We start from the raw sequence: 144179 nt of genomic DNA, 5'->3' as shown, positions 1-144179 counted from the left end.
TGGGTAGAGGAAAATGGAGGGGGTAGGATGGATACAGGGACAATGGCTGCCATCAGTGCAGATACCAGAGCCTGAAATGCTCCGTGTTAGGCTGCCACACCAGAATGAATGCCCTCCAGGTATGCATTTGTTTGTTGCAAATGCCTCTCAACACCCTGAATGGCAGTCAGTATGGTTGACTGCCCAACAGTGAGGGATCTCAGGAGGTCAATAGCCTCCTCACTGAGGGCAGCAGGGCTGACTGGGGCAGGGCTTGAGGTGCTGGGGCGAAGGAGATGCCCACCCTCCTGGGTGAGCGGGCACGGGAAACATGCTGAGGGGCTGCTGGGAGGGCGGTGCTGGTAGGGGGGGTGGTGGCTGTACCTGTTGTTGGTGTGGGCACAGAGGTGTCCGCCAGGGAGCTTCCATCAGAGGTGGAGTCGCTGTAGTGTCCCCTCGCCCTCCGTCCCACTGGTGCCCTCACCCTCGGTGGATTCGGCCTCCAGGCCCCTGTAGGATTTAGCTCCCTCCGTCGCCTCTGCTCTTCCGCCAGAAGATGCCAATGACAAACACAAAAAGGGGGGGGAGACACAGGACACACTTGGTCAATGCCAGCAACAACACTACCGTTGGTGTACACAAAACACACGGAGCAGCCCTATGCACGGGGGTTCATCGCATAACGCCATCAGCTGCACACCTGAAACAAACAGAGCCCTGACCAGTAGGAGATTCCACTAACACCATTGTGGTTGGAGTGCTTCAGAGCCTGCCCAAAAAGGGACCTACCCTGCCATGTTCGCCCTGGCCTAGGGGCACCCACAGTCCACATCCCCACCCAGGTAAAACCTTAGCGTGCACAAAGTCATGATCCTGTATTTGTACTCACCCCCTTGTGGCTGCGGTGATGCCCTCAAGTGCCCATCCACTCCGGATAGGCCACTGCCAGGATGCAGAACATCAGGGGGGTCAGGGTACGACGGGCACCCCTTCCTCGTTGGGAGGCCAGCCCCAGCTGGGCCTCCGCCGTCTTCCTTGCCCAGTGGCGCAGGTCCTCCTACCGTTTGCGGCAGTGGGTGCCCCGCCTGTCAAAGACCCTCAGGGTCCGCACCTCCTTGGCAATGGCACGCCAAATACCCTTTTTCTGATGGGCACTGACCTGCAGGAAAAATACAGCAGAAAGGGGATTAGTCATACCGTCCGGACTGTCATACTCATGGCCCACCATATCCCTCCCATCCCCTTACACACATACATTGACCACCATACATGCAGCACTCTGCGCAGGACACCTCAGCCCCCCCATACATGTGGCTTACACAAACAGCACTCCATACATTCATGGCCCACTCATCATGCTCACAGTGAACTCACCTGTTTGTCTGGAGGACCATAGAGTAAAGTGTACTGGGGTAGGACCCCATCCACCAGTCTCTCCAACTCCTCCGAAGTAAAGGCAGGGGCCCTTTCCCCAGACACATGAGCCATTGTCGCTTCCAGGCACAGGTCACAGCAGCACTTGCAGTGTAGGTCCTCTCTTGTTGAAGGTCAGGTAGCAAGTGAATGATCAGATAGAAAATGGTGGTCACGTCCGCGGCGGTGCTTACCGTCACCGCCGGCATACATCACCATTGGCTCCTGGAACCCATAGGGCCTAATGTTAACCAATGCAAAGTTGCGCGGTGGTCATCGACCGCCGACCACAGCGGCGCACAACGCCAGTGGAATTACCTAATTTCCACTTGTCCCTCCTCACAGGTCAGGCAGCCGCCATTTCAGGGGGGCACAGTCCATGGCTCCTAACTGCATCACAGCAGTCATTGGCACGTCAACTGACTCTCGGATTCACATACTGGTTCTGTAAATGAAGATATGCATTATTATTTCAATAGATTTGTGAATATGACCCTCTGCTCACCATTTTCCTCCCTAAATTTCAACCGCTGAGGATGAATATGAGATGGAGACATCCTCCAGTGTAAAGACCCCTGATGGACCTGGCAACAATGGAGGACAGACACATTATCCTAAACTACAGACTCGATCAGGCCACAATCCAAGAACTGTGTACCCAATTGGAGCCAGACCTGATTTCAGCTATCTGCCACCCCACAGGTATCCCCCTCAAGTGCAGGTCCTGTCAGTGCCCATTTCCTGGCAAGTGGTTCCTTCCAAACAACAGTGGCCATGGCATCAGGGATGTCTCAGCCAATGTTCCCAACGTGTTGACCAGAGTGTTGTCTGCCCTGCTGAAATACATGCGCAGCTACATCATATTCCCCCAGGTGGAGGATTTGGCCACAGTGAAGGCTGACGTTTATGCCCTGGGACATTTCCCTAACATCATTGGTGCCATTGATGGTACCCATGTAGCATTTGTCCCCCCCCGGAGAAATGAACAAGTGTTCAGAAATAGAAAAAGCTATCACTCTCTGAATGTGCAGATGGTGTGTTTGGTGGACCAGTACATCTCTTATGTGAATGGCAAGTATCCTGGCTCTGTGCATAATGCCTTTATCTTGAGGAATAGCAGCATCCCATATGTGCTGGCTCAACTCCAGAGGTACCGTGTGTGGCTGAAAGGTGAGCCCAAGGTCCCCACCCAGTATATATTGGTGTATTGGGTTGTCCCTAAGGGTGGGTGTGTGGCTAACAGGTATCCCTCGAAATTTGCAGGTGACTCTGGTTACCCCAACCTCTCAGGGCTACTGACCCCAGTGAGGAATGCCAGGGCAGAGGAACGTTACAATGAGGCACATGGGCGAACAAGGCGGATAATTGAAAGAACCTTTGGCCTCCTGAAGGCCAGGTTCAGGTGCTTCCATCTGACTGGTGGATCCCTGTACTACTCACCCAAGAAGGTGTTCCAGATCATCGTTGCATGTTGCATAACCTGACCTTGAGACGCCAGGTGCCTTTTCTGCAGGAGGAGGAGCCTGGACATGGTCTAGTGGCAGCGGTGGAGCCTGTGGACAGTGAGGAAGAGGAGGCAGAGGATGAAGATGTGGACAACAGACGTTCTCTCATACAGCTGTACTTCCAGTGACACACAGGTAAGACACTGTAACTTCACTTTACATTGCAGTTTTGTGTTGGACATTGGACATGGCAGCATGATTTCCCTATGTCTATGGCCACTTACTGTACCCTTCGGCATCTCTATTTTCAGATCTCTGTGCCCCACTCTGGCTCCTGGTGTGTTTACTGCTGCCCACTACAGGCCATACCAATGTATATATAACTGTACATATGAATTGCAATGTTTACAGTTTGTTGAATTAATACATTTTTCATATCAATTGACAGACTCCAGACTTGTATTTGTTCCAAGGGTGTTTATTTAAGTGCTAAGAGGTTGAGGGGCATGTGCAATGGACTTGGATGATGGTGGAGTAATGTCCAGTTAGAGTCCAGTCTTCTTTGAATCACAGGTGCATTGTACAATGGGGCATAGGAAGGGGAGCAATGGCAGTTCAAGGTGGACAAGGTAACAGAGTGGGACACAAGGGTGACAATCAGGAGAGTCTTTAGTTCCTGGAAGAGGTCTTGGTAACGTTCTCTGGCTTCTGCCTGGACCACAGGGACCGTTTGTGGGGTTTTTCTCCTTCTGCAGGTGGTGGGGTGCTGGGGACCTCCTGTCTACTAGCGATGGCGGAGGTAGAGGGCTGTTCTTCGGTGTGGCTAGTGTTAGGGGCCCGTTGGTGTGCCACTGCCTCCCTCATGGTGTCGGCCATGTCAGCCAGCACCCCTGCAATGGTGACCAGGATGGTGTGGATGTCCTTCAGGTCCTCCCTGATCCCCAGGTACTGTCCCTCCTGCAGCTGCTGGGTCTCCTGCAACTTGGCCAGTATCTGGCCCAAGGTCTCCTGGGAATGGTGGTATGCTTCCAGGATCCCTGCAAGTGCCTCGGGAGAGTCGGTTCCCTGGGCCTGTCCTCCCCTTGTCACACAGCAGTCCTCCCAGCTTCCCTGTTGTCCTGTGCCTCTGTCCCCTGAACCGTGTGCCCACTGCCACTGACCCCTGATTGTCCTGGGTTTGTAGTGTTGCCTGGGGTCCCTGTAGTGGTGGACACACTGCTGATTGACGTGTCCTGGGGACAGTGGTATAGGCCCACTGGGTGGGTGCTGTGCTGGTGTTTCCTGACGGGGGAGGCTCTGTGGTGGGTTCATACTGTGCCTGGGTACCCAACTGTCCAGAGGTCCCTGATGGGCCAGGTTGGTCATCGTGATCCAGGCGTGCAGAGCTGCTGTCATCACTGTGGGCCTCTTCTGTGGGGGGGACTGGATGTTGGTGGCAACTCCTCTCCAGTGACGTTGAGTGGCGGTCCTGTGCGGATGTAAATGCAGTGTTATTGTATCTGCGTGTGTCATCTTGTGCATGGGTGTGTTTCCCTGTATGGTTGTGATTGCCCTGTCAGCTTTGCCTTGTGTGTGTGGTGATTTTGTGGGCTAGGTGAATCTCTCTAATGGGCATGCTTTAGTGATGAGTGTTCATGCAGGTCTGTGATCGGTGTCCATGCATAGGTGCTGCATGCAGGGCTTGGTATTGGGATGGGTGGGTTGTGATAGTGGGGTATTTGTGAGGTGGTGGAGTGATGGGGGTGAGGGTGGGGGTAGGAGTTTGTGATGGCATGGAGGTAGGGTAGGGGATATAGTAGTAAAGATTTGACTTACCAGAGTCCAGTCCTCCTGCTACTCCTGCGAGGCCCTCAGGATGCATTATTGCCAAGACTGGCTCCTCCCATGTTGTTAGTTGTGGGGGAGGAGGTGGGGGTCCACCGACAGTCCTCTGTACAGTTACCTGGTGTCTTGCAACCAAGGAACGCACCATCCCCCATAGGTCGTTCCACTTCTTCCTGATGTCATCCTTTGTTCTGGGGTGCTGTCCCACGGCGTTGACCCTGTCCACAACTCTCCGCCATAGCTCCATCTTCCTAGCAATGGACGTCTGCTGCACCTGTGATCCGAATAGATGTGGCTCTACCAGGATGATTTCCTCCACCATGACCCTTAGCTCCTCCTCTGAAAACCTGGGGTGTCTTTGGGGTGCCATGGATGTGGTGTGAGTGGTATGTGTGAGGATGTGTGGGGTGATGTGTTGTGGTGTGTGCTATGAGGTGCGTGGATGGTGTATGGGTGATGGTGTTCTGCGGCTCAGATTGAGTGGGTGCTCTTGGCTTGTCTCTCTCTCTCTCTCTCTCTGTTAGCTATCTTTTTTCGTTGAAAGGGTTGTGGGTAATGTGGATGTGTGTTTTATAGTAGTGTGGGTGTGTGGGTGTGGTGGGTGTATGTGTGTCAGGTTTGTGTAGTTTGAATTGTTCAATGTGGTGGAGTTTTGTAAGTGTGTGTGTATTATGAGCGCGGAGGTGTGTCCCGCCAATGGTTCACCACGGTTGAAAGACCGCCTAAGTTGACATGGCACTCCCCTCATGTGGCATAGGTAAGTCACCCCTCTAGCAGGTCTTACAGCCCTAAAGCAGGGTGCACTATACCACAGGTGAGGGCATAGCTACATGAGCACTATGCCCCTACAGTGTCTAAGCCAATTCTTAGACACTGTAAGTGCAGGGTAGCCATAAAGAGTATATGGTCTGGGAGTCTGTCAAACACAAACTCCACTGTTCCGTAATGGCTACCCTGAAAACTGGAAGGGTTTGGTATCAAACTTCTCACCACAATAAATCCACACTGATGCCAGTGTGGGATTTATTGAGAGATGCACACAGAGGGAATCTTAGAGATGCCCCCTGCATGCCAGTCCAACTGATAGTGCTAGGCTGACCGGTCTCTGTCAGACTACCACTTCCAGACTTGTTTCTGGCCACATGGGGTGAGTGCCTTTGTGCACTCTGTGACCAGGAACAAAGCCTGTCCTGGGTGGAGGTGCTTCACACATCTCCCCTGCAGGAACTGTAACACCTGGCAGTGAGCCTCAAAGGCTCAAGCCTGGTGTTACAACACCCCAGGGCACTCCAGCTAGTGGAGATGCCCGCCCCCGGACACAGCCCCCACTTTTGGCTGCAAGTCTGGGGAGATAATGAGAAAAACAAGGAGGAGTCTCTCCCTCAGCTAGGTCCACCCCTAAGGTGACCAGAGCTGATGTGACCCCTTCCTTAGAAAATCCCCTATCTTGCTTTGGAGGATTTAGCCCAATAGGATTAGGGATGTGCTCCCCTCCCCAAAGGGAGGAGGCACAAGGAGGGTGTAGCCACCCTCAGGGACCGTAGCCATTGGCTACTGCCCTCCAGCCCTAAACACACCCCTAAATCTAGTATTTAGAGGCGACCCTGAACCCAGGAAATCAGATTTCTGATGACCTAACACGAAGAAGGACTGCTGACCTGAATACCCCGCAGAGAAATGGAGATGACAACTGCTTTGGCCCCAGCCCTACCGGCCTGTCTCCTGATTCAAAGAACCTGCAACAGCGACGCTTCCTGCGGGCTCAGCGACCTCAGCCAACTCAGAGGGCTGACCAGCAATTCCAAAGGACCAAGAAACTGCTGTGGACAGTGGCTCTGTCTAAAGCAACAACAAGAAACCATCTTTAAAGGCACTCTCACCTCACTCTAGAAGCATGAGTCCCCACCACTCTGCACCCACCGCCCATGGCCGTGTCAAGAAAAACCAACGCTGCAGAGGGGACTCCCAGGCGACTCCGACGATGTGTCCACCCTGACCCAACCTCTCTGCATCCCACGCTGACGCCTGCAGAGGGACTCCAGAGGCACTGGACCGCAGCCCCCAGGCCCATGAAGAACCAACCACCAGTGCAGCAGTGACCAGCAGGCGGCCCTCCCCTTGCCCAGTCGGTGGCTGGCCCGAGAAGCCCCCCTGTGCCCTGCCTGCATCGTCTGAGTGACCCCCGGGTCCCTCCATTTATTTCTATACAAAACCCAATGTCCTGTTTGCCCACTGCACCTGCCCGCCCCTGTGCTGCTGAGGGTGTACTTTGTGTGCCTACTTGGGACCCCCCCCCCCCAGTGCTCTACAAAACCCCCCTGGTCAGCTCCCTGAGGACACAGGTACTTACCTTCTAGCAGACTGGAACCTACGTTATTTGGGCCTCTCTTTGACCTCTGTACCTGACCGGCCCTGTGTTGCTGGTGCTGGGTGTTTAGGGTTGACTTGAACCCCAACAGTGGGCTACCTATGTCCCAGAGACTGAACTTGTAAGTGCTTTATTTATCTCAAAAGGTAACCTGTACTTACCTCCCCCAGGAACTGTTGAATTTTACAGTATCCACTTTTAAAATAGCTTATTGCCATTTTATGCCTAACTGTGTACATTACTGTTTTGATTCAAAGTTCTATTTATACCTATGCAAAGTACCTTACATTTAATGTACTTACCTGCAATTTGACTCTTGTGGTTCTAAAATAAATTAAGAAAATAATATTTTTCTGTATGAAAACCTATTGGCCTGGAGTTGTCATTGAGTGTATGTTCTCAATTATTGCCTGTGTATGTACAACAATGGCTTAACACTACCCTCTGATAAGCCTAACTGCTCGACCATTCTACCACAAATGGAGCATTAGTATTATCTATTATTGCATCTATCAAGCCTCTTGGGGAACCTCTGGACTCTGTGCACACTATCTCTCACTTTGATATAGTATATACAGAGCCAGCTTCCTACACATAGGTTTCCTTGATACCTATTTTTCACTTTTTATATTTTTTCAAATAAATTGGTGTATACCTGGTACACAATGAAAAGACATTCCAAGGTGCAGCTGAGTTATTGGCATTGGGTACCTCAGGTTCTTGATGAACCTACAAGCCCTTTATATCGCCACAACCAGAAAGGTCCAGTAGACGTAACAGAATATTGTTTTTGAAAATCTGTCATAGTTAGAAAAAGTTATAGATGCAAACATAGACACAAATGGCTGTTTTTTCAACTAAATTTCAATATGTTTTTATTTCAACTACTAATTTCTACAGGAAAACCTTGAAAGATCTACATAAAGTACCCCTTGCTTAATTCAGGATTTTGTTTACTTTTCAGAAATGTGTAGCTTTCCGGTATCCACCATTGGTTTCACACCCATTTATACCACTAACTGGAAGGAGGTTGAAAGCACAATAATTAGGAAAAATGTGCTATGTCACAGTGTAATGCCAAAACTGGGTTGAATAATGCGGATTTCCGAGTCTAGTCTGCCTGTTCCTAAAAGCTGGGAAGATAGTGATTGTAGCACTGCAACCCCTTCGTTGATGCTGAGAGAGAGCAAGTTTTATTATTGTATTAATGGCATAGAAGTTAGCATATGGTGATTAATTAACCTACATTTAAAGGCCTAACATAAAAAATAACAGCTGTAAAATGTGCATGTTTGAATCATGGTGAAACATTTGGTATTATGCATAATATTAAATGAAGTACTAAATTGAGTTATCATTAAAGAATGTTTTATTAAAATGTGGATTAAGAATTGAAATTATTACAGTGAATAGGAATTAAACTCATTTATATTGAATTCATGAGTTTTATTAACATTGTGAGAAAGTAGCCTCTTTCTAGCCTTGTTACCCCACTTTTGGCCTGTTTGTGAGTATATGTCAGGGTGTTTTCACTGTCTCACTGGGATCCTACTAGCCAGGGCCCAGTGCTCATAGTGAAAACCCTATGTTGTCAGTATGTTTGTTATGTGTCACTGGGACCCTGCTAGCCAGGACCCCAGTGCTCATAAGTTTGTGGCCTATATATATGTGTTCCCTGTCTCACTGAGGCTCTACTAACCAGAACCTCAGTGGTTATGCTCTCTCTGCTTTACAAATTGTCACTAACAGGCTAGTGACCAATTTTACCAATTCACATTGGCTTACTATAACACCCTTATAATTCCCTAGTATATGGTACTGAGGTACCCAGGGTATTGGGGTTCCAGGAGATCCCTATGGGCTGAAGCATTTCTTTTGCCACCCATAGGGAGCTCTGACAATTCTTACACAGGCCTGCCACTGCAGCCTGAGTGAAATAACATCCACGTTATTTCACAGCCATTTACCACTGCACTTAAGTAACTTATAAGTCACCTATATGTCTAACCTTCACCTGGTGAAGGTTGGGTGCTAAGTTACTTAGTGTGTGGGCACCCTGGCACTAGCCAAGGTGCCCCCACATCGTTCAGGGCAAATTCCCCGGACTTTGTGAGTGCGGGGACACCATTTCACGCGTGCACTATACATAGGTCACTACCTATGTATAGCGTCACAATAGTAACTCCGAACATGGCCATGTAACATGTCTAAGATCATGGAATTGTCACCCCAATGCCATTCTGGCATTGGGGGACAATTCCATGATTCCCCTAGTCTCGGGGGCGTGGCCAAGCTGCCAAACATGGCGGACGCGAGCTTTTAGAGCTCCGCACCGCGTCTGGATAATCCGACTCAAATTAGGGTGGGCGGGGGGGCATCCCACTCCCCCGAGACTCGAAACGAAGCAGGTGAGGCTTGATGAACCGAAAGCGCAGTGAACGGCCCCTCAGCGCCCCACAGAGGTGAATCAGCGCTGCGGCCACGAAGGCCGCGCTGGAAACTGGAGCCCTGGGCCTCGCGCTAGAGGAGCGAGAGGAACTCCTTAAATATGTACAGAAGTGGCCTTGCGACTCCGCGAGTCACACCCGACCCCTGAACAGCAAACTGGAGCGGCTGCAAGAAGGAGGTGATGTGTGCCATGGGACCCCTCCGACTACACGGACTCTGTCCGGAGCCCGGGAGTAAGATCGGGCCCTGGGGATCTGGGGTGCTGGACCTGCTGGCGGTGGATTCCTTGGCGCCCTACAACAACTGGATAGCGCTACGCCCTGGAGGGTCAGAAGAAGAAGAAGAAACCGAAGCGACCCTTTACCTACGTGGGCCGCACCCGGACCCTAAGCCGCGAGTCGAAGCAGCTCGTGATCGCGAGGACAACGCTCGAGGGCCCGAGATCGGAGCGGAACGACAAGGTGATAAAGAACAGAAACCTGAGAGCCTGCAGCAGGGCCACGACATTCCGCCCCCGAGGACCGCACTGGAGGCGAGTGATTCGAATGCTTGAGGAACCGGTGGCCCACTAGGATAAAGAGGCACCCGGGCCGGCTTTGGGACCGCGTGGGCCGGGACCGGTCTAAGAGACACAGTGGTTTCCAGGTGAGAAGCGGCTTGCGCCGAGTGAATGAACATGTCCGCACGGGCTGCGATCTGATGTTTGGAGTCGGAACGGGTCACCTGGGGAAGAGGGGACACTTGGGGCGGCCTGGGCGTCCTGGGCCTGGGCTGAGGACCCCCCCGTACTGCGCATGAGAGGCAGATACAAGCTTGGGCAACCCGTGAGGACGAGCGTCCCATCACAATCAAGTGGATGATAGAAGAAAAGCAATGAAGGAAAGGATAGATAGGGTATAGTTAGCAAGTAGAAAGCAGTACACAACACACCTGATACACCGGGACGCTTAGCTTTAGATTGGCAATATATAGGAAAGCTTTGTACATATAGGCCGCAATGAAAAGCTGACAATAAATTTGTAGAAACAAGTGAAAGCAGTCATGTGTTCCTGTTTAAAAGTGTATGAGATTTTATGCTAAATAGACAAGAACCCGCTGTACCTGGTGTTTATTACATCTGTGGTAAGAATGCTTATTACAAATTGCCGAAAGGCTGGTATGGTACATGCTATTTTGTAATAATCTTTCTGAAAATCTACCAATTGGGCAACATTGACAATCCAGAAGGAATTGAGAGACCTAAAATGAGATTTAAAAGAGGAGCAAGAGGAGCATGTTGTTCAGAGATTGTTTTGCTTTCACTAATGACCGAGCTGACAAAAATCTCTGGAATGCACTGCTTTATTTAAAGAAGACATTTATTATTACTTCACCACGAGGTTCCTGAGAAAGGAGATTAGTAGGTTGGAGGCACACGTTTAAAAATAGTCACAGCAATGAAAGGAAAATATGTCAAAGTAATTCTCAACTGCAACGTACACAGCAAATATATGTGATTATATTATAGCATAATTGCAAAGCAAAGAATAAAGTCGAAATTCATCACCGTAGGGCCTGTCACAGCTCTTCATCTTTCTCATGCCAGCAAGTTGATGACCCCTGTTCAACTGCGAGAAAGAGTTTTCCGCCCTCACGGGATGTCAGGCATTGGACGTCCAATCCTGACTGAAGTTTCAGAAAATTCCCCTCGCTGCTGCCTAGGGACACCTTTTATAGGTTAAGTAATCATGGGAAAAAGCCTTCTGAAAGGTCCTTCCCTCTCAGATGTGAATTGTTCGAAAATGCTGGCTTGTTTAGGTAAACCTTGACAGGAATGTGTTGAAACTTGGCCATCGTTTCGAGACACGCCCCTCAAATTCAGACTGTTTTCTGCACTAAAGAAAAACATAAAATATGCGCTTCCTTATCATGCTATTGTGTTCGGTAAGAGAAAATACGAAAAACACAAGCTTAGTTTACCATGTGGAAAAACACAGCTCATCTGCAATGTCTCAACTGCAATGTCTAACGCCATGATAAAGCCAATAGGCAGCTAAACTGAATGCAAAATGTAATGTCTAATGCCACGATAAAGCCAATCGGCAGCTAAACTGAATACAAAATGTAATCTGCAACTGGTGAACATGTAACAACTAATATGCACAGTGGTTAAACACAAAGTCAGTGGACAAACATACTTATTTTCACTACAGAGATTACAGGAGATACTTTTGGAGCTTTTATTTCATCAGTCAGTGTGATCTTGAATGACGTAAAGATGAGAAAGTTATCAACAATTGTAGATAAGATGTCAACTGATTTTTGAGGTGAAATGCTCCTAATGGACACAGAAATGGTTGCGGCAAGGTCTATGATTCTTCAGAATCGCCTTACGTTTGACATCCTTTTAGCAAAAGAGGACGGAGTCTGTGGAGTTTTAAAATCACAACACTGCTGCACTTACATACCAATACCAGCAAGGAGACAAGAAGATACTGATCTAATATGACAAGTCTGAATAATGACTTAATTGACCTCAAAGAGACAAATGTTTGGGAGACAATAGGTGAAGGATTATTGAAAGTAGGATCTTGGTTTGGAAATTTGGGAAATGGTTTTGTTAAAATGATCCTGAAATCGTTAATGATTGTGACGTGCATAATTTTTGTACTTTGGATTCTACAAAGTTTACAATTTCTGGAGAAGGCAAAGCGTAAAGAATAAACAGACGAGGGAAGAAATGGAGAATAAGAGAATTGACAATTACCACAAACCTAGATCTATGCGTTATCAGACTACAAGGTTTTGATTTTGTCTCATTGTAAATGAGAATAGTTATTTTGTGACGGCATAGATTGCCATCAGAGGAGGGACTGAGAGAGAGCAAGTTTTATTATAATATTGGCATAGAAGTTAGCATGCAGTGATTAATTAACCTACATTTAAAGGCCTAGCAGAGAAAATAGCATGAGTTGTAAAATGTGCAAGTTTGAATTAGGGTGAACCATGTGGCCACCATCCGTACTGTGCACCACGTTTTAACATGAGAGTTTTGTATTTTATTAAATGAAGTACTAAATTAAATTAACATTTAACAATGTTTTATAAAGATGTGGATTAAGAATTGAAAGTATTAAAATGGATATTAATTAAACTGATTTATATTGAATTAATGAGTTTGAAAAATGTGAGTTACACATGTGCAGATAAATAAATGCACGTTTACAATTGCTCTAACATGTCATAAATGATGTTTGCAATAAACAATTTGCTTTGCATGTATGAATTGTAAGGTGTGCAATAAGTTTATTAATGTATTAATGTATTAATATGGATTGAGCTTCTTAGCTTGACTAGACCTGAAGAGATTCATTTTGCAGCAGTAATGGAAAATCACTTGTTTATTCCGTTCTCTCAGACCAGAATTATTTTCCCTAAGCTACTAACGTAATGTTGACTGTCCTATTGTATTAAAGGCAAGAAACATGTTTTAGAATAACAATGTAGCACTATTTGTTCTTGCTGTTGAACAAGATAGGAAACTTGTAGTTCTCATGTGAAATGTATTAATTTATTGTGTGTTGTGAGAAAGGATCTCAAGTAACAAATAATTAGAGAATGTAAGTTTTATTGGAAACGTGTGAAGTCTTTCGATGACAACGCACTTTGGCTGAGAAGATTCAGAAAAGTAGCAAATTTGGTGGCACCAGCGTTAGGCATTGGATGCTGAAACTGACTCCCAAAGTGTGCCCACCTCAAGGACCAATAGAGAGGATTGTGCACATTTTGAATTGTGAGAGACTTTGAAACTGAGAGTTAGTTCTCCCCCGCCTTGGTGCTGTTTAGCACTCTGTTGGAGTTGGCTATTCCTGTATTAAGCCTGCTGTCACCCTCTTATTCTCTAAGTCTTCAGATGAGTTTACTCATCTTAGCTTGATTGCCCTATTCTGTGATGTGATTCAGTACTAATAAATCCAACTAATTCTGAACTGCTGAGTTGTCCTATGTGCAGCCAGTGTTCTGCACTGTCCTGATGCTGCTGTCAACTGACTCTGGAAGAAGGTGACTGTTAGAAATGGGGTTTTTGGTTGGCAGTCAGGTTACCCTCTGTCCAAGCAAAAGCCCTCACTCTAGTCAGGGTAAGTCACACACTATCCAAGATTATCCTGTGCCCACCCTCTGGTAGCTTGGCACGAGCAGTCAGGCTTAACTTAGAAGGCAATGTGTAAAGTATTTGTGCAATAAATCATACAATACCACCATATAGCACCACAAACATACACCACACAGTGTTTAGAAAAATATATAATATTTATCAGGATAATTGTAGGTCAAAAAGAATAAAGTTGCAATGGAAAATTGTAGAAATATCACAGGGAAGTGATATAAAGTGTCTTAAGTCTTGAGAATGTAACAAAAGTCTCTTTCAAGCACAAGTACCTGGTTAGGAGTGGAAAAATCTCCTCAGAGGGCCACAAGAGAAGAGGTGCGTGGAAAAAGGGTGTGTGCGTCGATTTCTCCCCAGCACACACGGACTTGCGTCGTTATTTTCCACGCGGGGAAGTCGGGCGTCGTTTTCCGGCGCGTGGACAGTCTCTTTCTGTGGATCGCGGGGATTACCAGATGTCCCGGGTCTGTGCGTGGATTCTCCTGCTTGTTCTCCGGCTGTGCGTCGATCTGCGGGGCTGCGCGTCGAATTTATGAACTCACGGCAGGCGTCGCGTCGATTTCTCCTCTAGACTTCGATCTGCGGGGCTGCGCGTTGAAATTACGATCTCACGGCAGGCGTCGCGTCGATTTCTCCTCCAGAGGTCGGGCGGCGTTGTCCTTGCGAGGCCGTGCGTCGGATCTTCGATTGTCCCAAGAGCGTCGCGTCGATCAGCGTCGGTGTGCGGCGTTTTTCTCGCCGCGAAACAAGCTGTGCGTCGAAATTTTCGGCGCACAGAGCGTCCAAGTAAAAGAGAGAAGTCTTTTTGGTCCTGAGACTTCAGGGAACAGGAGGCAAGCTCTATCCAAGCCCTTGGAGAGCACTTTCACAGCCAGACAAGAGTTCAGCAAGGCAGCAGGGCAACAGCAAGGCAGCAGTCCTTTGTAGAAAGCAGACAGGTGAGTCCTTTGAGCAGCCAGGCAGTTCTTCTTGGCAGGATGTAGTTTCTGGTTCAGGGTTCTTCTCCAGCAAGTGTCTGATGAGGTAGGGCAGAGGCCCTGTTTTATACCCAAATGTGCCTTTGAAGTGGGGGAGACTTCAAAGAGTGGCTAAGAAGTGCACCAGTTCCCCTTTCAGTTTACTCCTGTCTGCCAGGGTCCCAGTAGGGGGTGTGGCAGTCCTTTGTGTGAGAGCAGGCCCTCCACCCTCCCAGCCCAGGAAGACCCATTAAAAATGCAGATGTATGCAAGTGAGGCTGAGTACCCTGTGTTTGGGGTGTGTCTGAGTGAATGCACAAGGAGCTGTCAACCAAGCCCAGCCAGACGTGGATTGTAAGGCACAGAAGGATTTAAGTGCAAAGAAATGCTCACTTTCTAAAAGTGGCATTTCTAGAATAGTAATATTAAATCCGACTTCACCAGTCAGTAGGACTTTGTATTACCATTCTGGCCATACTAAATATGACCTCCCTGCTCCTTTCAGATCAGCAGCTGCCACTTCAACAGTGTATGAGGGCAGCCCTAATGTTAGCCTATGAAGGGAGCAGGCCTCTCAGTAGTGTGAAAACGAATTTAGGAGTTTTACACTACCAGGACATATAACTACACAGGTACATGTCCTGCCTTTTACCTACACAGCACCCTGCCCTAGGGGTTACCTTGTGCACACCTTAAGGGTGACTTATATGTAGAAAAAGGGGAGTTCTAGGCTTGGCGAGTACTTTTCAATGCCAAGTCGATGTGGCAGTGAAACTGCACACACAAGCCTTGCAATGGCAGGCCTGAGACAAGGAAAAAGGGGCTACTTAAGTGGGTGGCACAACCAGTGCTGCAGGCCCACTAGTAGCATTTAATTTACCAGCCCTATGCACATAAAGTGCACCTTACTAGGGACTTATAAGTAAATTAATAGTCCAATCAGGTATGATTCCAGTTTACCATGTTTTAAGGGAGAGAGCATATGCACTTTAGCACTGGTTAGCAGTGGTAAAGTGCGCAGAGTCTATAAACCAGCAAAAACAGTGTCCAAAAAATGGAGGGAGGCAGGCAAAAAGTTAGGGGTGACTACCCTAAGGCTGTCAGGTCTAACATGTGTCCCCCCCAGCTGAAAGTGGGGAGACCTACCCGACCTCCTGGGAGCTCTCATCGCTAAGGCGGAAGTACCTGGAGAGACCATCCGCATTGGCGTGGTCAACCCCTGGGCGATGTTCCACCGTAAAGTCCATCCCCTGTAGGGAAATGGACCACCTCAAGAGTTTTGGATTCTCACCCCTCATCTGCATGAGCCATCTGAGGGGCCTGTGGTCTGTCTGAACCCGGAAGTGAGTCCCAAACAGGTAGGGTCTTAGCTTCTTCAGTGCCCAGACCACAGCAAAAGCTTCTCGTTCAATAGCACTCCACCTCTGTTCCCGTGGTAATAGCCTTCTGCTAATAAAGACTACCGGTTGATCTCTGCCCTCCTCATTCAGCTGTGCTAGGACTGCCCCTATGCCATGCTCTGAAGCGTCTGTCTGCACGATAAATTCCTGGGAGTAGTCAGGGGCCATGAGTACGGGGGCCGTGCACATGGCTTCCTTCAGGGCGTCAAAGGCTTTCTGACAAGCCTCTGTCCAATTCACCAACCTAGGTTGCTTCTTGGAAGTGAGTTCTGTCAAGGGTGTTACAATGGTACCATAGCCCTTGACAAATCGGCGGTAGTATCCTGTGAGGCCTAGAAAGGCTCTCACCTCCGTCTGTGTTCGGGGTGGTTGCCAGGCCTTGATAGTTTCAATCTTGGCCTGGAGTGGCTGCACCTTGCCACCCCCCACTAGGTGTCCTAAGTACACCACGGAACCCTGCCCAATCTGGCACTTACTGGCCTTGATGGTCAGGCCTGCCTGTTGCAGGGCCTGAAGCACCTCCTTGAGGTGAAGCAGGTGTTCCTCCCAGCTGGAACTGTAGACAGCTATGTCATCCAGGTAGGCTGCACAGAAGGCATCCTTGCCAGCTAGGACCCCGTTAACCAACCGTTGGAAGGTAGCGGGGGCATTTTTCAACCCAAACGGCATCACCCGGAACTGGTAATGGCCATCCGGGGTTGAAAATGCGGATCTTTCCTTGGCCCCCTCAGTTAGGCCGATCTGTCAGTACCCTGAAGTAAGATCAAACGTACTCAGGAACTGGGCAGCGCCTAGCCTGTCCACGAGCTCATCAGCTCGGGGGATGGGGTGAGCATCAGTCCGTGTGACTGAGTTGAGACCCCGGTAGTCCACACAGAACCGGAGTTCTGGCTTCGCACCTGGGGCAGTAGCCTTAGGGACCAATACCACTGGGCTGGCCCAGGGACTACTGGATTTCTCAATGACCCCTAGAGTCAACATCTTGGAGACCTCCTCCTTGATGCTGGCCTTCACCTTATCCGACAACCTGTAAATTTTGTTTTTCACAGGGAGACTGTCACCGGTGTCAATATCATGAACACAGAGGTGGGTCAGCCCAGGAGTAAGGGAGAACAGGGGGGAGAACTGCTCCAACAGCTCATAACAGTCTCCTTTCTGATTTAGAGTCAGGGAGTCAGACAGAATGACCCCGCTTACTGACCCATCACCTTCTTGGGCAGGGAGGAGGTCGGGGAGAGGTTCACTCTCCTCTTCCGTTCCTTCATCTGTGACCAGAAGCATGTTGATCTCCGACCTCTCAAAATGAGCTTTTAGTCGGTTCACATGGAGCACCCTTAGGGGATTCCTAGGGGTTTTGAGGTCCACTAGGTAAGTGGCCTCCCCTTTCCGCTCCTTTATTTCAAATGGGCCAGACCAGCGGTCCTGGAGAGCTCTGGGCTCTACTGGCTCCATTACCCACACTTTGTCTCCAGGTTGAAACTCTACCAGGGTGGCCTTCTGGTCATACCATTGTTTCATCACCTCTTGACTGGCCTCAAGGTTATCTTGGGCTTCTTTCCAGAAGCGGGTCATCTGGTTGCGGAGGGCCAACATATAGCTGACCACATCCTGAGGGGGTGTCTTTGGAGCTTTCTCCAATCCCTCCTGGACAATGCTTAAGGGTCCCCTGACAGGGTACCCATAGAGAAGTTCAAAGGGACTGAACCCTACCCCTCTCTGGGGGACCTCTCTGTAAGCAAAGAGAAGGCATGGTAAGAGGACGTCCCACTTACGCCTCATGGCCTCAGGGAGGCCACCAATCATGCCTTTCAGGGTCTTGTTGAATCTCTCCACAAGACCATTCGACTGGGGGTGATAGGGTGTGGTGAACTTGTAAGTTACACCACACGCATCCCACAGAGACTTCATGTATGCAGACATGAAGTTAGTGCCTCTGTCAGACACTATTTCCTTGGGGAATCCCACACGGGTAAATATCCCCATCAGGGTTCTGGCCACCACCGGTGCAGTTACTGTCCTCAGAGGGATTGCCTCTGGGTAACGGGTGGCATGGTCCACCAAAACCAGTATGAACCTGTTGCCTAAGGCAGTTTTGGGGTCCAAGGGACCAACAATGTCGATGCCCACCCTTTCAAAGGGGGTGCCAACGACAGGAAGTGGAATCAGGGGGGTTTTAACCCTTTTTCCTGCTTTACCACTGGCCTGGCAGGTAGGACAGGATCTGCAGAACTTGTCTGAGTGTGTCCTCATTTTGGGCCAATAAAAGTGGGTGACAAGCCTGTTAAAGGTCTTGCCCTGCCCCAAATGTCCTGCCAGGGGAATGTCGTGAGCCAGACCCAGTAGGAAGGTTCGGTAACATTGGGGGACCACCAGCATACGTGCTGCCCCAAAGCCCGGAACCTTAGGCTCACTGTAGAGGAGATCATTCTCCCAATATAGGTGGTGATCGCCAGAGGCGTCGCCGGCTGCCTGGTTTGAGGCTTGTTTCCTCAAACCTTCTAGAGTGGGACATTCTTTCTGCGCCTTGCAGAATTCCTCCCTGGTGGGTCCACCCTCAACTTGCCAGCCAGCAAGCTCAGGTAAGTCACCTAGGGCGGCAATGTCTTCCCCAGTTGGCTCGGAAGCCTCCTCCTCAGGAGCCCCGTCAGCCACTGTGGGAACAGCTGGGGCCGGTTTCCCGCACCCCTGGTCCCTCCTCCTGGCAGCTCTCTGGGCCATCGTTCCAGGCTCCAGATGCCCTTGACTTCCCTCTCGGTCAGCCATGGACCGTGTGGTCATGCAGACCCACTCAGGTAACCCTAACATCTCCAGGTGAGACCTGAGCTCCACTTCTTTCCAAGCAGTGTGCTCAAGGTCATTGCCTAACAGACAATCTACAGGCATGGCAGGACTCACAGCTACTTTCAGAGTACCAGAGACCCCCCCCCACTCAAAGGGAACCAGAGCCACCGGTAGGTGACTCTCGCGATTGTCAGCGACTCTGACCTGGTGGAATGTATTAGGTACTATCTGCTCTGCTGACACCAGCTGACTCTTGATAGTAGTCATACTGGCTCCTGTGTCACGCAGAGCCTCCACCCTCTGCCCATCAATGGTGACCCACTGCCGGTACTTGGAAGTATTTCTGGGCATGTGGGCCTTGGGCACCATTTCTCCTTCTCCCAGGGACACTAGGGAAATCTCTACCTGCTCCCCAAAGCTAGTTGGGTCCATCTCCCCCCCGAGTGCTACACTAGTCAACCCAGGTGCCTGTCCAGTAGTGGACGGTGCCCTCTTGGGGCACTGTGGATCGCCTTTGTAGTGACCATATTGGTAACACTCCATGCATTTGGGGCTAGATTTTCCTGACTTGTCAAATGTCCCTGGCTTTTTCCCAAATTTGGAAAAGGAAGGGTTGCCACCCCCTCCCTGGGAATTCTTTTGGGGGCCTTTAGAGAGTTCCTTATCTGTAAGTTTATCTCCCCCCTCTTTCTTCTGTTGGGAACCCTGACCACCTTTGTGGGAGTCCCCCCCAGGTACCTTTTTGGACACTCGGGTGCTAACCCAGAGGTCCGCCTCCTCAGCAAGCTTCCTGGGATCAGTCAGCTTACTATCCACTAGGTGCTGGCGCAAATCTGTATAAGTAACATTAAGCATATGCTCTCTCAGGATCAAGTCATATAAACCTTTATAATCTGCTACTTTGTTGCCCCGCACCCATCCATTCAGTGCCTTACTAGAGAAATCAAAGAAATCTACCCATGTTTGTGTGGTTTCTTTGGTGCTGTCCCTGAACCTCTGACGGTATCCCTCAGGGGTCAGCCCAAACTTGGCAAGTAAAGTGGCTTTCTGGAGTGGGTATGTGTTTTGATCCGGTGGATCCAATGTGAGAAGTGTGTCCCTCCCCAATGGCGGCACATAACCCCACATAGCTACCCCCCATTGCCCTTCAGGAACCTCATGAGCCCTTAGTGCAACTTCATAAGCAGCTAACCATTTATCTATGTCATCTCCCACCACAAAACTGGGCACCACATTTTTGGGTATACGAACCTTCTTTTCTCCAGCAGGTCCTGTCTGTATGCTGCCACCATTATTGCTGGATTCAGACTGTCTTGCCTTGATCTCCAGCTCCTTGAGACTCAGTTCATGAGCCAACAATAGTTTCTTTTCAGCCAAAGCTCTTTCAGCTTCCACTTGTTTGGCTGCTCTTTCAGCTTCTGCTTGTTTGGCTGCCCTTTCAGCTTCTGCTTGAATCTGTTTGGCTGTTCTTTCAGCTTCAATCTGTTTGGCTGCTCTTTCAGCCTCAGCTTGTTTGGCTTCTCTTTCTGCCCTCCTCTCCTCCTGTTGCGCCTCAATTTTCAGTTTTGCCATTTGCAATTGGAACTCCCTTTCCTCTCTCCTTTCCTCTGCGGTCAGGCTTTGCATGGAGACACTGCTCCCTGGTCTGGAAGGGTGCACAATTGCAGTGGTAACACCATCCATAGATAGTGAAAATCCTTCTGAGGGGCCATTTTCTGGCTCCCCTTCCTCATCATCCTCTAAATGGGCTTCTGCCCAGGCCCTCAGCGCCACTTGAAAGTCCTCCTTTCTGGAGGCCCCTTGGGTGGGTACCCTTAATGCCCTGCAGAATCCTCTTAGTTGTTTGACCGTGTATGTATCCAACTGGACTAGGTCAAAGTCCCCTGTCTGAGACCCAGTCAGAGACATGTTGAGTGAGGATTTAGTTTTTGAAAATTGTCAGGAAAAAACGGATTTTCAAAAAGAGATAAAAACCAAGTTGACCTTCAACTGTGGGTAGGTAGTGAAATACTTAGCTACTGTATGTCACTGCACAAATACAAGTCCTATCCTCACCGCTGATCACCAATGTTAGAAATGGGGTTTTTGGTTGGCAGTCAGGTTACCCTCTGTCCAAGCAAAAGCCCTCACTCTAGTCAGGGTAAGTCACACACTATCCAAGATTATCCTGTGCCCACCCTCTGGTAGCTTGGCACGAGCAGTCAGGCTTAACTTAGAAGGCAATGTGTAAAGTATTTGTGCAATAAATCATACAATACCACCATATAGCACCACAAAAATACACCACACAGTGTTTAGAAAAATATATAATATTTATCAGGATAATTGTAGGTCAAAAAGAATAAAGTTGCAATGGAAAATTGTAGAAATATCACAGGGAAGTGATATAAAGTGTCTTAAGTCTTTAGAATGTAACAAAAGTCTCTTTCAAGCACAAGTACCTGGTTAGGAGTGGAAAAATCTCCTCAGAGGGCCACAAGAGAAGAGGTGCGTGGAAAAAGGGTGTGTGCGTCGATTTCTCCCCAGCACACACGGACTTGCGTCGTTATTTTCCACGCGGGGAAGTCGGGCGTCGTTTTCCGGCGCGTGGACAGTCTCTTTCTGTGGATCGCGGGGATTACCAGATGTCCCGGGTCTGTGCGTGGATTCTCCTGCTTGTTCTCCGGCTGTGCGTCGATCTGCGGGGCTGCGCGTCGAATTTACGAACTCACGGCAGGCGTTGCGTCGATTTCTCCTCTAGACTTCGATCTGCGGGGCTGCGCGTTGAAATTACGATCTCACGGCAGGCGTCGCGTCGATTTCTCCTCCAGAGGTCGGGCGGCGTTGTCCTTGCGAGGCCGTGCGTCGGATCTTCGATCGTCCCAAGAGCGTCGCGTCGATCAGCGTCAGTGTGCGGCGTTTTTCTCGCCGCGAAACAAGCTGTGCGTCGAAATTTTCGGCGCACGGAGCGTCCAAGTAAAAGAGAGAAGTCTTTTTGGTCCTGAGACTTCAGGGAACAGGAGGCAAGCTCTATCCAAGCCCTTGGAGAGCACTTTCACAGCCAGACAAGAGTTCAGCAAGGCAGCAGGGCAACAGCAAGGCAGCAGTCCTTTGTAGAAAGCAGACAGGTGAGTCCTTTGAGCAGCCAGGCAGTTCTTCTTGGCAGGATGTAGTTTCTGGTTCAGGGTTCTTCTCCAGCAAGTGTCTGATGAGGTAGGGCAGAGGCCCTGTTTTATACCCAAATGTGCCTTTGAAGTGGGGGAGACTTCAAAGAGTGGCTAAGAAGTGCACCAGGTCCCCTTTCAGTTTACTCCTGTCTGCCAGGGTCCCAGTAGGGGGTGTGGCAGTCCTTTGTGTGAGAGCAGGCCCTCCACCCTCCCAGCCCAGGAAGACCCATTCAAAATGCAGATGTATGCAAGTGAGGCTGAGTACCCTGTGTTTGGGGTGTGTCTGAGTGAATGCACAAGGAGCTGTCAACCAAGCCCAGCCAGACGTGGATTGTAAGGCACAGAAGGATTTAAGTGCAAAGAAATGCTCACTTTCTAAAAGTGGCATTTCTAGAATAGTAATATTAAATCCGACTTCACCAGTCAGTAGGACTTTGTATTACCATTCTGGCCATACTAAATATGACCTCCCTGCTCCTTTCAGATCAGCAGCTGCCACTTCAACAGTGTATGAGGGCAGCCCTAATGTTAGCCTATGAAGGGAGCAGGCCTCTCAGTAGTGTGAAAACGAATTTAGGAGTTTTACACTACCAGGACATATAACTACACAGGTACATGTCCTGCCTTTTACCTACACAGCACCCTGCCCTAGGGGTTACCTTGTGCACACCTTAAGGGTGACTTATATGTAGAAAAAGGGGAGTTCTAGGCTTGGCGAGTACTTTTCAATGCCAAGTCGATGTGGCAGTGAAACTGCACACACAGGCCTTGCAATGGCAGGCCTGAGACAAGGAAAAAGGGGCTACTTAAGTGGGTGGCACAACCAGTGCTGCAGGCCCACTAGTAGCATTTAATTTACCAGCCCTATGCACATAAAGTGCACCTTACTAGGGACTTATAAGTAAATTAATAGTCCAATCAGGTATGATTCCAGGTTACCATGTTTTAAGGGAGAGAGCATATGCACTTTAGCACTGGTTAGCAGTGGTAAAGTATGCAGAGTCTATAAACCAGCAAAAACAGTGTCCAAAAAATGGAGGGAGGCAGGCAAAAAGTTAGGGGTGACTACCCTAAGGCTGTCAGGTCTAACAGTGACCATCCTGCTTAACAAACCACTCCTGTCTTTTGCCTTTGCCTTGTCTTGAGGTATAACTAAATGTGGTTTCTTGCTTTCTTTAGTTAGTTTACTTACACAGCATTTTTTTAAGTGAGTTGTCTTAGAAGTTTTCTAAATAATTTTTGTCTCTTTTATTTTTGCTTTTGTCCGCATGTGTTAGCCCGTTCCCACACATGCAAGTCCTAATTTGTGTTAGTGATAGGAATGGCCCAGCTCTGAAACCTAAAATCTTAGATTGAATGTTAAATTGTATTTTGATGATTTACTGATGTCACCATCATCTGCATTGAATTCTAACAACAATGTAATTGTTGTGTTGTTAATTTATATGATCCTTTTGGAGTGTCTAACAGAGTCGATGTTTAGTGAGTTAAATCTTTTCAGACGTTTTGATCAGCCTATGGTTTTCATGTACATCTATAAATTAGTTTTGCGCACCATATATATGACATTGATTTTGGGATTGAAATAAAGCTTTGAAACTTTATTCAGTTTGGAGTTTGATTCAGTGTAAAATTGTTCATGTGTAGTAGTGTAAGTAGAATTAAGAATTCTCTGAATGGAACACTTCCTGATTGCAGACGATGAGGAGCGTTTTGTTCATTAGGATCGTGTGTTAGTGCTCCATTAAATCTTACTCGCTTCAAGATCAAAGTTGTCTTTTGGATTCATTTACTACCACATTTTGGCGATGATTTTGATGTGGAGCACTCACCACAGTCTAGGCATTGATGAATCATCTTCAATAGAAGTATTTTCCTGTGTTTCTTGCCAGCACTTCGTAGCAAGCAGATGAAAACACTCCTGGTGTGTTTCCGCTACTGTCGGATGTATCGGAGGGTGGACGTACTGCGCACAGGAACCAGAAGTGGTAAGGCAGAGCATTTTGACTGAACTGCGTGTGTTAAATTGAATTGCCATTTGTTTGGCAGCCATTTTAGAGAAGACTGTTTTGTGGCTAAAAAGATCAGTACGTGAGAACGACGTCATGTATCAGCGGCCATCTTAAGTGAAGAACGTTTTCATGCTACCAAGTGCATATTAAGGCACATTAACGCAGATGTATATGTATATATAAAATAAAATAAATGTTTTAATGACATTTAAATAATAACTGCACTATACATCATAAATTGTAATTTATGACGAATAACACTTGTGGAAATCCACCTCCGCCATTTTTAAATTCTGCAAATGAGGCTGCTATGAAATGGGAAAAATGGTTCAGACGTTTTAAAAACTACATGTTGGCAATTAATGGAGATTCATTTGAATCACACAGGGAAAAAGCGTTAATACTCAATTTAGTTGGTTTTGAAGCTGAAGAAAGGTTTGAACATTTACCTCCAGCCCACCCTTATCTTGCATGGATGCCAGAGACTATGAGTGTTTTTCAGAAGCTGTTGATAGGTTTAAAAAAAGGTTTTCTGAAGAACCACATATTGTTATGAAAAGGTATAATTTTTTTACAGACATCAACAACTTAATCAGTCTGTTGACTCATATATTTCTGCATTACAAATTTTGGCTGCAGACTGTGAGTTTGGTGCAACAGCATATACTTATATTAGAGATCAGTTCATTATTTTCTATTAGAATAAAAAGATACAGGAACAACTGCTTAGACAACGCAATCCTACCTCGAAAGAAGCAATTGATACGGCTAAAAGTGTTGAGTGTACAATAAAATCTTTCAAAGCCATTAATGTTGATGACGTTAACAAAGAAATTGCAACTGTACCCTTACATGACAAAGAGAAATATGAGGCTAATAACATAGGAACATTTTCTAAAGGAAAACAAGTCAATACCAACAAACAAGGTTTATGATCCAATGTCAATAAAACAATTTGTGATAAGTGTGGTTCCAAAACACATGCATCGCAATTCAAGTTTTGCTCAACCAAAGGTAAAGAATGTTTCAAGTGCAAGAAGATTGGTCATTTTGGCAATGTATGCAGATCAGTTTTCAACAGAAGAATATCTACACTGGAGGACTCAAAGGCTCAAGATAATGAGATGGAAGATCGTTTCGTCCTGAGCACTAAGGAAAAGGATTCTTGCATTAATGAACAAAGCAAAATATTACATAATGATATGAATAAATCTGACATAGAAAGTGTCTGGAAAGGGTTTTAGCTGCACAGAAATTGACAAAGAACCTTATATTCTACCTGACTGTGAAATCGTCATTGATGGTTTGAGTGTTAAAGTTTTGGCAGATTCTGGATCACCATATACTATTTTATCAGATCAGTTTTTTTAAAAATAAAAACTGGGGTGATAAAAAGTAAGAACCCAATTATGTCAAAGGATATGGTTTTGGAGGCAAAGAGATTGATATGCTTGGATTCTTTATCGCGGAGATCAGATTTTTAAACAGGGCGATTATTGGAAAAGTGTATGTTGCTGTTAATGGTTTACATGTTATCGGTTGGCATCATCAAAAGAAATGGGGAATGGTGCTCAATCCAAATGCAAAGAATCCAGTGTATCTGACTGATAATATACAGTCTGTCCAAGGTTTGAACACAGTTATAGATAAATTGGAGATGTTGTTGGACAAATTTAAAAACTTGTTTAGCAAAGAGATAGGTAAGGTGACAGGATTTTCACATCACATTCAACTTTTTTTAAAATGCTGTTCCTATCAAACACAAATGAAGGCATGTTCCGTTATCGGTCAGCAAGGAATTATCTGAGATGTTAGTTAAAATGTGTAAAGAGGATATTATTGAGCCTGTTGATGCTGCAGAATGGGTATCTCCAATTGTTCTGGTGAGAAAAAAAACAGGAGATTCACGTTTATGTGCTGATTTAAGGTCTGTGAATAAGCAAATCTTGGTGGATTGTTTTCCACTTCCACGCATTTAAGAGTTTTTCACAAAGTTAGAGGGTTCAAAGTTTTTTTCAAAGATTGATCTGAAGGCAGCATACCATCAAGTAGAGTTGACTCCTGAGTCTCGTTGCATTACTAATTTCATTACTTCAGATGGTGCTTTTTGGTATAAACGTATGCCTTTTGGTTTGGCATCGGCTGCTTCTGTATTTCAAAAATTAATGCATTGTTTATTTAAAGATGTTACAAATGTCACTACTTTTGAGGATGATGTATTGATCCATACAATTTCTAAAGAAGAACACTATAGGACAGTGGAAAAAGTGATGTCAATTTTAAGTGATAGGGGAATGACAGTTCATTTGGACACATGCACATTTTTAACTAATGAAATAGACTATTTAGGTCATTCTATTTCTGAAAAAGGGATCACACCAAAAGAAAATTCACTACAGGTGATATAAAACATTGAAGAGCCCAGAAACAAAGATCAGGTTAATTCTTTTTTAGGTCTTTGTGAGTGCTATTCTAAGTTTGTCAAATATTTCTGCGATCTAGCTATACCTTTACGTGTATTACTAAAGAAAAATGAAACATTCAGGTGGTCTAATGATCAGGTTGATACTTTCAACAGGCTTAAACAGTCTATAGTGAATTTTCAACCACTTGCACCATATTCTTGTGATGCAGTTAATGTTATCACTGTGGATGCTAGTTCATCAGGATTAGGAGCAGTTCTCACTCAAGTCAATGTTGAACAAACCATTGCTTTTGGTTCTAGGGCATTGTCTGAAACTGAGTTTAGGTATTCAAATATTGAATGCGATGCACTTGCTTGTGCATTGTCTGTTGAACACTTTAAGATGTATATCTGTGGTACTTCAAATAAAGAGAAGGGATCGGAGGATTTTGTGGTCCAGTGTACACCCTCCAGTCAAACTGATAATATAATATAATACACTGTTCCAAAACTGGTGAACGGGAAAGGGGAGAAGTCCTGATAATCAGGAGCACAAGTCCTCACACACCACATTTGGTGTCATGCTTCATCATAGGACAGCTCCTCGTCAGGCCGGCACTGCAATGCCTGACGGGCACCCCCCGAAGGGGGGCTCTTTGCCGGAGATCTTTTAGTTAATGATGAAGCCGCGGAACCACATGTGGGTCCGAAAAAGAGGAAAGAAAAAAGACAAGAAGAGGATAAAATTGGCTCAAAACCCTCACTAAATAATTTATTGTTCGCTGTTGGGAATTGGTCAAGATTAAAAAAGTAGCAAGGGAGTGAAACAAGAGGTAATGCTCAGACACTCGTACAAAAATCAAGACAAAGGGAGACGGTAATTATCCGAAGTCCCTCAGTATAAGGTCAATATACGGTCGACATGTTTCGCGTCTCTCATGGTCCAACAGGATCCCTTGACGCTTCTTCAGGACCTATTTATTCATTGGACTTCTCCAATTGAAAACAAAGGAAAATTCATCAGCTCCTGCAACCTAACGCTCACAGTCAAGACGCAGGCCTGTTGCCCGGTTCACAATGAATTTGTGAGGTTACCGGCGTGCAATGAGACACCTACCCCCGCGGCTGCGTTCCCGAATATTCGGGAACGCAGCCGCGGGGGTAGGTGTCTCATTGCACGCCGGTAACCTCACAAATTCATTGTGAACCGGGCAACAGGCCTGCGTGATCCCATGAAACACTTCCTCTAAATAGAGATGGGTGACTAATAGGAAAGGGAAGCCAGTCCGGTTTACCTCTAGTAAGTGACCAATGACGTCTTGACTGTGAGCGTTAGGTTGCAGGAGCTGATGAATTTTCCTTTGTTTTCAATTGGAGAAGTCCAATGAATAAATAGGTCCTGAAGAAGCGTCAAGGGATCCTGTTGGACCATGAGAGACGCGAAACATGTCGACCGTATATTGACCTTATACTGAGGGACTTCGGATAATTACCGTCTCCCTTTGTCTTGATTTTTGTACGAGTGTCTGAGCATTACCTCTTGTTTCACTCCCTTGCTACTTTTTTAATCTTGACCAATTCCCAACAGCGAACAATAAATTATTTAGTGAGGGTTTTGAGCCAATTTTATCCTCTTCTTGTCTTTTTTCTTTCCTCTTTTTCGGACCCACATGTGGTTCCGCGGCTTCATCATTAACTAAAAGATCTCCGGCAAAGAGCCCCCCTTCGGGGAGTGCCCGTCAGCAATTGCAGTGCCGGCCTGACGAGGAGCTGTCCTATGATGAAGCATGACACCAAATGTGGTGTGTGAGGACTTGTGCTCCTGATTATCAGGACTTCTCCCCTTTCCCGTTCACCAGTTTTGGAACAGTGTATTATATTATATTATCAGTATATCTGTGGTAAACATTTCAAATTGAGAACTGATCATAAACCGCGTATTTCTTTACTATCAAAACACAGTATTGGCAAAGCATCTTCAAGACTCATTCGTATTTTAGCAAACTTGTATGAATACAATTTTACAGTGTCTTATTGGCCAGGTTCAAAGAATACCAGAGCAGATTGTTTATTGAGGTTGTCTTGCAATAAGGAAATGACAACAGATACTGAAGTAGTTGAAGAGTGTGTTGTTGCAAGTGCGAAAGATGCAGTTTTGTCGATTTCTGAAGTCATTTCAGAAAAGGAATGGGTTTCAGCATATGTGACAAAGATGGAGTCCTTGGAAAAGTGAAGGGTTTTATCATAAAAGGTTGGCCATTAGAGACATTTTTGACAAAGGATTTTCAAGTTTTCTGGAAAGTTAGAAATGAGTTGTCTGTAGAAAATTATATGGTTCTTAAAGGTGAATGTTTTGTACCTCCTACGGAAATAAGAAGTAAATTGATTTCCATAGCCCATATTGGACATTTGGGTCAATCTGGAACTATTAAAAAATTGAGAGATCCGTTTTGGTGGGCGTACATGGATTCAGAAGCAGTTGATTGTATTAAAAACTGTAAGTTGTGTCAGGATTCTGATAAGGTTTTGAAAACACAGAACACTGAGATCAATGTGTTGCAGTTTCCAGAACAACCATGGAAGGATTTAGCTATGGATTTACTATGTCCTTCTGAAGGGATTCGTTTGGAAAAAATATATGTGTTGTCATCATTGATTTTTTTTCCAAATGGGTTGAGTATAAGTGGATCGAGCGACCCAATACTGATGAGGTTATTGAGTTTCTAAACGATTGTTTCAGAAGAGAAGGGTATCCTGATAGTATCACTACTGACAATGGTACACAATTTACTTCTTCCAAATTACAAGATTTCTTGTTTAATCTAGGAATTAAACATAGGCAAACGGCTTTATATGCACCAAATATGATTGGTTTAGTTGAAAGATTTAATAGAACTTTAGTAGAGTCAATACAGCTTGCATTAAAAGCTAGGATTAATGTTAAGGAACATGTTGCTCAATCGATTTGGTCCTATCATTGTAAACCTCATTGTTCAACTAAATTTTCTCCATTTTTGATGTTGAAGTGAAGAAAACCGAGATTAGGTCTAAATCCATCTTGGTTGCAAAAACAAGTACTAATTAATAGGATATATAATGAGGCCAGGATGAATGTTGAGATTAAGAATACACATAAGTGCAAGGAAAATGAACAAAGTCTTGATGTTGGTGATTGGGTTAAGATCAAGCTTCCTATACATGTCAGAAAGGGAGAATCGAAGTATTCAAAACCTTGGAAAGTTATCAGAATCAGTAAGACTCCAGCTATGCTGAGTAATGGTTCATGGTGGCATGGTTCCAGGTTAGCACGTGTTAACTTTGAAGGCTGTGGTGAATTAAGTCATTTATCTGATTCCGATTTTGGATGTGAATCAGTCAAAGTATATTCAAACAGTAGAACAAGTGTTACTGGCAATACTTTGTTGAGTCATCGTGAAGAATACAATTCATCAAATGTTTATATGAATGAGTTTGGTGTCAGGGTCAGCAGACATAAAAAATTACCAAACAAAAACAATGATTTAATAATGTATTAGGTGTGTTTAGTTTTTTGTAAAAAAAAAATAAAAGTCATAGATTACTATGTGTTAGCTAAAGTAGAAATTGATATTACAAATTTTTATTGCATGTTACCGTTTTATTTCATATTTGTTTATTTCTCTTGTTTGAAAAGAAGGAGATGTATAATAGTGTAAGTAGAATTAAGAATTCTCTGAATGGAGCGCTTCCGGATCGCAGACGATGAGGAGCGTTTTGTTCATTAGGAGCGTGTGTGAGTGCTCCATTAAATCCTACTTTGGCTTCAGGATCAACGTTGTCTTTTGGATTCATTTACCACCACATCATGGTGTCTAGAACTGTTTTATGATATGTTGTTGATTTGTGATCGAATAGTTCTGACCACTACACTATTTGCCAAGTCCAAAGATTCAGTCGACCTTAATAGGTGAGAATGATGATGGTGTCTCACCCCGCACAGGTGGTTGTTGAACCGGAACCAGAGAGAAAATTCTCCCTGGACCCTTGCGCATTAACAATGCTGTTTGCAAGAAAAAAACAGATGCTTTCTGCTGCAGTACTTCTCCCCTCATTCCCCCCCAAAAAAACATAATTTAGCTATATTTTGGCTATTTTCTCTGCCCCCCTCCAGTGAAATCCACAAACCCTGGAAACCTTTGAATTCCCAGGATGTTGTAAAAACAGGACGCAAATTTGGCGTGGATAGCTTAAGTGGACAAAAAGTTATGGGGCCTAAGCTCTAACTACCCCAAAATGGCCACAAAATGTAGAGCACAGGGGTCAGAAAGGCCTGGCAGCGTAGGAGTTAAAACCCATCCTCTTTACGTATATTATTTCCTTGTATACAAAATGGCATCGGCATTTGAGCGATAAAGACAATGGTATCCCAAACCAACATGGCAACTGATGTAGTTCTTGTTATGGTCCTTCTTCAGTTTCTAGAACGGCACGTCACCCGGAAGTCGAAATGCAGCAGTATTTTGCAGAGAGTATGTGGTGTAGTTACTTCTAAAGACTGTTGTCTTAGAGCTCACACTCCGGGGCATTACATGTCCTTGAAACCCCAAGGATGTTCTGATTGTGCCGCCAATGAGTCCCTCCGGAGCTCGGCAGTCGGAGGGGCTCTTTGTAGGCCTGCCGCCGGGCTTGTGGCCCTAGGGCTCGTGCTGAGGCCTGCGGTGTGAGCCTGGGGATCTTCGATGACAGCAGCGTTAGCCAGAGACCTCAAGTATAAAGGCAGCAGCGCCGACACCGTCTACAGTACAGGAGCAGCCTGACGCAGGTACGGCCACAGGGCGCTGTTTGTCACCAACGCCTCGTTAGCGCTATATAAAAATAAATGCACCACGAACGGTGTGAAACAACCTGGCACACTGCGTAGACTTTTGTATAAAGATGCAGCCTGAAACAGGTATGAACTACTGATGCATAATTAAAGCTTTGCACAGAAATCAGCAGAAAGGCGAGCCTGCGATATGAAGACCTGGCAGAGTAGTACAGGTTAAACATAGCCTGACTTTCATGCCCCTTGTTAACATAGATTTTGCTTTACACACAAGTCTGATCAAATAAGACAGCTATCTCTGGGTATTAATTTGAATTGTGAAAGCGTAGCTGGAGTCTCACACGCTTAGACAGACTAGCAGAGGGCCAGATTCAGTCGCGGGCCAACAGAAGAGTCAGAACAAATGTACCTAATGGACGCACAGAAGAGGCAAAGCACGTTACAAGTATGGCTCCTTAAAACCGAAACCACGCCTGTTGTATCTATAACACGTAAAACAATCTGAGCATAGAAACCGAATTGCACTAAAACGAGAGCCTGAGTCTGTACTAGGAGAACCACGAGAAAACAGAACCCGGTATAGGTATAAAGCATAAACCCCGAAGGTGGCGACAGGGGCCGCCCAGGGTTTGCACCATGGCATCACAAATAAGAGCATGGCATACGTAGGTTGATATGACAGGGGAACCCAGACACCCGGGATTGTCAAGGTATAAACCGCAGGACACATCGTCACAAATCCTGACAGAACAGACAGCTCTCGTTTTATGCATAAAAAAAACGAGAAAAAGGTCATAGCTGGAGCCATGTGTAATAGTGCAACCAGATCTTGAGCACCAAAAACCTGGGATATTTTGCAGAAATAGAAGGACCACATTTTTACATCAACTGAGCGTCGCAGAGTGACATCCCTCATCAAAATCGGAATGAAGAACAGACACTAAGAAAATGAATACAATTACATTTTTTTAAACCCAGCACCATATCCCTGCTCTGGAACACCTAAAAAAGTACCTCTCACTGTTTTCAGTCAACCCCCACCAAAAACCTGGACATTAGCCTTATTTATTGAAATCTTCCGGAACAGCTAGTGAAAAAACGGGACTGTCCCGACAAATCTGGGACGCCTGGTCACCCTACTGTGTGTAAACATAGTAAGATCCCTACCCAGGTGTCAATATAGAGCACAGACCAAGATTGGCACTGGTGTGAACCCAGATAGTGTTTGTCTTCGGTAGTTCTCTGCAACAAATGTTTTTTTCTATATATATCTATATTACCTAGTGTAAGGAGTTACAGTTACCTTAGGGCGGGAGTTATAGTTACTTGAAAGAACTCTAAGTGTAACTGCTGAATTTCTATGGTTTTGTATGAGTACATTCAGAACCTAACTATAACGTCCCTGTAACCTTTTTTTTCTTCTTCAGTGTTTGTGTGTGTGTGTGTGTGTGTAGAGAGATATATATTTTCAAAAAACAAGATTCTCTTTCTGTTTTAGCAAGAGAAAACCGCACTCTGTCGTTGTGCCAAAAATACCTTAACTTTTAATACATTAGTGAGATCATAAACAAACAAACAGGAATCCCCTGACGCGTTTCGGTCTCACCAGACCTTGTTCACAGGTGTTTCCTGTGTGCTAATTTCGGCGCTTAAAATAAAGTACTCCAAAGTAACAGAAAAAATACTCAAGTTACACCACTTATCAAGAGTTACTCCATAACATCACTAAATATATATACTTTAACAAAGAAAAATTAAACGTTTTTCTATATACCTATTTACCAAATTGTAACGGTGTTTTGACTACAATCCAAGGTGTTTTTCACTGAGTTCCACATTGCATTCTGGTATATGTAGTTTATAGCATTTCATTAAATCAAATTATTTTTAAATATATGTCATAAAATCTTGTTTCAGCGACTAATGGAGACTTCAAAACAATTTCTGAGGTGTGTTAACAAAATATAGGGGCCCTCATTAGTTTTTAATTTATATTCACATTGGATTCATATTCATGTATTGCATGTTACCTACAATAGCACAATCCCCAAAGTTTCTTTTAAACCAGGCCCTCGCTAAATCCTGCACCTCTGATGGAAGAAAATTAATGTTTGGGTATTATTCCTTCAGTCAATTTATATTGATAGCACCAAAATTGTATGTCTATCTGACAAATGACAACGGGAAAGAAAGCATCTTATCAATTGATGGAAATGACATAAAATAAATGAATGGAAACATCTTATGAGCTATGACAACTCTTATAGGTGTACAAATAACTCCTCATCCTGGTTTAAACCTAGCGGGGTGAGAGATCGGATATCAAGTATATGTCTGGATTCTAGTTGACGCAATTTCTTTTCTCTGTCACCACCGCGTTCTGATTTTAGTACCTGATCAATTACATAGAATGTCATGAGTTCCCACTTGCTATCATGTTTCTGTTCCATATGTCTCGCTGTTGCATAGCTCCTATCTATATTGATAGACATACAATTTTGGTGCTATCAATATAAATTGACTGAAGGAATAATACCCAAACATTAATTTTCTTCCATCAGAGGTGCAGGATTTAGCGAGGGCCTTGTTTAAAAGAAACTTTGGGGATTGTGCTATTGTAGGTAACATGCAATACATGAATATGAATCCAATGTGAATATAAATTAAAAACTAATGAGGGCCCCTATATTTTGTTAACACACCTCAGAAATTGTTTTGAAGTCTCCATTAGTCGCTGAAATAAGATTTTATGACATATATTTAAAAATAATTTGATTTAATGAAATGCTATAAACTACATATACCAGAATGCAATGTGGAACTCAGTGAAAAACACCTTGGATTGTAGTCAAAACACTGTTACAATTTGGTAAATATGTATATAGAAAAACGTTTAATTTTTCTTTGTTAAAGTATATATATTTAGTGATGTTATGGAGTAACTCTTGATAAGTGGTGTAACTTGAGTATTTTTTCTGTTACTTTGGAGTACTTTATTTTAAGCGCCGAAATTAGCACACAGGAAACACCTGTGAACAAGGTCTGGTGAGACCGAAACGCGTCAGGGGATTCCTGTTTGTTTGTTTATGATCTCACTAATGTATTAAAAGTTAAGGTATTTTTGGCACAACGACAGAGTGCGGTTTTCTCTTGCTAAAACAGAAAGAGAATCTTGTTTTTTGAAAATATGGTTGTCCTGCCTCAAACCAGCACCACCGGAGAATTAAGTGCGCCGTAACACGCAGATCAGGAGATCTTTTCTTTCATATATATATATTGTATTCATTGAAAAAACAAAGATTACAGTTAGACTCACATTTTAAACGTACAAAACCATAGAATTTCAGCTGTTAGTTATTTCAAGTAACTGTAACTCGTGCCCTAAGGTGACTACAACTCGTGACCCATCATGCACAGTTTTTTCCTCAAAAAGTTTACTGCAAATATGACATTGATATTATTATAAATTATGTTATCAAAGATGTCATAAGTGCTGTAATATGTCGTGTACTTAACAGTGCATAAAAACACAAGGGTAGTAAGGGTGAAAGATGCCGCACCTCCGTGGAGTATCAACCAGTATAGTGGAAAAATTTCAATGAAGTTAGAAGCCGGTGCCAGGTGGTCGGGTGCCTTACTACCCTAGTAGGCACAAATATGTGTGCCAAGTTACACAATAACATCAAAAGCAATATGACCACGGCACGCAGAAATGTACAATCCAAATTCGTATTGAGGAAAAGTATCCCCAGTAGTAAGATTCAGGATGTGGAGAACAAAGTATGAAGGTCCCAAGTTGGTATTGCACATTGTCTTTAATCGTAGGCACAGTTTGCCACAGGATTATGTCGTCTTCGAGATACAGCCAACACGTGTTTCGTCACTCAGGTGACCTCATCAAGGCTGGGCCATCCGGCCAAGGGAATGAGTATTGGAGAAAACCGATGATAAGGTAAGTGGGTCGTTATGTAGTAGGTAGAAATCTTGTGCTATGGATTGTGTGTAGGAGGAAATACTTCACGGCAGTCGATATGTAGGAATCCAGTGGTAACAGGGTAAATTAGCGAGGCCCTGATAAGCCTTGGGTCGAGACCCTGCATGTATCCTGGAGCACCTGAAAAGTCTGACAGGAGCGCGTAGGTATTTCCTCCTACACACAATCCATACCACAAGATTTCTACCTACTACATAATGGGACCTTCATACTTTGTTCTCCACATCCTGAATCTTACTACCGGGGATACGTTTCCTCAATACGAATTTGAATTGTACATTTCTGTGTGCCGTGGTCATATTGCTTTTTACTTAACAGTGCATGTCAAGGGCGCAAGTTATAGTTACCTTAGGGCACGATTTATAGTTAATAGAAATTACTCTTAGCTGAATTTCTGTGGTTTTGTACATTTAAAATGCGAGCCTTACCTTAACATCCCTGTAATTTTTTTATATGAACTTCTATGTTGTTTTTTAATTCTATTTCTAAACTATAACATGCCTGTAACCTTAGGTATTTTCATTGAGTTTCTATGTTTTTTTTAACGTAAATTAATTTTAGTTAATGTACGTTAATCCAACCACCACTGCGCGCTGCCTTTGGCAGTGCATGGTGGAGGTTGGCTGGCTTGGCCTGTGGCCAGGCCCTTTGGCCAACCTCCTATAACCACTTAACCCAGCGGCATGCATGACCTTTGGCCATGCACGGGGGTTGCCCCCCTGCGGTCAGCCTCCTATTACCACCCAACCCCATGCCATGCACCTCCTTCCTGGGGCAACCTAAAAAAAAAATTGGAGGGGACCTTGTACACTCCCTCTCCTCCTCCCTCCCCCCCAGGACCCAGGGACCACCACCTCAGAGGGGCTACCTAATAAAACATGTTGGGGGGGAGGCAGATGGACCCACCTTAGGGACCACCACCTCCCCGGTGCTACCAAAAAAAAGTTGTTGGAGAGGCACATGGGCACCCCCCCCGTTGCCCTGGGTCCATCACCTCCCTGGGTCTACCTAAATTTCTTTTGGGGGCCGCACACACCCAACCGGGCTCCAGGGACCACGGCCTCCCCAGCGCAACAAAGTAAAAACAAGCATTTGGAATGCAACGGGTCTCACATTTCATCAAGTTAGAGCTATTATCGTTGTAAACTCCTAACCCAACCTTTCTTGTCACAGCACAATCGCGATGCAAAATAAAGAGAAAAAGTAGCCCAGAAACCATACGGAAAACATGGAGCCTCGTATGTTTCCAGTAGTTGGTTGGTACACTCGTGGAAGGCTAAATGCCGGAAAAGGCATGACATATGCATGTCTTACATTAATGAAAGCAAGCAGATTTTAAAAGGCAAGCCCACAAACCAATTTAAGAGACTGACATGACATGGGCATGGTTACAAGCCCAAAGAGAGATTACATCAGGGGATGGAGCGCTTTGTGCTTGCACCTAATAATTAGGGGTGCCGTGCGTGAACCCTCCCCCCTGCCCTCCCCCCCCCCCCCCCCCCCCCCCGGTCCCACTACCTCCCTGAGGCTACTTTTAATAACTATATAGGGGATCATGCATATATTCATTAAATGTAGCACCGGGGAGGATGTGGTTCCCGGAGGTGGTCCTGTGGCCCCTTATGTGTGAGAGCAATGTTTTCATTTCTTTCCCTGCCTGCATGACAGCGGGCAGGGAAAGAGATGGAAACTCCTATCACAGCAAGCGGAAGCATTTTAACACTCCCGCTTGCTAGGAGCGGAGTTATGTTTGCGTGTGCTTGGCTGGAGCTGTCAGCTCCAGCCAAGCAAATGCAAACAGCTGCTGCCTGAGGGATGGGCACCTCGAGAGATAGCAAGGGGGTGGCGGTCCACACAGCCATATATGGCTCCAGGAGGGGGTGAGGGGCCAGCATGGCTCCCCTCCATGGATTTACTCGGGCTTGCAACACAGAGGTGGTGGTCCCTGGAGCCATAAGTGGCCCAGGAGTGGAGCCGCACACCCCCTTTCTATATTTTAAAAATATTAATTGGCCCCTGGGAGGTGATGGTGGTCTCCAGGGTGAGAAAGATGGAGTTTAGAGGGCTGCTCAAGGGATTAGACTCACCACAGAGAGGAAGCAGAGTAGCTAGGACGGGCCCTGCGAGTAACTGCCCCTTGAGCCTGACCAACACCGAGCCTGTGAACTGAAATAGACCGTGTGTGTTCCTGTCGGGGCAGACCCTTGGGGGGGCAGTGGCTGAGAGGGGCCACCAAAGGAGAGGTGCAGAGGAAGATGTAGGTGGTTCTCTGGCCCAGGACACTGAGCAGCGAGAAGAGGCTGTAGAGCATACATGGACTAGAACATAGGTGGCTGTCCATGTGAGGAGACTAGAAAATAAATGGATAATGATGTCAAAAGTACTCTTCGATGAAATTACAGTGATTACAGCCTCACCTGTTGCGGTATGGATTCTTGAAGGAAACCTCCTACTTTGTTCCTTATGTGATGAAGAATAAAAAGTCGTTGTTTAAGATGAAACACGTTGGCTGGGATGATATTCTAATTTCAAAGAAGATCTAAAATTAATAGTAGAGTGCCAGTGGGTCCCTTATGATTGCAATGTTTATATTTTGGGGGAAACTTTTCTCTTAAGGAATTTACATAAGAAAGTGAAAATGCGTTGGAGTTATATGGACAAAGATTTAGGACCTTATGGTGATAGAGATGTTGGTGGTTGTGTTTTGACTCAGTTGAAATGCTTGTAAAAAAAAAAAAAAATAGCGTCTAGAGTATGATATATCGAGTGTTTCCTCTAAATTGTTTTTATGTTGGTTGGACGATTGGATGCTAGGCAGCAAAAGCAGATTGAGGAAGAACATAATTTCAACTCGGTCTACGTACAAGGTATTTGTGATGTGAGGAAGCCATAGCTGCTTTTGTATCTTTTTAAAAAAAAAAAGTGCTATAGGGGACATCTGGTAGTAGTTGGCGAATGTTGAAGGGCCCTCAGACAGTTTTTTCAAGAATGAGAGGATAGCAGTGAGTTGCCAAGCCTCTGGGAAGGGCGAGGAAGAGGTTGAGGCATTCAGAATGGGTGCGAGGCTGGGACTGATGGGTTGCAGGCCTCTAGAGTTGGTGTGGTGTGGCCATGGGTCCCCTTAGTGGATGGACTTCATGGTGGGGGCAGTTTCTTCTGGGTGATGATGGGCCCTGTGATTAGCATTGGTTCTTTGGGTAAGATTGGGAGCCATTTGGTGAGGTCTGCTGAGTCCAGTTGTGTGTTGCTGTAAATGTCTGTGATTTTGTTGCTGAAGAATTGTGATAGAACAATGTATTTTTGGGGTAGCTGCAGTCAGAGATATAGATTGCAGTGTTTGTCCTTGAAATAATCTTAATGCTTTTTTCCAGGCAGACATAAAAAATGTTAGGTGGTCCGTGTAGAGAGTCAGTTTGTGTTCACCCGGGTCCACTGCCTCCCAAGTCCTCGATCTAGCTGGTCTTTCACACTCTACTCAAGGGAGCTTCCTTTGGGTGTTATGTTAATGGCTTTTCTAATGCTCCCACTCACTCCCGGAAGAGTGTCCTCGTATTAAGATGAAATGATTTCCAGGCATGGTCTTCCTGGTACTCCTTAAGGAGAGCTGACTGAAGAAGAAATGCTCCTGGGTAGTGTAAAACAGCCATGCTTTCATCAGCTTTCGGAAATTCCCAGTGGTAGGCACTAGACATTTATTATCAAGGAAACTTGTTCCAATGTCGGGCCACTAGATAGGAGAATGATCTCCCTCCTGTTTTTGACTAGAAGAGTCCACGTTTAGAGGATGACCTTTTAAAGCTAAAACATCAGGACTCTCCTTGTGCGAATTCACGAACCCAAGTAACAATAGTAGAACAGCAAACATACCATGGCCCTACCCTCTCAAAATTAAAGCAAACCCGGAAAAAAAAAAAAAAAAGAAGCAAGGAACATGCAGAAAGAAAACCTGGCACGACGCGCGGGCTACAACCACAGAAGGCACAATACAGAACACAAGAAGGGACGCAAATACATCCATACGGGCTGAAAATCGGAGTCACTCTGGACAATACATCAACACCCCCCCAACCCAATGGGTTACCGAATGGACCTTGAAGTAACTGCTGTAAACAGTTGCACCAGTTGTGCCTCGCAGTCCCCAGTTAGATTAACCAATATAAGTTTTATTATTTTGTTTACTTTCCTTTTCCTCCATAAGATGCTCGATATCTTAACACTTGGGAGATTCTGGGGGGCTGGTCGAGACGGCGTGGGACCCGGGACATGGGTGTTATATCATGCAATCTACACAATATGACGTCATTTAACATAGTAACATGGAACGTTAGGGGACTAGCCAACACGACTAAAAGACGTAAGATACACTCGTACCTTAAACGACACAAAGTACATATTGCTATCTTGCAAGAGACACATGCTACAACACACAAACTGAGTGAAATAGACAAAAATTGGTCAGGTATAGTACATGGTACTAAAACCTCGACATACGCGAAGGGTGTATTAATATGGATAGCCCTGGCGTACCATACACAGTCCAAGATGTACACACAGATAATAATGGAAGATACACTTGTCTGGAAGGAGAGCTAGACGGGAAACAACTAACAATAATTGGGCTGTACGCACCCAACACAGGACAAGGAGAATTCCTTCGAACCATTACCACACAAATTCCGTATGACCCGGCCACACCCACTATATGGGGGGGGGGGACTTTAATAGCGTAATAGAGATGTCAATGGACAGATCACACCCTTCAACGAGAGACGTCCAGTGCAGGACTTTGTCCTGTACACTCAATAAATGGCTACAAGAAAGAGAATTACAAGATATATGGAGACGATTACACCCCATAGATAGAGAATACTCTTTTTACTCACCAGTACATCAACTCCATACGAGAATAGACCTATTACTATGCACTAACAGGTTAGCATACATGACACATAATGCAACATACCTGGCCAAAACCCTATCAGATCACTGCCCGTTACTGGTAACATTAAAATAGGGCAGACAGCCAACATGTATTCCAACATGACGCCTGCAACCCATCCTACTTTGCGAGTCTCTTCCCCCCCCCCCTTTCCAAGCCAAAATAGCAGAAGAAATAGAAACCTAATTTGCAATCAACACAAAGACAACAACATCACGAGCTACAGAATGGGACGGACACAAAGTAGTAATAAGAGGCATTTGCATAGCAACGGCAGGTGGGGTCCTGCGGAAACTAAGTGCAAAGCTGCACGATATTGAAGGGCAAATTCGCAACATGGAATGCGAATTGGCCCTGGGCAGAGGCAATAGCAACGAATTAACTAACCTCAAAAACCAATGGAACATAACCGAGACTCGCTTGCGCAAATTTGACTATCGACACTACACAGCACGACTACACGCCGAAGGCGACCGATCTAGCAGGCTACTAGCGTGGCTAGCAAAAGGGACACAGAAAGTCACACCCATAAACGCTATAAGACAAGATACAGGAACAATGGTAAACACACAGCAAGAGAATAATGAGACATTCAAACAATACTATAGTACACTGTACGCAACTGCACCCCCCCACACCTGCTACAACTGGTAAAGTTCTTTCAGCACGCCCCATTGAAGAGATTACACACCGAACAAATTATAAACCTTGATAGACCAATCGAAAGAGTCGAGATATTACAGGCATTAAAACAGTTGACACATAATAAAACTCCAGGGACAGATGGACTCCCCATCGAATACTACCAAACTTTCACACCACAGATAATCGTACCATTCCAAACAATGCTAGAAGAAACATACGAAAAAGGACAACTCACAGAAACACCAAGGGAGGCGACAATTGTAGTCTTACATAAAAAAGGACGTGACCCTTTAAACGTCCGCTCATACAGACCCCTATCCCTATTAAATTCAGATTATAAAATACTAGGGAAAATCCACTACCACTAATGACTACCCTGATACACCCAGACCAATCTGGCTTTATACCAGGGCGCAATACCTTTATTAATATTAGAAATTTATTACGCATCATGTCCAAGACTCCGAGACTAGTTCACTCGCGGGTGGCGGTGTCACTAGATGTAGAAAAAGCCTTTGACACTCTGGGCTGGCCTTTGTTGATGACAACACTACAAAAAATGGGATTTGGCGCAGGCTTTATACGCTGGATATCCATAATATATACTAATCCCAAAGCACGGATTAAAACCGGCGAAATCATTTCAGAAAAATTCGATATAGGTAGAGGAACACAACAAGGTTGTCCATTATCACCACTATTGTTCGCACTTGCAATAGAGCCACTCGCTGCAAGACTACGCAAGGAAGCAGCAGAATGGGGTATCCTAGACGGCGAAGAATTCCGCATAGTTTCATTATATGCAGACGATGCACTAATATACCTACGCAACTACACCAAACCCCTTCCACATATACTGCAATTACTTAATACTTTTGGAGACTTATCCGGCCTGCGTGTCAACTGGGCCAAATCGTGAATATTCCCCATGAGACCATCCCCAGAATCACATGTCGGAGCATCAATCGACAATGACTTAAAGTGGGAACACATAACTTTTAAATACTTAGTAGTCCATATCTATCATAGCGCCACAGATTTAAAAGAAGGCAACCTAGATAGAGCAATTAGATCAATTAAAAGCTCTATACCCTTTTGGTGCTTCCTGCCCCTCTCGCCCATGGGGAGAGTGGCTCTGGCCAAAATGATAGTGCTTCCTCAATTACTTTATTACTTTACAGCACTACCACTAATACTACCAAAAACACTCTTCGTACAATTAACCAAACTGTTGATTGAATGATATGGGCGAATGGATGCTGAAGGGTGGCTGTAGCTAAGCTTTACCTCCCAGTGGAAAGGGGGGGAATGGGAGTGCTGCACCTCGAACTCTACTATGCAGCAGCACAATTGCATTGGATTACGACTTGGCTACAAGGCCCCCTTTCCCCCCCTTCCCCCCCCCCCCCCCCCCAAATCCAGAGGGACACAAAGTGATAACACAACTAGGATGCACAAAGATACTAGACTGGCTTATGGGGGGGGGGGCACACTCATTCCACATCATAAAAACGCACTAATGACAGTTGCTGAACGCACCTGGAACCGCTATGTATCAAAGGGAACCCGTGTACCACTATACTCACCAAAGATTCTCCTACTAGCCATACCAGGGATAAATAAACTACATGACACACTGAACCTAGCGACATGGACTGCAAAAGGTTTGCAACAGATCGGCGACCTATATGAAGACGAGCAATATATTACATACACGAAACTGGCAGAGACATACACTCTAGGACCAGGTGAATTCATCACATACGGGGCACTCAAAGGATTGATACGTAAAACATGGGGCCAAGGTAATTCAGAACCACCAATAGCACCCGCACTTCATGAACTACTAGCAGATATTGGCACGCCATCAAGCATCTCCCGGATATACCGCATACTACAAGCCTATCCAGTAAAAACACAAACACAAGCTAAATCATACTGGGACAAGGCCCTGCACACACCCCTCACAGAGCAACAATAGACCATGGCCCTCACAACCACACAGGAAATTTACCGCAATGCCCGTTTCAGATATACTCAACTTAATTATCTACACCAGACATATTTAACCCCACTTCGCATAAAACGTATGTTTCCACAAGCAACTTCCGAATGTCCACGATGCGGAACCACGGAAGCAGATTTTTACCACATGACCTGGAATTGCCCACCACTACTCTGCACATGGCACACCGTCACACAACAGATAACCAAGTGGTCGGGTCTCTCGCTAAATCCCACACCTGAATCCTGCATCTTAGGCATACGCCATAGGCGCAACAAGGACAAACAAAAACATAGATGTGCAGACCTAGCGTTTATCATCTTTAAACGACTCATTGCAACACAACGGAAGCCACCTTGTACCCCAGATATACACAGATGGACTAAAGATCTAACCCACTGGACGAACGCAGAAATACATGTATTAAATACATTAAGAGACGTAGGGATTGTGGTTAAAAATGCGGAGATATGGGACACCTTCCTAGAACAGCTACTCGAAAAAGACACGCGCCCGCCCTAGATCACCGGTACAACACAGACACCAAATAAAAGTAACAAGACATTCCTGCTGAGAACCTCCACCCATTACCCTAAAGAAAATACATGCAACTTTTATACTGAACCCCCAACTCCCCTGCGGGCCCGCCGTTCCACCAAATACCCAAAAAGATGTCCTCAAGTCCGCCCAATAGATCATCTCCCCCCGTCAGCATCTTCCCTACCCCCCTCAATCTACTATATATCTTTTTTCCTTCTCTTTCTCATTTTTTTTTTTTTTTGTTCACTTCCTTTTTTCTTTTTCATCGTTCTCACAGTGCCCATTTAACCAAATGTAACAATGATACAAGCTGTAAATCATTAAATAATTAACATCATAAGATGATAAGAAGCAAGAAGTCGGTAAAGGAACTCCACAACTGCATAATAATCAACGCTGTTTATTAAATCACTGTAAGAATTGTTCATTAAAATATTCAATAAAAAGATTTTAAAAAAAACAAAACATTAAGGTTAGAATCCAGATGTCACTGACTTAAACCTCTACCCAAACCAAAAATACCTGTGATGAAACCATCTTCTGAAATTCTTGCGTTTACCCCAGAGTAAAAAGCTTTAAATTAGTCAAGTTACCTACTCCTAACCTTGTTAATGTGAATGGCATACAACTCAAATTGACTCGTAGTATAATTATCTAATTCATTGTTTTGTAAAATGCCAGTCTATCACACTTTTGCTGCTTTTTTGTGCAACCAAGTAGATAAGGAAGGAATTCTCCTGAAGTCTCCTTGACAAATGTGAAAACAAAAGTCAGTTGTCTGTCTCCGGACTTGGGACGGATGCTTGCTGACAGTTGTGGTCTGGACCTGCAGCATTTTAAAGTTTGGGGCGGAGCACCTAAATTCTTCTCTTCTCATGTTCCATCTGATTGAATCAGGTATGGGTCATCATGTTCTCTTTCGCCTAAACTGATATCTGTGGTTGTCAGCATCTGTAGGTATTTTCGTTTAAATCTTTTAGTTTCAATCAGAGCTTTGCTGCTTGGCTTTGCTTCTTTTAAGATTCTAGATGTTGTTCTGAGGACTGTCACATAGATTTAGGTGCCATAATCTAAGTGGGAAAACAGCAAAGCCCTATTAAGATCTCTCTAAGCGCAAATACTTGGTTGCTTCCTACAGCATCAGTTTGTTAGTCTTCTTTTATATTTATTGGTTACCTTATGTTATTAACATGACCAGATTAGCCACTGCTAGTAATTTTATTAGCCATGTAGTTAGCTAGTAGTATTCTCATAAAAAGTAAACATTCTCTTGAATAACTTTAATCTCCACATTTTAAATGATAACGTGTATGGTTCATGCCTTCTGGTTTTGTAATCATTTTACTGCCGGTTGCATGGATTCCTGAGCTGTAGCTTTGTTGATGTTATTTATTCATCTCACAAAGGGCAGAAAATAACAATGCTATACAAACTTTGTAAAATGCACTGTAAAGGTCATCAGCTGGGGCAACTTATTCAATGTGACCCTGGTATCACCTAAATCTCCTAATTCATACTGTTTTGGGAGTTGCGTTACTGATGTTCTTTTTTAGATGCCAGGGGGCATTGTGTTTATGAGAGAGATGGCATATAGAGGCATTCAAAATTAATAAAGCTTTCTTTTCTTTGTTGGTAACCTTACCTTATGCACTGTAGTGGTTAGTTTTAGCAGTAACCATTAATGGAATCTTTTATGAAGTGGGCATTATTTTAATAATACGGATAATAAGTTAGTAACTTGAGATTATTATTATGTGAACCAGAAAAAAGCTGGAGATTCCTGTTATACAGGGCGCGTGATCCAGAGTGCTAGAACACAGACATGTTGTCATACTGGATAACCTTTAGTTCAGTGGTAATGTATGCATGGTGAGAATTTAGGTTAATTAAATGATTTTAACCGGTATTTTGGGGAAGAGCAGACTGATATATTTTTCACCTGCCGATGCAAAATCCACTAGCTGCCTTCTTTTTATGCAGTCCTCCAGTAACAGTTTCACTCATTCTGTCAAGCTGCCTGCTGTAGTAGGCTATACCTGGGCATTCTGTGGTGTCTGCAGATAATCCACAGTAGAGAAGCATGAAGAGGCAGCTGTAGAATGATGTAAGATTCAGGTTTATTTCCACATAAATCCATAAAAAGGAAACTTCATCCACCAACAAGATACAGTGCACCCGCTCCACTCCCAAGTCCTGCCAGGCTCTCACCACATTCCAAATTTCGGAGAGTCTAAGCAGAAGGGAGACAGAGGGGGAGGGGAGTGGGAGCATACCAACTAATTAAAGGAGATAACAATGAGAGCAACAAAGGCTACAGCCTGCAATCAACATTAAGAAATTAACAACAATGCAAATGTATAACACACTACACCACCCCCCCTTTATATTATAACAAGGAAGGGGATTTTGTTTTTTACACTTTAACAACTCTGTTCAAATTCCAAATACGCCCATCATCAACTTTGACAGCCCCTTTAAACACTTTGATAACCTTAAATGTTTTACTGTAATGAGAAAGTCCAGTACGAATCCTCTTCAGTAGTTTAATCTTGACAGAATCTCCAACTGCAACCATCAGAGGTTTAACAGATTTGCGAAGATCATATGTTAACTTCCTCTTCTCTTGCAGGGTCTTTTCTCTGGCTAAAGCAAGTTCTTTAATATTCTCATGATTCAAATAATTTCTAATATAATTCTTCACCCAGGCAGGGCTTATCTTGGTGTGGGGTACCCTCTTCCTGAACAGTACAAAAGGAGATTGACCAGTACTGGTGTGTGGTGTGTACCTATAGCTTTCAACTTTGAATTTCACCCTATCCGTCCAACTATGCCCTGCTAATTTAGCTACCTGAATGGCTTCCTTTAGCGTCCTATTAAAACGCTCGACCATCCCATTAGCTTCAGGGTGGTATAAGGCACATTTTTTATGTATATCTCTTGATGATAAAAACTCACACGTGTTTTGAGGTAAACTGAACCCCATTATCAGTTATAATACACTTGGGGTTTCCTTCTCTAGCAAATACTCCTGCAAGAAAGTTTGTTATAGACTGAGATGTTATGTCAGAAGTAATCAGGATTTCTAGCCAGCAAGACAACATGTCTATCATAACAACAATATACTTAGAAACAGAACCACAAACTACCGGTCCCATACTGTCTAAGGCAACATCCTCCCACACATCTTTCGGGATTTTCCTAAGCTCCAAGGGACGAGACCTACATTTAAGCGTCTTATCAGCAAATTTGCATTCCACACAGTCACGAACAACTCTAACGCTAAATCCATCCCCGGCCACCAATACGTACCTCTTAAACGTTCTTTGGTTTTGCAAATAACATGGTGACCTAAATGTGCAAGGCGTAACAATTTTTCTCGTAATCCAGACGGAGGAATTAACTTCCCACTCCTCAAAACGAAACCATTCTCAACAGAAAGCTCGTTCCAAACTTTTTTATACACATCATCCTTTTCACAATCAGCTGGAGTACGATTAGATTCTAACAATTCCTTGATATGTCCTAAAATTTGATCATTATTTAACTCCATCAACCACTCATTCTCAGAAATGCAACCATCAGTCAAGACGCAAACTTTGACGTCCTCATCAATCCGCCATGAATTATGGTCAATATCTTGGTCCCAATTAACTGATCTTAACCTTGACAAACAATCTGCTGTACAGTTTTCACGTCTCGGGACATATTTAACCAAAAATTGGAAATCTTGGAGACCAACAATCCACTTGCAGATGAGCGTGGAAATGCAATCTAGACCCTTTTTGTCAAAAACCTCTTGTAAAGGCTTGTGATCAAACTGTACAACAAAGTGAGACCCCCAAAGAAATTGTTTAAATGTTTTTATCGCCCAATAAATAGCCAGGTCCTCTTTTTCAATGGTGGAATACCTGGACTCCGCTCCCCTCAGTGCTCTGGAAGCAACGCAATCGTGATGTCTTTACCGTCACACCATTGCTTAAGAACACTGCCTAAACCTTTATCTGATGCATCTGTTATTACGCAGCAGGGTAAACCTGGGCGGAAGCTACTGAGGCATTGGGCTGAAGATAACGCATTCTTTAAATCCACATACTCCTTCTTGCACTCCTCAGACCAAACAAACTCAACATCCTTCTTCAGCAAACCTCTAATGCAACTGGATCTACTGGCAAAATTGGGAACGTACTAAAAGTAAAACTCGACCATACCCAAGAACACTTGCATATCTTCCCTTCTCACAGGATCAGCTAAGTTGACAATAGTTTTAACCAATTCTTCCTTTGGTTTCACCCCATCAGCAGAAATGACATGACCCAGATAAGTGATTTCTGAGCATGCAAACTTGCATTTCTCTCCTTTTAGTGTGATGCCCTTACTGCAGAAAATTTGTAAGACCTCTTTAACCTTAAGGAGATGCTGTTCAAGCGTGTCAGAGAAAATAAGAACATCATCCTGAAAGAAACTTACACCATCTGTCTTACCAAGGATGTTGTACATAAGTCTTTGAAACACTGAAGCCGCAGAGCACAAACCAAAGGGCATCCTATTAAACTTAAACACACCAAAGGTAGTGATGAAAGATGTTAGCAATTTGGATTCTTCACATAACTGAACCTGGTGGTATGCCAAACTCAAATCTAAAGTAGTGAAATACTTGGCATCACCTAGAAGACTGACCATTTCACTTATACTAGGCAATGGAAACTTGTCTTCAATTACAGCTTTGTTGAGATGCCGAAGGTCCACACAGAGTCTGATATTGCCTGTTTTTTTTTTTTTTTTTACAGCAACTACAATAGGAGAAACCTGTGCAGCCTCTACTTCCTCAATTATTCCCTCTGATTGTAATCTCTGTAGTTCCGACTTTACTTTGTCATGTAAAGTGAAAGGAATTTTCCTGACCTTGCACGCTACTGGTGGGCACCCTCTTTCAGACAAATACGATGTTGTACCCTGCAATGCACCCAATTTTCGAGGTAAACACATCAGAAAATTCACTCATAATGTCTTCTTTGATGCTGCATACGTTCTGAACCAACACTTGAGGGATAGAATTAGGATTCAAAATAAGGCCCAGCATCTTCTGGTGTGGCCAACTTAGAATTGTGTCGCCAACCACTGGAACATATATTTTGCCAATTATAGAGTTTCTCCTGAAAGTTATGGTGGCTTCAAAGTGGCCTTCAACTCAATGGGTTTGCCCCCATAACTGTAAGGAATGATATCAGGATCCAGTAGAGAAACTTTCCCCATGAAATATCTCGTAAAATCTGAAACAGAGACCAGAGAAAGTTTCGCACCCGAATCCATCATCATGGAGATAGATGTCCCATTCACCTCCACAGTGTCAGAAGGGTACTCACATCGTACATTAGCGACACAATTGACATCATTAATAATCTGAAGAACAAAGTCTCGATCATCATCACATTCAACTTCCTGAACTTTGACTCACGTTTTAGCTAACGATTTGCAGTATTTGGCAAAATGTCCCTTCTTGGAACATTTGTTGCAAGTGGCATGAATGGCAGGACACACTTTACTATTAGCAAGATGAGTTGTAGAGCCACATCTAAAACATAACAGTCTAGCTCTGTTACTTGCTTGAGGTCTGTTTTTAGCTTTGGCATCGAGAACTTGGACGTCCACAGACGCATTTCTCGATTTCCTCATATTCTCTATGCAAGACATTGAATGTTCAACTTGTTTGGCAATAAGTAAGACTTCATCCAAAGTCGGATCATTCTTTGCCCTTAAGGCTTCTCTTACTTTGACTCATCCTCATTCTGCTTGCGTTTTCCAAAAGTAGAAGCGCTGTAAAATAATTGAAACCTTTGGTAGAAAATGTTTGTCCAATCTAAGTAAAGGAGACTCAAATTCATTCACAGAATTGTCACCATGTCAGGATGATATGGCAGGTAGGGTTTCCAAGATTTCCTGACCTTCAGCACCAAGACAGTGCTGTAAGACAGAGTTCTTTCTTTCAGATGACAAATTGCTGCCACAGACACGCATATATATCAGGAAGACCTTTTTCCATTTATGCCAAGGTATAGGTGGATCTCCAGGTAAAAATGGAGGTGGAGTAATGTTCTGCATTTTTTTTTTTATACTTAAAACATAAATGGAAAATACAGAAAGTCCACAACTAGTAAGGCTTCTGTAAGGACCACCGAGGGGCTGAAAATAAGAGAACAATAGAACGCCAAGAAAAATGAAAAAAAGAAAAAAAAAAAAAAACTAAGCTTATGTGGTAGAATTATATCACTGAAGCCTGAAATGTGACGACAAAAATTCCTAGGTGCTTTGAAGAGTAACAGTAATCCATGCAAAAAGAATAACGTAGACAGATACTTTATTTCTGTTGTACCAGTACTTGCCTTGTAAATGCTTTTGTAACCAGCAGGAGGGAAAACAAACGTGAGAGGCAGCACCAGTCGCTCAGGAGAGACGCATCCAACAGAAAGCTTGAGAGAACGTCTCGAGCGCGTAAGAAGACTTGAACAGCTGACTAGAGCAGCTGTAGTAACAGTTGCTAAGGGAGACGTGTGGGAGAGCACGCAGCCAGAAGGGGAACGCGCATGTCTCCTAAACACGTCAGAAGGCACGAGCAACTGGAAGCGGTTGCTAATGGACGCGTGCTGGTAATTGTAAATAAAAAAAGGAAACGTTAGGCAACGGCTTAACGTGGGAAATAGACAAAATTGAAAAGGAAAAAAAAACAGTCCCCCCTTCTTCCTTTTTTCTTTTTTTTAAAAATGTCTCTGAACACGGCTGAGAAGTGTTGAAGTTTCCAAGGATTAAAGATTTCACGGGACATAGAAATTAGGGCATCCCATCCTCGTCGCCAGAAAAATGTGGTGTCTGCAGATAATCCACAGTAGAGAAGCACGAAGAGGCAGCTGTAGAGTGATGTAAGATTCAGGTTTATTTCCACATAAATCCATAAAAAGGAAACTTCATCCACCAACAAGATACAGTGCATCCGCTCCACTCCCAAGTCCTGCCAGGCTCTCACCACATTCCGGAGAGTCTAAGTAGAAGGGAGACGGGGGGGGAGGAGTGGGAGCATACCAACTAATTAAAGGAGATAACAATGAGAGCAACGAAGGCTACAGCCTGCAATAAACATTTAAGAAATTAACAACAATGCAAATGTATAACACAATACACATTCCTTTATTAACTTTATTTATAAAACAGTTTCAACATGCTCTCCACAAAGCACAGTGGTTAGTGACAAACACTCAGAGGCAAGCTTATCTCACTAGGTCCTGCTGTTATTTATTGATGGTCATTTAAACCGTGTATTTTTTTTTTTTGTTCTTCCTATTATTAGATGTTTCTATAGCGCCAGGTGTAGTAGAAGCGTGTTTCATTGCACTTAGCAGGAATGTGGTGGAGGTGGTTCTTCATGAGAAGGCCAGCTAAGAAGTTTGCCCAAACGGTTCTCCCGAAGACAAGATGGTTTGATATACATATCAAATGATGTGGGACGAGGTTCCTGATTGTCTAGCCTTGGACAAAAATTGACTAGCCTAGCCTTGGATTTAGAAACATTTCCCTGCAAATTTCAGTTTTTATTTATTTGGAAAGTGCTCAGGTTTGATGGAGAAACTTTTAAAGGTTCTTGTAGGGAGATATCTAGTGCACTTAGTATAAGGATTTGATTTTGAAACTATTCCTCTTCCTGGCTGTCCCTAGGCACTAGGTGCCTTAAGCTTACAAAGCCAAACCAGGAGGCAGGACCTTTTTGGTTTTGAGGGGAAGCTCCAGAAAACTTTGGAAGAGAAAAAAGGAAAAGCCTTCTTTTTTTTTATTTTCTCCAAACATTTGAATAATCCAGCCTTTTCTAATAACGTGTCGTAATAAAGTGACATGACTTGTTGTGGTATTGTAGTGTAAAAGGCCAATTAGTATAACCTTTCCACATCTATTTATTTCTTATTGCTTTGTGCTTCCTTATGACAATTTTAGTACTCGTATTTGAGTCACCAACAGAATAACACCTTATTAAAGTTGGTTGGAATGAACCCAGAGCCCCGATTAGAATTTCCATGTCACTTGTATTCGCATATGTAGCCTAGAATTCACATTGCAGAGAATACAGATATGGACTGTTTCTAGTCTTTTTATGGATTTAGTTCAGAATAACAGATTAGTATGGAGACCACTTAAGAACTTGCCAGAGGTTTCTGTTTTGTGATATGTTTCTGTTAAGCTACTCCCAGTCATGACTCTTTGTATAAAACCGTTTATTTAAGAAGAATGTAGTCACTAAAAAGGTATAGTTGCTATACCTTTATATAATATTAGGCCAAAATGACCACAGGCAATAATTGGAACAAGGATTGGCAAAGCTAATATGGCTCGTCTAAGCAAGCAAGGTCGTTTGGATTGACAATGTATTTTTTTTTTTTTTGCCGTGTTGTACAACAAAGCTGCTACTGTGCAGAATCGTTGAAAATAACCAAAAAAAACATGTGACGCATCCAGCCTTGACTGAATCATAGTGCTTTTTTTTCAATTTACTTTCATCCATGCTACTCAGCATATGTTCATGTAGCTTCGGTGATAATGCTACTGTGGCACGATCAGTGCTCATCTCTCCTTATGAACCACACTCAAGTCTTCCCCCACAGGGCATCTTCCACCCACCCTTGCAGCCATACAAAGTTCATCTCTACCATCCAACTTGGACAAGACAATTGAGCTACAAATACCAGCTACCATAACTTGTGCATCTATATTTTCATTTCTCAGGTAACATCATTGTGACCTTGTTCAGCATTTTATGCCAGGAAAAATTATCATAGGCCAAATTGTTGCCCACTTTAAGGACATTTTGCTTCTATGCTCGGGTATAGTAGTCATAGATGAGGGTGCAGCATTGCAGGCTCTGAAGTTGTCTCCCCTTTATGCCAGGTGTAGTCTGGTATCCTCCAGGCACTGACATTTTAATATCAGGTACAGATATGTATGATTTGCGTTTGTTTCCTGTAGCTTGCTGGAGACTCCTTTGCACAGGTAATGCCACCGTATGCTAGGTGAAGCCGTTAATGCCTTGCTTGCTTTACTTTCATGTTGTAGACTCCTCTTCCGATGCCTGTGTGCTGGCTTATATGACCAAAAACGTGACATCAAATTGATATGTTAACGGTTAAATGAAAAACATCTAAAAAGGTAATAAAGCATCTTCAAGATATTTGGTGCTATATAGCGACATCTGCACTTAGCCCACCTCGGTGCGTGGCTGCTAAGCCCCCATCAGGTAAACTTGTTTGGCTGTCCTAATCATTCCATGTAGCGCAGAGTTATGTAGTCCCAGTGCAAGGATGTTACCAGTAGAGCGCCCTTGCTTGTTTTGTCTTTAAAGATCAAGAAGAAAATAACTTCCCACCTTGTTTTACTGTGGATTTATGTGGCAGATGAATAGACGTTTTAAGTAAATATCAATTAGATAAGCCCTTGATGGTACATTAAATAGTACATTTTGTAATTTGACGGTATTGAATTACATAAACCAGAAGCTTTCAATAATCAGTTTGGAGTATCACGTACTTTGATTCTTTTTTAGGTCAAGCCTGGACAGTTTAATTATGCCTGGAATGGTTTTCTGCTACTGTTTTGCTTTCCTTCTCTTATCTTATGACCGAGCTGACAAAACTTCTCTGGAACGCACTTCTTAGTTTAAAGAAGACATTTATTATTACTTCACCACAAGGTTCCTGAAAGACGAGATTAGTAGGTTGGAAGGACACGTTTAAAAGTAGTAGCAGCAATGAAAGCAAAATATATCAAACTACTTCTCAGTTGCAATGTACACAGCAAATACATGTGGTTATATTATAGCATAACTTCAAAGCAAAGCATAAAAGTCAAAATTGCATCACCGTAGGGCCTATAACTGCTTGTCATCCTTCTCCTAGCTTCAAGTTGATGACTCCGGTTCAACTGCGAGAAAGAGACCTTCCACCCAAACGGGAGACAGGCAGCTGACGTCCGCTCCTGCCCGAAGTCCTGAAAGATCTCCCTCTGCTGCTGCCCCAGGGCGACCGTTACCAAAACGTGCCCCTTACTCTCAGACTCGGGAAATGAAAACAAGCCATTGGAGACTGGTCAGATCTCCTAGGCCCCTCCTCTTCCCAAGGCTGAGCAGAAAGGAAAACACCAAATATACGCTCTCTTATGTTAGGGTTTGTGTGAATTCTATTTGAAAAACACAGCTTGGTCTACCATGTGGAAAAACACAGCTCATCTGCAATGTCCAACTCCATGTTAAAGCCAATAGGCAGCTAACCTAAATACAGAATGTAATGTCTAATGCCATGTTAAAGCCAATAGGTAGCTAACCTAAATACCAAATGTAATGTCTAATGCCATGTTAAAGCCGATAGGCAGCTAAACTGAATACAACATGTAATGTGCTACTGATGAACATTGAACAACGAATATGTGCAGTGGTGAAACACAAAGTCATTGGTCAAACACAATTAATAGCATAACAGTTGCTTGGACAGACTATTTTTCTTTGTTTCCTGCCTCTCGTGTTTGTCAGTAAGCACTCATGTTCACTTGCGCGGTCCGTTTTCTGCATCTGTCCTTCACTTTGTATTTACTTTATATAATCAGTAATTGCAAGTAGCTGTGCCGTGCGTGTGTTTCAAGCATTTTGTGGCTTTATATAGCATGAAATCCATCCAGGAATGAATCCTCAACAGCGGCTCTCCCCGCACAGTAGGAAAGCTGATACTACAATATTCACTGCACTCGAGGAAACTCGCCCCATAATGCTTCGCAGGCATTGCTTTTACAACTCTGGCCTGTGGTAGCCCTAGGGGAGTGGGACCACCACCAAAACATTCAGAACTATGCGCTCTTTGTGTCCAGGGCATCTCGTGGGTCACACTAGGTTACAGGGGACCCAAAAATCATAACCTCTTCCACCATTCAATGCATATTTAAGCTCTCTTATAGCTGAAACTTTTGTTTTTACAGCTGAGAGGAGTGTTTGCTCTAAGGGCCTTGTTTGTAATAATATTCTGACAGCCTTGCTCGGCCTGCAAATGGGTGATGCACTATGCTCTCCAAGGGCTGAAGGATGATAATTGGCCCAAGGCTCTATTCACTCTGTTGGCTCCACAGGGACATCTAGTCAAAACCAGTGATATTGTACCTTCTGCTAATGCTCAAACACAGTTTATTTCTGATAAAGGTTTGATGTATGCACAGTTTATTTTTGATAAAGGCTTAATGTGCTGCATGGCTAAATATTTATAAGGTCCTAAATGCGAAGTTGTCATTATCATTTACAACGACAACATCACTAACTCTAGCTAATGCAAGAACTATTGCATTGCAAATGCTTGTTTATCTCTCCTACCGTCTGAGCCAAGGAATCTTGATGTGTTTTAGAAGACAGTGCAGCTTGCCTGTGGTGTGTCTGGTCTTTGAAAAATGGGAGCCTTTGTTATCCAGAATTCTTAATCTTGAGTTTGGCTTAACAACATAGGACAAAGTTTTTTCTTCTTCACCCCCTGCCAAGCCTTGGCATGGCATCACTAATGTGCAGTAAATGATTCCTTGTTTTCTTTGCCAAGAGTGGGTAGTCCTTTTCTCTGGAAGTACAAACCTGACTTAGGAAAGGTATCTTAATTAAACTTTAATTGTTTTATGGAACAATCATTGCTTGTGGAAGGTGTTTGGAAGCGAATGGCAATTCATGAGTTAATCTTAGTTTTCACGTGGGAACATTAGATCATTTAGATGTTGGAAGGTTAGTTTGACAAATGTTCTTTATTTACTTTATATCACTTGTATTGATTGTGGTCCTGTGTTGTTTACTTGCAGGTTAACTGGAAGTAGCCATGTTCAGCATACATCCCTTGGAGATCCTGAAGAGTTATGTCAGCAGCCGTCCTCCTCTTGTGGTTTTTATGATCAGTGTCAGCGCCATGGCAATCGCCTTCCTGACGCTGGGCTATTTCTTCAAACTCAAGACACCTGCGATGACAGAGGTATGGCAGCTACCTTTTATCTGTCATCTGCTTCACTTCACTCTGTCAGTCAGTCAAAAATGTTTATTCTGAAAATGCATCCATAAAACATACAATACATAACAATGCGACATCACATTCAGTTAAAAGCCTTCATGCAAGTGAATAATGTTATAATACAGCACAAATTTGCCTAGTGTGCAGGCTATATCAAGGTCTACTATACGGCTAGACACTCTAGAAGACAGTGAATGCCTGAAGCAATAACTCAAAAATTATGTGAATTAAAGTGCCTATGCACTAAAACTGACAAACAATATAAGCAGAAAAGTAATCGGGAGAGAAAGCACTCATGATTACACAGTTCTAGAGTTTAATGCGTTATGAAATAGAAGATTATAACAATTAGGCTTACACTCAGTAGGAAATGGTTCTTATAACCTGTGATCTCTATTTTTTAAACTGATAAGGCACCTGATAAATTGCAAGTGCAGGCTATTTAGGAGCATAAAACTACTGTTTAAAAGAAACTATATCATTTAAAACCGATATTGCAAATTTTGATCTTCTAAAAATACTAGTGTCTTTTATAAATGGCCCCTGCTTGATGCTGGAGCATGGCCTTGCGCTTTTCAGTGTGTGGGGACCACAATACCCTACTATCAAGCATAATGCCCGGATATTCAAATAATAAAAAAAATGCTCCAGCTTCTCCTTGTCCAAATGTATAGCACCTGTAGAACCCTTATATGGGATCTTAGTACCATGTATCTTAGTTTTGAACTCTTTATCTTCAGCCCCTTGGATGAACAAAACTCTTGGAAGTTAATGAATAGTTGCTGCAAGCCCGTCGAAGTTTTGGAGATTAGCAAAGTATTGCCTGTGATTAGGAGAGCTGGTACACAGACCCAACCTAGCTTTGAAGCATCTATATTACCGTTAAGTAAATGCCCTATAACATAGTTTGCAAAGTGTGTAAAAAGTGTGGGGGCCAATATGCAACCCTGCTTCACCTCTCTGCATACTGGGATATGGTCAGTTAATTGCCCCTCCTGACCTCAGTTGTTGTCTTGGTGTAGTCTTATTAAGAGGGTGTTGAAAGCATCAGGAGCCCCCAACCTCCAAAGTGAGCCCATACCAACTTTCTGGGGACTAAGTTGTAGGCAGCCCTAAGATCTACAAAAGCTGTATATAGGTGGGTGTATCTCAGTTTAGTATACTTCCAGATAATTAAGATAAGCCTTAAAACTTGGTCTGTGATGCTGACGTCCGATCTAAACCATGCAAGATAGGAGGTCCAGGGGCCATATGTACAAACACATTTTCCCATAGACACAGAATGGGCAAAACTGCTTGCTACATCTGGCCCCAGATCTCTGACTCAAGGAGTTTGTTGAATATTTGTCTCGCATGGACCTTCTGTAGAATGTCTTTGAGGCTTATTGGTCAATAACTCCCTGGGTTCAAATGGTCCCCCCTTTTTATATGTAGGAATTATCTCTGCTCCTTTCCAGATGTTTGGGATCGGAGCATCTGAGGTTATAGCCTTGCAGGGAAAATTGACATAGTGGACCCAAACTGATCATGGAACAATAGTTCACCTGGGATTTTGTCCAACTGGGTTCCTTGCCTAGTTTTAGTGCAACTATAACAGCCTTAGTCTCCAAGAGGGAGAATTGTAAGTCTGCTGGAGCTAGGTCTGACAGCATGGGGTCATCCTGATCTTTAGGCCACTTTTCGTAAAGTTTTGCAAATTGATCCTACCAAAGTGGCTGGGCCAAATAGTCAACCTGCATTCCGGACTGTGCAACGCAGTATGTGATGATTTTCCAGAATAATCTATTACCTCCAGACCTAGCTGCTACAACTAGGTCGCTCCAGTTGGAGTTGGCTCAGTATAGTTGAGCCTGACTCAGTGTTACCTTATAGTGGGCTCTAGCTTTTTGGACCTCAAGGATTTCCTTCCATGTGGATTTGACAAGACCGTTTTTAAAGAGTAAACCAGATTACTGTGGTTGTCCACAATTGGGATCTCTGAGGGGGAAGGTATGGGTGTGTGGAATTAGAACTACTGCACGTAAGTTGAAGATGCCAGTTACATTCTCGATATTCCCCAATATCGATGGCCGTTTAATTGGCTTGCGATTATTTCCCAAGATAGGCATCATAGATGGAGTTATGGGGACACAGCATTTATTAATTAGGGTTCCTGAGAGCTTTAAATGTAAGAGATAATGGCCACTATCCTATCTTTCATACCTTTTGTAATCTAATTTGCCCCACATGTGAACAGAGTTGAAAATGTAATTGATTTTTGTTCTGATTGACCGTCTCCTAAAAGTTGGCAGCTCGTCGTCGTTAGAGATGGATGTTCTGTTACATGCTATTAATCCATTTGAGATGGCAAAGGGGGCAAGCTGAGAGGCTGCTGTTGTGCATGGAACAAATGCATAGGGATGGTATACCCTAACTCTCGTCCTCCCCTTCTTTGACCAGATCAAGGCCATATATAGGTTCAAAAGTCATATTCATATCTCTTCCTATCATTATCATACGTTCAGACTTGATTGAGCTGACAAAGCGCCAAAGACTGGCTAAAGTTTGCGGTTCCACATTCCTAGATCTAGGTCTTAGGTAAACGTTAAAACAGTAAAGGCACTTCCCTTCTGACATTTTGATTTTCATCCCGAATATATCATGTGAGTCGATGCTCACTTATTCTATATGAAGGTTTAGATCAATTTGTATTTGTTAATAGGCCTCCTGAAGCCCTTTTACTTGCAAAACAAATTGCATTTATATAAAAAGTGGTATAACCAGATTTTATATTGTTTGGGTCAACCACGTTCCCTGGAACACGTAAACATCGAATTCAGCAAAATACTTTAACCACTCAGGAGCATCAACTTTGGACCTCAAGCCAGCAATGTTCCATGATAAGATATTAAAAAGACCTGTGGATTTAGCCTGCAGTTGCTCCCCAGGAGAATTCTCTAGATCCGACTCAGACAAACTGTGGCGCAGGCTCACCACTGAGACCAAGCCTTTATGGGCAGTAATACACACATTTGATGGGGCAGAATTTGAAGAAACATCTGGTGCGCAGCATAGCCTATTTTGCTGGTCTCCAACCTTCAATGACTTTTCTGGGGCGATACCTCCAGAATTCGTGCACGGTCAGTCCTGGCCATCTAAATGTGAGAGTACATCGAAAGAATTCTAGGAAGGAATGTTGGACAACCGCTGACCAGGGTTAGGAGTTAGATCTATTATCCTGTTCAAGATTGTAGGGATTTAGGAGGAAAAAAAATGGCTAGTAGAAATACCCCAATGGGAGAGCTTTAATTCGACTCAGTGAAGAAGACAAATTGTTTAAATGCTATAATACTATATCAGAGATTACCGGATTCTTAAAATTGATAACCATACAATTCCCAGGTTTGTCCTTGGATTGAATACCTATCCATGGGACCTTCCTGGCCATCAAGACTTCCCATGAGAGATCATGTGTGAATCCTGAGTTAGAACCAAGCCAATGAGTGATTTTGTTTTTCAAGGCCAAAGAGTCCTCGGTAGACTAGGCGGGAGACCAGGGACATCTTTGATTACAATTAAATAAGGAATGCATTCTGGAGGAAGTTGTGGATATTGAGTGGTCAACCTGTTGGTTTGGCCAAGTATGTTAGGTCTACCATGATCATCTCCTATACAGCCTCTCAAGGCTCAGAGGCCGCCCCTTTGGATGGGCCACATTGGGCTGGTTGTGAACAGGTTCTGGAGCACATCGTTGTGTATTGTAGAAAATAGTGATCCATGGTTGTAATTCTAATGCTTTCCATTGCACTGCTTGTGTGGCACGGCTAGTGCAATTCTCTAACATTGATGGTGGAGGATTTTTTGTAAAACCTAGTTTTTGTTCTGCCCTATCGATACAGACAAATAGAGGTGCAATGTTTTCCTTTAGGGTAGACTTGAATTTTTCAAGATACCACTCCAAAACAGACACCATGCGATCAGAGCTACAAGAAGGGGAGTCGGCTTCCTACATCAAAAGTGCAGCCAATGTAGGTAAGGTGTTGCATTGGACAGACTTCTCTTGCGTGGATGTGTATTGCATAGGAAATGTAAAGTCATAGACCATCACTGATTTCTGTTGGCTTTAGGCAAGGTGCCTTCTTAGCTTTTAAATTTCGAGAAGCTGGGAGGCTAGAGCCCATGGGTGGAATATTTGAAGTAGTGGTAGGTGTAGTAACCAAATAAAGATTAGAGTCAAGGCTTTTAGATGTAGTGTCCACCAGCGCAGATTGCAAAGCATGGGGCTTGTGTTTAAAGATAATCTTGTTGCTGAAATTGCAATTTGTGTGCTCCCTACCCCAATAGCCCTGTTAGCTTCAGGGGCAGATGTTTGGACAGCTTCTGTCCAAACCCAACCCACCTCCCCAGGTGTTTATTTTTCCCCATCATGCATAGATACAAATACATGTTGTAAGAAAATGCCACTGTAACCAAGCCCCAGTACCATTTTTTTCCCTAAAACTGTACCTTTGTCTCCACAATTGGCACAGCCCTGGCACACAGATAAGTCCCTTGTAAAAGGTACCCCTGGTACCAAGGGCCCTTTTGCCAGGGAAGGTCACTAAGAGCTGCAGCATGTCCTATGACACCCTGGGGACCCCTCGCAGCTTGTGTGTGCTGCTGGGGAGAAAAAGACTAAGTCGACATGGCACTCCCATCAGAGTGCCTTGCCCACAACCCACGGCCTGTGACATAGGTAAGTTACCCCTCTAGCAGGCCTTACAGCCATAAGGCAGGGTGCACTATACCACAGGTGAGGACATAGCTGCATGAGCACATGTCCCTACAGTGTCTAAGCCAATTCCTAGACATTGTAAGTGCAAGGTAGTCATAAAGAATATATGGTCTGGGAGTTTGTCAAACATGAACTCCACAGTTTCATAATGGCTACACTGAATACTGGGAAGTTGGGTATCAACCTTTTCAGCACAATAAATCCACACTGATGCCAGTGTGGGATTTATTGAGAAATGCACTCCGAGGGCATCTTAGAGATGTCCCATGCATGCCAGCCCAACTGCTAGTGCTAGGCTGACCGGTCTCTGCCAGCCTGCCACCTCCAGACTAGTTTCTTGCACCATGGGGTGAGTGCCTTTGTGCACTCTGTGACCAGGAACAAAGCCTGCCCTGGGCGGAGGTGCTTCACACCTCCCCCTACAGGAACTGTAACACCTGGCAATGAGCCTCAAAGGCTCAAGCCTGGGGTTACAATGCCACAGGGCACTCCATCTAGTGGAGATGCCTGCCCCCCGGACACAGCCCCCACTTTTGGCGGAAAGTCCAGAGGAGTTAATGAGAAAAACGAGGAGTCACCCCCTCAGCCTGGTCAACCCTAAGGTGACCAGAGCTGATGTGACCCCATCCTTAGAAAATCCTCCATCTTGCTTTGGAGGAATTAGCACAATAGTATTAGGGATGTGCTCCCCTTCCCAAAGGGAGGAGGCACAAGGAGGGTGTAGCCACCCTCAGGGAGAGTAGCCATTGGCAGCTGGCCTCCAGCCCTAAACACACCCCTAAATCTAGTATTTAGGGGTGATCCTTAACCCAGGAAATCAGATTCCTGACAACCTAACAAGGACTGCTGACCTGAAAAAACTGCAGAGAAGGAAGACAACTGCTTTGGCCCCAGCCCTATCGGCCTGTATCCTGATTACAAAAAACCTGCAACAACGATGCATCCTGCAGGCCCAGTGACCTCTGCCAACTCAGAGGACTGCCCTGCAACTCCAAAGGACCAAGAAACTCACGTGGACATCGGCCCTTTCTAAAGCAACAAGAAGAAACCATCTTTAACGGGCTCTCACCTCACTCCAGAAGCGTGAGTCCCCACCACTCTGCACCAGACGCCCCTGGCCCTTGTCTAGAGAAACCAATGCCGCAGAGAGGACCCCCAGGTGAGTCCAACGATGTGTCCACCCTGAGCCGACCTCTCTGCACCCCCACAACAACGGCTGCAGAGGGAATCCAGAGGACCCCCCCGATCGCCCGGTACCAAAGAAACCGCAGCCTCCAGGCCTGTGAGGAACCAACTACTGGTGCAGCAGTGACCAGCATGTGGCTCTCACCTTTGCCCAGTCGGTGGCTGGCCTGAGAAGCCACCCTGTGCTCTGCCTGCACCATCAGAGTGACCCCTGGATCCCTCCAATTATTTCAATACAAAACCCAACGCCTTGTTTGCGCACTACACCCTGTGCCGCTGAGGGTGTATTTTCTGTGCCTGTTTAAGGACCCCCCCCCTTTGCCCTACAAAACCCCCCTGGTCTGCTCCCCAAGGACGCAGGTACTTACCTACTAGCAGACTGGAACCGGGGCACCCCTAGTCTCCATAGGTGCCTATGTTATTTGGGCCCCTCTTTGACCTCTGCACCTGACCGTCCCTGTGTTGCTAGTGCTGGGTGTTTGGGGTTGACTTGAACCCCCCCCAACGGTGGGCTGTCTATGCCCCGGAGAATGAACTTGTAAGTATAAAATGGCCTAAAAATAATTTGGCCCTCAGGGGAGCGACCCTTGCCTAAGGGGTCACTCCCCACATATTAAAAAAAAAAAACCTCCCTGGTGTCTAGGGGTTTTCCGCCCCCACTGGGGGCAGATCGGCCTAATTATATTAGGGGGCAGAAATGGCTTAAAAATATCTTGCGATCGCGTGCTGACGTCACTGGGGGGGTGGTCTGTGATGGAAGGAGATAAGATTTCCCTTCCAGCCCTGCCATGGGGTTTGGGGAGGGAAGCCCACCTCCGGTGCCGGGACATAATGGTTACGTTCCCAACACAGGAGCACTGTGCCGGCGGACTTAACCATTACGTCCCAGACACAGGACGGGTTAATGTGACTAGTTGCAGTCACAATGTGAAGACAAAACATATCATGGTTCATACTTTGCAATTTTTATCGGTTCGGTAGTGACATAGTTTGTTGTTCCCACGTGACCTCTTGAGGAGACCCCGTGCTTGCCTCTAGGTGCAGTTGAGCACATTTTCCGATATTGTGAGAAACGCAGGTCATGTCGTAACATACATCGCCCATGGCAATATTGTAACTAATTACTTGGGTCAAGTTGTCCCACTTTTCATCCATTACTTCTTGGCTGGATCTACAGTACTCATAAGGACTAAATGGGATAACACATCACTTTCTTGAACGCCTTTATCTTTGTTAGTGACATTAAAAATGTGAAGTAAAACTTCTGCAAGAGTAGGAATGGCCACCAGACAGGTGGATATAACATCCACTGTACTTTGCATGGGAGCCATATAGGAATCTGTTGAGTATGACTCGTGCCAGATGTGTCCAAACATTTGAAGTCAAGAGCAGTAAAGATGTTGATCGGTGTGGTTGATCAGTCATTTTGGAGCTGGGGGCTTTCAGTCCCTCCCAACCCTACATGCACACGCCCGAAGGGAGGCCACGTAGCACAGCTAGCACACAGACACCTCGTAGTATGATCTGTAAAAGAGACAAATATGATAATTCTCCCAAATAACATTTGTCAGCTGGTATATGCTCCCACCTCTCCTTCCCGGATTTCATGATTAGTAAAATGTTATATTTACCCTTCGCTATGATTTCTGCTGGTTCTGGAGGATGATTGTGGGATTCTGCCCACACCTTAGCACCAGGGTCTTTCGGTTAATTGAGACACGCTCACGCACACTCCTCCTCCCCTTTTTCACTATTCTTCCATACACTGGGATAATCACAATCAATACAATCTGGGGACAGAATTGCGCAATCAAGTCAGTGTCTCCACTATTCAGGAGAATAGTTTTGATTTCTTCTTGGTAGTCTGCATCGATCACTCCCCCCAAGACCTGAATACCTTTGAGTGACAACCCAGCTCTACGAGCTATCAATCCAAAATGCTCCATGGGAATCTATTCCAACACCTGTTTCACAGAGTACCATGGGGGTTATTCTAACTTTGGAGGAGTGTTAATCCGTCCCAAAAGTGACGGTAAAGTGACGGATATACCACCAGCCGTATTACGAGTTCCATAGGATATAATGGACTCGTAATACGGCTGGTGGTAAATCCGTCACTTTTCTGTCACTTTTGGGACGGATTAACACCTCCTCCAAAGTTAGAATAACCCCCCATGTCTCTTGGTTTCAATGTGTAAGCTTTTAAGGCATGTAGATAAGACCTGCAGATTTTGGTGTGGCTCGGTAAAGAGCTAAGGCTCCTGGTTTTTATTTCCCAATACATGATGATGTTGATCACTAAGTGAGGTTGTATCTGTAATGTTGGGGTTAACATCCGCACTAGCAGAGTCTCAGCATTTGTTAGTGGTCTGTTATTCAAAATTAGGAGGGCTTCATTTAAATGCTCTCTCTCCAGTTTTTCAAACCTCCATTTGAGAGTTTTCATAATTGGGCTTTCAGCAAGTCGTTCATTCTCGCAGTCTGTCCTGCAGCTTGTGGATAATATGGAATGTGATGAGTCCACTCAATATTGTGATGTAAACAATAATCTTGTACACTTTTCCTTTGAAATGTGACCCGTTGTCACTCTGGACTTGGAGTGGGACATAATATAACATTAACAACTCCAGAGTCTTGATAGTGTTGTACTGGGTGGCACGTTTGCAAGGGACGGCAATCGGGTAACCAGAACAAGTGTCCACTACTGTGCAAGCGTATTGACACCCGCGACTAAGCCCAATGTAATCAAGTTTGATAACTGCAATTTTCCTCTCCCCGACTGACCTTTGACTGTTTGCGGGACAGATCTCTGTTGTGTGTGTTGACAAATAGGACATTGTGTCATCGCGGTTTTGATCAAATCTAGGGCAATGTGCCTCCCTCTAATCTCTGCCCAACTGTAAGTGGCTTTCTCTCCCAGATATTCCACATTTTTGGTGTGCCCACTTAGCCGTTCCCACCGAGCCAGAATCTGGTGTTGCCACTTCTGCCTCTGAGTTTTTGGCTTAATTGTCTGCAAGGTAATTGAACCAACGTGCTAGTGAATCGGTGGGATAGTGGGCATCTACATGATATACAGTAACAGTACTTTGCTCTAGCATTTACCGAAGATCTTGCCACAGCTCTTTGCCCTGCACCTCCTTCGAATGTATTTGCCAGTTATGTGCATGCCATGTGGGAAGCTAGGTGGCTAACCCATTGACAGTAGACCAAGAATCAGTATAAATGTGACAAATCCTAGGTAATTCTTGTTTTAGTTCCTGATAAACAGTGTACAGTTCTGCATATTGACTACTCTTCCCTTCTCCTGTAGTAGATAACTTCTTGGTGACTGGGTTATATGACACTTCTTTCCAATGCCTTTTGCCCCCCACATACGTGGCTGAACCATCGGTAAACCATACATGCTTCCTATCGTCAGGGGACAAGGATTCAAATCGCTCACCCCATCTCACTGGTTACTCTTATCTGTGACACCTCCTGCACCCTCTCATCCTCCTGCACACGGGCTTGAGACACCTGTTCATGTAGAGCTACTGTCCCTGGTGGGCCCACTCAGGCCCTGTTCTGTATGTACCATTTCCAACGTATGATACTAGCTTCTTGTGCATGCCTTAAGTGGTGAGTTTTAGGTGAACTCATCACCCACTGCATTATTGTAATCTCAGGTCTTAGAATCACATTATGAGCTAAGGTCATTTGCTTAGTATCCACTACATCCCAGTTACAAGCACGCAACTGTTTCTCAAAGGGAGTATATCGCTCTCTAGCATCAGGTGGCTTTTTAGTCCCAAAACCCAGGGGCACCCTCGTTCTTACCTGTTTTTGCCACATGCTCCAATTCGCATAGTGCCCCTGTACGGTTACATGCAACTCAATGTCTCCTTCCAGTACTTGCCATAAGTCTAAAGCCTGTTAAATCGCCTCCTTTGCCAAGTCAAACGTATACTGCTGCTTTTCTCCCCATTCAAACTCATGTTACTATTGTGCCCCTTTGTGCAAAGGGGCCACAGTCTGACTCAAGTGAGGGAAATGCTGTGTCCAAAAACCAAACAATCCAATTAATCTTTGTGTCTCCTGCTTAGTGCGGGGAGGGGCACGTTCTTTTATTTTGCCTGTGGTAACACCACTCTGTGTCCCTGATTTAATTGGATTCCTAGAAACTTCACATTTTGAGAGGGTCCCCATGTCTTATCTGGATTAATAATCTACCCTTTGCTCTGCAAGAGTTCCACAACCCGGTCCAACTGAGTCTGCATCTGTTCTTGTGTCTCTCCCTGGTTCATCACATCATCAATGTAATGGGTCAAAAGCACCACTGGAATGACAGATACTTCATCCAGGTGTTCTGCCATCAGCTGGTGACAGTTGGTGGGGCTATGTACATAGCCTGGAGGAATTCTTAGCATCCGGAATTATCTGCCACCATGAGAAAAAGCAAATTGCTACTGATTCTCAGGGGCCAATGGTATAGAAAAGAAAGCATTAGCAATATCAAGGTTTTTGTGTTCTTTCAATCAAAGTGATGGTGTCGGGGACCCCGACAGTCAAAGAGGGTGTATATTTATTCAGCTCGCAGTAATCAACTATCATTCTATAGCGCCCATCAGGTCGGTGTACAGGCAACAGAGGATTATTCCATTCAGTGGTGACTGGAGCTATCACACCAGCCTCAGTCAACTCCTGAATAGTCTTACTTATTTCCTCATGCCCTCCTGGAATACGATACTGTTCCAAACGAATTACCTTGGTTGCTGGGTCCACCTTCACTGGGTGAGTATCTTCAGATGACCCACCCTCATTGCTGCCACTGAAATGTATCGCTTTGATCCACATTGATGATAAGCATCATCCAAGTACAAAGAAATTCCCTTTAGAATGTCAATTCCCAGTATATATTCCAGGAGGGGCACAATCAGAACAGTATATTCTCTTTTTTGGTGTTCTTCCTATTTTCAAATGATCAGTAGTTTGCACAGCAGGGGTTTGTTTTCCACCCAACCCTGTGATGGTGTAGTGCTGACGGGAATTTTCCTACTTACTGTTCAAGTAATAATTCTAAATAAGCTGGCATTCTGTTAAGTGTGGACAATTTTTACTTTTATTCCATAGTTTTTTAAATTTTGGACAGTGTTCCCTACCCAGACCAAAATTCACTCGATGCACTGTCTTTGTGGACTGGCTAAAAGGCCAGTCTGCCAAACAGTTCTTGGACAGACCACAGTGTAGTAATACACAGGCAGTTTTTTTTAAGGAAGGAGTACGAGTCCTCTTCCGCTCAAATATCTTGCAGCAAAATCTTCCAGAGGGGGGATCTATTTTGAAATGCAACAGTCAACGACCCTGTCATATCACCGCATCCAGTGCCATGGTGAAACCACTTGACATTAGCATCTTCAGCCTTAAAGCTTGGTTTGGGGCAGAAAAGTTCATACCTCACAATTTAGGATTCTCACCAGTGCTTTACTTAGATCAGACTATGATGTGTGGGATATGTATTCAGTTGCCTAAAGTAGCATATGGGGGGGTCTTAACCTTGAAGATGGTAATTAGAAGTTTACCTCCTATGCCCAAAGCCTAGTTGAGTATCCTATTGAGTCCTGTAGTGTACAGTACTTGAGTAGGAGGCAAAGATCCTTCCTAGAAAAGCATATCATTTTCCACTTTCTCCTGACCTAGTGTCAATGACACTATTGCTCTTGCAGGGAAATCGTGCAAACAGTGTGAAGAGAAGTGTAGCTATTGATTAGCACTGCTTTAACACAGTTTGAGTCTCAGTCCTCTCCCACAGTCCCTCTTATACATGGAGAAAAATGAAGTGTAACCATCAATGTCAAGAGTCTCATAGAATCTCCAAGGCTACTACAGTTCTCTTGAGAATGTCTACAGACTATTTAGAATACTGTTGAAGTCTATGTATGCTGCATAGCAAGTAGTTTACTAACACCTACACATCCTTCTAAGGTAGATCATACATCATTGAGTAGTTGTCTATGAAGCTTGACTGCTCACAGAGTATGATTGCAAAGTTTTAGCTCAAGACTGGAGGTGCTGAGCGACGCTTTTAGCAAAGGTATTGCCTATCAAATCTAAGAGGCCTGTTTGATTTGTTTTCTCCGTGATATGTTTTGGATGATTGTGCAACAACTGAACAAATCCATAAGTGCATTTTGAATATAAAAAGTCCAAACAGTCAGTTAAAGACATAGGAAGTAAGTAAAATCCATAAACAAGGTAAATATGATGTAGGTATCAAAAGTTCTAGTCGCAATAAATAGGTGTCTGACTTCACTATTCTTCTCTAAAATGTATCACTGGGAAGGAGGGTGGAAAGTGTCTTACTACTTGACACTGAGAGATGTATTTCAAAAGTAACATGATACAAGTGTCTAAAACTTCAAGACTAATGGACCAACATGTATTGCATGGGTTTCATTTACTGGGGCTCCTGGGGGCTCCAGATGTTAAAATCCCAACTGGTTCCTGAGATTGGGTTTTTCTGCACCAGATTTCTTTTTCTCAGTCTTCTGCACTTCCCAAGCACAGAAGAGATTTTTCCACAGGAGCTGGAAGGAGAAATGTCCAGTTGTAACTTGTTTGCTAGTTTCCTTCCACGTCATTCACAGATTTCTCTGTTGCAGGACATTATTCCTTCTCTACAATGCTGCTGAAGGTCCAGAGGGGCAAGCAGGCTTAACTACAGTCTGGACTGTTGTATCATTGGGAAGTTAGCAAGAACCTAACACTACTAACCTTGAAAGCAACAGTCTTGTCTCAGAAATTCAAACCACAAATCTTTCCGGACTATTTGTTAGGTATGCAGGACATTCTTGAATACAACCAAATTGAAGGGAATTTGCTGGTCAGAGTAATTCAAAAGCTATAACCAAACAGTGATCCGCAAGTGGATTCTAATTAAAAGTTCCTGTCTTCCCCTCCCACATTTTGCAATAGTGTGACCCAGCTTCTGTTGTAGAGATGTGCTTTCGGGCAAAAGCTATCAAAAATTCACTTTCCAAACAAATCCATCATTTTGAAGTCTTTGTTCTCCCAAACTCGTATATCTTTTTTTTTTTTTTTTTTTTTTTTGTTTAAATGCTTTCTGATGGAAGACCTATTACTCCCACTGGAAAACTTCACATCTACGATTTAAAAAAAGAAATTAAAAAATGCTTGAGGTCCTATTTAGGACATTTCCCGGTATTACGAAAGTTTGTTGGGGCTCTGTTTGCACTAACAACAGCAGGCTTTCTAAGCCACAGAATGAGTGAGGGTGAACGATATGAGGTCGGCCTGGAATGTGGATAGCTTCATGTTAAGCACTTCGGTCGATCTTAAAAGATTGTATATTCGGTAAATCAAGCTTGGGTTAAGAACTATGGGTAATCAGAATTTGATCATCCCTTTAAACGTGTTGGACTAACTGTAGACTGAAAGTTTTGCTAGCATTTTTCTTTGAAAAGTTAGCAAAAAGGCTGTTTGGTTTTGCTGCAAGAAACATGGTCACCAGGCCTCTGCTACGTGGGAGGTAAAAAATATGAGGACCTTAATTAAAAGGTTTGTGTAAAATAATCAGATTTTCAAGAGCAAATGGCTGGATTTACCACTGCATGGAATTTACAAAAGATGCTCTTGCAGTCGCAAACCTTTTTACTCCTGCAAAATGTTACCCCACGATCTAGTAATGTCAGTTTGGATTAAATCCCATACAGGGAGCAGGACGTCGTCGTTCCAAGACATGAGTAGCCATTGAAAGTCTGTGATCACCCACAAGCATTTTCTGTGATCCTATTCTGTCTGCAGATAACTGCAGATATACTCTTCTTGCAGATAGGAGTAAATCAATTTCCTGAGTGAGAAAGGGAACATTCCCCAAAACCTTTGTGGGGCTATAAGGGAATCACCACAGGGGAAAATATGTTTCCTCTGGAGTGAAAAAAACAAAAAACATTCTTTGAGATGCTGAGATTGTATTATGGACTTGTAGTTTGAGTGTCAAATGTTTCTGGAAACTGAAAGAAATAGGTAATGTGTGCAATACACAAGCTCTTCCCATACCTGTGATTGCCTGATATATTGCTCCTTTTTGTGACCTACACGTGTTAACCAGCTTTGCTAGATACCACTTCATGTTCCCAACGTATATAACATTTGAGCAGGTGTTTAAGGTTTCAAATCTATTACGGTGGTCAAAGTTCAAAGGCAGACAGTAAACCAAGACCATATGCGGTTGTTGATTGAGCAGTAGCTTGGGTTATGCCTACAGCCATTAGCTTTCTCTTTGACAAAATCAAACTTGGCCTTATTATGGAAAAGGTCTTTGTTATTGATTGTCAAGAAGCCTTGCTCCTGTAGCCTTTGATGTTCACTCGGAGAGGAAAAGATGTGGCTATAGCATCTTCCCTCAATTCATAAATATTATTTTGCTTGCTTATAGCATGAACCTTATCAACTGAGCCTCATCTAGGTGCAGCCCTAAGAAGCACTGAGAGACATCTGTGTTCAGAGGATCTACGGGAATATTTGATATACTTATTGGTTGCAGGGAGCAGGACTCTTCCAATTTTTTCCAGGGTTTCTGGAGCAGCCAGTAGCAGTAGTGGATGAAGTCAGTTGTCCTGCTGTGAACGTTCCAGTATGTGGCTGTGACACAAAACTACTTCTCTCCAGCTAGAGCATTACTAATAGATTATTTTCCTCATGGAGTGACAGAGTTTGTGCAGAATAGTCTGGAATATGCATACATAAACTCTCTTGATGCAGTTGTTGCTGTATAAGCAGTTGATCACGCTGAAGCTTATTGGCTATACAAAACAGCTGAAGTTTCCTACTTTTGGCAATAGTATTTAGTAGATTGCTTTCTATAATTAAGTTGTCTCATCTAGCATTCTTAAAATTCAGGTAACCCAGTTCTGTTCATGCCCAAATTAGAGTGGTTTGTGTATGTAAGTTTGGTCAGAGGTGAGATGTCTGCCACTTAACAATAGATGTGGCTACTGCTTTGTATAATCCGCTGCACCCCCGCACCCAAAGCTCAGCAGACATGAGCGGTATCATCCGTTGATTGGTTTATCTTGCTCACTAGGCTGGTACGTATTTTTATGGATGCATGCCCAGTGCATAAATGTTTTGCTCCCTTCTACCATGGGCTCTGAATAACAGTTTGATTTTATGAGGCCTGTAACAAAATGGCATGTGCTCCACAGGCACTCATCTTGCTGGCCTAAATTCTGAATGATGTGCTTTGAGTCACACCAGTAGATCTCAACAAGACGTATAGAGCTATGGTTCAGGGGTCCCAGGGTACCTCATACTACATGGGTATAATACTTCTGAAATCACCCTTCCTGAATTTGGTGAGAACACACTGCACTTTTTAACCAAACAAAGACAATCCTACCTAGTGCTCCTACTGAGTGCCTATTGTGTATGAACTGGACTGAAAGGCTGGCTCTGTTTTCCACCTGCCCAGGAGAATATTTTATGTATGCGGAATTTCTTTACGAAATCTAGCCCAAAAGCAGCTGATGTGTACGTCTTTGACCCCCGTAAACAAAGATACTACAGGGTAGCAGGTATCTGAGATCATAAATGAACTGTTACTTTGTTGTGGGGGAAGATGCGTCTTGAAGCGGCTTTCCAGTTTCCTGAAGTAGAGCCTGGCTGGTGGGTGGTCATGGGCATGAAGACGTAATTTTATGATTATGGATGCACACATTGAGAAGTCATGTGGAATATTTCCCTATGTTCTGGAGTGGGTGATTGGGGGTGATCTGTGGAGATTCTATGTTTCAGAGGTACTGTTACAGGAAAACTACTTTTATGGTAGGAGATGTTTGTGATTATCGGTGCTGTTAGTAACATCGTACAGTTGTTTTATAAATATTGTTTTCCATTTTCCTTTTTGTAAAATTAAAGTATCTTTATTTTTCCACTAAGGATTGGAACACTTTCCTCTTAAGTTTTAATGATTTGGACTTGTGCATATCTGAAAATGAAACGTTAAAACATTTAATTAATGATACAACAACTCCAGAAAGCACAGTGAGCAGTGGACAAGCAAGATCAACACAAACTCCACAGACTATTGAGGACTCTGGGCCTATAAATATTTCTGTCTTAGTTACCTTAACTCTGGATCCTTTAAAACCATTTGGAGGATATTCACGCAATGTCACGCACCTCAGCTCCACAATATTTGGACACCAAATCGGACTTTCAGGTATTTTTAATGTTTTTTTTTTTTTTTTTTTTTTTTTGCAACAATAGCGTATCCTCAAGATATTTTTACCATGTCAAAAACAGTTTTCTTGAAATGTACCTTCACTGTATTAGCCTGTAATCACTAAAGAAAAACGGAAATATGTTTACACCTACATACATCCTAGTTAAACATGTTTTCATCTTGGCAAATGTAAGATAATATTTAATGTTTATTTTGTTTTACAAAATATGTTATTGTTTTTCCTTAACCCCTTCGATGCCAAGCCTTTTTCCCCCTCCTTTGCCAAGCCTTTTTTTTGGCTATTTGGGATAGTTTGCACTTAGGCCCTTTATAACTTTTTGTTCATATAAGCTATCCATGCCAAATTTGCCTCCTTTTTTTCCAGCATCCTGGAGATTCTAAAGGTACTTGGAGTTTGTGGATTCCCCTGATGGGGACAGAGAAATTAGCCAAAATACAGTTAAATTTGGAGTTTTGGGGAAAAATGAGAAGAAAGTGTTGCAGAAGAAAGCATCTGGTTATTTCCTTGTAAATGGCATCAACAAAGTGTTTGTCGTGCTAAAACCACCATCTTCCCGGCTTTCAGGAACAGGCAGACTAGAATCAGAAAACCACTTTTTTTTCCAACACAGTTTTGGTATTTTATTGGGACATACCCATTTTTTTCCTATTGTTTGTGCCTTCACCCTTCTTCCAGTTAGCGATAGATATGGTTCTGAAAACAATGGTGGATCCCAGAAAACTATCTCCCTTGTGTGGGTGCCCAAAGCTGTGCCAGTCTAAAAACATTTGAAAAATTGCGTTTATCAACTTGCTGTGATATCCCCTCAATCTCTACACGTTTTTTTGCCTTTCCCTGTTGCCAGAACTTGGCCCAGCCACACAAGTGAGGTATCTTTTTACTCGGGAGAAAGAGAGGAATGCTGGGTGATTTAAAAAAAAATTATATATATATATATATATTGTGCTGGTGAGGTGAACCCAGCCAGAAATGTGAACAAAGTGTGTTTTTTGGTTTGGTTTTGTGTTTATTTATTTTTTTGGTATTTTTTTCCAGCTACATTTGAGGTTTGCTGGGTTCATAAAGCCCCGACCGGTTCCCTGGCGGTCCCTGCGGCAGGCAGTCCCTTTCTCCAGCCTGCCGTACCCTGAGTGGCCCGGGCCTGGGAGTCCGCCGGGCCTGGGGAGGCTTCCCTTTCCGGTTTGAGTTCAGGGGCCCCGGCCGCCCTGGGGTGGAGGCCCTCTTCCTGGTCTTTTGTCCTCTGGCCCTCCGTGGTAAGGGCTCCTGGGGAGAGTTTACACCCTCGTGGCCTGGCCATTTGATCGCTCCGACAACTTGGGTCATCTGGTTGCTATGGCGCGTCCAGATGGCTAGACTGCCCCGGATCTCCCGATGAGGGCTCATTTGAGCGGGCCAGGCCCGGGAGTCCGCTGGGCCTGGGGAGGCATCCCTTTCTGGTTTAGGGGCCCTGGGCCAGGTCTCTGGCAGGTCCCGGTTTGGGAACCCTCCCTCCTAGCCTGCGTCCTCCAGCCCGCCGTGTGGCAAGGCACCTGGGACGGGGTCCAGGGAGGCCTCCCCTGCATGGCTGTGTTCAGAGAACCCCGGCCAGGCTCCGGGCTCCGGCCCCTGGGATGGGCACTCCCTTCCCCCAGCATGCTATAGCCTGAGTGGCCCAGGACTCCCTGCCACTTTGCATTCTGGGGCCCGGACGCCCCCAGTCCCCTACCTCCCCGGCCCCTGTTCTGGGCTACGTCCTCCAGCCCACCAAGTGGCAAGGCACCCTGGACAGGGTCTGGGGAGGACTCCCATGCATTGCTGTGTTCAGACAGCTCAGACCGGGTCCCTGGCCCCCACCAGGCCCTGGGGCGGGTGCTCCCTTCCTCCAGCCTGCCGTACCCCCAGGGGCCCGGGCCTGGGAGTCTGCTGGGCCCGGGAAGGCTTCCCTTTCCGGTTTGAGTTCAGGGGCCCTGTCCGCCCTGAGGTGGGGCCCCTCTTCCTGGTCTTTGTCCTCTGGCCCCCTGTGGTCAGGGCTCCTGGGGAGCGTTTACACCCTCGTGGCCTGGCTATCTGGCTGCTCTGACAACTCAGGTCATCTGGATGCGCTCCATGTGTTCCTATGGCTTGTTCAGATGGCTAGACTGCCCCGGATCTCCTGATGAGGGCTCATTTTCTTCCTCAAACTCAGCCAGGGCTCCACGAGGTTAGGTGTGTTCTCACCAACAGTCCCCTCCATCCCTCAGTGTGCACAGAGTACAAGAAAGGGGGGTAGCCTTCCTCCGGAATTATTAGGGACAGGCTACTCCGGACCCCCTTGGGGTCCAGTGTTTCCAGGACTGGGCCGCCCCGCCCTGGGGGCCTGAGTGTGCGGCCACCTTGCAGCCCTGTCCGATGGGTCTCTCCTTCAAACCTGGCTTATCACAGCGCAAACTGATGTCCCAGAGCCTGCTGTACACTGGAGGGCCTTGGCATACACTGGGCCAAGGGAGGAGGCTTCCCCTGCTGGATTGGGTTCAGGGCCCCCGGGCAGGGCTGTGGCAGGCCCCAGGGTGGGAACCCCTTGCCTGGGCTTTGTCCTCCTGCCCGCCATGTCACTATGTGGCAAGGCACCTGGTTGGGGTCCCGGGAGGCATCCCCTGTGTGGCAGTGTTCAGAGAGCCCCAGCTGGGCCCTGGGATGGGCACTCCCTTCCTCTAGCCTGCATACATTGCGGGCTCCAGGCCTGGGAGTCCACCGGGCCCGGGGAGGATTCCCCTGCCTGTTTGGGTTCAGGGGCCCAGGCCGGGCACTGGGGTGGGCGCTTCCTTCCTCCAGCCTGCCGTACCCCAAGGGGCCATGGCCTGGGAGTCTGCCAGGCCCAGAGAGGCATCCCCTTCCGGTTCGAGTTCAGGGTTCCCGGCTGGGCCAGGGCTGTGGCAGGACCCATGGTGGGAACCCCTTGCCTGGACTTTGTCCTCTGCCCTGCTGTGTGGCAAAAAGCCTGGGACGGGGTCCTGCAGGCCCTGGGAAGAGTTCCTGGTGTGTAAAGAGGCCTCAGGGCCCCGGACCGGAGGTCGGTTTGGGCCCCCATACCTGTGGCCCAGCTGAGGCTTAGAGAACCCAGACTGCAGAGTCCCCAGCAGGGGCAAGTGCAGCCTCCTTATGTTAAGGCACAATGCAACCAGATGACTGTCCTCTGAGCCCAGCCATGTGGTTGCGCTGAGACCCCCGGGCATCTGGTTGTGCTCTGTGCCTTCTGATGGCACGTCCAGATCGGGCTGACCTGGGGAGGCTTCCCTTGCCAGGTCATGCTCAGGAGCCCCAGCCGGGCCCTGGACCAGGAGTCATGGTGGGAACCCCTACTCCAGCCCACTGTGCGGAAAGGTGCCAGGGACGAGGTCCTGAGCCCTGACCAGGCCCTGGGGTGGGCACTCTCTTCCTCCAGCATGCCGCACCATGAAGGGGCTGGGAGTTCACTGGGCTTGGGGGAGGCTTCCCCTGCCTGTTCAGGTTCAGGGGCCCCAGGGTGGGAGCTCCAGTCCTGGGCTTCGTCCTCTAGCCAGCCGAGTGGGAAAGCGTCCCGCAAGCCTCAGGAGGGCTTCACCAGCATGTAAAGAGGCCTCTGGCCCAGGGTCGAAGGTCCATTGAGACCCACCTTGAGCCCCATGCCACAGAGTCTCTGTCCTCTGTTGGGGAGAGCACAGGCCCCTTATGTTAAGGCACAGTGCGACCAGATGGCCGTTTTCTGAGCCCGGCCATCTGGTCACGCTTCATGCATTCCTATGGCACGCCCAGATGACCGGGCTGCCCCGGGGTGGGAGCCCCCGTACAGGTCTTTGTCTTCCGGAACCCTAAGGCCAGGGCTTCTGTGGAGCCTTATGGCCTCATGGCCAGGCCATCTGGTCACTCCCACAACTTAGGTTATCTGGTCACACTCTGCTTTTCTGTGGCACTTCCAGATGGCCAGGCTGCCCCGGAAGTCCTGGTGAGGGCTCATTCGCTTCCTCAAGCCCAGCCAGGGCTCCTCGAGGTCGGGTGCATTCTCGCTGGTGGTCCCCTCTGACCATCGGTGCGCGCAGAGTACAAGAAAGGGGGGTAGCCTTCCTCTGGATTACTAGGGACAAGGTATGCCAGACCCCCTTGTGGTCCAGTTGTTCTTAACAGGGTGCTGCCAGGGCCAGGGCCCGGGCCTGTGCTGGCCTGCCCTGGGGCCCTGGTGTTCAGCCACCTTGTAGCCCTGTCTGAGTCTCTCCTCCGAACCTGGCTTCCCAGAGCGCAAACTGACATCCACATGCAATGTGGCCCCCTCCCTTCCCACTGGGGAAGAGGGTTCAGCCAGCATTCCACTCTGATTGATTGGGTCTGTTTGGGGATGGACTGCTTGGCCAGCCTCGACTGTTGTTTCAAGCAAAGAGCTTCCACCCCACCAGGGACCATCTGACCTGAGGGTCTGCTGTTCAGAGGCCCTTCCTTTACACGGCAAAGCAAAGGCCAAGCAGCCTGGCAGCTTGTGCCCCTCTAGTGGTCTGACGAGAGTGGAAGGGGTTGGGTGGTGCCAGGTCCTGCAAGCTGCCTGACCGTCCAGGCACCTGTGTGCTGTCATCCTCCTTCCTTTACCCAGCACATTTCTGCAGCAGCTCGGAATGACCATTCCGTGGGGTATCGCTGCTGGCCCAGGCTGGCAAGCGCCCCGTCTCTTGTTCAGGCTGCGCCTTGGCCTGGCTGTCTCTCTCCTGTGGAGATGGCTGGTGCCCGCCGGTGCCTGTGTGACTGCCCTGTCCTCCCTAGCAGGCCCCAGGCAGGGGCTTTTCCACAGCAGGCTTCCCCCTGTGGGGTGTGAAGGTTGGTCCAAGACATGCAGGACGCTCCCCCCATCCAGCAAATGTTGGCTACCTGGTTGATCCTGCCAGTAGCATATGCTTGTCTCAAAGATTAAGCCATGCACTTTTAAGTACACACAGCTGGTACAGTGAAATTGCGAATGGCTCATTAAATCAGTTATGGTTCCTTTGATCGCTCCATCTGTTCCTTGGATAACTGTGGTAATCCTAGAGCAAATACATGCGATGAACGCTGACCTCCCATGATGCATGCACTTATCAGACCAAGACCAATCCAGGCTTGCCCGGCCACTAGATGACCTTAGGCCAATATTATGTCCCGTTATCATGGTGACCACGGGGAATTGGAGTTCGATTCCGGAGAGGGAGTCTAAGAAACGACTATCACACCCAATGAAGGCAGCAGTCGTGCAAATTACCCACTCTCGACTCGAGGAGGTAGTGACAAAAAATATCAATACAGGACTCTTTTGAGGCCCTGGAATTGGAATGAGTACACTCTAAATCCTTTAACAAGGATCCATTGGAGGGCAAGTCTGGTGTCAGCAGCCACAGTAATTCCAGCGCCAATAGCGTATATTAAAGTTCCGGCAGTTAAAAAGCTCGTAGTTGGATCTTGGGATCGAGCTGGCGGTCTGCTGTGAGGTGAGCTACTGCCTGTCTCGGCCCCTGTCTCTCGGTACCCCCTTGATGCTCTTGACTGAGTGTCCTGGTGGTCCAAAGCGTTTACTTTGAAACAATTAGAGTGTTCAAAGCAATGAACTAGGACTCCGGTTCTATTATGTTGGTTTTCGTAACTGGGGCCATGATTAAGAGCGATCGCTGGGGGCATTCGTATTGTGCTGCTAGAGGTGAAATTCTTGGACCAGCGCAAGATGAACCAAAGCAAAAGCATTTGCCAAGAATGTGTTTCTTAATCAAGACCGAAAGGCTGAGGTTCGAAGACGATCAGATACCGTCGTAGTTCCGACCTTAAAGGATGCCGACTAGTGATCCGCTAGTGTTATTCCCATGACCTGCTAAGCAGCTTCTGGGAAACCAAAGCATGTTCATTGGGCACCCCGTGCTGAATCATTTGTAAATGACCTGATTCCGGTTCAGGGTTTCTTAAGTAGCAGAGCAGCTACCTTGCTGCTATCTATTCAAAGTCATCCTGACCCAAGCTTTTGTCTCAGTCTGTGGGTGCCTTCCCCGCCACCAAACCTAGGGGAGGGAGGGGGCTGCTGGCCTGTGGGAGGCTGCCTCCACCACGTGCCACCCAGGGGCCTCCCCCTCCTGCCCTGCGCTACTAGGTGCAGGGATGGGGGGGGGGGAGGCACAATCCCTTGTAAGTCAGCAGAGCGACCATATGGTCAGGGTAGGAATCCCTGGTCCGCACAAGTCACTGGGAGTCATGCTGCCCTGGGAAGGAGCCTTTCAGAGTGCATGGCCGCTCTTGTCTGTGGTGCCTAGGTCACTCTGGCTGCTGGGTCATCCCAAGCCATCTGATCACTGAGTCGTCCTTGGCCTGCTTGTCGCTGGGCTAGCTGACCAGATGACCTGCTGGCTGGCCGACCAGATGGCCGGCGGGCTGAGCTGTCTGGTTAACTCAGACTTTTGTCTCCATCCAGGGTTCTGTAAGCCCCCACTTCATGGGAGCTTAATACTCTAGGAAAATGGGCAGGCCAGTGGGGAGAGGGTGTGGGGCAGTCTGGGCTTTTTCCTGTTCTCCCCATGCCCGGGCTCCGGGAAGGTGAAGGCACCCACCCAAAGGCTGCATGCACCCTGAGCCCACGGTATAGTGAAGGCAGTCACTACATAGGGCAAGGTGGCTGCAGACCAGAGAGGACTCTTGTGCTTCCCCCTCCAGGTTCGGGCCTAGAGCAGTGTCTAGCCCTGCATGAAGGCCTCTGGTCCATTTCCAGCAACTGTTTTAGTGATCTTTTCATCATTTTGAGTTTTTCTGTTTCAAGGGGGCAGAGTCACTCCTTCTACCCAGGCAGGGCTATGGAGCTCCTAGTCGGGTAAGATTTCAGGTTTTTCCCTTGGATGGAAGTTAACAAAAATAAAACACTCTATATGGTCGAAAAGGTATACAAGCTCCTTCCCAGAGTCAGTTCTGAGCCTTCAGTACCTCTGGCCCCTTTCTAGCCTCCCAGCACCAGTTTTAGTGATATTTTCAACATTCTGAGCATTTCAGGTTCAAGGGGGCAAATTCACTTCTTCTACCCAGGGTTATGGAGTTCAGAGTATGGTAGATTTCCGTTTTTTCCCTTGGATGGAGGTGAAAAAAAAACAAAACACTTCAAGTAGTCCAAAAGGTACACAAACTCTTTCAAAGTGTCAGTTCTGGGTCTTCAGTGCCTCTGGGTGGGTCTTTAAGCTCTGACTGGCCAGGCTGGGTTGGGAAGCTATGACCGGGCAATGGTTGAGAGCTATGGCTGGCCGTGGGTGGAAGCCCCACTCTAGTCTGCCAATCCACAAATGTAAATAAACCATTTACAAGTGCTTCTAGGTAAGTAAACCTTGGTGAGAGCCACACGAAACAAACCACATATTATTCCCTTAGTGACTAGTTTCTAGTTTCCAAAAAGATGACGGCAAGGTGTTTGCTATGGAGAGAGTATGCACGGACGGTAAAAAGCAAAGATAAACAACAAAACATTATTGCACATCCACCCACTAGTCCATCTCAGGCATACTGGTTGGATTTGGCATAAGATAAAGTAAATGGTGAAGAAAAAAAAACTTTATTCACCAATGACTTTATGAAATAAAATCCCTAAATATCATGATAAATCTACCATTTACAAGTGCTTTTAGGTAAGTAAACCTTGTGGGAGCCACGAAAAACACACCACATATCATTCCCTGCACTGATGACAATGGCGCCATGTGCGTGTTGACTTCATCAGATCGCTTGGGGGGGAGGTAGGAGGAGGGATTAGGGGTGGCTGCGGAAGGATCAGGGGTGGCTGTGGAAGGTATTCCATTGCCATCCCCGGTGGGTGGCCGACGGGGGAAGCACCAGCGATGTCCCTGTGGGTCGGTCCCAGGGCGTAATGGTTACGTCCTTGGTACAGCAGCGTTGCAGCCGAGCACGTAACCATTACACCCTGGGCACAGAGGGGGTTACTGACATTGAACTTAAAATAGCAATGAACTGTTCAAAACTGCAAGTCAATCAATTCTCCTCCCTGACCAATATTTTTACAGGCTATGTAGTTAAAATCTTGTCAACACCATCTTCCAGATAGTCTGCAAAAACCTCCCTCCCCCAACCATTAAACGTAATGAGTTCTAGTATTTTATATCAGCCCCCCCCCCCCTCGTGGCAGTCAAACAGTTTCTGTTGCCTTTCAACCTTCTCTGAACATTTATTTGATCTGTGCAATGGAGGCATGCTGTCAGCGGCCCCTTGTCTTCTTGAAGTGCTTATCGTTTGTAATACTATGTCATGGTTTCTCAAAGGCCATTAAATGCCACAAATGTATTACAGCAGACAGGTAGGATCCTTCTTCTTCCAGTGCAACACAATAAAAGATTTACCTACTCTGGATGTTAGTATGACTAATCCTTTGTCAGCCAAATTGATTTTGTCTCCCTTCCATCTAATACTCTAAGGAAATTGAGCCCCAGCTCCTCCTGTATAGCATACAATAGCTTTTCCTACTCCTTCTCTTTGTTCTGCCTTTGTAGCATTGCTTTTCATCTCTTCTAATACCCCTATTGTCACCCATGCCCTACACAAAGACGTTGTGTAGTTCTGAGACCGGTTCTTTCAAAACTATATGTTATCTTACAAATATTTCCATTGGAGTCAATTCTTGTATGTCTGCCTCTTTGTTCTATGGGTGAAACAGACGATGCCTGAGCTGTTAGTATTGAAATCTCTTGGCCTCCAGCGACCTGAACTCTGGCACTTTTCAAATGATTTGATATTTCTTTCAGAAGAAGTCTGAGAGTGTCCTGCACTTCACCTCCCTCAAATTGCTCCAGATCTATCATTGGGGTGAATTGTCAGATAGACAAGGGCAGATCCCATACAAGTTGCCTAGCTCGGTCTTAACCAGTACTACCTGGTAGGCATTTTGTGGCTGCTGTCTTGGCAAGCCATGGCAGATCCCATAGTAACCCCTCCTCAGCCACCCTATTCATAGGGAGCCAATATTTATCAGCCTCTATCGCTGTTCATTCCCCCAGGTTGAGAAGTTAGGCTGCATAATAGTAAAGGGATATATTGGGACAAGCCAGCTCCCCTCGGTCACTTGCTGCTGTTAATACCCTTTTGATTACTTGGGTACATATAAAATTATTCGTTTTCACTGCATAACATTTAGCTCCAATATAAAAATGGCTTTTAGGAAGGGCTGAAATAGATATAGCTACCTTGGTAGCAGAATCATTTTTAGAGCATTAATTCTCCATGGCCGTGTCGGATGTAATGAACTCCACCTCCTGAAGTTGTTCACAATCTTTGAGCGCAACGTCTGTCAGTTGGCTAAATAGCAGCCCAACAGATTATTTGTGAGGTCCCAAATATTGTAGAGTCTTAACTGTTCAATGAAAAGGGCATTTTCTTTCCTTATGTGTTTCGTCATTGCTTCCAATACATATTTCTTCTTATTTATTTTTTTAATTTAATTTTTTGCCTGCTTAGTAATACTAAACCCTGAAATTGTTTAAAATCTTTTGAACCCTCTCACTTTCTATGGTGGTCCTCAAAGAGGTATGCTTTGTTCCTTTTGACCAAAGGGTATTTTGGGACTTCTTGATCCTGTCAGCTAAGGGTTCCATACATGGCAAAGAAGAGTGGGGAAATGGAACATCGCTGTCTCCTTCCCCTTTGAAGGACAAAACCTTGGAGTGTATGCCATTCTCTTTGACCCTTGCTTCCAGAGTGTGGGACCATGCTAAGATCTAATCGGTCATATTGGCACACAGGCCTGTTTTCCTTAGGATTTCCACAGGAAGTCCAAGCTCATCTGTCCGAACAATTTCTGAGTGGCCAGACTTCACAATTGTGTTGGGATGCCTTTCCTTAATGTTTTCTCAGCTAGCTGCTCTATTCATCGTAGGTTTTTGTGGTCAAAGCCTACCAGATAAGGCATTTCATTTGCAAGCCTTTTGGCTAGGGTCTTGGAGAAGATCTTAGGGTCTGTATTTCGGAGCTGTATCAGCTTGTATGATGTGCAGTCTTCTGGATTCTTCCCAGGTTTCAGTACCAAGGTAATGGGTGCCTCTTTCATGATGTGTGAAAGCCCACTTACCTGAGCTAAAGTTGACCATGGACCTCTCCAAGAGACTCAAGAAATACCCTGGCGATCTCTCCAATTACCATACTAAACATCAAGAATTTGTATGGGCTTGCCTCGCTCCTTGACCCGTTTAGATGGAATAGAGGGATGGTAGGGCGCTGGACTGTACGTTCTCTGCTGTTGCCTTCGTATACTCTCTGGCATGCATGTAGACAAGTGAATAGAAGTCCAGAGAGGTAGCCTGTTACTCTTTCTTCCTACCTGCCTGCCGAATTGCTATCCACTTAAGTTGCCATGTGAGCTCTGGCTCTCTGGACTCTCATTTTCCTAGTCAGGAGTGTGCCCACTCTTTTACTTGTCATGGAAGCTTTGTCCCAATTGCAAGAGTATAAAGCCTGCACTGTTTGTTCTCAGTATGTTCAGCTGGCCTGAATTCTGGCAACTCACAGCACCATGTGTAGTACTCGTCGTCTTCTCTTCTTTCTCCACATTTGATCTCTGCTACCTTTTTTTTGTCTTCTCTTTTTAACCGGCCTAGAAGTTGCCATTACTCAAACTACCACCTGAAACATATCCCAGTTTGTCTGATGTGATGAGTCTTCGATCCACTTGACCACAAAGAAATATCCTATTTCCTTTGCCATGTCTGCTTTATATGATGGATGCTTTAATAGTGCCTGTAGGAAGTTGGCTCTGTATGTACTATTTCAAGGTAAGAAATAGCATGCACAGAGTCCAAGGGTTCCCCTTAGAGTTAAGATAGTGGCAAAAAGAGATAATTCTATTGCTCTATTTTGTGGTAGTGTGGTCGAGCAGTAGGCTTATCAGAGGGTAGTGTTAAGCATTTGTTGTACATACACCCAGGCAATAAATGAGGAACACACACTCAAAGACAATTCCAGGCCAATAGGTTTTTGTATAGAAAAATATATTTTCTTAGTTTATTTTAAGAACCACAGGTTCAAGATTTACAAACAATACTTTAAATGAAAGGTATTTCACTCAGGTATCTTAGGAACTTTGAATCAACACAATAACATGTACAGTTTTGGCAAAAATGGCAATAAGCTATTTTAAAATTGGACACTGCAAAAGTTCCTGGGGGAGGTAAGTATTTGTTAGTTTTGCAGGTAAGTAAAGCACTTACAGGGTTCAAAGTTGGGTCCAAAGTAGCCCACTGTTGGGGGTTCAGAGCAGCCCCAAAGTTACCACACCAGCAGCTCAGGGCCGGTCAGGTGCAGAGGTCAAAGTGGTGCCCAAAACGCACAGGCTTCAATGGAGAAGGGGGTGCCCCGGTTCCAGTCTGCCAGCAGGTAAGTACCCGCGACTTCGGAGGGCAGACCGGGGGGGGGGGTGTTTGTAGGGCACCATGGGGGACACAAGTCAGCACAGAAAGTACACCCTCAGCGACACAGGGGCGGCCGGGTGCAGAGTGCAAACAGGTGTTGGGTTTGCAATTGGTTTCAATGGGAAACCCAGGGGTCTCTTCAGCGAAGCAGGCAGGCAAGGGGGGGGGGGCTCCTTGGGGTAGCCACCACCTGGGCAAGGGAGAGGGCCACCTGGGGGCCGCTTCTGCACTGGAGATCGGATCCTCCAGGTCCTGGGGGCTGCGGGTGCAGTGTCTTTACCAGGCGTCGGGTTCTTTGAAGCAGGCAGTCGCGGTCAGGGGGAGCCTCTGGATTCCCTCTGCAGGCGTCGCTGTGAGGGCTCAGGGGGGTCAACTCTGGCTACTCATGGGCTCGCAGTTGCCGGGGAGTCCTCCCTGTAGTGTTGTTTCTCCGCAGGTCGAGCCGGGGGTGTCGGGTGCAGAGTGGAAAGTCTCACGCTTCCGGCGGGAAACGTGGAGTCCTTTAAAAGTTGTTTCTTTGTAGCAAGTTTCAGTCTTTGTGGAACAGGGCCGCTGTCCTCAGGAGTTCTTGGTCCTTCTAGATGCAAGGTAGTCTTCTGAGGCTTCATAGGTCGCTGGACCCTGGGGGACGCGTCGCTGTTGCAGTTTTTCTTGAAAGTGGGGAGACAGGCTGGTAGGGCTGGGGCCAAAGCAGTTGGTGTCTCCGTCTTCTCTGCAGGGCTTCAGGTCCGCAGTCCTTCTTCGTCTTCAGGTTTCAGGAATCTATTTTCCTAGGTTCTGGGAGCCCCTAAATACTCAATTTAGGGGTGTGTTTAGATCTGGGGGGGTTAGTAGCCAATGGCTACTAGCCCTGAGGGTGGCTACACCCTCTTTGTGCCTCCTCCCTGAGGGGAGGGGGCACATCCCTAATCCTATTGGGGGCATCCTCCATCTGCAAGATGGAGGATTTCTAAAAGTCAGAGTCACCTCAGCTCAGGACCCCTTAGGGTTTGTCCTGACTGGCCAGTGACCCCTCCTTGTTTTTCTCATTATCTCCTCCGGCCTTGCCGCCAAAAGTGGGTCCGTGGCCGGAGGGGGCGGGCATCTCCACTAGCTGGGATGCCCTGTGGCGCTGTAACAAAGGGGGTGAGCCTTTGAGGCTCACTGCCAGGTGTTACAGCTCCTGTAGGGGGAGGTGAGAAGCACCTCCACCCAGTACAGGCTTTGTTACTAGCCACAGAGTGACAAAGGCACTCTCCCCATGTGGCCAGCAACATGTCTGGTGTGTGGCAGGCTGGCAAAACTAGTCAGCCCACACTGGAAGTCGGGTATGTTTTCAGGGGGCATCTCTAAGATGCCCTCTGGGGTGTATTTCACAATAAAATATACACTGGCATCAGTGTGCATTTATTGTGCTGAGAAGTTTGACACCAAACTTCCCAGTTTTCAGTGTAGCCATTATGGTACTGTGGAGTTTGTGTACGACAGACTCCCAGACCATATACTCTTATTGCTACCATGCACTCACAATGTCTAAGGTTTTGCTTAGACACTGTAGGGGCATAGTGCTCATGCACCTATGCCCTCACCTATGGTATAGTGCACCCTGCCTTAGGGCTGTAAGGCCTGCTAGAGGGGTGACTTATCTATGCCATGTTCAGTGTGAGGTTGGCATGGCACCCTGAGGGGAGTGCCATGTCGACTTAGTCATTTTCTCCCCACCAGCACACACAAGTTGGCAAGCAGTGTGTCTATGCTGAGTGAGGGGTCCCCAGGGTGGCATAAGACATGCTGCAGCCCTTAGAGACCTTCCCTGGCATCAGGGCCCTTGGTACCAGGGGTACCAGTTGCAAGGGACTTACCTGGGTGCCACGGTGTGCCAATTGTGGAAACAAAGGTACAGTTTTAGGTAAAGAACACTGGTGCTGGGGCCTGGTTAGCAGGCTTCAGCACACTTTCAAATCATAACTTGGCATCATCAAAGGCAAAAGGTCAGGGGGTAACCATGCCAAGGAGGCATTTCCTTACAGTTCCACCCCTAGTTTCTAGCCCCACATACCCTTTTGTCTCTCCCTGTCTCTCTCTCCACTTAAACATGTGTATGGTTGAAGATGGAAATGTCTGAAATTTCCATTCTTGGTACAAGATGTGTAGTAGGGCATGCGTCATGAAGTTGTTATCTATATACAACTAGGACTAATGGATATAGATGTAAGAAGAAAAATTGCTGCCCGTGCTCTGCAGTCTGTGCCATGTGTCCACAAGGCCCATTTCCATAAATTGCCTCCTTAGACCTTGGACAGTGCCCCTGAGCTTGTTTCCACTTCTACACTACCTTTTCATTTGTGGGTCCCAGACACGTTTCTCAATTAAATATTTTGTTAAATGTCCCTTTGCCACATTTGGGACATAGTTTCTAAGTCTCAGACCCTACTGTAATTGCACCTTTTTAAATCTTACCTTTGAGTCTCTGAATTCTCCCCCCATCTCTTGATAATTTTACACTTGTATAGTATGGCTACTCAGCAGTGTGTTAGTGGGGTGAGGCCAAGAACTGCAGAGGATAGGACCGTGCCTCATTCTAAATTGGTCTGCCCTTAACAGATGAGTTTCCTGAATGCAGAATACTTATGGGTCATTCTGCTGCCATACCTTTGTATCATACTAGGGGAGTTCAGACCTTTCACATTAAGTGAAATTAATTTAAATTATTAAAGTGTGTTGCGTATCGCCATGTAGATTTCCAACAACCTTGCTAATCGGCCTACTCCTAATGCTGTATAAGCGGTCACTCTCTCCTAGTGCTCTGCCTGCAGTTCGGGGATAGTTCACAAGAGCTTGTGCTCTCATTTGTGCTGTAGAGTTTTTGCAGAGATAACTTGGAATATTTCCATGACTATTGCTAATGTCTTCATAATTCAAGGAGGATAGCTTCCTGGCCTGGCATAGTATCTCTTCCTTCTGCCTTCAGTCTGACATTTTTAGCTACTGCCAGCCACTCTCCATTTCACTGTTGTGTGAAACACCTCTGCACACTCACTATTCCAATTCAACTCTTTTTTTTTTTTGTTTGTTTTCAAAATCCCTTGAAAAATATTAGTGAGGCCCTTGTAGATGTTTTCAGCCTCCCTCTCCTTTAAGTTGCCAACCCCGATGCTGTTGTGTGGGGACCATTTTTCAAATCCTTACATTTTCCAGCAGTAATTCTGTGCTTATTTCCAGTGGGGTATTTTCAGAGTCCATGAGCCGCTCTGGACTCAACTCTGGACGATGTCAGCCCCCAGCCATTTGTTCAGGGATTACATATGTGTCTTAAACTGGGCAATCTCTCTCTCCATGTCAGCTTGCAAGGAGGATAACCTTTACATTAGGGTCTTGTCAAAGCTGACCTTTAGAGCTGCTGTACAGTTCTCTTGAACGTCTTGTGTCAGAAGTGGGGAGGGTTTCTGATGCCTTGGCCTATGATGGTTCCGTAGCTTTCCTGAGCTCAACACTTTTTAATAAGGGGTTAATTGGTCTTGCCTTGTCAAGCGTCCCAGGCATTATGATGCATGTTCTCTTTCCCCATACTCTGTCTTCCCTTGTGGTACAGCTCAAATTATCAGGTGGTCTCAAAACTGTCCCAGACCCCGGCTTGTGCAGCACGTGGCATCTTTAGACCGTAAGCTCCGGAGTCCCCTTCCACGATGCCTCTGTCACTGACTCCAGTTGGGCCACAATGTCTCTGCTGAATGTATTCCCTCGTGCGTTTCACTGCCCAAGTTTCTCTGCCACAGGAACAATAGTGTATAAAGTTCCCTCAGACATTTTTACTCACTGAATAATTGTGATTTCACATGTTTTGCCACTACAGTCTTCTGATATGTAGTCTAAGCTAAGATATTGTAGGCATTCTGGAGTATCTCAAAGTTGAGATCCTAGAAAGAAGTTTAGATGTAATATAAATGTGTTTATTGTAATGCTTACAGATGGATACAGATGTGAAAGATTATCGGTATGAGCAGGGTGACAGCATTCTGAAATGTTTAATTACAATTGTGTAGGAATAACACTAGATCATTATGTAATAAGAAATTCGAGCAAGAGGTAAACCACAAACCTCTGTTGGGATTTTATCATGGATTTGAGTCAGCACCATGGACATGACAAATAGATTCTCGATACTGATCTAGCAGAGCATTTGCCAACATCCTCTTTTGAGAGGGGGCCCGATGGGCCTCTTTAAAACATACTCCAACTATAAATAATGAAAGGCACAATACGTAAAGCACCACTATTGATTAAAGTGTAGCTATCTGGTGGGCGTTTATGCCTCAAATCTGTGGGATGATGATGTTTTTGTCTCTTTCCTGTGGAAATATACCTTTCTTTTTATTTCACTTATTCCAAGGATGATAGGCAGCACATTAATTCATCCACTGCTGAGATAATTACGGTTTTACTAGGTGTAGACCGGGACTTGTGTTTTTACAAATGGTTGGTATTGTACCCACTTTTTTTTCTGATGTTGGTGGCTTTTTAAAATCTGGTACCAAACTTGATGATTCAGTGGTATTTTAACATAAGATGAGCTGGTTGTTTTTTTTATTTTTTTTAATGTTTTTATGGTTTTGGTCTTTAAAACCAAATAAAAAAATGATTGATACTGTTCAATATATGCAGTAGAGAGATTTCAGTACATTTCTTTGGTACTAGGCCTCTTTGTTTCAGTGACATTTATCCATCCAGGGGATTATCTGGGCCTTATAATCTTCATGATTCTTAAAACTGTTTTATTGATTTTGGAGACCCTGTGCTTTTCGCCTTTTTCCAGGGTCACTGAATTATGGGATTGTGTGGCTGCGGCGTTTTTCGCATCATTATGAATTTGCCACATTACCCATCATCAGCTGCATAATCTGCAGATTTGAACAAAAAATAGTTTATTGTTTCTAGCTCAAATGGTTCAAAAATTACAAAAACATGCAGTGGCGCGTGTTGCCGCCCAGTGAAAGACCCTTTGCAAAGGTTGACTGGTCACCTTTCTGTTTTTTTAATGCTACGTTTGGGTGTTAAACTGGTACTAATGAGGTGCAACCTCTTCCCAGACAGTGTTAACAAGAGTAAAAAAATAAATAAAAATAATGATGTAATATGATCAGAAAATGTGCCACATTACAACACGTAGTTTGGCTTTTCTTGCCGAATAAATTGGCAATCTCCTGCCGCATAAATCGAGTGGTCCTGTCTATTTCTAGTAGATGTGAATTGGACTAAAGTGACTAGCAATACAGTAATAATTGTAACAACTATGTAAGCAGCAATAATTGATATTGTATTGTGCAGCAATGAAGCATGTTCTCTTTTTAGCCCGTTTCTTTCTGTTGCCTGAACTGGCTTAACTGTGAATGCTGCAGGAAAGAATTTGGTGCCATTAAGCTGTTAGATATATCAGTTTATGAATTTTGGTTTAAATGTTGTCCCGAATTGTATGAAACCTAAACTCACTCACATTTTAGGCTATGAATTTTGCTTGCTTTTAGTTTATCAGTGGTTACTTTTAAAGAATTACATCTTTGTTTGAGGAAAATATAATTTTTGGCTCGGTTTAATTCAAAGGGGTTAATTTACAGATTATTTCTTCTGATTGCCCTACAAGCTCAGCTTTTGCGATCCACATGTCCTGGATGAATCCGCCAGTAGTAAAATAGAAAATACTAGACAAATTACACTGTAAACGTAAGTATCATTGCCGTTTGACGACAGTCTGCCAAGGTTGCTTCCTAACCTGCTTTTCAATTGATCTTTAAAAGGCAGAGAATCTCACGAAGAAATTAATATCACATTCACCCTGCCTGCCTCTTGGAACTCGGATGACTGCGTTCTCCATGGCCACTGTGAGCAGCTGGTGTACACCACATGCATGACTGTCACAGCTGCCTCCGAAGTGTTCCCAGTCACAGTGTAAGTACATATGTTCTTGTCCATAGAATACTAGTATTCGTTCGTCTGCCCACTTTGCTTTTTGGTCTCTAGCACCAGGTGGTTAAGACTAATTTGATGTAGAAAATACATTGGCATTGTAATCCATTGAAACCTCCATTTATCAGACCGGTTATTTACATGTCTTCTGATCGTGCATGTCATTACAAAAGCACACTAGTGCTTTCATCCATGTGACTATCTTTTGTCAGTTCTGACATTTAAGTATAGCTTTTTTTTTTTTGTACTGCACTTTGTGTGTACAATGGCTGAAAACAACTGTCAAGCAAGAGGTGGTCCCCTAGCAAACAACCATTTTAATTTCAAACAATACCTTTTCAGAAATACCATTGAAACAGCAGTACTTGATCTGGAGGTCCTAAAGGATACAGATCCTTTTAGTTACATCCTCTATATAATTTCAAGCAAAGCATTTGCAAGATCAGTACGAAATCATGTGCAAGATTGGTACTGTCTGAAACATTAGAGCAGCTGTAACGAATGTGAAGAATTTATAATGGATATGCCATGCTGAGCTATTGCAATGTACCTTTGAAGTTGATGGCTCACTTTAATAATTGTGCTTATTTTCCCAGTCAGCCACCTCATTGTGTTCCTGAAACGTATAACAACTCAACTACCTGGTACAAGATCTTTGCCACAGCCAGGGATGCAAATACTAAATATGCTCATGACTACAACCCATTTTGGTGTTACAAGGGAGCCATTGGAAAAGTCTACCACGCTTTAAATCCCAAGCTGACTGTTGTTGTTCCTGACGTAAGTGTAGATATTCTTGCTTTAGAGATGCTAACTTTTATGCATGTTTTTCTAACATCGGTTCTTGTCCCAGTTGCCTATGGCAATAGTTCTGTATCTTGAGCAGTTGACTGCTGATTAACAGGCTTAGACTGTAGTCTACGACAGCTGCAGTTTCTATGTTGGTGTCTCTTATCCTGGACTTGAGTTTTTTTTTTTAATGCAAGCATTGCATGACCACCCTAATGCTGGCCAGACTCCCACAAGCCAGTCCCTTTCATCAGCTGCTCGGAATGACATCTTTTGCACATCGAGTAATCTTCTTTGTTGAGACTTGTAGGAAGTTGGCTCTGTATGTACTATTTCAAAGTAAGAAATAGCATGCACAGAGTCCAAGGGTTCTCCTTAGGGGTAAGATAGTGGCAAAAAGAGATAATTCTAATGCTCTGTTTTGTGGTAGTGTGGTCGAGCAGTAGGCTTATCAGAGGGTAGTGTTAAGCATTTGTTGTACACACACACAGGCAATAAATGAGGAACACACACTCAAAAGACAATTCCAGGCCAATAGGTTTTTATATAGAAAAATATATTTTCTTAGTTTATGTTAAGAACCACAGGTTCAAGATTTACAAACATTACTTTAAATGAAAGGTATTTCACTCCGGTATCTTAGGAACTTTGAATCATCACAATAGCATGTACAGTTTTGGCAAAAATGGCAATAAGCTATTATAAAAATGGACACTGCAAAAATCAACAGTTCCTTGGGGAGGTAAGTATTTGTTAGGTTCACAGGTAAGTAAAGCACTTACAGGGTTCAAAGTTGGGTTCAAGGTAGCCCGCCGTTGGGGGTTCAAGGCAACCCCAAAGTTACCACACCAGCAGCTCAGGGCCGGTAAGGTGCAGAGTTCAAAGTGGTGCCCAAAACACATAGGCTTCAATGGAAATAGGGGTGCCCCGGTTCCAGTCTGCCAGCAGGTAAGTACCCGCGACTTTGGAGGGCAGACCAGGGGGGTTTTGTAGGGCACCGGGGGGGAGACACAAGAAGGCACAGAAAGTACACCCTCAGCAGCACCGGGGCGGCCGGGTGCAGTGTGCAAACAGGCGTGGGGTTTGCAATTGGTTTCAATGGGAAACCCAGGGGTCTCTTCAGCGAAGGGCGGGGCTCCTTGGGGTAGCCACCACCTGGGCAAGGGAGAGGGCCGCCTGGGGGTCGCTCCTGCACTGGAGTTCGGTTCCTTCAGGTCCTGGGGGCTGCGGGTGCAGTGTCTTTACCAGGCGTCTGGTTCCTTGAAGCAGGCAGTCGCAGTCAGGGGGAGCCTCTGGATTCCCTCTGCAGGCGTCGCTGTGGGGGCAAAAGGGGGTCAACTCTGGCTACTCACGGGCTCGCAGTCGCCGGGGAGTCCTCCCTGTAGAGTTAGTTTTCCGCAGGTCGAGCCGGGGGCGTCGGGTGCAGAGTGGAAAGTCTCACGCTTCCGGCGGGAAACGTATGGTCTTTTAAAAGTTGCTTCTTTGTTGCAAAGTTGCAGTCTTGGTGAACAGGGCCGCTGTCCTCAGGAGTTTCTTGGTCCTTTTAGATGCAGGGTAGTCCTCTGAGGCTTCAGAGGTCGCTGGACCCTGGGGGACGCGTCGCTGTTGCAGTTTTTCTCGAAGTGGGGGGACAGGCCGGTAGGGCTAGGGTCAAAGCAGTTGGTGTCTCCGTCTTCTCTGCAGGGCTTCAGGTCAGCAGTCCTTCGTCTTCAGGTTGCAGGAATCTATCTTCCTCGGTTCTGGGAGCCCCTAAATACTCAATTTGGGGGGGTGTTTAGATCTGGGAGGTTATTAGCCAATGGCTACTAGCCCTGAGGGTGGCTACACCCTCTTTGTGCCTCCTCCCTGTGGGGAGGGGGCACATCCCTAATTCTATTGGGGGAATCCTCCATCTGCAAGATGGAGGATTTCTAAAAGTCAGTCACATCAGCTCAGGACACCTTAGGGGTTGTCCTGACTGGGGAGTGACTCCTCCTTGTTTTTCTCATTATCACCTCCAGCCTTGCCGCCAAAAGTAGGGGCAGTGGCCGGAGGGGCGGGCATCTCCACTAGCTGGGATGCCCTGTGGCGCTGTAACAAAGGGGGTGAGCCTTTGAGGCTCACTGCCAGGTGTTACAATTCCTGCAGGGGGAGGTGAGAAGCACCTCCACGCAGTACAGGCTTTGTTCCTGGCCACAGAGTGACAAAGGCACTCTCCCCATGTGGCCAGCAACATGTCTGGTGTGGCAGGCTGGCATAACTAGTCGGCCCACACTGGAAGTCAGGTATGTTTTCAGGGGGCATCTCTAAGATGCCCTCTGGGTGTATTTCACAATAAAATGTACACTGGCATCAGTGTGCATTTATTGTGCTGAGAGGTTTGATATCAAACTTCCTAGTTTTCAGTGTAGCCATTATGGTGCTGTGGAGTTCGTGTATGACAGACTCCCATACCTTAAACTCTTATGGCTACCCTGCACTTACAATGTCTAAGGTTTTGCTTAGACACTGTAGGGACATAGTGCTCATGCACCTATGCCCTCACCTGTGGTATAGTGCACCCTGCCTTAGGGATGTAAGGCCTGCTAGAGGGGTGACTTATCTATGCCATAGGCAGTGTGAGGTTGGCATGGCACTGAAGTGCCATGTCGACTTAGTCATTTTCTCCCCACCAGCGCACACAAGCTGGCAAGCAGTGTGAATGTGCTGAGTGAGGGGTCCCCAAGGTGGCATAAGACATGCTGCAGCCCTTAGAGACCTTCCCTGGCATTAGGGCCCATGGTACCAGGGGTACCAGTTACAAGGGACTTACCTGGATGCCAGGGTGTGTCAATTGTGGAGACAAAGGTACAGTGTAGGGAAAGAACACTGGTGCTGGGGCCTGGTTAGCAGGCCTCAGCACCCTTTCAAATCATAACTTGGCATCAGCAAAGACAAAAAGTCAGGGGGTAACCATGCCAAGGAGGCATTTCCTTACAAGACTCTTTTTTTTTTTTTTTAAAGGGACTTCTGGAGATCTAGTAGAATCGCTACAAGGGGAGAATACATTTTATGCTAACAAATATCTTGCATCTTCTGCTACATTTTCATTTTGTAATTTATTTATTTTTAAATGTGCAATGCATAGGTATGTAAACCTGGAAAAAAAGGAAAGATTGTCATATAATAACATAACTTGTAGGAGATCACCGTGTCAAACATCTAAGCAGCTCAGTTTCGCATGAAATTGTACAGTGAGAGGGAGGCTTATCAAGAACGAAGCCTCTTCTGTTGTTGTTAGATTAGAAGGCTACTTTTATGTACTGCTTGAAAATAAAGTTTGTCCGATATCCTCCGTGTGCGTATACTATACAATTAGCAAAGCCTGATGGGTTTGCTGCAACCTCATGATGTTCATCAGGCTTTGTGTGTGAATGTCTCTAGGCTGGACTTGAGACCAACATTAATTAGGGTGACTTGTTTCTGAGCTCTGTTTTCAGCCATTTCGACACAACGTCCTGAAAGATGACCCTTGGTGTGGACATCTGCAGAGAAGCTTTGTTTTTTGGTTGAACCGCTTCCTAGAGCTTTTGTGTCTTTCTGTTGCTGGAAAACAACTTAAGAAGTGACTGATACATAGCTCACCAGTGGAATTTGGAAGCTCTAAGAAAAAAGTTGTTTATCTTCACCTCTTCAACGTTCAGGTGACTAGGGTTTTTTTTTCTCACTCGTGGACCCCGTCAAGTATCCACTCTGAGATTGTCTGTATTTCACATTGCCTCTTTTTTATGGTTGAAGGCTGTTTTCATTAGGGTGGATTTGTGTGGAAATATCAGATGAGTCACAGAATGAAATTGGTGAACTCATTTGAGGGTTCTAGTGTAGTTCTAAGTGAAAAACCTGGATTGTTGAGAAGTAGGATAATTAGTGAGTAGATTAATAGGACCACTGTGTTGAATGGGGTTAGTTTGATGGAGAACCTAGCCATCCAATTTACCAGGCAGACAAGAAAAATCTTCAGTCTACTAATGTCATACATAGAGAAGAATTTTGTGTTAAGTACCATTGGCCTTTTGATGAATTGTAATCTACTGTTTAGCTAGTACAGATCCCCGCTTGCATCTGCTTTGTACCGCTGAATATTATAGGAGCCAATATTAAGCCATACTGCACCACACAAACTATTCAGTTGTGAGGACAAGGTGATGGAAAAGAGTAGCAACCTTGAACCTGGTAATCAATTACAAATCAAATAAACACTAGTAGTCGTGGAGTAGCCTGGTCAGCACCACCAAAGGACGAGAATGATGAGTACTTGTAGACTCGAGCTAGGCATCCAGAAGTAAGGAGAGATAGACTTCTAAGGGTTGGAACCAAGAGACCGGGTATTAAGCATGATTCGAGCAGGCTTTTAGAGCAATAGTGATTTAAAAAAAAAAAAAAATTAGAATCCAGGAAAGCAGGTCTGCGACTGGGACTAGCCAGACTTGTAAAGACAGAATGCTGGCTTCATAGAGACAGGAGACAGGGATCATAGTAAGATGCAGGAGAAGCAATCAAAATGGAAGGCACTGGTAGGAGGAACTGAATAGAAGATTAGAAAGAAGATGTGGCACAACTGGAATGGAATCATTTTCAAGGAATCTTCCAGAGCTTCAGGACTGCTGAGAACACAGTTGTGAAGCATCTAACTTTACGTTAGTGTACCTTTTTATAGGGCTTGCATGAAATTCAGTTAGACATAGCTGACAAACGTGCATGTGGTGGTATTGATTCACGCTTGTGCAAGGCGGGACATGACTCTTCGCACGTTTGAAGATCTCAAGATAGAAATGATGATCTTCAGTGCACACACAATTCTCCATTGTAAAAGGGAAATGGTATTCTTTTGCACATATGCAGAACCCGGATGTATCAACATAAGAGAATAGTGTCATCTTGTGGCTGCCATTACTTGTTTGATTTTTGGAATGATTGCAGATGCTGTCACAAACAAACAGAAGACACTGATTTTTGAGGTGACCTCAGTCGAGCTAATTTGGACTCCGAACTTTTCATGAATGAGGAACTCCTGATAAGGAAAAAGATTATTTCTGGACATAACCAGTTTAACAAATGCAGGGGCATATATGGACCAAAAAGGTTCAATGATCATTTGGAGAGGTCAACCAGTGTTAACAGACAGGATTTCAGGACCCTCTCCCTGACCAGAACAGTTGTACCACCAAATCAGGTGCCCCCTCTGACCTACGAACCCCATCCCAAAAGTTTTTTACCAGATAGCTGGCACGGTAGCAGTGCCCCTCACCAACCTACTCAACGGCATCATCATCTCCAGACATTTTCCCAATGATTGGAAAAAGACATCTATCCTTCCTTTTGATTTAACAAAAAAAAAAAAGAAATCCCTCCCTCAATCCCAATGATGTAAAAAGTTAGTGCCCCATCTCACGCCTGCCGATGCCGGCACAAATTCTAGTAACATATTTTAATGCAGAGCTTTCAGCCTTCTTGGACAAAATGAAATTCTGAATGGCGTTTAGTATGGTTTTAGAAAAAACCATAGAAGTGAATCTGCCTTGATAATCACCACAGAAGAAATCAAATTGATTGCATTTAGAGGAAGGAAGGCTACGGTGGACCTTTTCGATCTATCCACAGCTTTCAATACCATGAGCCACACTGTGTTAATAGATCGACTAGCAAAGATAGTGATCAGCGGGTCAGTGCTCCATCTGTTCTACTCCTTTTTTTGCAAACAGAAAACAAAGGGTCTCTCTTTGTGAATTTACATCAAGGTCTTTTTCACTGCCCTGTGGTGTTCCCAAAGATCCTCATTGTGCCCTATGCTCTTTAATGTTGCTGTAGTACCTTTAGCAAGGTTGATTCCATCTTTCGTTTTTTCGACAATCTCAAATGCAAATGACACCCAAATCGTGGTGTTGATCGCAAGTGACGTAGATGAGGTTTCTGATCGCTTCAGCAGTTGTATGAGTGAAGTAGTTAGATGGGTGAGAGACAATGGTCTTAAATTAAATTCGGAGAAAAACGAAGTTCTGCTGTTTATGAAAGGCACCTCCTTCTTGAATGCTTCATAGTGGCCCCAACATCTGGGAACCCTTCCTACTTTTGTCCACTAAGTTAGGAATTTGGGAGTAATCTTCAGTACAAAATTAACATTTGCGGATCAGATTAATAAGCTTACTTCTTGCTTTTTCCTCCTAAGAAATTTGGGAAAGAATCTCCCATTCATTCCTTTTGAACTCCAGAAAACTGTAATCATGTCACTTGTACTGTCCAGGGTAGATTAATGTGATGCCCTTTATATGGGCATTTTTTAAAAACAAATTACAAGATTTACAGAATACAGCAGTTTGTCGCCTAATGAGAATTCCTAACTTCAATTCGGCCTCTCATTCAGTAGTGGAGCTACATTGGCTCCCGGGCAAAGAAGCGAGTGGTGTCTAAGGCACTCTGCATGGCTCATAAAGCCCTTCATATGACAGTTTACCTTCCGAAGAAATTTGAATGGTATAGACTTAGGGGGACTCTTCTATCATCTGCATCCAAAACTGTGGTAATTCCCAAAAGTAACAAGGCATCTTGGGGTGGCAGAAACTTTGTCTCTTCCACCTGTAATTTATGGAAAAAGCTACCTTGGCATCTTAAAACCCAGCCTAATCTCACCTATTTCAGGAAATTACTTGAAACATGCCTTTTATCTTCCTCCCTGCCCTTTTATAATCCACTGTTGTATTAAGTTTGCAGACGCTAACACCACAATGTCTTTGTGCATTCACATGCCTTATAAACAATATCAGTATCTCCCTGTGTTATGCCACGGTGTAGGAAACTGGCCCTTGTTGCAGTTACTCCCCCCCCCCCCCCCCACCCCACCCTTTTTGCCTTGTATTGATGCTGACTTGACTGAGAGTGTGCAGGGATCCTGCTAAACAGGCCCCAACACCAGTGTTCTTTCCCTAAAGATGCAACATTGTTTCCACAATTAGCACACTTCTGGCACACAGCTAAGTCCCTTGTAAAAGGTACCAGTGGTACCAAAGGCCCTGTGCCAGGGAGGGTCCCTAAGGGCTTCAGTATGTTGGGCCACCCTAAGGGACCCCTCACCAAACACATGCACACTTCCATTGCAGATTGTGTGTGTTGGTGGGGAGAAAACGGCAAAGTCTACATGGCATCCCCCACAGGTTGGCATGCCCACAAAACACTGCCTGTAAGTCACCCCTCTAGCAGGCCTTACAGCCCTAAGGCAGGGTGCACTATATCACAGGTGAGGGCATAGCTGCATGAGCACTATACCCCTAGAGTGTCTAAGTCCATTCTTAGGCAATGTAAGTGCAGTGTGGCCATATTGAGTAGATGGTCTGGGAGTTTGTCATTACGAACTCCACAGTTCTATAATGGCTTCACTGAATACTGGGAAGCTTCTGACCCCATGGGGTGAGGGCCTGTGTGCTCTCTGAGGCCAGAAACAAAGCCTGCTCTGGGTTGAATTGCTTCATCTCCCCCCCCCTCCCCCCCCCCACCCTTTTGCAGGAATTGTAACACCTGGCGGTGAGCCTCAAAGGCTCAGGCCTCATGTTATAGTGCCCCAGGGCACTCCAGCTAGTGGAGATGCCCACCCCTCAGACAAAGCCCAACTTTTGGCGGCAAGTGTGGCGGGAAACTTATGAAAAACAAGGAGTGACCACTTCAGCTGGGACCACTCCTAAGATGTCCAGAGTTGAAGTGACCCCCTCCTTGCAGAATCCTCCATCTTTGTTTGGAAGACAGGGACCAATAGGGTTAGGTCTGAGTCCTCCCTCCCCAATAGGAGTGGACACAAGAAGGGTGTAGCCATCCTCCGGGACATTAGCCATTGGCTACTGCCCTCTGACCCCTCCAACGCATCTAAATCTTGTATTTAAGGGCTTCCCTGAACCCAACTCGCCAGATTCCTGGTGACCTCACAAGAAGAATAAGGACTGCATAGCTGAAACCCCAGCAGAGAAGGACGACACTCAAACTGACTTGGTCCCAGCCCTACCGGTCTGTCTCCTGCTTCAGAGAACCTGCACAAAGAAAGCGACGCAGTCAGTGGGATCAGTGACCTCTGCCAAGCTACAGAGGACTGCTCTGCATCAAAGAGGACCGAGAACTCCCAAGGACTGTAGCACTGTCCACAAAACTTTCCAACAAAGGACTCCAGAGCCTCCCCGAATCCGGGAATCCAGACCATCCTGCACCCGATGCCTACGGCCCGTGTCCAGGTGGCCCAATCAGTTAGAGATAGTCCCCAGGCGTTCACGAGCAAGTGCCCACCCTGGGATGACCTCTCCTGCCCTCCAAGACGACACCTGCAGCGGTAATCCTGAGGACCACTCTGACTGCGACAGCCCTGGACAAAGATATCAGGCGCCTAAAAGGACCACTCCACCCGCAGCCCCAAGGCCTAGGAAAACCTGACCTCCGGTGCAGCAACATTCGGCAAGCAGTCCTCCTCATCGTCCAGCTGGTGATCAGTCCGAACTGACCTCCTGAACCTTAGCTTCAGTGTCTGAGTGCCCACCCGGGGTCCCCTCATTGACCAGCATTGGGAGCCCGACGTCCTGTTTGTACCCTGCTCCCGGCCATCCCTGTGCTGCTGAGGGTGCGAGTTTGTTGCTTTCTTGTAGCCCCTCCAGTGCTCTTCTAATCCCCCATGGTCTGCCCTAGAGCTACGGGTACTTACCTGCTGGTAGACTGAATTCCGAGTTCCCCCTGTCTCCATAGGAGCCCTCGTTAAAATTGCTCAACTTTGACCGCTGCACCCAGCCGGCCCTGTGTTGCTGGTGGTGGGTGTTTGGGGGTTAACTTGAACCCCCAACGGTTGACTACCTATAACCCGGAGACTGGAACTGTAGGTCGTGTTCTTACCTCTGAAACAGTACTTAATCTTCTTCCCCCAGGAACTGTTCAGAAAATGCAGTGTCCACTTTTAAAATAGATATTCTCTATTTTCTTAAAAACTGTTCACTTGAGTAAAGTTGAACAAAGTTACATTGATGTCTTTGGCAAGTACTTACCTGCAACAGTATTTACTTCTGAACTGAATCTTCAGGTTCTGGTAACAAAGTAACAAAAACATATTGTTCTATATAAAACCCTATTGGTCTGCAGTTGAGTCTTTGAGTGTGTGTTTCTTCTATTGCTTATGTGTGTACAACAAATGCTTAACACTACCCTCTGATAAGCCTAACTGCTCGACCACACTACCAAAAATAGAGCGTTAGTATTATCTATTTTTGCCTATGTCAAGCCTCTGGGGAACCCCTGGACTCTGTGCTGTGCACTCTATATCTCCTTTTGAAATAGTAGATACAGGACCGGCTTCCTACACGGGTAAATAGCCAAGGAATGACTTTGTTAGACTAAGGAGCCAGATCAACCACATAACCCCCCAAATGAACACAGTGAAAAAAAAAAAACATCAAAGACTTGAGTCAGTCCATTAATCAAGGAGATCACAGAGAAGAGTCCTCCCTTCCAGGAAAAGATGGCAGGACCAGATCAAGTCTGTAGGACCCCCACAGTCCATTCCCGCATCTCCATGCCCCCTCTGCCAGAGGGAGATCCGATCGGAGCTAAGGACCACTGTCTTCAGAGTGTATCAGGGTTTTCTGTGTTTCCAGACAACGAGTAAAAATCAGACTTCCTTTACAGGGCTCTAGTCTCTGGGTCTGGGCATATGTTTTGAGGGGCATGCCTTGACCGTCACCAGCTTGTTCGTTGTGTCGTCCGACCTTATGGGCTCATGGCTCGCTGAACACCCATCCAGAGAGGAATCTCTACCCCTCTCAGGCCTCCTGAAGGGATCGAAGATGATCCCAAAAGGATGACCCCAGGAATATGACATACCTTAGTTCCGTAGGTAGGCAGTACTATGTCCAAAGTCACCCCGTATCTGAAGTGTTTTGGCCACGTGGTCTCGGAAGAGCAAGGGGGCATGACCACTAAGCTGGAATGGATGTATATCACAAGCTTTGCGCAGGATGGTTTCTTTCATGTGAAAACCATGCACACACACTAGGATGTCAGCAGGAGGGCCATTTGCAGGTCTCAGCAGCTCCACCCAGTGGAACTGATCAAGTTTTATCTCCATTTCCGTTGAGTCTTCCACATCATACTAATAAAGGGCATCAATATATTCCCCCCAGTCGGTTCCCCCCACATTGTTTGGGACCCCCTGGGATGCAGATGTTATTCCGCCTCAAGTGGTTTTCCAAGCCCTCGATATGTGCCTGTAGGCCCATTTGCTGTTCTTGGAGCCAGAGAACCTCCTGTTGCAGCTATTTGATCTCTTCACTGAGGCCCATGTCTTTATCCTCTGGATCGGAGACCCTCTCCCCAACTCTGTCCAGATCACGGTGTATGTCCCGTGTGTCAGAGGAGAGGTCTGCAGGTTGTCGTGCAGAGAGGCGAACAAGGCCTCCAGAAAAGAGCATGTCACTGGGCTTTCAGCATCATCACTCTGAGTGGTGTTCGGTTCCTGCCATAGCCCTAGGTTGGAGTTGTTACACCTGAGAAGTGCACTCACCAGCGTTGTAAGGAGGAAGGGCCAGGGTCTAAACCAGGCAAGGGCCAGCACTTGATGCAGGAACCGGCCTCATCAATCATGGGTCATGAGGTCCCAGGGGCCTAGGCCTGTCCATCAGCCCAGGAGGCGCCAGGGGTGCCATGCCCCCAGTGTGGTCAGCTCAGGACCCCAACTCTTGTGTTCCTTAGGGGTGCTCATGGGCACTGCGGAACCCAGGTGAACCCGAGCATGAGGTCCAAATTGCTGCATATCTCCATCTGTGCCCCGGGGAGGTGGGGGGGTTATGGGGCTGTAAGGGGTAGAATTTTGAGGTGGATGAGGGGGGTGTAAAGGGAGGGAGGGGTAGGGGGTGGAGAAGGCCCTGTCAGCGGCCCTACTCACCACTACCTCCCGGAGTCCACTGCAACGGACCCTCTGCTGTCTGGTTCAGTGGAGTCCGTCTAGGATCTCTGCCTGCCTGAATGGCCGCAACCAAGCTGTCAGATCCAATCACTGGAGCTGCATCTCTTGTATTCTAAGACCAGGGCCTGCTGTCTTGTCTCGTGGGTGCCACACTCCTCTGAGGCCCTGCTGGCAGCGGGCTTGTCCTGGCCCAGAAAGAGTGTCTACGGCGTTGTGGCGGCCACAGTGTCACTTCCACTGTCCGTAGTAGGCTTTGGGGTTCGATGATTCCGGCAGTAAAGGCGCTGTTTGAAGCATTGAGTGGTAGAGGACAGAGAAAGGAGGAAACGTGTCCTAGCCACCGCCGTCTTGGCCACGTCCAGTTTCAGTGTATTTTAGCCACAGTTTCTATAGTTGTTTTTAGGCACTTCTTTAAAACTTCACAACATCTCATCTGGTCTCTTTCATAGATTTTGATTGTTTTTAGTCATTGCACATCTCTCCTTTTTACTAAATTGGTTTGAGAATTTTATATAATTAATCTCTACCTTATGTTTTCTCGCTTTTTGACTGAGGAAAGCCTTTCAGTTGAGCCAAAGCTGCAAAGGGAGAATTCCTCACAGAAGCACTCGATTTGTTGGGCTTTGTGGGTCCTCTGCCGCAACGCACATCAAACTGATGCTGCTTTCCCCCATGCTTAACAGTTTGAATGTCCGCTATATGAATGAATCTTGCAGAAAACCAAACAAAAGTGTAGTACATCTTTATACTGTATTAGAGCTGAGGCTTTGCAAGTCCTTTGCAGATACTTGTTTCTCCTGGGTCAATATGAGAAAGAGAATGCAGCAGTCTGGTTTATCTTTGAAACCTCTCCACTTAGTTGGATGGGCTGACCTTTTATATAACAACCATCTACACAACTTCGATCCCAAACCCTCCAACCTCCTCAGCACCCATCAACATCAACCACCAGCCATCCGCTCACGACATGGGAACAACAAAGCACAATGATGTCTCTGAACTCCATCCACTCAGGAGCACCCACCGACCCATGTGTCCATTGTCTCTTCAACTTCAGAAACACCAAGATCAGCCTCCAGCTCATAGTCATCCTCAACGCTTCAATAACCACAGCCACCTTTCCCAATGCAAGGAACACGCAGAGGTGAGATTCCTCCTCAAGAAACCGTCAACAAACCCCAGTGAGCTTGTGTACCATCTCCCTCCTCCCATTCCCAGCCAAAGTCCTAGAAAAAGCCATCAACCTCAAACTCACTGAGCATCTGTAAAGAAACAAACTGTTGGACCCTACCCAATCGCGCTTCAGAAACAATCATAGCACTGAGACAGCCCTCATTGCCTCAACAGACGACATTCAGTCCCTTCTTGACAGAGGAGAGTCGGCCACCTTCATCCTCCTGGATCTCTCCGCAGCTTTTGACACCGTCGCCCACCACACAGTCATCAACCGACTACGCCAGGTTTAAATCTCCGACTACGCACTCAAATGGATAGCATCCTTAGTCACGGAATGCACCCAGAGAGCCAGCCTCCCTCCCTTCTCCTCACAACCGGAGCACACCGTCTGAGGAGTACCCCAAGGCTCACTTCTCAGCCCTACCCTCTTCAACATCTATATGACACATCTCGCAGACATTTATTTATCTCCTACTCCAGTGACACACAGCTCATCCTCTCCCTCTCATAGGACCCCACATAAGCAAAGACCATCTTCCACAACTGTATGACGAACGTTGTGACATGATTGAAAGGCAACTGTCAAACTCAACACAGACAAAACAAGTGCTGATCTTTAGCAGAAACACACCATCCTCTGGAACAACACCTTGTGGACTACACAGTTTGGACGGACCCCTCACGTCGAAGGAACGACGGTATCATCCTGGACCCTCAGTATCACCCTGGACAGTAAGCTCTCCATGAACCGACAGGTCAGCCTCTGTATCATCCTGGACAGTGAACTCTCCTTGAAATGACAGGTCAACGCCATCTCCACATCCTGCTTCCACATGCTCCGCATGCTTCGGAAAATCTTCAGATGGCTCCCTATCAACACCAGGAAAACCGTAACACAGGCCCTCATCACCGGCTGACTTGACTACAGTAATGCTCTGTATCGGCACCACCACCAAACTCATGCAAAGACTCCAGACCTCCCAGAATGCAGCAGCCAGACTGATCCTCAACCTGCTCAAGAAAACACACATCACCCAGCATCTAAGAGACCGCCACTGGCTCCCCGTCCAGAAAAGATGCCATTTTAAGCTCCTTACCCACACCTACGAAGCCCTCAATGACCAAGGCCCAGCCTACGTGAACTACCCCCTGACCTTCCATCTACCGACCAGAAGCCTTCGCTCTGCCCAACGCATCCTCGCTCACATGCCCCACATCCACTGCAGCTGCTTCGGAGAAAGCTCCTTCACCTACCTGGAACGACCTGCCTCTCCACCTCCGCACAGCACTCTCACTGAACCAATTCAGGAAGAGACTCAAGACCTGTCTCTTTCACTGAATCCTGCACAGCACCTAGATACGCCTTGATGTGATTAGCTGCGCTATAAAAGTATATTTTGTTTGATTCATCAAAGTTTTAATCAATTCTTACTGAGTTTCATTTTATGCATGCCTTTATGCAGAGCTTGAATGAACATATTACATATAATTAAATGAAAAACACTTGTGATCTTAACTGTCCAAAGATCCAAAGAACTGCTACTCTGTTGTATTAGAAAAAAATAACTAGATTAATTTGCTTGTCATTTCAACTTGGTCATGACCGATGCATGGCTTTGTCACCTGTACTCTTAAGGTCGGGGCACACTCGACATACACCCCCCCAGGATGTTTGCTTATTGGGCTTATACTTGGACACACCAACCATTAGGTGTTTAAGTCTGTGCTATCACTCCACAGAAAAGAGCCAAATACATAAACTGTTTTTTAATGAAATTGTGGGTTTTAGTGAACTATATGAAATTTTTTTAAGTGCCGTGTTGCCCTAATGATAGATCGTTTTATATTATATGGCTTTTTTTCATAATAAGGCTTTAAGGGTTGCTTTATAAATTAAAATAAATTTAAGACGATGTGCAATTATGGCACAGATCAGACCCGCCGAAGTTGGTGCAGTAGCGTGCAGTTATGTACTGGTGTGCCAAGCAGGAGGAACCAATTTATGCTGCCTGGGGATTTCTGCGATATTTGTTGAGACTTGGGGTAAATGGTGGGATTGCTGTGGGTTGTTGTCTCCTCTGGGAGCTATGCCTCATAATGTGGTTTGAACTGTTGGGCTGCAGGGGGGGGGGTGTATAGGCAATCTTGCTAGTGCGGTGTCAGAGTGCTTCATGAAGGTACAAGAATACCAATAACTCTGAGGTAGACTGGGTGAAGAATGGAGCTGGAAAAATCTGCTCTGGCCGATTGCTAATGACACCAGTCCCTTTTTTCAGAACCGAACATGCATCATGCTTTAATGAATGCACTAGTGTAGGGTGTGGGAACTTTAAGGATTGCATTAGGGGTAAACCTTGTTTATCCTTCACAGCCCAGTACTTGAAAGAATGTAGAAAGCCAGATTCCGGCCCTAGTTTGCAGGAGGTTTGGACCTTCTCCTGCAGTGGACATAAACATTGCGATGATTTAGAATCAGAGGAGCCTGCATACAACTGATTGCTAAGTTATCTGGGATCAGTCTTAAAGAAACAATCAGATGACCATTTTGTGCAACTTGCTAGAAGACTTAAAAGCTAACTGCTACTACTGATGGAGATCCAGCCTTCACGTCTGAAAGGTAGTCATTTCACAGAAGTACCACAGCTGGCACCTAGTTAACGGACTCTGAACCCACTCCCTCCCCAACACCACCCTCCACTCCCAACCTCCACCTTCCGGGAAAAAATCCTGCTACAAGCCCCAAAATCCTAAAAGCCTCTCCTCGGCCCCTCCTTCGTTCAATCCCAAACCATACACATCTCTGTGCGCACCATGGGCTAAAGTTGCCTAGTTTCTCTATTGTAGGTGTGTTTCTGTCCTCTAGTGGACTTTTCTGGTATGCAGCTCTTTGAGGCTTGTAAAGCAAAGATTGTTTTCCCAGTTTTTTTTCTTTCTATTGTGAATGTTTATTTTTTAAAAAATTTTGATTTCCTTATCTTATGCACTTTTCTCTATTCTTTAGTCTTCTTATGGAAGTTTTCTCTTATGTTACTTAAAAATAATATGGACGTTTAATCATGTTGGGACAAAAAATGCTGCATGGTGAAAGATGCGCACCCGTACCCTGAGTGGCCTAGCTTCATGGTTATCTGGACCCCCTCTTGCTTTGTACTTAACTCAGCTTTGGCCTGCATGATGTCTGAATGTATCTCTGTGCAGCACATGATGCTTTTGTGCAGGCTGTGTTTTTTGTGTGTGCGCGCGTGCGCCTTTGCTTGGTACATAACATATAGGCATGTGGGTTCTGTTATGGAAACCCAGGGATGATGGGTAAAATAAGGTTGGCTCTGTAGGCCTCGGGAATCATCATAGTTGGGAAGGCTTAGGCCTTCGAACCTTTGTGAGACATTGTAAGGAAATGCCTCCTTGGCATGGTTACCCCCTGAAGTTTTGCCTTTGCTGATGCTAGGTTTTGATTTGAAAGTGTGCTGAGGCCTGCTAACCAGGCCCCAGCACCAGTGTTCTTTCCCTAACCTGTACTTTTTGTTTCCACAATTGGCACACCCTGGCATCCAGGTAAAGTCCCTTGTAACTGGTACCCCTGGTACCAAGGGCCCTGATGCCAGGGAAGGTCTCTAAGGGCTGCAGCATATCTTATGCCACCCTGGGGACCCCTCACTCAGCACAGACACACTGCTTGTCAGCTTGTGTGTGCTAGTGGGGATAAAAAGACTAAGTCGACATGGCACTCCCCTCAGGGTGCCATGCCAACCTCAGACTGCCTATGAAGTATAGATAAGTCACCCCTCTAGCAGGCCTTACAGCCCTAAGGCAGGGTGCACTATACCATAGGTGAGGGCATAAGTGCATGAGCACTACGCCTCTACAGTGTCTAAGCAAAACCTTAGACATTGTAAGTGCAGGGTAGCCATAAGAGTATATGGTCTGGGAGTCTGTCATGCACGAACTCCACAGCACCATAATGGCTACACTGAAAACTGTGAAGTTTGGTATCAAACTTCTCAGCACAATAAATGCACACTGATGCCAGTGTACATTTTATTGTAACATACACCCCAGAGGGCACCTTAGAGGTGCCCCCTGAAACTTTAACCGACAATCCGTGTAGGCTGACTAGTTTTAGCAGCCTGCCACACACCAGACATGTTGCTGGCCACATGGGGAGAGTGCTTTTGCCACTCTGTGGCTAGTAACAAAGCCTGTACTGGGTGGAGATGCTTATCACCTCCCCCTGCAGGAACTGTAACACCTGGCGGTAAGCCTCAGGGCTAGTAGCCATTGGCTATTAAACCCCCAGACCTAAAGACACCCCTAAATTTAGTATTTAGGGGCTCCCCAGAACCTAGGAACTCAGATTCCTGCAACCTAAGAAGAAGAGGACTGCTAAGCTGAAAAACCCTGCAGAGAAGACGGAGACACCAACTGCTTTGGCCCCAGCTCTACCGGCCTGTCTCCCCCCTTCTAAAGACACTGCTCCAGCTACGCTTTACCCAGGGACCAGCGACCTCTGAAGCCTCAGAGGACTGCCCTGCATCTAGAAGGACCAAGAACTCCCGAGGACAGCGGCTCTGTTCACCAAAGACTGCAACTTTGCAACAAAGAAGCAACTTTGAAACAACACGCGTTTCCCGCCGGAAGCGTGAGACTTTGCACTCTGCACCAGACGCCCCCGGCTCGACTTGTGGAGAACAATCACTTCAGGGAGGACTCCCCGGCGACTGCGAGACCGTGAGTAGCCAGAGTTGACCCCCTGAGCCACCACAGCGACGCCTGCAGAGGGAATCCCGAGGCTCCCCCTGACCGCGACTGCCTGCTTCAAAGACCCGACACCTGGTAAAAGCACTGCATCCGCAGCCCCCAGGACCTGAAGGATCCGACCTCCAGTGCAGGAGCGACCCCCAGGCGGCCCTCTCCCTTGCCCAGGTGGTGGCTACCCCGAGGAGCCCCCCCCTTGCCTGCCTGCATCGCTGAAAAGACCCCTTGGTCTCCCATTGATTTCTATTGCGAACCCGACGCTTGTTTGCACACTGCACCCGGCCGCCCCCGTGCCGCTGAGGTTGTACTTTCTGTGTGGACTTGTGTCCCCCCCGGTGCCCTACAAAACCCCCCTGGTCTGCCCTCCGAAGACACAGGTACTTACCTGCTGGCAGACTGGAACCGGGGCACCCACTTCTCCATTGAAGCCTATGCGTTTTGGGCACCACTTTGACCTCTGCACCTGACCGGCCCTGAGCTGCTGGTGTGGTAACTTTGGGGTTGCTCTGAACCCCCAACGGTGGGCTACCTTGGACCCAAACTTGAACCCCGTAGGTGGTTTACTTACCTGCAAAAAATAACAAACTCTTGCTCCCCCCAGGAACTGTTGAAAATTGCACTGTCTAGTTTTAAAATAGCTATATGTCATTTATGTGAAAACTGTATATGCTATTTTGCTAATTCAAAGTTCCTAAAGTACCTACCTGCAATACCTTACATTTAAAGTATTACATGTAAATCTTGAACTTGTGGTTCTTAAAATAAACTAAGAAAATATATTTTTCTATACAAAAAACCTATTGGCCTGGAATTGTCTCTGAGTGTGTGTTCCTCATTTATTGCTTGTGTATGTACAACAAATGCTTAACACTACTCCTTTGATAAGCCTACTGCTCGACCACACTACCACAAAATAGAGCATTAGTATTATCTCTTTTTGCCACTATCTTACCTCTAAGGGGAACCCTTGGACTCTGTGCATACTATTCCTTACTTTGAAATAGTGCATACAGAGCCAACTTCCTACAGACATATTTCAATATAGACTGACAGTGTGATCCTCTGTAACTACCTCGACCTGTGTTCTGAGTCGGTCAGAATTGCAGACGCTTCTGGTATGGCAGATTGTCCCTTTCACAAATGAACAGAGGAGAGGACACTTTGGAGGAGATGTTACCCACAACTTTCATTTCAAAGGACCAGAAACAAAATCACATCTGAGTCTGGAAATGAACTAAAAAAGTAGGATCATGTGTCCCTCAATTGATTCATCAATGTTGACTTCGATCTGCTGCTACTAGGACAGGGGAACAAGGTCAGTTAGTTTTCCAGGTGAGAGAGGGGCCGTCATCCAGCAGGGCAGCCCTCAGACCTTTGGACATATTGGAAGAGACCCCTGAATCATCAGATAGACTCTAGATCAACAGCAAAAGTGACCCTGCATCATCTCTACTTATCCATCACCTTAACTGCACAAACCGCGAAGGAGAAGCCACCTGCTGCACCTAGAAGCAGTCACTGAGTGCAAATGCTTCAGCACGCTGTTCCCGCTGACTGTGGGAAGACATAGTCCATCCTTCTCATTTCTGGTACACAGGAAGATGCACCCAAGTTCCCAAACATTTCTTCGCGCCAGTGGGTTGGTAACACTGGAGCAGAGGCAGCAGGGCTTTTAAGACTTGAATGAGCTCCGTGTATTAGTGCCATAGCTGGCTTAACATTTAGGGCCGAAGGAAGACTTTATTGTATGTTGCTAATGCGGGCAGCACCTGAGGGGTCACCTCAAGTAAACTGCTAGGAACACGTTTGTTAGTATGGAGGAGGGCGGGGAAGGTCTCAGGGAACGCTGCCTAGGAAAGTGCTGAAGTGCTCACCCAGAGAGAGAGAGTAGTGTGTGTTGTTTAGTATGGTATATTCTACTTTCTGTGTGTAATAAATACTTCTTTTGTCCCAAAAATAAGTATTAGGCGAGGTAATTTGGGTCACTGTTTGTATTATGAGTCTTGAGCCTTTGTTTACCTACCACCCCTTGAGAATCCTTGGAATGCCTAACCCGTTCTACCGCTGAGTCAGGTGCTGAAGATTTAGTACTTGACCCAGCTGTTTTCGATCAATTGTATGTGAAGCCTCTGCCCCTTGGGTCCTGACAAACGCCTTAACTGCTGAGGCTAGCCCCACCCCAGACAAGACTTTTCATTTTGAATCATTTTCAGGGGCATTTCACTCCTATACAACTATGAACGCCCCCACCCCCGGTAGTTATCCAGACCACATTTGTCTCCTTTTTTTACTGTATGTTGGCTATTCTAAAGGTGCTAGGGGGTTTGTGGATTCCCCTGAAGAGAACAGAGAAAATAGCAAAAATAGACCAATAGTTTGTTGTGGGAAACTTTCTGTGCAAGAAAACATGTTTTTTTCCCTGAAAATGATCAACAAAAGGTTTGCGGTGCTAGGATCACAATCTTCCCAGCTTCAGGAACAATCAGACTTTCTGTTAGGTCAGTTAGAATTGGTTCATTGCCTGATGCCAGACCCACTCCTTCTTTTAATCTCTTCTGTATGATAGCCTTTCTCGCTCTTTTTCTTTTTTTAGCTCCATATTCCCTTTGATCTAGTGGGCTTTCTGAAGACTCACCGCATCCTTCCACCCACCTTACCACTTAGACTCCCAACAAAGTAGTGTACAGTAGGTGGATCTCTACATAGGGATCAAGGTCCTGGGGGCATTACCAAGCAGGAATCCACTAGGGAGTTTCTGCTTTGGGATCACTCTTAGATCGGTGCACAGGGGCCAGGGTTATTACGGGGAGGTAGGATGGTCAGAGCTATGCCCTCTGAGTACCTATCAAAGTGAAAGAGGTTAGCGCCTAATGGTGGCAACTAATTTCATTTTCAAGCTCTGTGACGTCAGCATGCTGCTCATCACATTGACTGCATTGCATGGATCCTTCTTCCTGGAGGGGTCCACCACTCCACACCAAGACAAGTTGCTTTTCGTTTGGAGTTTACATTATGGGGTGACCCATGAAGTATGGGATGAGGGGAATTTTGAGGGGGGGAGGGTTTGATCAAAACATGTTTGAGTATTTCTCCTGTCAAATGTTTTCTATGCTTTAACGTTTCTTCCACATGTGGTCACATTGGTCCATTGCTGCTACACCAGATGTGTTTCTCATGGGGAAGTGTTTTTCTTTAGGGCTCACACTCAGCTATACATGCTTAACATGGCTTTTAATGCAACCACCCACTGATAACCCACGCCCGAAAGGCTCCCTTTCAATGTTATGGAATGTTAATGGCCTTCTAGATCAAGTTAAAAGCTCCTTTCTATTTCGTTGTACCCGAGCTTCTCTCCCTCTATTATGTTGCTGCAGGAAACCCACTTAATTGGGTCCAGATGCCCCATACTTGGTCGACAGGGCTTTGACAGAGGCGTAGCTCTCCCCTGCCACTCATGGCGTCATCACCAGGCAACTTCTGTTTCTTCAAGAAGAGATCCTCTCCCTTGAGACAGCAAAACGCATGTGATGTGCATCTACTGCGCGGGTCTATGGCTGGGGTGATAAAAATGGAGAGCTGCTGTACTGTCTGGCTTCTTGGCCCCGGCCAGCAGAGTCATCCCAGAGATAAATGATGACACAGTGCATTCCCATTGTGCCTCCCTAGCAGCCCCTCATTAATAAAATACCGCTCCACCCACTCTCAAGGCAGGAATTAGAAGAGTCCATTACGTTGGAGGAAGTTAATGCAGCCATATCGGCAATGGCAGCTGGTAAAACCCTGGGGCCTGATGGCTACCCTGCTGAGTAGTATAGTAAATACAGGGAAATCCTTGCTACCCATCTAGCGAACATATATGCTGAGGCAGTGCAAACTGGAGCCCTCCCCCAGAACTCGATCAAGCCACGATTGTAGTTATACCAACCTTGCCCAACGCCTGCAAAAGGTACTTTGATCTTTAATCTACCCGGAGAAATGTGAGTTCATGCCTGCCAGGAGCACAAGGCACTGTCTCAGGTGCCTTCATGGGGCCCTGGCTTATCGTCACCTCCTACCTCCCCAGCTGGCACTGCTCCTCTTAGATTTTGTAAAGGCGTTCAACTCTGTTGACTGGACCTATCTATTTTGAGTATTGATAAAAGTGAGATTTGGTCCTAAATTTTGTAGCCTTGTGCAGATTCTCTATTCCATCAGTATGGGTTTTGGTTAACAGAGCAGTGTCTGGTGTCTTTCCAATAAGATGTGGAACTTGTCAGGGCTGCCTCCTGTCCACACTCCTTTTTGTTTTAGCTGTTGAATCCCTGGTGAGGATTTTAAGATGTGACCACCTAATACAGGCATATGACCCACTGGGCACAAAGATCGTATTTCATTATATGCGGACAATGTCTTCTTGCATCTGGCCAACCCAGCTAACAGTGGTCCATACTGTTTGCAACTCAAGTGTTTTTTCAGCTGCCTCTGGCCTGGACGTTAATCCAGCCAAATCAGTACTAGTCCCATTGCACCTCAAGCAGGATAGCTTTAAAACCCTATTCCAGTCCAGCCTTAGCTTTTGGTATATGGGCATCAGAGTTGCCCTGGATTAACGAAGATCTGCACAAGTGGCAGTCACTTTCTCTAAATATCATTGGTAGGATAACATTAATATAAAATGATGATACTGCTCCGGTTACCTCCTTCAAAATTTCCCCACATGATTTCCAGGCACTGGTTTAACGAAAAGGACTCCATTTCGAAACAGTTCCTATGGCACAATTTGCGCCCACGTCTGGCCCTGTCAATGTGGCCCCTACGAAGGTAGGCTTGGGATGTATAACTTGTAACTATCCTATTTAACTTCACAACTGTTGGTAGTCAGCAATTGGCTGGGTGGTGGGTAGTCGGACCCGGCATACCAACTAGAGCTACTTTATTTTAGGGATTCCTCATATTGTGGTGATGCTTTATGGTGACCCTGTCCCCAACACTATTCCTGAGGTGACCCGGAAGGTGTTCACCAGTTGGAGGGCAGCGCTATGTTCCTCTGGCTGGTGGTCAAATCTCACCCAACAGACCCCCTTATGGCTGGGTGCACGGATCAGCAAGGTATCTGCCCTTAAGGGGTTTAGCAGATGGGATGCCATTGGCATAACACTTTTGGGAGATGTCTGGTGCATATGTCGTCGTTTCAAGAACTCCAACACATTCTCTTTCCAATGCTCAATTCCATAAATACCTGAAATTGTAACAACTTTTACGGGTGCATATTCTGCCAGGCACGAATTCAGACTGGTGGAGGCCAAAGTCACAATGGGTATACTGGGTAAGGGTGAGGAGTTCCAACACCCCGAACCTCCTGAAGGGCCTTACAGCTCATTGGGAGGGCTGGTTGGGACCGTTAGGTGATGAGGACTGGCGAGCGAGTTCTGACCATATCACAACTCTGACCTGTCCAGTCCTACTACTTACACTGTGTATACCTCACTCCAGATAGGATGATTAAAGCAGGACTTCCAGCTGACTCTGTCCTCACTGTTCACAGGTCCCTGCTGATTTATTTCACATAACGTGGTCCTGTCCTGTTATAACACGTTATTGTGAGGTGATTGTCACCAAAGCCTCCACCATCCTGGAATCTGACATAGAAGTGCCTCCATTGATAATCCTGTTGGGTGCCCTTGAAGGAGTGGAGGGTACCCGTGCAGATTGAGCCTTCTTGGGGATGGCTCTGCTGGTAGCTAAATGAGACATTGCAACCCAATGGACACTCTCGAAGCCTCCCTCATTGGCCCAATGGATACATGGCATAGAGTGGTGCGCACAAGAGGAAAAGCCGGTGTACGAGGCTCAGGTTGCCCAACCAAACATAGCAGAATATTGGGTAAATGGAATGAAACCATGGGGGATGGACATGCTATGAGTGACTTGACTTGGATAAATCAGCGTTTTACTGTAAGATCTGCTGATAATCGTACTGCATGGTCTTGTGTGGGCCCAATTCTGAACTATGAATGTGGCTTGTTGATGGATTTCAATATGACTTGTTGTATCTTCAATAATATAGTAAAATTGTTTATAAAAAAAAAAAAAAAAAGTGACAGTAAATTTTACCTTTGGCCTTTTCAAATTTTAATGTGCTAAAGTTGTGCAGTGAAAGTTATTTTCCCTGTATATACTTTAACCTCTGTTGTGATTACACTTTGCAGGATGATCGATCGCTGATTAACTTGCATCTGATGCACACTAGCTACTTCCTCTTTGTGATGGTGATTACGATGTTCTGCTATGCAGTTATTAAAGGCAGACCAAGCAAAATGAGGCAAAGTAATGCTGACTTTTGCCCTGAAAAGGTAATGTTTGTTATAAAAGCCCTTTTGGATCAGTGGCGGGCAACAGGATGAATATTTTAGAATGTATTAGCATTTGTTTTTTGGCATGATGGTCCCATTGTTTGGTATATTTTGGTTATTAAATAATTTAGATCAGTACTTATGATTGGGAGAGGACACTCTATGTTAAATCAATACAGTAAGCAGCCAGACTGTTCTCTTAAGCACCATCTTCCCGATAATGATCTATTCCCTTATTGAATGGCCTCACTTGTTGAGATGTCGTGACAGATAAGTTAAAAAAAATAATAAAAAAAACAGCTGAGATGTCCCTCCTTGTTCATGGTTATGGCTAAAACACTTGTGTGCAACATTAAGTTGAGTACTGTAAATGAAGATTTTCAGTCTCACATGCACCTCCAACTGAATATAGGCCCTCCCTGTCAAACCGCATGTATGTTTTTTCCTAAGAGGCTCTGCTGTTTGGTTTTCATCATCCTTCTCCTCTTTGCCCTTTAGGCTAGCAATCGGCATTGTTTAATTTTATTGATCATATATATATATATCCGAGTAGCTATCACCACTGGGTAGTTATATTTGGGATCGTGTTAAACGTAAGAAATTCATTTTTTGTGCTTATAACTTTGTCTCAGTTTGACGAATTTCAATGAAACTTTCCAAAAAAGTGCTACTTTTTGACTCGTTTACGCATGGAAAGTTTGGGGTGATTTGTCAAGTGGGGGCCGAGGGTCAAAAAGGAGTGTTCCAAAGTGCATTTTCCCATAAAAACTTTAAACACAGCTGCAGCCTAAACCGCTGAACTATGCACCTAGAACCAAAAAGAATGCTTTTTGTGTTTTGCTGTAAATTCGTTCAGTAGTGTTTGAGTAATTAATGCTCAATAACCTTGTATATCTAGGACATGGAGGCTCGACGGATCTTGAGAGATCTTAAGCTGAGATCTGATTAGCTGCCACCACCTCGACCAGGAAGTGGTGGCAGCTTTCTTAGGACTCGGGACATTAAAAAAAGAAAATACATAAGATTTGGGTAGGAATACCCTGACCGCCTGGGGCCAGAAAACCTTTTTTCTTTAAAACTTTGCCTCGAATTTGTGTAGGATCTGTGGCAACTTTTTTGGAGAAAAAAAAAAGGGCGGACTCCCATGCTTGTTTTCAGAATTCTCCCCTTTACCCTGGGGTTGTGGGGGGAGGGGTCTATTCTGTTCTGTTTCTTTTTTTTTTAGCACTGCCACCCCTGCTGATCTGACTCCTCCTTGCAGTTGATTATGGTCCCAGGGACTCCAGCCCATTGAATTTTTTTGGGGGGCCGGGGGGGGCGAGTGACCCTCCTCCTCTGACCATATTTGGTCCCGGCGACCCCCATTCCGTGGGCCTGGCTCAGTAGCTATGTCCCGAAGAGCCCACCTCTGGGACATAGCAGTTTCCCTGCCTGCACAGGCAGTGAAACCTGTGTATGCTCTCGCTTGACAGGAGCATTTCTTGATCTCCCGTCAGGCAGTAGCAAGCTCTAAGTCCACCCCTAATGGACGGGAGCTTTAAAGATGCTCCTGCCCGCTGAGAGTGGACTTTGGATCTGTTTCCCTGCCTGCACTGATGATGGGAGGGAAACGGAGCAAAAAATTGCTCCCGTTTGGAGGGAGCAGCTACTAATCCCTGCTCCTGCTGCATGCAGGGGAGCCTCGAGGCACCCATGCGACCCCCAATAAGTGTATGGTGGGTGCCCTGGGTGGGCACCCACCTTTGATGATAACGTCTTTGGGGCCAATAACGGCTCGGGGAGGGGGGGTTGACCCCTCCCCTTTTAACTTGTATGTACAGCCCTGGGGAGATGGGGTCACCAGGGCCTAAAGAAGCTAGGGGGGAGGAGGGGAAGGGGGTCTGCGTGGCCCCCCTTCCCTATATTGGAATGGGTGGTCTGGGTGATGCTGTTACGAGGGCTTAACAAGGCTGGGGGAGGATTTTAAATGAAGGTGGCCCCAGGGAATGGGATCCCCAGGGCCATATTCAATGAAAAACCAAAGGATAAGTTATGGTTATGAAAACTTTCTTTCTTCATTCTATACAAACCTAACTTATACTACACAAACATTAGAAATTCTAAAGTTATATATCTTAGATTTATATTTTACGCACCACCTTCAAATTACTGTTGTGCAACTCTGTACAGTGTGGTCACCTCACTCACCACACTACATAAATTATAACTTGCTGTTCTCACAAATCATGTCATTTGAGATGTCATAAGTGCTGTTATGAATGCTATGATTTCACTTGATATGTTATGTAATATGCATGGGTATAACTAGTGCATGTAAAAATGATTTTAGTGTTTTAAGGTGGTAACCTTATTCTACTTTCTTGCAGGTTGCGTTATCGGAAGCGTGATCCTTCTCCTAGAATGGATGGAGAAACATTATCGTTGCCTGCTGAGCCCAAAGTGGGTCTAAACACTACTTCATCCCGCAATGTTGGTTTATTCCAACCAAAGACATTTCAAGTGCCTGTAATTGATTTGTACATATTTCTTATAGTATATAGTTTGTCCAAAAATGCACTTGTTCCGCATTATATTGCGGCTGGAATATTTTGATCTTTACCTGTGGACATTGAGGAATGTTTGTGTTGATCTGTTTTAGTGACTTGGCGACCAGTAGTCAAACCAATATATTTTTGTCTAGCAGCATCTGGGCAGATGAAGATGCCTTTTTGCAAGTGTCTCAAAAGGTTGGAAAGGACTTATTGTTTTTTCGGTGACATGTACAGTGTTTGAAAAAAGTTTGCACCTTTGATATACTGCTACATTTTAAAAAGTGACACTGGTTTACCACATGGGTCTACTGTTTAGATGTGGCCAACTATCTTTGCCGTTTATTCTTTGCTTGAAGGAAGGAGAGCTGATCTTTATACATTTTTGAAGGAAAAATAGATGCATATTATTTACATTTTAAAACCGCTGTCTCTAGAGCAAATTTGTGCTAATGACATGAGCAGTTGTAAACATGTTAATCCCTTTTAAATTAATTTCACTGAAATATTTTACATTCAGATTTGTCTTCTTATCCTTTCAATTTAAGCTGTCATTCCATGTACAGTTTTATTCCGAGCCCTGATAATAGTTTTGAGATATCATGCAAAGTTGAGTTTTAAGGTAAATAACCTTTGACAATATCTGAATTACATTCCTACCTGTTTTAGGCAGATCGAACAGATACACTCACATGCAATAACTAACCAAACAGTGAAGGAGGCATTCAGACCCAAGACTGGTTAAAAGTAACTTCCGGTCAATGATATTTTAGTTAGCTAAAACTCTATCTTATTCCACATTCCGATACTCGTGAGCATCACTGTAAAGAAATTTACATTTAGGACTTTAGCTAGCTGCCTAGTGAGCTGCTTTCTGGTGCCTCTTAAATATCAGGGTGGATGTATTCAATGTATTTCTTCTAATGTTGATTTTCAAAAAGGGGTGCAAAATACTTGTGCACTAGTGTTGTACAATATATTTGGAAAATCTTAAACAAGAATACAGCAAAACAAAAGAAATCTGTTCAGTACGTTTGCTGGACCTTGTTATTGTTCAATATGGCAGCATTGTTACCTCATTGCTGCAAAACTATCCATCATTCTGATGTACAATAGTTTTCAAAATTAATTTTCTTCTGTTACAGCTCTTACTTCCTGACATACTGTGTTCAACCATAATTACAGTTAGTCAAAATATGGGTCTGGCTCGATAGTGTTCTGTTATTTTTTTTATTATATTGTCATAGATGAAGTTTTAATAATGATTGCCGTAGTGGTAGTAACCAGTGTCATTACTTTATTCTTACTTGACGAATAGCTATATCGAATCTTGTTCACATGTGTGCCTGTTCAAGTCTCATGCAATCACAAAATGCTTCTCTAGGCATGGTGGACATATATTACCAGATGATCTTGGATGATGGGGGCACAAGTTGGGAGCCATATACAATCTAGTTAAGAATACTAGCTACTTAATATTCATTATACTGAAAAGTCATTTCTTTGTGATGGCTACTTTGTATCTAGGATGCTAGCAACAGTCTGGCATGTTAAATTCAGAACCCCCGTTTTTAGCCCTTTCCTTGCTACTAGACCTCTCACTCAGCAATTCATTTGTGCAAAATTCAGAGAGTATCATACTGATTGAAAATCGACTGGAGAAGAGGGGGAGGTTTTGGACTTCCATGGGAGTGATAGGGAATTGTAGGATTCTGTGTTCCAAAGAGTACCCTTAAGCTTTATCTACATTACTCCAGTATTGGAACTTTCCTAGACTCACATGCTTGAATCCTTTCCTGTCACTGGCATGGGAGCCCACGGTGTTATTAAAAAAAAAAATAAAAAAAAATTCATTCTCCAATGACCCTCATGATGACTGCATCTACTGTCCGCCCAAACCATAAAACTAGAGGCTGCAAGGTATGGCGTGCATTTTCTACGAAAACTTTGAAAGATAGAGAAGGCGGTCTTCTTCTGTGGCTGCAGAAGTTGAAAACAAGAGTTGACCCGGTTTCTGAGGATGACAGTGCCTCCTCTTCTCTGTCACTCACCAAAATCCCTGTCGAAAGACGCAGAGGATGATGCAAATGGATCTCCTAAGAAGGCAGTCAAAAAATCTCCAGAGGGCTCCCCTAAATCTAAAAGCCCTCTCAAGAAACATTCTACAAAATTCATAAAATCTAAGACATCTTCTGTATCAGAAGCAATGTCAATCTGAGCCCAACGCCGCCTCCGCAGCTAAAGCACAAATAAAAAAAAAAACCATCAACAATGAGATCGTCTACGATGTCACTGACGGCAGCACACGCATCGACGACATGTACGGTGGTTACTATTTCCATGTCGACGGCGGCCTCTGAATAATCCTCATCTATGGTGGTCACATCCTCGTTGATGCTGCATCCTACAGCTTCTACAACAATGACGCTTCTGTTGATGATGCCCCCGTCGACGCTAACAGCCCTGTTGATGACATGACCGTCAACGGCACACCTGTCGATGATGCGCCCGTCAATGATATTCTCGTTGTTGACACATTTGTCGATGCTCCCGTCTACGATTATATTGACTACACCACTACCGTTGTCTACGGTTCATCTCTCATCGATGATCAAGAGCATACCCAAAAAGAAATAGTCCTACATCGTTGCCTCTGTTTTGGTCAGCCTTACAAACACCACTTAAGAGGGATAAACAACAGAACCTGACACCCTCACTTCACACAGTAAAGTTTCTTGCCTTTTACTGTCACACCTACATGACAATGATGAATCTGATGAAGACGGCTTCATCAGCTAGAAACCCTTCACAACTGCATATAAAATCTCAGAAATACTCTGATGATGATTCCTACTATGATCATCAGTACTATGACCAGCCACCTCAGCCTCAACAAGACCCGATGGGCCTTCCTTCAAGGCTAATATCAGATCTTCAGGCTATGCTGGCTGACTATAGGGAACCCAACTGTTCCCGCATCAGCGCAATACCAAACTTCTGCTGCACTAATAATACCACAACAGTCTCAACAGACTTGCGTCAGTTCCCCGCCTCATCCGCAGAACGTACAAACTACTTCTTCTTCTGATGATGGGGAGATCTGCTTCGATCAAGATGAATGGGATGAATACATTATCCGTACACCTGCATCTCCCATCCAACCTACAGCAGACTCTCCTCCGGAGGATATAGGGGGTTTTCACAACTTATTAGAGAGGGTGGCCATACGCTTTGATCTCCCATTGCCATCAACGCACCAGGATTGGTTTTTTTGTACGATTTTAAAGAGCCCTATAGAAAAACAGTCGGGGCTATCCCTGTCATAGCCCACGTTTGGAACTAAGGTCTTAAAACTATGTGCAATCCTTCAGCAGTTCCTGCGGTACTGCCAAAATGAGACAAAAAGTACAACAGTCGTTGCACCTGTATGTCTTACAGGGCACCCAAAACTGGACTCTGTTATCTCCCAAGCAGCTCAGCGCCACTCCAGAAACCCTTCAGTATCTTTATCTGCACCTCCAGATAAAGAAGGAAGGCAACTTGATAACATAGGCAAGAGGTTCTCTTCGATTGTCGGCCATCATGGTGCAAGCTCCGAACTCATTGGGCATCCTTGCAAGTTATGAGAGATAGCTATGGTCAGATATTTCTCAATACTTAGAGGATCTAACAGAAGCCTCTAAGACTGAGGCAAAAAAGATTTTATTAGAAGGACAACGATCCTCCGCTGAGATCATTGACTGCGCACTAGACAAAACAACCGTTGGTTTCAGACAGTTAGCTGGAGCCGTGGTCCTAAGGCGACAAAGATGGCTAAAAGCCACTAACTTCCGACTGGAAATCCTGACTAAAATCTTATATCTCCCATATGAAGGCGAAGCTCTCTTTGGAAAACATATCGATGATGCCCTTCAGTCCATAAAATCGGACACAGACACCGCCAGATCAATTCAGGAAACCTCCTTTTTGTCGAGCAAGGGGTAGGAGCCAGTCTTCAATTCATGGGGGATATCAGCAATACAGGTATCAATGTTACAATACCACTAGCCAGGCCTCTAGACCACAATACCAACAGCGGCAACCACCATCAGCAGCTTACGGCAGACATTCTCAAAGAGGAAAGCCTGGGAGGCAAAGCAGAGGTTCCTCCCGTAGGCAATGATAATGTTCAACCTCCGGCTGCCTTTCACTTCTCCCCACCAACATCTCAGACAACTCTAAATCACCACATTCATCATTGGTTTCACATAACCAAGGACCAATGGGTCCTAGATATAATTCAATTCAGCCACCTGCTAGATTTTACACAAATACCTCTGTCCACCCCGCCTTCTCGAGTGAAACACAACCCCCTGCATCTACTAAACTCGGAAGTTCAGACCATGTTGAGCAAGAAGGCAATAGAGATTGTGTCCTTTTCTCAAAGAGGGAGAGGTTTTTACTCCCAATTCTTCCTAAAACGGAAAAAATCTAATCTATGGAGACCAATATTGGATCTCAGAGAGTTAAACAAATATCTAAAGAAACAGGCCTTCCGCATGATCACACTGCAGGACATCCTACGATTGTTCAACAGAGGAGATTACATGGCCTCCTTACACCTCTAGGACGCCTACTTCCATATTCCCATTCACCCAGCCCACAGAAGGTTCCTGAGATTCACGGTAGCCGGCAAGCACTTTCAATTCAAAGTTCTTCCCTTTGGCCTCAAGTCTGCTCCCTGAATATTTACTAAATGCTTAGCTCCAGTATCTTCTTACCTCAGGTGCAATATGCACCAGGTTTTCCCGTACCTGGACGATTGGCTGATGAAAGCACCTAATCTTCAAGCTGCACTTCACTTCATCACAGCAGCTTTTTGTCTCGTCAAACAATTGGGTCGCCACTTCAATCGAGAAAAATCAATACTCAAACCAGCAAAACAAATAACATTTCTGGGTGCTATACTAGACACACAATGAATCAAAGCCTACCCAATGTCGGGCAGGCAATCGACCTTAATCAGACTATCAAAGCGCCTTCAAACAAAAAGGTCTCTTTCAGTCCGACAGTACAAATCATTAATTGGGATGATGTCATCCTGCATCAATCTAATCCCATATTGTCTACTTCATATGCGCCCACTGCAGAAAGAACTTCTCAAGCAATGGACGCAAACTCGGGGATCTTTTGAGGACATTATACAGGTAACTCCAATAATAATAAAATCCCTCAATTGGTGGACAGTCCCGGCCAATATATCAGTAGGACTGCGGTTTTTACCGCAAGGCCCACCATTAACAATCACAACAGCTGCATCAATCAACGAGTGGGGTGTGTTTCTGCAAGATCTTCAAGTGAGCGGCAAATGGCCAACCTCTTACCGTATGTTTCACATAAACCTTTTGGAAATAAAAGCAGTCTTCCTGGCATTGCAAGCCTTTCTCCCAAAGATTCAAGGAACATCAGTGCTTGTCAGAACAAACAATACCACAACAATGCACTATATCAACCAGCAAGGCGGAACTCATTCCTGTCTCCTATCCCAGGAAGCTCAGGATATTTGGAATTGGTTCATTCACCATTCAATATCCATCAAAGCTGAGCATGTCCCAGAAAATCGGAATTCTATTGCAGATTCTCTGAGCAGGTTACCAACATCGATCCACGGATGGTAATTAGATCAGCATACACTGGACAAAATATTCCATCAGTGGGGCAAACCGAAATTGTATCTTTTTGCGACCTCCCAAAACTGCAAATGCTAATTCTACGCAAGCTGGCATCACCAAAAGGGGTTGTGGGGGGGGGGGATGCATTTTCGATAGACTAGTCAGGGATCTATTCTTAGGCTTTCCCCCCAGTCCCTCTTATTCCAAGAGTAATAACCAAGATCAAATCAGAGCCATGCCAAATAATTCTGATAGCCCCTTTGTGGCCACGTCAACATTGGCACACGGAACTTCTGCGAATGTCCCTATGTCCACCCATAAGAATATAACCAATTCCGTCACTACTGACTGAACCAGGGCCAAGTCAGACATCTGAATCCCAAATAACTGAACTTGTCAGAATGGCTCCTGAGTTCAGTGAGTTTGGCCACTTAGACATTCCAGATGACTGCAAGGAAATGCTAACCAACGCCCAGGTAGAGAGTATGAACAAAACATACTGCCTGAAGTGGAAAAGGTTCTGCTTGTGGTGCAAATCTGCTAAAGTACACCCTTTATCTTCAGCTCCGGAGAAAATCTTGCCTTATCTTTATCTGGCACGCCCCGGATTGCAACACGCATCCATTAAAGTTCACCTGGAAGCCATCTCTCATTATAGAAGACAGGTAGGTAAAACATCTCTGTGGTCTCATAGACTCATAAAACATTTCATGAAAGGTCTTTTCAGATACTATCCTCCAGTCAGAGCCCCCGCCGGCGTGGCAGTTCAATATAGTTCTAAGCCAGCTTATGAAAATTCAGTTTGAGCCTATTCACAAGGCAGAACTAAAATTTCTTACATGGAAAGTGGCACTCCTCCTCGCGCTTACATCTGCGTGTAGAGTGAGTGAAATGCAAGCCTTCACAACGCAAAAACCCTTTTTACAATTTGCAAAGGATAGGGTGATCTTGCGTACAAACCCTAAGTTAATTCCCAAAGTCCAGTCAGACTTTCATCTCAATGAACCAATAATATTGAAGTAATTCTTCCCTTATCCGCAAACTGCAATAGAAAGATCTCTTCATTCATTAGATGTAAGCAGATGTCTCAAATTCTATCTGGAGAGAACAAAGTCTTTATGTAAATCAAACCAGCTTTTCATAGCCTACAGTAACCATAGAAAGGGGTTCCCAGTTACTAAGCAAACCATTGCTCGCTGGATTACATCAGCAATCATCCTCTTCCATATGAACGCTGGTCTACCTTTGGACTCCAAGGTACACGCACATTCCGCCAGATCAATATCCACCTCCTGTGCGTTGTTTTCAGCAATTTCACTACTAGACATCTGCTGGGCTGCAACGTGGAAGAGAGCCCACACTTTAACGAGACACTACTTCTTGGACATGGAAACTAGCAGAGATGCAGCGGTTGGTCAAGCAGTCCTTAGACATATGTTCTAATGAAGGTGAGCCATTTTACGTTCACCCGCCATCTGCTTTATTTCTTGATCTATGCCTGTGTATACACGTTTTCAATAGTTTCCCTATAGTTCAGTTTTCTTATGCTTAGCATGGTTGCACGAAATCAAGCATTTTGAATGTTCATCTCTCTCTTCATTGGGGTGGGGGATTGTCCGTGTGTGTGTCCGTGTCTCCGTCCGTGTGTCCGTCCCTCCCTATAGAAAATGTGCTTGTTACTGCTTGCTATTCTGATTCAAGCATGTGAATCTATGAAAGTTCCAATACTGAAATAAGTTACTTACCTGCAGCTGTAGTTATCCAGTATTGGAAACTTTCATAGATTCACATGCGACCCACCTGCCTCCCCTGTCTTATTGTTACCTATAATTCAGCACTGCTGCTTGGAAAATCTGAGGGAAGGAAGCTCCTCACAGGAGGGTTCTAGAGGGTGGAGTGATCTGATTGGTGGACTCTGACATTTGATCCTTTTTTCTAAAACAACTGTGATATGTTGCTCATCTAAACAACTCATGCATGTAATGTATTACTACATTAGAGAATGATATATTTTTTAGGACACCGGGGACTCCCATCTCAGCGACGGGAAAGGATTCAAGCATGTGAATTTATGAAGTTTTCCAACACTGGAGAACTACAGTTAGAGGTAAGTACCTTATTTCTTACCACTTAGTGCATCTTCCTCATCACAATTCTTACTTCATGAGGATGTATTGAGCATTTTTGAGCTTTTGTATTTGTCCATGCATCGTGGATGTGCAAATCCTGAAAAGAAAACCTTTGACATTGAATTAGAATGACGTAAGATGAGGTCCACCCAGTTTTCCACCTCATTGAATAGTTGAACATCAGACCTTACCAGGAGTGGCTTAATCAAACACTGATTACAAAGAAACCAGTGTACACCGTCCATCCAACTTCTAGGTATGGTGGTGTCTGGAAAACTCTGAGACTTGGTCAAGAGATTGGATTCTTTCTAGTAAGAATGAATAGAATGAGCAATCCAAACAGTCAGCTACCAGTATCTAAGTAGCTATGTTAAGCTTCAAACAAAACTACCATCTACACCTTACTTACAGAGCAAGCTGGCAAAGCAACCTGACCAGTTTGTCCTACAGCTGCATCCATAAAAACTGTAAGTTACCCACACAATATTCCCATCTGTAACTAAGTGTGTCCTAATGTGCAACGAGTACAGAAAAATAATTAACAGCAAAAAGCATGGAACAGTGGAGCTTTAAGGCCAAGGTAGTTGCCTACACTTTATGGTAGAGACCCCCTGCTACCATTTAGGACTGTGACAAATCTTCCCCCTTATAGTAAGAGGTATCTTTCAGGAGCCTGACACATACTTAATGAATCAATTGAACTGCTTATTAAGAGTAACTGCAAAATATATTCTATATCACCTGTGGCTAACTTACGGTGGTCTGACAAGCTAACTAAAGAGAAATTGTTTTGCTTTCACTAATGACTGAGCTGACAAAAATCTCTGGAATGCACTTCTCAGTTCAAAGAAGACATTTATTATTATTTCACCACTTCCTAAAAAAGGAGGTTAACAGATTGAAAGCACATGTTCAAAAATGGTCACAGCAATGAAATGAAAATATACCAAAATGATTCTCAACTGCAATGTACACAGCAAATATATGTAGTTATGATTACGCAAAGCAAAGAACAAAGTAAAAATTAATCACTGTAGGGCCTGCCAAGCTTTTCATCTTTCCCATGCTAGCAAGAAGATGACCCTGTTCAACTGCGAGAAGGAGATCTCCACCCTCACGGGACAAATATGTCAGGCATTTAACGTCTAATCCTGACCGAGGTCTTGGAAATTCCACCGCTACTGAGCACGGCCACCTTTTTATATCTTAAAGAACTGGAGAGGGCTTTCTGGAAAAACCCCTCCCATTTAAAAAAAAAAAATATATAAAAAAAAAAAAAAAAAAAGAGAAATATTTAATCATGCTGGCTAATGTAGGTCAGAGTTGAAAGAAACAGGTTGGAACTGGCCAGTCTCCCAAATTGTCTCTCTCAAGGCCAAACCGTTCCGTGCACTAAAAAATAGAAGTCTGGTATATTCTTATCGTGCTGACTGACTAACTGTTTGGTGATAATGTGTCCTAGCTCTTCGGTGAGAAAGAATGCGAAAACAAGCACAGTTTACAACGTGGGATATTCCTAACACATGTAACATGGCAGTGTCTGACGCTATGATAAAGTCATTAGGCAGCTACACTGAATACAAAATTTAATCTGCAACTGGTGAACACTAGACAAGTAATCCAGGTGCAAAGTAATGCAACACAAAGTCAGTGGTCAAAAACGCATATTTCACTACAGAAATGCACACCAATGCAGACAGAAAGACTAAACACTGGAACAGGAGATTTACTGACACCCTCTGACTCATCACCTAGAGAGAACCAAATCTGCCTCTGTCAGTCATACAGGGCTAGTTTGAATACTTAATACCTGCATCCCCCAGGGTAAATATACATTGTGGGAAATAGAAATACAAAGAAAGTGCAACAATCTATGTCTCGTGTAACAAGATGAAAAACGACTACTGGAACATGCAACTACACACAATGAATAACGTAAAAAGTCCTGTACCACGTGAATTTACTTTGATAACACTTTCCTGATCTGCTGTGCCAAGAGACAATAATACTGACGTTCATACAGAGTCATTGTATAACAAGGGCACTTCTTGAACATAAAATGATATGATGAGGACCCCCTCAGATCCTGAATCACTGTAGATAGCTACAATTTTAACCAGGACCCATGCCCCATGGGCAATAGACACCAACCTCGTTAAGACAAATGGAAAGAATACCTTTATCATCACTGGTCAGATTATCTGAGCCCACAATTCCGACATACTTATTGAATGCGAATGTGATTACACCTAAAAATTTGCTTTGACAGCCACAGTCAGTCGAAAGAGTCCCCACGCCACGAGGCAAGACTAGAGATACCAAAGGATTAGGCACTTAGTGCAGCAATAGAATAGCAAAAGTTCATAGAATGTACCTAGAAAATGCTGTGAATTAACAAAGACTGGTATTTTGAATGTACGTTTAGACATTTTAATTAATTTAATTAACATGTTGCCATCAACTGCAACCATATAAACAAGTACTTATGTAGACGCAGCATATTCACATATGTGTGTGAAAATGGAGGTGCAGCACAAATGTGTTCAGGTGCTGGTTGAACCGGGGAATGTCACAGATCTACTTTTGCCTATTACAATGATAATGGAAAACCACAGCACCGACAATGACACTGCTAAAAGTTATTTTCTCCCACATGGGCCAGCGTGGGAATTATAAGCAATGGAAAGCAAGCTTTGGACAAGCCAATAGGTCTCACCTATGCGAAATCCAATTACTTTATTTATGTTGTTTTAAGCCATGTTGCAAACCAATGCGGCTGCTGTGCAGCATGGCTAATAATAAAGACAAAATGGTGCTGTGACGTCACCAGCACTGGCTGCATCATATTCTTTTTCGCTACTTACAGCCCTGCTGCACAGCAGCAGCACTGCTTTACAACATTGTTAAAATCCTGACAAAGCCAAAATATCTCACCTAGGTGAGAACTATTGGCTTTGCCAATGCTTGTTTTGCACTTGGGCGTCCCTCCCTTACTCCTATAACAAATGAGTCATTATAAACAATGGGGGGTTGGTGGGTGGATGCTCACTCTTGTGGTTCAGCATCAACTGCTCTCTAGCTAAGTCCTCTGTACAACTAGCATTAAATACTTGTGTACAGTTCTTAGTACCACACAATCCTGGCATTTGGCAGCTCTGTCCAGAAAAATCCTTAGTTCATTATTACTCCCCTCATTAACCTGTGTTTCGTTGGCTTTCAAAAGATAAACAAATTAGTAGGCCCTGATGATACCTAAATATTTGACCTACAAGTCAAATATGCACTGTCAGATGGGGGAGTGTAGATACAGGTAAAGTGAACATGACTCGTAACTAAAAATGCAAACAGTATGAACAAATAATTTCAAGTCAAATATTTCATTTGATAAGAAAAATAAGTATTATACACTACACATGGAATTAAATAATGATATGCACAAGCAATATCACAGTCCGCTTGAGGTCTGGGCTCTAGTAGGTGTCAGGCAAATCCCTGACCCACCCTCTTCTTTGTAGCATGTTTGGGGTTATTTCCCATTCACTGGTGGCTGCATCAAGGGAATGCTAATTAATACACCGTATTCAAGCATGCCTTTATCTGTTCATTAATTAGTCAAATGTGTCTATGGTGCCGTAGTATGTTCAGCAGCAAGTCCCCTGCCCCGGGGCCCAACAGGCCCAGTTCATGTCCTACTGGCTCCTGCAGCATTGGAATGTTCAGTGTTTCAGCTGGTGGCCACAGTGCAGGCACATACGCGAGTTTTGATTCTCCTTGTAGAAGTCAGGCTGCTCGCAGGCCACTTGGCAGCACCCGGATGCGCAGGGTCTTGGGTGGCACCACCAGTTATCAGAGCAGCACCCAGCTCCCGAAAATGAGGTAAGTCTGCCTTACCCGTTGAGGGGGATCCTTTCTTCAGCGCCTGACTCGAGCCCAGAGAGGGTGAGGTACTGTATGCGCGGCATCCCCTGCAATCCTAGGATTTAGTCAGGGGCAGTTCTCTTGCCGTGTGGGCTTGAACTGCCAAACGCAGCCTCAGTCTTTTCCTTGGTCAACGGCCCAAACTTCTTGTATTATCTAGATAAGGGGCAGCTGGCTATAATTCCATGCATTTAACCACTATCTCCTAACACATATTTGAAATTCAATAGAAATTGATAATTTGATAATGTGTGCACGCGTTTCAACACCTGCTGCCACGGTACAATCCTAAGGCGGAAATATGATCAAATCAATTAATGAAGGTGCCCCACCATAAACAATGTTAGAAAGTCACATTCATTAGTATCAGTTCTTTTCAAATCTTCTTTATTCTTCATTTCTTTTTACAGTATGCAAACATTCACAGCAGAAACAGCCAACGTGTTCCTTCCATACAACAGGACTTCTTCAGGGCCATTGGTTCAGTTCGTATTAATGAGCCATGTCCTGAAAAATGTTTGTATTATAAGCAAAGCATCCAATGGGAAAAAACATGTTCGATGGCATCTGTCGCTGTAGATACACATGTTCTGCAATAGCTCGCCATCTGGTGTTGGGTCGGAGTGTTACAAGTTGTTTTTCTTCGAAGAAGTGTTTTCGAGTCACGGGACCGAGTGACTCCTCCTTCTGTGCTCATTGCGCATGGGCGTCGACTCCATCTTCGATTGTTTTCTTTCCGCCATCGGGTTCGGACGTGTTCCTGTCGCTCAGAGTTTCGGAACGGAAAGATAGCTGAAAACGGAAGATTTTCGACGGTATCGTTGCGATCCGGTTCGAGATAAACACATACGACGACGCATTGAACATCGAAGCGCTTCTGTGCCCTTTGGGGTAGATTTCGGCACACCGTCGGGGCCTAGTCGGCCCGACCGCGTGGAGAACAACGCCGATGGAACGGACCCCGTTTCGATTCTGCCCTGAATGCCACAACAAATATCCTTATACGGACCAACACTCGGTCTGTAACCTGTGCCTGTCACCCGAGCACAGCGAAGAATCCTGTGAGGCCTGTCGGGCGTTCCGGTCCCGAAAAACTCTGCGCGACCGTCGAGCGAGAAGACTGCAGATGGCGTCCACGCCAAAGGAGCATCGGCAGTTCGAGACAGAAGAGGAACAGGAGGAATCCTTTTCCATCCAGGATTCAGACTCCGACGAACTCGACAATACAAAAACTGTGAGTAAGACGTCGAGATCAGAACTTAAAAAAGGCAAAAAGGCCCAGGGGACGCCACTGCCAACCGGCCATGGCTCAACCCAAATTCCCGGTGACCAACAATCGGCACCGAAAAAGGCCCATTCAGTGTCGAGATCGTCCGACTCCGGTCGAGACACCGGCACGCAGCCTCCTCGGGACCGAGAGAGTGCTAAAGAGAAGCATCGACACCGAGAGTTCGGTGTCGACACGGATCGACGCCGAGACAGTGGCGCCGAAGACCATAGAGGCCAAGATTTTTCGGCACAAAAGAAGAGGAAGGTTACCTCGGAGCCGAAAAAACAAACAACAGGGTTTTCGGAGCCGAAAAAAGCACCAACAGACCCAGTTTCAGGCTCATATACTGAAGAACATTCTATGTCTTCACAACTGAAAAAACACAGATTCGAACAGGAACTGCAATCCACTGAAGTGGATCACACGCAAAAGCGTATCTTTATTCAGCAGGGGACAGGGAAGATCAGTACCCTTCCACCTGTCAAAAGAAAGAGAACACTTCAGTTTATAGCACTAGAGGCTCCTCAGCAACAAACAGCAAAGAAGGTAACACCTCCTCCCTCGCCTCCACCTGTAACTCCGGCTTCGCCAACTTACACCCCGTCACATTCGCCAGCTCACACCGCCATGAGCCACGATGACCAAGATCAAGACGCGTGGGACTTGTACGATGCACCAGTGTCTGATAACAGCCCAGACACATACCCAACTAGGCCATCACCACCTGAGGACAGCACAGCCTATTCACAAGTGGTGGCTAGAGCAGCACAGTTCCATAATGTGGAACTACACTCTGAACAAGTAGAGGCTGACTTTTTATTTAACACCCTCTCCTCCACCCACAGCTCCTACCAAAGCCTGCCTATGCTCCCAGGCATGCTACGCCATGCAAAGGAGATCTTCAAGGAGCCAGTTAAAAGTAGGGCAGTAACGCCTAGAGTGGACAAAAAGTATAAGGCGCCTCCTACGGACCCTGTATTCATCACCTCTCAGCTGCCACCAGATTCTGTGGTGGTAGGGGCTGCCAGAAAACGGGCAAATTCACTCACTTCTGGGGATGCACCTCCCCCAGATAAAGAAAGCAGAAAGTTCGATGCAGCCGGGAAGAGGGTCGCTGTCCAAGCAGCAAACCAGTGGCGCATCGCAAACTCACAAGCGCTGCTAGCGCGATACGACAGAGCCCACTGGGATGAGATGCAGCATCTCATTGAACATCTCCCAAAAGATCTACAAAAAAGAGCAAAACCGGTTGTTGAGGAAGGTCAAAACATTTCCAACAATCAAATACGCTCCTCTATGGATGCAGCAGACACAGCCGCAAGGACCATTAATACGTCGGTTACCATCCGTAGGCACGCATGGCTCAGAACGTCTGGATTCAAGCCAGAAATTCAGCAGGCAGTACTTAACATGCCAGTAAACGAAAAACTTCTGTTCGGTCCGGAGGTCGACACAGCCATAGAAAAGCTCAAAAAGGACACTGACACTGCCAAGGCCATGGGCGCACTCTACTCCCCGCAGAGCAGAGGATCTTATACCACCTTCCGCAAAACACCTTTTAGAGGAGGGTTTCGGGGTCAGGCCACACAAGCTAGTACCTCACAGTCCGCACCGTCCACCTACCAGGGACAGTACAGGGGAGGCTTTCGGGGCCAGTATAGAGGAGGGCAATTCCCTAGGAATAGAGGAAGATTTCAAAGCCCCAAAACCACTACCAACAAGCAGTGACTCGCACGTCACTCACCCCCCCCCCCACACAACACCAGTGGGGGGAAGGATAGGCCAATATTACGAAGCATGGGAGGAAATAACTACAGACACATGGGTCCTAGCAATTATCCAACATGGTTATTGCATAGAATTCCTGCAATTCCCTCCAGACATACCACCAAAATCACAAAATTTATCAAAACACCATTCACAGCTTCTAGAGATAGAAGTTCAAGCACTACTGCAAAAAAATGCAATAGAATTAGTACCAAGCACACAAATAAACACAGGAGTTTATTCACTGTACTTCTTGATACCAAAAAAGGACAAAACACTGAGACCAATTCTAGACCTCAGAGTAGTAAACACATTCATCAAATCAGACCACTTTCACATGGTCACACTACAAGAAGTGTTACCATTGCTCAAAAAACACAACTACATGACAACCCTAGACCTCCAAGACGCATATTTCCATATACCAATACATCAATCACACAGAAAATATCTAAGGTTTGTATTCAAAGGAATACATTACCAATTCAAAGTATTGCCTTTTGGTTTAACAACCGCTCCAAGAGTATTCACAAAATGCCTAGCAGTAGTCGCTGCACACATCAGAAGGCAGCAAATACATGTATTCCCGTATCTAGACGACTGGCTAATCAAAACCACTTCGCTCACACAATGCTCAAACCACACAAATCAAGTCATACAAACCCTCTACAAACTAGGGTTCACCGTCAACTTTGCAAAATCCAACATTCAGCCAAGCAAAGTACAGCAATATCTAGGAGCCATAATAGACGCGACAAAAGGAGTAGCAACGCCAACTCCACAAAGAATTCACAATTTCAACAGAGTCATTTAACACATGTCTCCAAATCAGACAATACAAGTAAGAACAATACTACAGCTCCTAGGCATGATGTCCTCATGCATAGCCATTGTCCCAAACGCAAGACTGCACATGAGGCCCTTACAACAGTGCCTAGCCTCACAGTGGTCTCAAGCACAGGGTCACCTTCTAGATCTGGTGTTAATAGACCGCCAAACTTACCTCTCGCTTCGATGGTGGAACAGTATAAATTTAAACAAAGGGCGGCCTTTCCAAGACCCAGTGCCACAGTACGTAATAACAACAGATGCTTCCATGACAGGGTGGGGAGCACATCTCAATCAACACAACATAAGAGGACAATGGAACATACATCAAACAAAACTGCATATAAATCATCTAGAATTATTAGCAGTTTTTCAAGCACTAAAAGCTTTCCAACCAATCATAATCCACAAATACATCCTTGTCAAAACAGACAACATGACAACGATGTATTATCTAAACAAACAAGGAGGAACACATTCAACGCAGTTAAGCTTATTAGCTCAAAACATATGGAAGTGGGCAATCCACCATCAAATTCGTCTAATAGCACAGTTTATTCCAGGGATCCAGAATCAACTGGCAGACAATCTCTCTCGAGATCACCAGCAAGTCCACGAATGGGAAATCCACCCACAAATTCTAAACACCTACTTCACTCTGGGGAACACCTCAAATAGACTTATTTGCAACAAAAGAGAACGCAAAATGCCAAAACTTCGCGTCCAGATACCCACACAAGCAATCCCAAGGCAATGCCCTATGGATGAACTGGTCAGGAATATTTGCTTACGCTTTTCCTCCTCTCCCTCTCCTTCCTTATCTAGTAAACAAATTGAGTCAAAACAAACTCAAACTCATTTTAATAGCACCAACGTGGGCAAGACAACCCTGGTACACAACACTGCTAGATCTCTCTGTAGTACCCCACATCAAACTGCCCAACAAACCAGATCTGTTAACGCAACACAACCAACAGATCAGACACCCAGATCCAGCATCGCTGAATCTAGCAATCTGGCTCCTGAAATCCTAGAATTCGGACACTTACAACTTAGCCAAGAGTGTATGGAAGTCATAAAGCAAGCCAGAAGGCCATCCACTAGACACTGCTACGCAAGTAAGTGGAAAAGATTTGTTTGTTACTGCCATCATAATCAGATACAACCACTACACACAACTCCAAAACATATAGTAAATTACTTGCTCCATTTACAAAAAGCAAAGCTAGCCTTCTCTTCTATTAAAATACACCTTGCAGCAATATCTGCATACCTGCAGACTACCTATTCATCTTCCTTGTATAGGATACCAGTCATCAAAGCATTCATAGAAGGTCTTAAAAGAATTATACCACCAAGAACACCACCTGTTCTTTCATGGAACCTAAACGTGGTCCTAACAAGACTCATGGGCCCACCTTTCGAACCCATGCACTCTTGCGGAATACAATTCCTAACCTGGAAAGTTGCCTTTCTCATCGCCATTACATCTCTAAGAAGAGTAAGTGAAATTCAAGCGTTCACAACACAAGAACCTTTTATACAAATACATAAAAATAAGGTCGTCCTACGACCTAATCCAAAATTTTTACCAAAAGTTATTTCACCGTTCCATCTAAATCAAACGGTAGAACTACCAGTTTTTTTCCCACAGCCAGATTCTGTGGCTGAAAGAGCACTACATACATTAGATGTCAAAAGAGCATTAATGTACTACATTGACAGAACAAAGAACATCAGAAAAACTAAACAGCTATTTATTGCATTCCAAAAACCTCATGCAGGTAACCCAATATCAAAACAAGGTATAGCCAGATGGATAGTTAAATGCATCCAAATCTGCTACCTTAAAGCAAAAAGACAACTGCCCATTACTCCCAGGGCACATTCAACAAGGAAAAAAGGTGCTTCAATGGCCTTTTTAGGAAACATCCCAATGCATGAAATATGTAAGGCAGCCACATGGTCTACGCCTCACACATTCACCAAACACTACTGTATAGATGTGCTATCCGCACAACAAGCTACAGTAGGTCAAGCTGTATTAAGAACTCTATTTCAGACAACTTCTACTCCTACAGGCTAAACCACCGCTTATGGGGAAATAACTGCTTACTAGTCTATGCAGAACATGTGTATCTACAGCGACAGATGCCATTGAACTGAAAATGTCACTTACCCAGTGTACATCTGTTCGTGGCATCAGTCGCTGAGATTCACATGTGCCCACCCACCTCCCCGGAAGCCTGTAGCAGTTCAGAAGTTGCCTTCAATTTTGTACATTTGTATATATATTATTTAAACCTTTAATAGGTACATACTTACACATTTCATTGCGCGGGCACTATTACTATAGTACAACTCCTACCTCACCCTCTGCGGGGAAAACAATCGAAGATGGAGTCGACGCCCATGCGCAATGAGCACAGAAGGAGGAGTCACTCGGTCCCGTGACTCGAAAACACTTCTTCGAAGAAAAACAACTTGTAACACTCCGACCCAACACCAGATGGCGAGCTATTGCAGAACATGTGAATCTCAGCGACTGATGCCACGAACAGATGTACACTGGGTAAGTGACATTTTCATTCTGGTTCACGATTACAGCGCGGATAGGCCAAGTTGTGGTCGACATGAGATAAGGTTTTTATACTGAGTGCATTTAGGGTGGTGCACCTTCAGTAATTGATTAGCCCATACGTCTTGGCAATGTTTGTACCAGCAGCCCCTCCCAGCATATGGAGTTGCCAAGGTACTTGGCAAATCGGGTGCAGACTCCTCCATTGTAAATGCCGCCACCACAGCAGTTGCAAGTCTCAATGCTCCATTAACAGCAACTTTACCGGTAGCCCCCCCAGGCATACAAGATCATTGCAGCAAGGTGATATGGGCCTAGCAAGACCTGCACAATGCTTAACACATGACTCAGTCCACAGCTGCCCTCTCCAGGCATACAAGGTGTCCCCAAACCGACACTGCACACAGGCAACAACCCGATTGGTAAGCAGCTGTTCCCACACCTCACTCGGGAAGTCCTCACGTCAGGGCTCCTCCCCTGGATCTTACTCCCTCCAGGCTCTTCTCTTTCTTACAAGCCACACTGTTCTTGACAAGCAGGCAGGCGCTGGTGCTTCGTGGCAGGTTGTCTGAGTTTTCCGGTGATGTCCTGTCACGCAGCAGGAAGACTAGCAGGCTTTGCATCCAGTCACAGGCCAAAGTCTTGCATCGCTTCCTTTCCTGGCTGCTTGGCAGATGACAAATTTTGGGGTTTTAACCACCCCTTTATATAGTCCATATTCAGACCCCAAAATGCGATTTAGGGTCTGCGTCTTTGAAGTTTTATGTTGTAGTTCTGCTTCTTTTGAAGAGTCTGCTTCTCTTTTTGTTGTTTCCCATAAAAAGGATGTCTGTCACAGCAGGCAAGATTCTAACGTTGATTGACCCACAACACAATTCATGGGAGTGACCAGAGTTCACACCTGGATGTCAAGCCACAGCCCAGGCCCCTTCCTTGTGATTAATCACTGAATCAAAACGAATACTTTTGAAGTGTAAAAGGATGTGCCCCATCCAGGTCACAGGAGTGCAGCAATGTACAAATCTGTCTGGGTGATTCCTCTCCACCTCATGTCTTTACCAGGCAGGCCTGGGCTTCCCAAAATAGAACCTAGGGTCCTCCATATAATGTAGCATTACAGGTGCACTTATTCAGTATACATTCACAGCACACCTATTGTCCCGCACTGTTACTTCCATGCATTGTTCCATTACAAGTACACATACATTCAGCACACACATTCCGTCTGCAGGCATTGTTCAACACTGAAGCTTTTCTCTACTGTACCAGGGTGTACTATTTGCAAACACGCACACTGGCAGCACACACACTCACCATGTACTAGCTGCACAACATTTCACTCTTCATGTATTGTACTTCATGCAAGCACACAAACAGCCAGCACGTTTTCATTGCACACGTACTCCACATCATCTCTCATGTAATGTATTTCTCACGCATGAATACAGCTGATACCTGCACTGCACAATACTGCTCTGTCCCTGTACTGTACCCTTCCAAGGCACACGCACAGTCAGTACTCCTGTGCCACAAAGCACTCCACATCTACTTGTTGTATGCCAAGAGTGAGTTAAGCGCACAGCAGTGAAACTTTTAAAAAGGTGAGTGAGCCTGTAGGCCTCACTCCAGTGACCCCAGGTAAAAAGGTCCTGTTCACTGCTACTAATCACTACGCAGTATGCTGCCACCACTGCACTTGTGCTGCATAACTCTTGATGAGGGCTGTAGCTTCCACCACTTTCAGGGTAGCCCTTTGGCTGCTCTGCCTGGTCCAACAAGACTGCAATTGGTGAGACAGGCCTATGTAATGACAAATATGCATGATCTATGTTTGCCTGTAACAAACGAAACAATCAGCATTAGGGATCCAAACGACAGTACAGTTATGCACTCAAGACAGGGACACACATTTCTAACCATGCAGAGGACTTTTCTGTCCCAACAGGCACTCTGAGATCTCTGCAGTGACTCTATGAGCTTACTGTGGGATCTCAGTGGGAAGGAAAAATCCTGAACTCCAATCAATTTGATTAAAATAGCTTTCCTGACTAGTGTAGGTGCTATAGACATGACCTATATTCAATTGTTTGACCCCTCAAGGGTGAATGACCAACACAGTTTCATTTTTTTTTCTTTTCTTATTTCTAGTTATTTTTATTGATATTTCATAAAGAAAGTGGTATGGAAAGAGGAATAGGGATCGAACACAAATGTGGTATGGTGATTGGGATAAGGTACATCAAGGTTTTGTTGTAGTTTCATAGTATCACAACGATTATGGAAGGGCTAGAGATGTGTGTGATGCTGTAAGTATATGGTTGATGTAAAATGTTAGGCTACCCGAGTCTAGTATCAGGGAATGGAGAAGTAGAAAGAAAAGAGAAATGAGGACAGATATATAGGATAGAAGATAACAATGGTGGAAGGGGGTGAGGTGGGAAGGACAGGGTTGTAGACTGAAAAAGGGAATGGTGGAGAGGAGGGAGACATGGAGGGCAGGGGGGTGATGGTGGGGGAAGGATGGACAGCTAGGGGGTGAGTGGGCATCTATAGTGATAAGTGATTAGAGATGTATGACTAGTCTTGACCAGACTTTGTTTTTTCTTGATGAGGTTTTCAAGTAAGTGTTTAGAGAGTTATCTGCCCCTTGGTAAATTGGACTCATTCCCACCATAAGTGGGATGATAGTTTAGAAAGGTATTTCCTTTCGGACAGGGTGGATTTAAGACCGATTAAAACAAGTATGTACCACAGGGTGTGTTCCTCATTGTTTAAATGGTGAGATGTTTCTGGATGGGGTGGGGGGGGGGGGTTAGAAGGGCAGGGGGGTGGCGGGGCGGGCGGCAGGGCACCCAATGCTATAGAAGTGAGATCAGCGGTCCAGCTGGTATGCAGGATCTGCCAAATGGTTACTGCAAGCTGAGACCAGAACTTATTAGAGAAAATGCATTCAATGAGCATGTGTTGTAGGTCTCCTGCCATCTCCGCAGGTCCAGCAGTTGTCTGAGTCTTGAAGACTCAGTTTGTAGATGTAAAGCGGGGCGGGAGGAGAGAGAGACCAGTGGGCCAAGTATGCCGTACATAGTCTACATTGCGTTAGTAAGGGGGTAATCTTATTAGTTGTCTTCTTAGACCAAGTAGATTGTCCGTTTATGGTTTTGTCATGTGTGGTGCTTGTTTTGTCCAGAATAGATTCCCATTTACTTTGAACTGATTTTGTGAGGGAGGCAGATTTAGGTGTCAGAATAGAGTAAAGTTTAGAAGCATTTTGCCCCTCCTTCCCACCCCCGCTGCTAGATTCCTCAATGTGCCTTGGAGGTCTGGCGTTCTCTGGGTTTTTTGCATGGTGGTGATGGCTTTGATCCTTAGAAAGTGATAAAAGTCTATCTCTAATTTCGATTTAAGATGGGAGACTGGCATAGAATCTTGCGGAGAGCCCAGGTCTTATAAGAGGATGTTTTTTTTGTGCCCATTTATCGAGGAACAGAGTCTTGGCCTCCAATTTGAGGTTATTATTATGCCAAAGCGAGGCTAGGGTAGAGTATCTTATTTTATTAGGAAGTTTGTTGTGAATTTTCTGCAGGACCTGTCTTGTGCTTGAAAGAGGGATTGAGGAGTGTGTTGTGGTCGGAAAACAAGCACCTGTCAAGAGCGGTTTCACTCTGGTTTATTCGATTAAGAATAGATGTACAAACACACTGCGAGGAGCACCAGCGTCTGGCTCCTCAGCTACACCCCCATAACCACCTCTCATGGAATCCCCAGAGCATACGCGTAATGGAACTGTCACCACAAGGAGTGTGGCGACAATTCCATTCCCACGTAAATACAACATATCCACTCCCTTTATACAAACCCAAAAGGACAAACCGGTCAATTCAAACAACCAAATAATAAAGTAAACGTAATAATTAAAAAGAACACAAAAACAAATACAGCAGCATACGATTTCTTCCAGACACCAAAATCGTGTGACCTCAAACCTTTATAAAACGACTATATAGAACCATATCTTCATATGTTCGACCCAATCCTACATAGCATCACATTACATAACATACTCCTTTAAATATGCTGGAGCTCTCGTACAGCTAGGACCTAACCCACGTGTACGAGGAACATCATTGATGGTGGGGGTAGGCGTGTGCAAAATATTCAATGTCTGTTCCACACCTTCACCATTTGCATGATTACTCTTCACCACGTCCTCATCTGACATAAACAAGAAACTGTTGCAGCCTCTCACATTCTCATCCTTATATCCAATAGGTTGTTTTTCCCCTGCTTTGCAATTCAAAGCCACTTTCCTTTTGTTCCAGCTTTGACCGTCCTCCAACACCACATGAAAATCGTGAACTTCCCTCACCTTCCAAGGTCTATGAAAATTCATAAGACCCCCACACACACGTCCTAATCGTACTTTAACCAATTCCCCAACTTCAATCACACTTTTTTTTTTTTTTTATCTGTTTATTAAATGTAACATTCACACAACAGTACATTGGCTGTTTATGATTCTGCGATCCATGTGCGTGCTTATATAAACTTGCACAGCATTATCACACAATAATGTAGCAAACTTCAATCACACTTAACGTTTGTTAAGGGTAGTACCCTCCCACATGCAGACACTTCACCTTTCTCAAGTAAACTAGACATCCATTCAGGGTTCAATTTTGTCCCAGCTTCTCTACCTCTCATTACCATAAAAGGTGTTTTTCCAGTTCTCCCATTTACAGTTGTTCGATAATCCCAAACCAGTCACTAATCATATCCCGCACATCTTTCCTACTACTCAATGCCATTTGAATAATGCCTTTCCCCATACGGTTACACCTCTCCACAATACCATTCGCTTGCAGGTTGTACAAGGAGGTGCAAGAATGGCCAATGCCGCATGACCTTAAAAAAAAATTCCTTTTCAAAGTATGTTAATTGTGTACCATTATCAGTGATGACTTCGCAGGGCACCCCTCCTCCAAAAACACCTTCCTCATTGCTTTAATTGTATTCGTGGTAGTAATGTCCCTTAGAAACTTCACAATTAGCCATTGTGAATGTACATCCACCATGACCAAAGCACACCTCAAATCTGGGGTGACCTCCCCCTGCCCCCCTCAAATGGACCGAAAAAGTCCATGCACACTGTATGCCACGCCTTTCCAGGATCTGGTATACTCCCAGCCACACCTTGTTTTCCCACCTTCAATCTCTTCTCACCTTCCTTACAATCGCTACAGTTCTCAACCCACCAATCCACATATGTATCAAGTCCAGGCCACCAAAACTGCTCCCTCAACCTTTTCTTAGTTAGCGTCTGACCTAAATGTCCCTCATGAGCTAACTTAAATAGTTTAATCCTTAAGTCCTCAGGAGGTACAAACCTGTCATCTCTCAAAATAATTTAGTCCGCAGTCAACAATAGCTCCTCCAACACCGTCACAAAGGGGCCGACTCGAGCATTAAGAGCACTTTCCTCCCGCCTTCCTTGATCAACTTAATTACACCCTTCATGGCAATGTCATTTGCCATACTCTCACACCACTCCTCCTGGGAAATTGCACCTTGAGAGCACTCCATCACATCCTCAATACTTGCCACTGCTCCTTCCTCCTCGCACACTCTCCATATCTACTGTTTGCCAGTCTTGAGGTAATCAAGACAGACAACCTGCTCTGATATTACGCCAACCTTGAATATATTCTACCTCAAACTGATACTCTTTCAAACGAGCTGCCAACCTAGCCAATCTCGCCAACACCTTGCCCATACCTCCTGGTAACAATATCCTCAATAAAGGATTATGATCTGTGTGAAGAATGACCTTTTGCCCCACACATACGTTCTAAAATACTCAATCGCCCAAGTTGCAGCCAAAGTTTCTCTCTCAATGACCGAATAATTCTGTTTCTTTACAGTTAAAGATCTGGAAGCAAATGCCACAGTTCTCTCCACGTTCCCATGCATCTGCGACAACACTGCCCCCAAACCAATGGCACTCGTATCAACAGTAATGATAGTTTTAGCATTAACATCGAATGGGACCAAAACTTGAGCCCTACACATCTCCTCCTTAATGTTCTAAAACACAGTATTCTGTTCCACACCCCAAAGAAAATTCTGTCCCTTACGCAACAATTTCCTTAAGTTCTCTGTCTTATCTGCAAAATGTTGTATGAACTTTGAATAACACTCTATCAACCCAAGAAACTACCTGAGCTGATCTTTATCCGGAGGAGGAGGGGCATTCCTTGTTGCATCCAACAAACTCTTCTTTGGCTTAACACCTTGCTCAGGCAATGTATACCCCAAATACTCAACCCCACTCACCAAATATTTACATTTCTCCTTCTTCAATGTTAAACCAGATTTTGTATTCTTATCCAACACATCTCTAAATACTTCATTATGCCTCTCCACTGAGTCCCCAAACACCAGAATGTCATCCTGAAAATAAATGACACTCTCCACCCCCGTGAACAACTCAGTCATCAACCTCTGGAATACCCCTGCAGCCGAAGCAAGGCCAAAAGGCATTATTGTAAACTGAAAAATTCCTTCCATGGTAATGTAAGCAGTAAGGGCTAGATGTAGCAAAGGGTTTTTCCCATTCTGTGTCAATGGGAAAATGTGTTCGTACATATGGCCCTAACTTCTTTAGACTGTGTGCAGTTTGATTTGGTGATATGCATTCCTAAGATCAAGCTTCGAGAAGTACTTTCCCCCTTGTAACAACAAAATCAACTCATTGATATTAGGTAGTGGATAGTTGTCTACCATGATGTTTTTATTGAGAGTGCGGAGATCAACACAAAATCTGAGACTTCCATCTGATTTCCCCATAACCACCATTGGAGAAATCCAACTTGACATTTCTATTGGCTCAATAATGCCATACTGCACCATTTTAGAGATCAACTTACTCACTTCTTGATGAGCCAAAACTGGTACCCGCCTCAATTTATGTTCTTCACCACAATCTTATGTACATACCCTTTGAGCTCTCCTAAAGTATCCTTAAAAACCTTATATTCATCCACAATCTCATCAACACGGTCACAGCTCACCAGCATAACATTTTCACAAGCTTGTGGATCGATCTTAATATCGAGGTCATATTGATGATACCATCCCAAAATCGGTGGACCACTGTTAGCTACATACACCTTCCCATCAACCTGCCTCTCCCCGAACTCAATGTTGGCCATCATATATCTGTCACAGAGTCCTTTCCTCGGGATTCGCACGTTGCTGAACAAAAGGCCCACCTTTTGGCATCACCAACCCAGAAAGCTTATATAGCGAAGAGTTATGATGAAGCTAGTCAGGGGAAGGGAATTAGCGTAAGGAACAGGAGGGAGAGAGATCTGAAAAGAAAAGGTTAGGACAAATATGCATTTACTCATTCATAGAAATATAACTCATCAATAGACTCTTGACTCAAATGCGTCTCCGATATCTGATGTAGACCCCTTTTAAAATGAGAACAAAGCCCCTTCTTTGAATCATGGAACAAGAATAAACTATGACCTCAGAACCAAGAGATGACAAGAGCTTTGGACTATGATTATACTCAGAATATCAATCCTGTAACATCTGTGCATTCATAACATAAACCTTTGATCAGGACCTAGAAAATATCAACAAATTAAAAATGCTCTTCACAAATTATGCTTTCCAAAAAACAATGAAAACTATGATTTGCTTATCGCCAGAAATACTTTCACATTCACAACTATAAAGGCCGAAAAGTTTTTACTCATTGAACTTGAAGCGCTTTACTTTATAACACCAGAAAGCGCTTTTACTTTTCTTGCCCAAAGCGCTTCACTCGTTATGCTAAGGGGGCGCTTTACTCATGTGGCCTGAATCACTTTGATTGTTGTATCAAGAGCCTTTTATTCCTGTGGATTGAAGCGCTTTGATTGCCGTGCCAAGAGCGCTTTGCTTTAATTGCTGTGCCAAGAGCGCTTTACATCTGTGGACTGAAGCTCTTGAATTGTCGTGCCAAGAGCGCTTTGTGGACTGAAGCGCCTGAACTGCAGTGCCAAGAGTTCTTTACACCTGTGGACTGAAGCGCCTGAATTGTCGTGCCAAGAGCGCTTTACATCTGTGGACTGAAGAGCTTGAATTGCTGTGCCGAGAGCGCTTTACATCTGTGGACTGAAGTGCCTGAATTGCCGTACCAAGAGCGCTTTACACCTGTGGACTGAAGCGCTTGAATTGCCGTGCCAAGAGCGCTTTACACCTGTGGACTGAAGCGCCTGAACTGCCGTGCCAAGAGCGCTTTACATCTGTGGACTGAAGCGCCTTCGATCATCGCGCCTAGGCCGCTGTAACCTGGAAACTGAAAATGCTTTGCTCGTTGTGCTAAGGGGTGCTTTACTTCTGGAAGTAATGACTTCCTCCAAAATTGAAGTCATCAAGGCCTTACCGCTACGAGTACGACCTACTCGTTTTTGAATTCACCATGGAAACAAGGATACTTCGATCGGATGCCACTCTGCCATGCAGGAACTCTGCTCTTCTTCAGAGAATCCCCCACGAGGTCTGACTGCATCGAAGTCTTCAAAATAGTGAGCAACGTGCTTCGGTGTGGCTGGGCTTTATAGGCCTGCCACATCCCAAGATGGCTGCTGCCTCTAAAAACATGGGAATTGTAGTCCCTTCATGGACTAGCACTGATCCGTGCATCTTGTCCACCAATGTCCTGAACCTGCAGCTCAATGAGCTTTGCCACAGGGCAGACAACGCTGATGGCCACCTTTGGAGCAAGAGGGGATGAAAAGTGGTGCGCAGAAAGTGCCGCAGAGCCACGCAGCGGAGTTTGGGGCGGGCCACTCCTGTAAGAATAATTTCTTAGGTAAGATAGTATACAGTGACCCCAAATCGATCATCAGTCGGACCCCTTTGCCTCTTATTACAAAGTTCGCTGTAGGCCTTGGAGGTTTACCATCATGCGACACTCCACCATCACCTAATGACAATACCCTGTCTAATCATTCGTCAATTACAGGGTTATCACTCACCACTCCCTCACCCACCACTCCTAAACTATACTTGTTTGGCAGTGTCTTACACAAACGTGCAAAAATGGCCCTTCTTCCCACACTTCGTGCATTCTTTTCCTATTGCAAAGCAAGTCTTGACTCTGAATTATGGAATTTGCTCCCACAATTCGTATACGGCTTATGCCCATTTTTCCCACCATTACTGGCTTTGCTTATGTATTTACGTGTCGAATTTGCAGCCACTAATACCTCAGTATCCCCATATCCTACTTTGTTTACAGAATTCACATTAATGTTATCAGCATCTACTTTTTCCTTCCTCTCCATTTCTCTCATACAATACTCAGACTGTTCAGCCACCTTTGCAATTTCTATAGCATCCCATAGGGTAGGGTTTTTTTGCCACCCACAATCTCTCCTGTGTTTTTTAACTTCGACATTGTACAATTGATTGGTCACGAATTAACTCATCCGTCATTGTCCCAAATTGACACTTTGTAGACAATTCCCTCAATCTTGAAACAAAATCGTCAATACTTTCTCCCATCCGTTGAGTTTGTGTATAAAATGTATGTCTTATCATAACAATATTAAACTGCTTCGCAAAACGTTTTTCCAATCTCTTCAATGACTCCCTGAAAACATCCATCGCTTGTTGACCTACTTGCTGCATTATGGGAGGTAAGTATTTAAATATCCGCTGTCCCTCCTGGCCCACAGTACTTAGTAGAATTGCTTTTTTCCTTTCAGGTCTCAAGTCTTGTCCATCCAGTGCCACCAAATAATTTAAAAAAATGTCCACCCACTCCTCCCAAGGGATACATGGAGTCCCTGGTTGTGTCAAAAATGGAGGTGGAGGTATTATACCCTGATTATTAGTGCTCATACTGACACTGGAATTAAGAATATGTCACTGGTATAATACCAACAAAATTACTCACAAAAACAAAACACAGGAACACCAAACAAAAACATTGTCTAGTGTTGCAGAAATGTAGTTTTTCCTTTACAGCTTGACAGTAAAAGGACTGAGCTCTTTTTTTGGTAGACAGTATCTCCTTAACTGCTTTAGCTGCTTCCAAATCCTTCTGCTCTATCCAACAATCCGTTTAAATGGTACTCCATCAAAAGTTGATCCCACTCGGCACTCCATACCAATGATCGCAGAGCTAGTTGCCTGGAGAAACGTCTTCTAGCAATCAATTCCTCACACAGTGAGCGCGTGCACCAGAACTGCTTTGACGTGTACTTAGAGACGTAGCTCGTGCTCAGTAATTAGCTAACAGCCACAGCATGAGGTGGAGTGTGTGTGCCACGCATACCCGAGTAAGTGGCAAAAATTCATTTGTTCCGGTAAGTATCACCGCCCCAAAACAGTACCTCACGGTGTTCTGTTAACACCGAAATTGTTCGCTGTGAGTCCTGTAAAGACGGAGACCAGCAGTAACAGGTAATCATTTTATTCTCAGATAATGCGGGTACATTACAGGAGCAATGTCAGAACCACTCCGTTCATCCCAACTGCTTTCTTCTAACCGCCCCCTCCCGAACCCCCGTCTCGTAGATCGAATGTCAACCTTCCACATTCGATCTACGCACCACAAGTCTGTTTGTCGTCTCTCCCCGCGTGTGTCCGTTTCATCTGTAACCTTTTCTCCAGATTGCTATCGCCGGACCTTTGGCGCCATAAATATGTTGTGAT

The 144179-nt window shown here is 45.0% G+C and overlaps 1 protein-coding gene across 1 annotated transcript; it reads left to right on the top strand.

The window, feature by feature from the left end:
• Positions 1-30790: 30790 nt before the first annotated feature.
• Positions 30791-116524, top strand: TMEM248 (transmembrane protein 248). Its single transcript, XM_069226870.1, has 7 exons — positions 30791-31124; positions 55101-55267; positions 71181-71463; positions 88641-88791; positions 89406-89589; positions 112654-112797; positions 115164-116524. Exons 2-7 carry the CDS (start codon positions 55118-55120, stop codon positions 115182-115184), a joined length of 933 nt encoding a protein of 310 aa, XP_069082971.1. The 5' UTR covers positions 30791-31124; positions 55101-55117; the 3' UTR covers positions 115185-116524.
• Positions 116525-144179: the final 27655 nt, after the last annotated feature.

The sequence above is a fragment of the Pleurodeles waltl genome, chromosome 3_2, assembly GCF_031143425.1.
Source record: "Pleurodeles waltl isolate 20211129_DDA chromosome 3_2, aPleWal1.hap1.20221129, whole genome shotgun sequence".
Lineage (NCBI taxonomy): Eukaryota > Metazoa > Chordata > Amphibia > Caudata > Salamandridae > Pleurodeles > Pleurodeles waltl.
This window is presented reverse-complemented; position numbering and strand designations above follow the sequence as displayed.

Bases quoted from the DNA above. Each gene is read 5' to 3' on its own strand.
- TMEM248 (XM_069226870.1), top strand. From the start codon at position 55,118: ATGTTCAGCATACATCCCTTGGAGATCCTGAAGAGTTATGTCAGCAGC. The intron at 88,792-89,405 runs GTAAGTACATAT...TTATTTTCCCAG, and splicing joins GAAGTGTTCCCAGTCACAGT to TCAGCCACCTCATTGTGTTC. The intron at 89,590-112,653 runs GTAAGTGTAGAT...TACACTTTGCAG, and splicing joins TGACTGTTGTTGTTCCTGAC to GATGATCGATCGCTGATTAA.